This window comes from Malus domestica, chromosome 15 (assembly GCF_042453785.1).
Source record: "Malus domestica chromosome 15, GDT2T_hap1".
Lineage (NCBI taxonomy): Eukaryota > Viridiplantae > Streptophyta > Magnoliopsida > Rosales > Rosaceae > Malus > Malus domestica.
Window position 1 is genome coordinate 46645326 of NC_091675.1, and position 118138 is coordinate 46763463.

The 118138-nt window shown below is 38.2% G+C and overlaps 9 protein-coding genes and 1 long non-coding RNA gene across 30 annotated transcripts; 8 read left to right on the top strand and 2 right to left on the bottom strand.

The window, feature by feature from the left end:
* The first annotated feature begins 1153 nt into the window (after nucleotides 1-1153).
* Nucleotides 1154-2776, top strand: LOC139192538 (uncharacterized). Its single transcript, XM_070814762.1, has 3 exons — nucleotides 1154-1287; nucleotides 1374-1849; nucleotides 1930-2776. Coding segments are annotated over exons 1-3 (1131 nt in total). The 5' UTR covers nucleotides 1154-1286; the 3' UTR covers nucleotides 2584-2776.
* Nucleotides 2777-19663: 16887 nt separating this feature from the next.
* LOC103430853 (large ribosomal subunit protein uL24z-like) lies at nucleotides 19664-20084 on the top strand. The gene has a single exon (XM_008368990.3). It carries the CDS (start codon nucleotides 19669-19671, stop codon nucleotides 19969-19971), a length of 303 nt encoding a protein of 100 aa, XP_008367212.3. The 5' UTR covers nucleotides 19664-19668; the 3' UTR covers nucleotides 19972-20084.
* Nucleotides 20085-30379: 10295 nt separating this feature from the next.
* On the top strand, nucleotides 30380-38758 carry LOC103430843 (disease resistance protein RPV1-like). Of its 3 annotated transcripts, none has more exons than XM_070814853.1 (6): nucleotides 30380-30729; nucleotides 34635-35148; nucleotides 35320-36424; nucleotides 36510-36806; nucleotides 36919-37815; nucleotides 37929-38758. In XM_070814853.1, the coding sequence occupies exons 2-6, from the start codon at nucleotides 34658-34660 to the stop codon at nucleotides 38655-38657; spliced, it is 3519 nt and encodes a 1172-aa protein (XP_070670954.1). In that variant the 5' UTR covers nucleotides 30380-30729; nucleotides 34635-34657; the 3' UTR covers nucleotides 38658-38758. The 3 variants fall into 3 exon arrangements, with proteins under 3 accessions (XP_070670954.1, XP_070670956.1, XP_070670955.1); XM_070814855.1 differs by having other exon boundaries at nucleotides 36513-36806; XM_070814854.1 differs by having other exon boundaries at nucleotides 30410-30718.
* Nucleotides 31105-31629, bottom strand: LOC103430850 (uncharacterized). The gene has a single exon (XM_029093510.1). It carries the CDS (start codon nucleotides 31627-31629, stop codon nucleotides 31105-31107), a length of 525 nt encoding a protein of 174 aa, XP_028949343.1.
* Nucleotides 38759-49636: 10878 nt separating the features above from the next.
* On the top strand, nucleotides 49637-57097 carry LOC103414728 (disease resistance protein RPV1-like). Of its 9 annotated transcripts, none has more exons than XR_003768829.2 (7): nucleotides 49637-50071; nucleotides 51621-52137; nucleotides 52338-53439; nucleotides 53528-53821; nucleotides 53933-54829; nucleotides 54941-55720; nucleotides 56897-57097. XR_003768829.2 is itself a non-coding variant. In XM_029093749.2 (6 exons), exons 2-6 carry the CDS (start codon nucleotides 51644-51646, stop codon nucleotides 55643-55645), a joined length of 3492 nt encoding a protein of 1163 aa, XP_028949582.1. In that variant the 5' UTR covers nucleotides 49637-50071; nucleotides 51621-51643; the 3' UTR covers nucleotides 55646-56021. The 9 variants fall into 9 exon arrangements, 4 of the variants coding, with proteins under 4 accessions (XP_028949582.1, XP_028949587.1, XP_070670957.1 ...); XR_003768828.2 differs by lacking the exon at nucleotides 56897-57097 and adding an exon at nucleotides 56213-56414; XR_011576803.1 differs by having other exon boundaries at nucleotides 49739-50071; nucleotides 53525-53821.
* A 1196-nt stretch (nucleotides 57098-58293) lies between these two features.
* LOC103414715 (uncharacterized) lies at nucleotides 58294-65187 on the bottom strand. 7 transcript variants are annotated; one of them, XR_011576557.1, is made up of 7 exons: nucleotides 64999-65187; nucleotides 64271-64363; nucleotides 61632-61844; nucleotides 61275-61320; nucleotides 60824-60868; nucleotides 59087-59132; nucleotides 58294-58488 (listed from the first exon to the last, which is right to left on the bottom strand). XR_011576557.1 is itself a non-coding variant. In XM_070814508.1 (5 exons), exons 1-4 carry the CDS (start codon nucleotides 64710-64712, stop codon nucleotides 60853-60855), a joined length of 318 nt encoding a protein of 105 aa, XP_070670609.1. In that variant the 5' UTR covers nucleotides 64713-64877; the 3' UTR covers nucleotides 58847-59132; nucleotides 60824-60852. The 7 variants fall into 7 exon arrangements, 1 of the variants encoding a protein (XP_070670609.1); XR_011576559.1 differs by having other exon boundaries at nucleotides 64271-64357; nucleotides 64999-65133; XR_011576556.1 differs by lacking the exon at nucleotides 64999-65187 and adding an exon at nucleotides 64670-64933.
* A 2291-nt stretch (nucleotides 65188-67478) lies between these two features.
* On the top strand, nucleotides 67479-69942 carry LOC103421008 (uncharacterized). The gene is made up of 5 exons (XR_011576780.1): nucleotides 67479-67518; nucleotides 68449-68552; nucleotides 68702-69164; nucleotides 69252-69332; nucleotides 69434-69942. It is a non-coding gene; the product is annotated as an uncharacterized lncRNA (long non-coding RNA).
* Nucleotides 69943-71011: 1069 nt separating this feature from the next.
* LOC139192593 (uncharacterized) lies at nucleotides 71012-91671 on the top strand. 4 transcript variants are annotated; one of them, XM_070814860.1, is made up of 2 exons: nucleotides 71012-71264; nucleotides 71879-73323. In XM_070814860.1, exon 2 carries the CDS (start codon nucleotides 71893-71895, stop codon nucleotides 73213-73215), a length of 1323 nt encoding a protein of 440 aa, XP_070670961.1. In that variant the 5' UTR covers nucleotides 71012-71264; nucleotides 71879-71892; the 3' UTR covers nucleotides 73216-73323. The 4 variants fall into 4 exon arrangements, 2 of the variants coding, with proteins under 2 accessions (XP_070670961.1, XP_070670960.1); XM_070814859.1 differs by having other exon boundaries at nucleotides 71107-71275; XR_011576806.1 differs by lacking the exon at nucleotides 71879-73323 and adding an exon at nucleotides 91478-91646 and having other exon boundaries at nucleotides 71134-71275.
* Nucleotides 91672-93853: 2182 nt separating this feature from the next.
* Nucleotides 93854-96602, top strand: LOC114821484 (disease resistance protein RPV1-like). Of its 2 annotated transcripts, none has more exons than XM_070814864.1 (4): nucleotides 93854-94260; nucleotides 94349-94612; nucleotides 94738-95634; nucleotides 95733-95891. In XM_070814864.1, the coding sequence occupies exons 1-4, from the start codon at nucleotides 93952-93954 to the stop codon at nucleotides 95757-95759; spliced, it is 1497 nt and encodes a 498-aa protein (XP_070670965.1). In that variant the 5' UTR covers nucleotides 93854-93951; the 3' UTR covers nucleotides 95760-95891. The 2 variants fall into 2 exon arrangements, with proteins under 2 accessions (XP_070670965.1, XP_028949588.1); XM_029093755.2 differs by having other exon boundaries at nucleotides 93855-94260; nucleotides 95749-96602.
* A 12801-nt stretch (nucleotides 96603-109403) lies between these two features.
* On the top strand, nucleotides 109404-116451 carry LOC108173761 (disease resistance protein RPV1-like). Its single transcript, XM_070813008.1, has 11 exons — nucleotides 109404-109720; nucleotides 111166-111679; nucleotides 111841-112947; nucleotides 113271-113328; nucleotides 114606-114638; nucleotides 114788-114946; nucleotides 115016-115105; nucleotides 115334-115447; nucleotides 115578-115937; nucleotides 116047-116144; nucleotides 116227-116451. The coding sequence occupies exons 2-10, from the start codon at nucleotides 111189-111191 to the stop codon at nucleotides 116122-116124; spliced, it is 2490 nt and encodes an 829-aa protein (XP_070669109.1). The 5' UTR covers nucleotides 109404-109720; nucleotides 111166-111188; the 3' UTR covers nucleotides 116125-116144; nucleotides 116227-116451.
* Nucleotides 116452-118138: the final 1687 nt, after the last annotated feature.

Below are 118138 nucleotides of genomic sequence, written 5' to 3' on the forward strand. Positions count from 1 at the left end.
GCTTTGTGGGTGAAGCTTTTTAGGTGAAGCTTTGTGGGAGAAGCTTTGGAGGTGAAGCTTTTCGGGTGAAGCTTTTTGGATGAAGCTGTTTTTTTTTTTTTTTTTTTTTTATTTTTATTTTTGGCGCTTGACACGGTCTTCATTTGCTTGTTTTGTAGTGACTGTGGAAGACGGATTGCTTTCTGATTGAGAAGGGTTCCGGCATCGCTTTGCACCATCTTCATGTGGGTAATATAGGAACTTCCTTATGTTTTGATCATGCATGTAGTGATAGAATTTGTTTCTTCTTATTGTAGATGTCAGAGCCTGGAAGTTCTAGTGATGAGGGCTCTTCTAGCTTTAGCTCTAAGTCTGAGTCTGCAATGTCGGAGTCTTCAGGGTCTTTGTTAGAGTCCGGTACTAGAGAAACATTGGATGATCTTCCCAACCGTCAAACTTTAGCTATTGCTAGTTCTTCCTCCATGGCGTTGGGTGAGGGGGTTGTTTTTGATGCCATACCCATAGTTCGCTCTGAGTTCACAGCAGACCATCTAAAGAATAACTTGTTAGATAATGAGAAGCAGGTTGAGGCGCTAAGGCAGTCATGTAATATCCCTCGTAGTGTAGGGATACGTTTGGTACATGATGAAGAATGGCCTTCTGAGCCTCCCCAGGGTCATGTTATGTTCTACACCCAGATATTACTGACTTTAGGGGTGAGACTACCTTTACATCCGTGGTTGCAAAAGATGTTATCTTTGATCGGATATGCACCTGGGCAACTCAATCCTGGTTTCTGGGATACTTTGATTGGATTTTATATCATTTGGATGGAGTGTGGGTTGTGTGAACCTTCCTTCCATCAGTGGCGTTACTGTTACAAGATGCGCCCAGCAAAATCATGCACTGGTTATGCCGAGTGTGCATGTCGGAGTGAGAGAGAGCGTATTGTGTATGGTAAGAAAAAAGCATACTACACATGGAAAAACCGTTGGTGCTTTCTGTATAATGATTGGGAGTATGATAAGGGTGTCACGCCTGAGCGACGTGTGCTTACTCACTTCCAGACTGTAGGTGGTAACGTATCAACCGTTCGTACTATTTGCTATTTGTTGTGGTCTTTTCTTGCTTCTAACACTTTGCTTCATGTAGTGACGCGGGGCACCATCCAACTGTTTGGGCAGGAGCTATCTGACATAGAGAAGGTGTTGAGGGTGCCCAAAGAGGATAGACACTTAAGCAAGCTACGACCCTTATTTCGTCGGTACGGTTTCCAACCCTTAGTTTCCGAGAGCCAGGGACGATCGAGTAAGTTGTATCCTTCATGTAAACTTAGCTCAATTCCTTACTTTATTTGGAAAGTTGTATTTCTTATTTTGATTTTCCTTATGCAGTGGAGAAGGTAAGCAAGAAAACAGGGACTAGCACCCATAAAAGGAAAGCACCAGTGTTAGTTCCTTCGGAAGACATCCTACCGCATAAGAAAATTCATAAGTTCCGAGGGGAACCATCCGTTAGACCTAAGTCCCAAGATAGGGTCCTTAAGGGGCCTGCCTTTAGGAAGACTGGAGTCGAGGCCGTTGAAAATGCTGCTGCCGTAGTTGTAGGAGAAGGGAGCCGACTGTTGCCTCCTCCTCTTACTATGGAGCACACTGTCCAGGAAAATGATCCCGGTTCCCGCCATGAGGGGAAAGGCAAGGAAAGAGCTGGCAGTGTCCCGTGGAAGGACTTGAGGGTTGCCACGCGGCCAAAGGATTTTGGGGATATCAACAATTGCTTGGCAGGGCGTCGATTCGCCTTCGATGAGCTCGGAGAGCCCTTAGCTAAGGATGAATCGGATTGCGACCGGATGTTGAAGCTGTCTTCATATGTGAGTGTTACGTTGTCATTTCCTTACTTTTTCCTCTTTATTATCATTATTTAGGTAATGATGATCGTCTTGCCATGCAGGTCATGGCCGAGTATCACGACAGACTGCAAGAGGTTGAGCGGTACAAGGCAAAACTGAAGGAGAATAAGCAGCTTGTGGACGAGGCCCGAAGGAATAAGGGACTTTTGACTCAGGCTCTCCAACTGAAGGACGAAACCATGGAGAGCTTGAAAAGGCGAAATGGTGAGAACCTAAGGCTTAAGAAATTGTTTGAGGCAACTAAAAAACAGTTGGAGGTGGCTACCTTGGAGGTATCCAAGGTTAGGGGAGAATTGGATGGTGCCTTAGTTGAGATTTCTGAACTGGAGAAGAGCATTCCAACTGAAAGGGAGGCTGCTGTGCAAGAATACTTAAGTTCTTCGACCTTTCATCTTGCTATTAAACCCCACTGTGCTCAAGAAGCTCGCTTTGAAAAAAGGAAATGGATGGCCGTCCTTGATCGTTATGATGATGGGAGCATTCTTCGAAAATACCACGAAGATATAGATGAGCATCATCGAAAGGGCGAGACATTTGTCCTTGCTGTTGATCCTAGCAGCGAAGATGAGTCTGATAATGAAGGTAGTGCTGATGCACAGACTCAGCATGGTGAAGAGGATCTTGGGGATGCAGAGGATGATGGTAGGACGCGGAGTGATACTGCCAGGGGTTCGGCTTCAGATGAGAATGAATAACAGTGTCTTTACTATCCGCATGTATTCTGGATGTAGTAGTCTGATGTGTGTATAACATGTGCCCATGTTATAAGCTTGAGAGTTTTGGATTTTAGGTGTTTATGAGTGTTTGCACTATTATTAATGCATGTTTGGCTATGTATGAATAGATCTATTGTTTGGATATAAGCCCTTGTTTGGTTGTTCCTTTCTTTGTATAGTCTTGTCGACACATACTTAGATTTTGTTTCGTGTTGGATATATCTGCTTTGAGGTTTCAACACTTGAGTGTTCCATTGCTAGGAATGTAAAAGAGTGAGGGCTGAGTTGGCTAAATTACCTCTTTATTGAATTCATTGCCAAATGGCCTTCATTACATAGGATGCCGAACGACTATAGCTCAACACTTGTACATCGTGAGTCTATTTGTAGTAGTACTTCAAGTGATCAGCGTTCCATGGATGGCCAAGGGTCTTGCCATCGGAGCTTCTAAGTGTGTAAGAGCCAGGGCGACTGATGCCAATGACTTCATACGGTCCATCCCAGTTTGGACTAAGTGTGCCTTCACTCGGGACTCTGTCGCAGAGTAATCTTTTCTTTAAGACCCAGTCTCCTATTTTGAAAGAACGAGGCTTGACCCTAGAGTCATAATAGTTGGAGATGCGCTGCTTGTAGGCGACATTCCTCAAGTGAGCTTGGTTTCTGTGTTCCTCGACTAAATCCAAGTTGAGGGTGAGTTGTTTGTCATTTTCACTTTGAATGTAGTTCTGGACTCGGAATGTTGCTTGCTCGAGCTCAACAGGGACAACCGCATCTGTGCCAAAGGCAAGTGAGAATGGAGTTTCTCCTGTTGAAGTCCGATATGAAGTGCGATATGACCAAAGAACTTGGGGTACAAATTCTGGCCAACAGCCTTTAGCTTTGTCCAAGCTGGTTTTCAAAGTGCGCTTGATTATTTTGTTGATGGCCTCAACTTGTCCATTAGACTGGGGATGAGCTGGAGAGGCAAAGCATAAGTTGATGTTGAACTTAGAGCAGAACAACCTGAACTTCTTGTTGTCAAACTGTCGCCCATTGTCAGTGACTATCGCATTGGGAATGCCGAATCTACAAAGGATGTTCTTCCACACGAAGTCTTCTATCTTTGCCTCAGTAATGGTTGCCAAGGGTTCTACTTCGGCCCACTTTGTGAAGTAGTCCACTGCAACGACTGCGTAACAGACTTTGCCCTTCCCTGCCGGCATTGGGCCGATCAAATCAAGTCCCCACTGGGCGAAGGGCCAAGGGCTGATCATAGGAGTAAGAGGCTCTGGAGGGGAATGAGGAATAGTTGCATATCGTTGACATTTGTCACATGAGCGGGATACTTTGATGGCATCCTGGTGGAGTGTTGGCCAGTAATATCCTTGGCGAAAAGTCTTGTGTGCTAGGGACCGAGATCCAGCATGATCTCCACAGACTCCCTCATGTATTTCCCGAAGGACGATTTCCGCCTCGGCAGGCGTAAGACACCTTAAGTATGGCAGGCTAAAACCTCGCTTATAGAGTTGATCATTGATGATCAGGTAGCGGGTAGACTTGTATCGAATTTGCTTAGCCTGGACTTTATCATTTGGGAGGGTGCCATGAGCAAGGAAATTATAGATCGGGGTGATCCAACTATCCCCCTGTTGTAAGTTGCATACTTCTGCGGCCATGGTGCTTGGTGTTGCCAACAGTTCGACATGAATTTTTCTTCCAATCTTATCTTCCACAGCCGAGGCGAGGCGAGCCAGGGCGTCTGCATGACTGTTTGCCGCTCGAGGAACTTGGGTGATCTGGTAGTGGAAGTGCTTGAGCAAAAGTTGTGTTTGCGCAAGATATGCTGCCATGGAGCTGTCCTTAGCATCAAAGTTGTTGGTAACCTGGTTGACCACCAATTGGGAGTCACTGAAAATATCAATTTGTTTAACCCCGAGGTGTTTGGCCAAACGTAATCCTGCTAGAAGGGCTTCATACTCGGCCTCATTATTTGATGCCTTGAATTTGAAACGAAGAGCATACTCCATTGCTACTTTGTCGGGTGTAGTCAAGACTAGTCCCGCTCCACAGCCCTGTTGGTTGGATGAGCCATCAACATACAGACTCCATGCTGAGGTCGTTGATTCTACCTTCTGAGCTTCCGGGGGTAATGAAGCCACTGCTTCAGGTGTAGAAGCAATGTCAACCGGATATGTGAAGTCGGCAATGAAATCTGCTACTGTTTGACCTTTTTCGGCTGGTTTTGGTTGGTAGGAGATGTCAAACTCACCCAATGCTATCGCCCATTTGATCATTCGCCCAGACGTGTCAGGACTCTGGAGTATCTGTCGAAGAGGGTGATTGGTAAGCACGATGATGGCGTGTGCTTGGAAATAAGGGCGAAGTTTCCGAGCAGACATGACCAATGCTAGAGCTAATTTCTCAATGTTGGAGTATCGTGTCTCCGCATCTTGTAGGGCTTTGCTAGCGTAGTAGACAGGTCGCTCAATATTCCCATCCTTTCGAATGAGAACGGAACTTACGGCTGAAGCTGATACCGATAGGTAGATAATGAGAATGTCTCCTACCTCGGGCTTGGAGAGTAGAGGGGCTTTACTCATGTACTCCTTGAGGTTTTTGAATGCCTCGGCACATTCATCAGTCCATGTAATGTACTTCCTACTTCCCTTAAGTGCTTTAAAAAAGGGAGCACATTTGTCTGTGGCCTTAGAAATGAACCTGGTTAAGGCTGCCACCTTGCCAGTAAGGCTCTGGATGTCCTTTGAAGTTACCGGTTCCTTCATGTCGAGGATTGCTTTGATCTTCTCGGGATTAGCTTCAATGCCTCGTTGGCTAATCATGAAACCTAAGAATTTGCCAGAGCCTACGCCGAAGGCACATTTGTTGGGGTTTAACCTCATTCGATACCTCTTCAAAATAGTGAAAGTTTCAGATAGGTTGGTGATGTGTTGGTCAGCATGTTTGCTCTTGACTAACATATCATCAACGTAAACTTCCATGCTCTTCCCAATCTGCTCGGCGAACATTGAGTTGACTAGTCTTTGATAAGTCGCTCCTGCATTCTTTAGGCCGAAAGGCATGACTTTATAGCAGTATAGTCCTCTGTCGGTAGTGAAGGCTGTGTGTTCTTGATCCGAAGGGTTCACGAGGATTTGGTTGTATCCTGAGTAAGCATCCATGAAGCTCAGGAGTTCACACCCGGCCGTAGAGTCTATAAGTCTGTCAATAAGAGGAAGAGGGAAGCTATCTTTCGGACACCCTTTGTTTAGGTCGGTGTAGTCAACACACATTCTCCACAAGACCTTTTGAAGCAAAAGACTTTCTTTGGTCGGATTTTTCTTAACAAGGACCACATTTGCTACCCATGTCGGGTAATTGACTTCGCGGACAAAGCCTATGCCTTTGAGTTTTTCAACTTCTGCTTTCATTGCCTCGTATCGTTCAGCGTCATAAGATCTTCGCTTCTGTCTCACCGGCTTGATCTTAGGGTCAATACTCAAACGATGACAGATGACATCGGGAGAGATGCCTGGCATGTCCTCGTATGACCAGGCGAAGACTTCAGTGTTCTCTTTCAAAAAAGATATCAATGCTAACCGAAGGGGTGGTGACAATGTGGTGCCAATCTTCACCATGCGATCTGGATAATCTCTTGAGATAGGTACCTTCTCCAACTCTTCAGCAGGTTGGGCTTGCTGGGTGAAAGAGTCATCTCGAGGATCATCGGGTTGATTGTTGCTATCAGGAAGATCCAAGTTCGCTTCATCTAGGCTGGTCTTTGTGACTTGGTCATGTACAGACAGGGTTTCCTTGGGTCCGGGCAAGTGTTGTTGCTTAACTGAAGTGTTGTAACATGATCGTGCACTAAGCTGATCTCCTCTGATGTAGCCGTTGCCATGGGGGGTTGGAAATTTCATCAACAGCATATGCGTGGATACCATAGCCTTGAGATCATTGATGCCTGTGCGCCCAAAGATGACATTGTATGCCGTTGGGCAGTCAACCACTAGGAAGTTAGTGGTAATGGTAGCCGTGTAAGGGCCTGTACCAATAGTAAAGGGTAAATGTATGCTCCCTAAGGGTTGCACGATATCACCGGAGAAGCTTATCAGAGGAGAAATTGAGCGATCGAGCAAGTGTTCAGCTACACTGAGCGCCCTGAAAGCTTCGGCAAACATGATATTGACCGAAGCCCCTGTGTCTACAAGGATTCGTCGAACATCAAAGTTGGCTATGTGAGCCTCCACGATCAATGGGTCGTTATGAGGGTAGATGATGCCTCTTTCTTCCTCAGGGTAGAAACATATCGGATCCCAGTTAGGTTTTTGATACTTCCCTCCCCTGATGTCTTCCACGTGAAACACTTGGTGACCAGGCCTCAGACTTCGTTCACTGTTTTTCATGGCCCTATTGGAAGATTCAGATATGGGTGTGCCGCCGCTTATGGAATATATGACATTCACCTGGCGTTGGTTACGGTTATCCCTTTGAGGGTGAAGAAGGAATTGATCAATTTTTCCTTCTCGTGCCAAAGCTTCAATACGATCACGGAGGATGATACATTTCTCGCTATCATGGCCGTTATGCTCATGGTAGCAACAAAACGTGCCCGCGTTATTCGGGGGCGTGTAATCTGGGTGCCTCGGCTTTGGTTTTGGTATCAGGTGAGCTATGCTGGGGTAAATGGCCGCGCATGTGGCATTCAAGGGCGTGTATGTCTCATACCTTGGGGTAGGGGGTATCTTGACGCGGGTTTGACCCACTGCATTGACTGCCTGGGGGCGAGCGTTATTGTGGCGATACCCTTGGTTATCGGGATAGTGTCCCTTACTCTTTTTACTGAAAGGAGAGTGGTGAGGATGGAAATCCTTACTCTTGCCTTGAAATTGATATGTCTGTTGATTCGGTGAAGCATTATGCAAGGCATGGGGAGGTGCCACTGCTGTTTGGGAAGTCGAGGTCTTCTCACTTAGGTGAGTCTGGCTTCCACCTCCCACTTGTTGATAAAGGATGGTTGTAGGGGGTTTCTCCTGATATGTCTTTGCCTCGGCGGAGGCATGGTTATAAGCCTGCGCCATCACCTCAGAGTAAGTCTTCCAAGTATTGGCATTGATCATGTATTTAAAGAAACAATCACGTAGGCCTGCCGTGAAGGCTTTGAGGGCAGTCTTGTCATCTGCCTCGGCACACCGGGAGTATTCATGGCTGAAGCGGCCAGCATACATACGTAATGACTCGTCTGGCTTCTGGCGGATAGTGTACAAGTCATCTGCAGAGTGCAAGCGATCGGTTTGGAAAATGTGTTGGGAAACAAATAGTTTCCTCAATTCCTCAAATGAGTCTACCGTCTCAGGTGTAAGACGACAATACCAATTTATAGCTCCACCAGAGAGGGTGGAGGGGAAGAGAAGACATCGCTCTTCGTCGGTGTGCATCCGGTATGCCATGGTGGACTCAAAGAGGTTAAGGTGCTCAATCGGGTCCTCTTTTCCAGTATAAAGTTGCAAGCCAAGCTTTTGCTTTGTCTTTGCTTGAAGGGGGGTGTTGAGGATCCTCCTTGTAAGAGGGCCAGGCCTGGGTTGGTTCCAGTCAGGTATTTCAGCCTGACGTTCAGCCTTCAACTTGTTTACTTCCTCAAGAAGTTGTAGGACAAGGGGGTCCTGAGCGGAGTTATGTGTCACTGGAGCTTTCTTTCGTAAATCTCCATCTCCTCTTGGAATTAGGAAGGTTTGATCAAGGGCATGTGATTTTTCCCTGGACTCGCTGTACTGGCTTCCAGGGTATGTCTGTCGGAACACCTCTGAGTCCCTTGTACCCTCATGTCTCTCTGGGACTTGTTGCCCCTTCCCCAAATTGGTGGCCGGCTTGGGCCGTGGCAGGGGACCGAGTCTCTCAGAAATCCTTGGGTCATTAATCTTTGAGCTTATATGGATGGAATTCTCTCGACGTTGCTTCAGGAAATCCCGACAATCGCGAAAGACGGCTTTCGATCCTTCTGCCCCTTCAGTAAAGAGGTGTCTCCCTCCACTTCTCATGGTTCGGGTCGAAGCAATTGGGTTAAGAGAAGCCTCATGTTGATTATCAAGTCGAGGGGTAATCTGTTCCCTATCAGGGATATCTATGTCGAATGCATGTGACCCTCCATGTTGGAGGGCACCCAGTTGATGGTTGACTTCCACGGGGGCAACAAGCTCGCGTGTCTGAGCTTGCCTAGCTTCGTGGAGTGTCTCGAAGAGCTTCTCATATTGCTCCTGGAGGACCTCATTCCTTATTGCTATCTTGTTGTTCTGAGCTTCCAACTCATCGACTTTAGCTTGAAGAAGAACTCGTTTTCCTTCCTTCTTTCGTTGTTTCGCACTATGTGCAAGGGGGTGTCATTCTGTGTGCTGTGGCTTCCTTCGCTTCCCATGTTGGAGAGGGATGCCTGGTCAAAAGAAAGTGTACGAATGATAGAAACCAGCTTGACACAGCTGAAGAGAGTAGGAATAAGTGTCGTTTCCCACAGACGGCGCCAAATGTTGATGCACAAAATCAGCGAAGACTTTGGTACAACAGAAAGTGTCAGGTTTTGTAACCTTCGCTTGGTTGCTTCGGTCACTAGTGAGGATAAGTACGTAAATGAATAGAGACAGAGAAGCAAACACAGGATGTACGTGGTTCACCCAGATTGGCTACGTCCACGGAGTAGAGGAGTTCTTATTAGTAGTGAAGGGCTTACACAAGTACAAGGGATCAAGCTCTCAATTTAGTGAGTTCTTGTGAATGATTTAACACAAATGGCATTAGGCAATATTGTGGGGGAATGACCCCTATTTATAGAAAAACTTGTAGCTTTGTCACATTGACATGTGTCATGTTGTGATTGGTTCTTGATGTCGACACGTGCTGCGTTCTGATTGGCTTCTAATCTTGACACGTGTCGAGTAGTGATTGGCCTCCTGGTCGGAGGGGAACTCTTCTAGGTCCTTGACAGTATAGCGTTGGCCGGTGCTCGGTAGTTTCGGGATTGGTCAAGTATGGTACAAACAAGGTTCAATAGGCAAACTGGTTGAGTTTGATTCAAAAGTTGAACACACAACTTACCCATTCTTATGATAAAATGTGTGTTGTCTGTTGACGTTTGAGGGGTTATGTTTTATACATTTAATGACATTAATATCTTGTTATCAAGAGGAATATGGCAGATTATTCTTAATTAATGTCACCTATATAGGAGTAAATGGGGCCACATTTATGAGAATTGACATGGCTAAATTCTCTAAAGCTCCTACGAAATCCGGGATCTGTTCAGGGCCAAAATGAACACAACCGTATGAATTGACGTGTGGCAGCCATGATATATGTGTAGCATATTGTCTTGGTTTACTACTACGGTGAACAGTTCAAGATCTTCCACATCCACTGCATCACCAAGTAAACCCGATATGTTTTCACTAGGGTAAGTTCAAGTCCAAAAGACACTTCACCCGATGCATATTATGACTATTCTCTCTCAGTTTTAGGCAGCCTAGTCACACATTTGCATTCAAATGTGGGGTCATTATTGGAGTTTGAATGAAATTTCAACTCAAATGTGAGGTATTGTTAGAAGTTTGAGTAGAAATTTCCTTGTCCCACATTGGCCATTCCCAAAAGAGTTTATCACTTTATAAGGCTTTGTCCTTGAAAGAAAGTAATTGGAGTAATAGGCCTGGAGACTAAAATTGGGCTCACCCTTGGGGTTGGCCTTTGGGGTGTATTAATTATTTGGTAATTAATATATAATTAATTATAATTAATATATAATTAATATATATTTAATTGTCAAAAGATGGGCCTTGGGCTCTATTAATTAAATTAATTAATTATTTTCGGAATTAATTAATTATTTTTAATTTCGAATTTAAATTAATTAATTATTTATTTTTTCCAACAGACTCATCTTTTCAGATGAAGTCTGAAGTGTGAAAACGCAGAAACAAAAACACCAATTTCAGCAGATGTCTCCCAACAGTTGCATCCCTTCCTTATACCTGTTGCGAACAGGTACAATCACATTATATATACATCCATCTGCATGGCATTTACAATATATAGAAAAATCATAAATCTCCTCCTGCAATCTTAAACATCCTTACTAAGAGAACCACATTAATATTCGCCAGAAGTCTATTTTCCGGTGCTAGAATTTCTGACTTAGATCGTTGAATCCTGGTGGAACAGACGTCCGTAGAACTACAAGCACAGAGTAGGGACGAAATTTCTGTTTCAAGGACATTGCGGTACGCAATCCTCGATCTTCAAGTTGTCCGTTTTATAATTCATATTCTAGTTTATATTCTGTTAGTTTCTATTGCATTTATTATTTATTAGCATATATAAATTATCACAGATTGTTGACTTAAATCCAACATCATGGACACATGGTTTTGCCTATTTTCTACCATGTGATCCATCCCATGTCAGGAAGCAAACTGGTAGTGTTGCAGAAGCATCTGCCATACATGAAGAGTGCATCTGTCATACATGAAGAGTGCTTCAAGCTAGGTTGCACATACACTGGACATGGATACGATGACATACACGGTGATTAAAATATAATATCTATAATCAATATTACATATTTTAAACACAATACTTCGAATAGAAGTATTTCTTGACCAGAAAAAAGATAGAAAGAGAAGTATTGAAGAATTTGAAGGTTGGGATCATATTCGTAGCAATTAATAAACAATATTTCAAGGTTTGTCATGAAGTCTGAAAACATTTAAAACAGATTGAAAAACAAATCTATCATGTTATAGGCCTATTTAACTGAAGAATTATAGAATGAGAGAGAGAGAGGCGCGGCAAGCAAGAGGAAGAGAATTTGGTGAATTCTAATGTGTGTATCATCTCACTCCATTGTGCCTCTATTTATAGTAGTAGGGAAGATAAATTCCTTACCCAATATGTATTACAACTTAAATAGGATACTATCTAAAAGATATGGTCGAATCCTATAAAGATTTCCTAGGATTTACACAATCATATTCCTAACCTAATTAGAACTGCAATACTCCCGCTTAAATGTGTAAATACTCAAACAAAATGTCGCATCAGGTATTCAGCAGTGAAGTAAGTTAAGTGAATGAAGTCGTTGACACAATGGACGAATGCAGGTCTCAAATTAACAGAAGGACGCATTAGGAGTAGAACTTACAAAACCTCGCAATGGTAAAATCTGATATGAGAGAAACGTGAGAAGTATGCATGATGTCAAAACTAAACGTCTATGGAACGAAAGTAGAAAAACCTCGTAAGGGTATGACTAGCCCAATGTAGGTGCCTCGTTAAAGCTTAGTTAGTAACAAAAACCAGTGGAAAAAATGCCCCTAATCCTAGGCAAAAAAAGTACATTAAGATTAAGGGAGTATACTTCTGGATACTACCCCTGAGTTTGACAAAACTTCCTAAAATGAAAACTACAATCAATTCTGATCATATATTTTACGCATACCGATTCCTTGGACAAACTTTTGAAAATTAGACTTTGGCAATATCTTCGTGAGGAGATCAGCCAGGTTGTCCTGAAAATGGATTAGCTTGACTTCAATGTTGTGATGCTCTTTTGTTGATGTGAAAAGAAGAATTCCGGCACAATGTGCTTGATATTGTCTCCTTTGATGTATTCCTTCTTAATTTGGTTGATAAATGCTCCGTTGTCTTCATAAGTGACATCATTCACAGAGCAACACCAATTTATATATGTATGCATCATTCCTTTAATTTAAAATTTTTATTGAGTTATAACCATACGGTTACTAATTATTATTGTTTAGGTGGATTACGCACCTCAAGAAATGACTTCATCCATTACTGACTCAACTCCGAGCCAATTCTCATAAGCCTTATCATTGGGAATTGGCAAAAGTGATGTTTCAGGGTTAAATGGGCTTTTTGGCATCCAATATGGTGTTTTCTGAAGTTGGATCCTTCTACAAAGTTGTTCAGGGCATCTCAAACTTTAAAACAAAACCTCTAGGGCCTGATTTGGAGATGATATGGTCTATGAACGTGGCAGATCTTTGAAGGGGCAAATATTCCATTTGTTACTTTGATAGTGTTCCTTCTGTTTTCTTCTTAATGATATTTTTTTTTTTTTAATTATGAATATACATAACTTACTTTCTTTTACTAAGGCAAGGCCACAAGTCTTAGTAAGAATATGTAGTTTCTTTTCAATTTTCTTATGAATTATACATGCAAGTTTTGAATTATTAATCATCATGTTTAAACCATCTAGTTGTCTTAATGCTTAGCTACCATTAGAATATATAGGAAAGTAATTTGATACAATTTTGGTTGGAGGGTTGTCCTTGAAATTGACTAATGTTTTTATTATAATTAATAATTGTAATTTCACTTCGAATGAATACCACATCTGAATGGTTGCATGACTTTTCAGAGGGTTTTCATAAAACTTAATGTGTTTTGCATGTTCAGATTTGATGCGAATGTACGGGTTGCATGGTTGCTATACATTCTAGTTTGGGAGTCCAAGTAGAATACACATTAAGAAAACTTAACCTTCAAAGTATGCATGTATAAGTCATAACTAATTGGAAGAGCTACGTATAATTGTTAAGATGACTGCGGAATCCTAGTGTCTTTTAAATTTAATTTTTCAAAATTGTCCTTTAATCTTTTTACTATTTTTACCGATTTTAAATACTTGATTTTATTTCATTGTCTTGTTATTTTAATTCACAATTTCAAATCTTTTTCTATACTTTGTGTTAAATAATTAATTAAGAATTGTTTTAAATATAAATTGTTCCAACAATTCATGTGAAGAACGATCTTGGTTGAGCTGTTATACTATAATTATCTTGTTTCTCTTGCAAATATTTTGGGTGCTTTTTTTCCTACTTTTTTTAGTGATAAAAATCCTATCAGACGGAAGAGGATCCTCTCCAGATCCACTTTGTGGGGCCAATTTTAGTTGTTTATCATATATGGTGCGACAAATTTTCATCAGGTACTATTTGTGTTTAATTTTAAATAAAAAAATCAAATAATTTCTTGATACACGATAAATAATTAAGATCTAAAAATACCTAAAATCCCCATAATTTGAATCCAAATGAGATACAATTTCCTAAAAGATTGTAACAAATCAAAATATATGTAAGATTTGCAGCAGCAAGTTTTATGTGCTTTGGGTTTCTGACGAGAAAGAGACAGAAAGACAGAGAGAGAGTGGGTTTCAAATGGGGAAGGAGAGAGAGAATTGAGTGGTAGGGGCAGGATAGAGAATTAAAGTTGTAGTTTAGCCTTCCTCCAAGCTCTAAACCCTTTCAATATTTAAAAAATTGCCCCTAAATGTCTTTTGTATTCACAAAAAAGTGTCGGCTGTGTCTTGACGGTAGTCCTGGTAATTCCTAACACGACCTGATAATCCGACACGATACGATATGAAATTAATAGGTGTTCGGATCGACACGATAACGAATCGAGTTGTTATCGGGTAACCCAATAAACGCTTGTTAAGATAACGGGTTGGTTCGGGTATACATGTGGATAATACGATATACGATAAGTAAAATATTAATTTTATAATTTTATAATCCTAAAAAAATACTATAATTATATATATATATATATATTAAATTAACTATAATAATTATATATATATATATATATATATATATATTAAATTTTAAATTAAATTTTATACCCTTAAAAACTATAATAATTATACGTACAAAATAAATACATTTAAATCTATTTAATATATATATACACACACCATTAAACTTGATGAGATACGAATTATACGAAACTAATTTCAACGATCAAACTGTCAAACTTGTTTGTATATGCTTTGAAATCGCATCAGCAAAAAATCACAAAAAACAAACATTTAGAGATCAAGTAACCCAATAAAACTTTTTGCTGGTTATAAAATGAAAAATCACGATTTAACTATTATTTTAACTCTGATTTTGATTATTTTTTATAACTACACTCTTTCATCCTATATGAATACAATAAATGAATTCGATCTTCAATTTAAAATACTTACTCTAGTGGGTACCACAAAATCTTATGTTATACTTAATGAAAGTATAAATAAACTCTAAGTGTTAGTGAATCTACCATTTTGATGGGATACGCATCCTACGAAACTAATTTCAACGATCCAACCATCAAACTTGTTTGTATATGCTTTGAGATCGCATAGCCAAAACTTTCAAAAAACAAACATTCAAAGATCAAGTAACGGGACAAAACTTTTCGACGGTTATAAATGAAAAATCACAATTTAACAATTATTTTAATTCCGATTTTGATGATTTTTTACAGCTACACTCCTTGACCCTATATAAATACAATGAACGAATTCGATCTTCGATTTAAAATATTTACACTACTGGATACTACAAAATCCTATGTTATACTTAATGAAAGTATGAATAAACTCTTAAGTGTTAGTGAATATATTGTTTTGATGAGATACGCATTCTACGAAACTAGTTTGAATGATCCAATTGTCAAACATGTTTGTATATACTTTGAGATTGCATACGCCAAAAATTGCAAAAACCAAACATTCAGAGATCAAGTAACAAGACAAAACTTTTCGACGGTTATAAACGAAAAATCACGATTTAACTGTTATTTTAACTCCGATTTTGATGATTTTTTACAGTTATACTCCTTGACCCTATATGAATATAATGAATGAATTTGATCTTCAATTTAAAATATTTACACTAGCGGATACCGCAAAATCTTATGTTATACTTAATGAAAGTATGAATAAACTCTTAAGTGTTAGTGAATCTATTGTTTTGATGGGATACGCATTCTACAAAACTAGTTTCAACGATCCAATCGTCAAACATGTTTGTATATACTTCGAGATCGCATATGCCAAAAATTGCAAAAAACAAACATTCAGAGATCAAGTAACGGGACAAAACTTTTTGACGGTGATAAATTGAAAAATCACGATTTAACGGTTATTGTAACTTCGATTTTGATGTTTTTTTACAGCTATACTCCTTGACCTTATATGAATACAATGAATGAATTCGATCTTCAATTTAAAATATTTACACTTGTGGATACCACAAAATCTTATGTTATACTTAATGAAATTATGGATGAACTTTTAAGTGTTAGTAAATCTATTGTTTTGATGGGATACGTATTCTACAAAACTAGTTTCAACGATCCAACCGTCAAACATGTTTGTATATACTTCGAGATCGCATGCACCAAAAATTGCAAAAAACAAACATTCAGAGATCAAGTAACGAGACAAAACTTTTCGATGGTTATAAACGAAAAATCATGATTTAGCAGTTATTTTAACTCCGATTTTGATGATTTTTTATACCTACACTCCTTAACCCTATATGAATAGAATGAATGAACTCGATCTTCAATTTAAAATATTTACAGTATGTTATACTTAATGAAAGTACGAATAAACTATAATAATTACATATATTAATTTAACAATTTTATACCCCTAAAAACTATAATATAATATAATATTATATATATATATATATATATATATATTAAATTAAATCTAAAACATTGATGACCATTGGATCGGCTGAGATTTAATCTCAGCTATCCATTGTAGGTTACCCTTCTCTTCTTTCTCATTAACTCAGAGACTCAAATCATTCTCTATGTCTCTCTCGATCAACCTCACACGGCGCCTCACCTTCATCTCAGTCTCAGTGACCTCACCGTGATAAGATCAACACTCTGACCCTATCTCAAACCTGCAAGTCGCACTGTAGTAACAATGGTGTGGAGGTGAAGGAAGGAGAAACAGAGAGAGAGTATATTTTTTAAGAGTATTTTCTTAATTCATTCAATCCCTTTTCCACGGATACTTGTGTTGGGTCTTATACAACTTTTGCAACCACTAAGTTGCCAGATGGCAATTACAACCACTTAATAGACTAATTAAGCTATTAAATCTTAAAACTAAACAGCGATTAAGATAATCACTAAGTTTATAAGCTAAGTGACTAATTCATAACATTGCCTTCCCCTTGAAGAAATAACCTTGTCCTCAAGGTTAAAAATTGAAATCAGGAAATTGTGCAGTGAACTTGTCAAAATCCTCCCAAGTTGCATATTCCAAGTTGCCCCCTTTCCAGTGAATGTGTAGTTGGACACCCGCCACATTGCCCTTCTTATACATCATTCGCTGCAGCACCTGAAGAGGTTATTGATGGAGCAATCCATCATCTGTGACTGCTGGCAGAACTGGTAGAGGGTTGGCAGCTGGACCCAAATGCTTCTTCAAACAACTCACATGGAATACAGGGTATATCTTTGTAGTATCAAGCAGTTTCAACTTGTAGGCTACCTTCCCAATTCTTTCCAAAATCTCAAATGGCCCATAAAACTTTGGATGGAGTTTGTGATAGGAGTGTGAAGCTAGTGACTGTAATTGATAAGGGATCAATTTCAAGTACACTAAATTCCCCACTGCAAACTCTCTTTCATTCATATGTTTATCAGCTTGCATTTTCATTCGATTCTGTGCAACAGTTAGATTTGTTTTGAGCATGGCAAGCAATTTGTCCTTGGCAATAAGGCTTTTCTCAATCATGTCTAACTTGGCCGAACCAATTTCATAGGACCTGATGTGGGGTAGGGGGTATCCATACACAATCTCAAAATGACACATTTTTGCAGAAGTGTGATAAGATGTATTGTAGCTCTATTCTGCCCATGGTAGCCATTCCAGCCATTTCTTAGGTTGCCCACTAGTGAAACACCGAAGATAAGTCTCCAAACACATTGACTACTTCAGTTTGCCCATCGCTCTGTGGGTGATAACCATAGCTCATGCAAAGCCTAGACCCTTGTAATTTGAAGAATTCCTTCCAAAATGAACTAAGGAACATCGTGTCCCTATCACTCACAATTGTGGCTGGCATGCCATGCAATTTGAATACTTTATCCACAAATTCTTGGGCCACAATCACAACGGTGTATGGGTGATTCAGGGCAATGAAATGACTGTACTTAGATAATTTGTCGACCACCACCATGATGACTGATTTACCTTTGCAAATGGGTAACCCAACCACAAAGTCTATGCTTATATCTGTCCACACCTTAGAAGGTATTTGGAGTGGCTGTAATAAATCAGGAGGGGCAATAATCTCGTACTTATTTTGTTGGCAAACTCGACATTCAGCCACCTAAGTCTTTATGTCCTTTTTCATGCCCACCCAATAGAAACTGCGTTTAATCCTGTGGTAGGTCTTCAGAACTCCTTCATGTCCAGCTGCCGGAATGGAGTGATGTTCTTCAAATATGGTCTTTTTCCAAGGAGAAGTTGGACCAATCACAATTCTAGTCTTGTACTTCAAAAAGCCATTGTATAGTTGGTATTTAGATAACGTGGGATCCAGTGGGGAGTTAGTGTTCTGGAGCAAAGTTTTAACTTCACTGATTCTCTGTGAAACCCACGGATTATGCTCAAGACTCATTCGGAGGTCATCCAACCACCCAAAATAAGGATATGAGATGGCTGTGCACTCCAAACTAGGTCTGGAACTTGGAGAATGATTGTCAGATAGTACCAGGGATCCATGAACTCTAGACAATGCATCTGCTACAGAATTGTCCACCCCTTGCTTGTATTGGATCTCATAATCGAATCCTAGCAATTTTGCCACCCATTTTTGCTAAAATGGGGGTGTTAGCGCGCTGGTTTAGGAAGTATTTCAAGCTGTTGTGGTCGGACTTAATCACAAAGTGGCGCCCTTGAAGATAATTCTGCCATTTCTTGATGGCGTGCATTATGGCAATTAGCTCTCGCTTATAGGTAGAGAGAGCTTGGTTCCTGGGTCCAAGGGCCTGGCTTGTAAAAGTGATTGGTCTGCCTCTTTGTTGCAAGATTGCTCCAATACCATTCCCTGATGTGTCGTATTCTAGTTCAAAAGTAGTGGAAAAATCAGGTAAGGCAAAAACCTGGGGAGATGTCATGATCTGTTTGAGTTGCTGGAAGGCTGTTTGAGCATCACTAGACCAATGAAACCCATCTTTCTTGGTAAAGTGGTTGACATATCTTTCCATAACCTGGCATAAATTTCCGGTAGTAACCCGTGAGGCCCAAGAATCCCCTGAGTTCTTTAACATTAGAAGGAATTGGCCAGTTCAATATGGCCTGTATTTTGGTAGGGTCCGCAGCAACTCTGTCTCGAGACACGATGTGCCCGATGTATTCAACCTTACTTTGCCCAAATGAGCATTTCTGCTTCTTGACATATAATTGATGCTTCCTCAGTAAATCAAAAACCAAGTGGAGATGAGATAAATGGTCCTCCCAGCTCTTGCTATAAACTAGGATATCATCAAAGAACACTAGCATGCATTTTCTCAAAAATGGCTTAAATATGTCATTCATTAGATTCTGGAAGGTGGCATGGGCGTTGGTCAAACCAAAAGGCATCACAAGGAACTCGTAGTGCCTGTCGTGTGTCCAAAATGCAGTTTTTTCAACGTCTGCATGATGCATTCAAATATGGTGATATCCAGCTCTCAAGTCTAATTTGGAGAAATACTGTGCTAGGGGTGGGTTCAAAAAACCGAAAACCGAAAAAAACCGAAAACCAAACCGAACCGAGGCCGAAAAAAACCGAACCGAAAAAACACCGAACCGAAACTGTCAAACCGAACCGAACCGAATCTGACCGGTTCGGTTTCGGTTTTTGAGGTTCGGAAACCGAACCGAACCGATATATATATTTAATTTTTTTTTAAATATTATAAATAGTTTAGTCATACAATCATAACAAAACATACCTTGTTGCTAAGTTGGTTTCGGTGAACCTTTTCAAGCCCCAAGGCACGGGTTCGATCCTCCAGGATGTCTGAGATGTTTTTTTATTTTTTGGAGAACTTAACAAAACCCTTTAACCCTTTAACCCTAGCAACCATACCCATACCTTTTATTTTTTTTCATTCCCTTCCTCTCTCTCGTTCCCAGCCTCCTCTCCTCCAGTGTAACCCCAACCCAGCGCAGCCAAGCCTCCTCTCTCTCGCCGAGCCTCCTCTCCTCCAGATGTCCGATCGATGCCGGTGCGCAAGGACGACGAGGTCCAGGTCGTGCGTGGGACCTATAAGGGCCGCGAGGGCAAGGTTGTCCAGGTGTACCACCGGAAGTTGGTCATCCACATCGAGCGGATCACCCGAGAGAAGGTGAACGGGTCCACCGTCAATGTCGGCATCAACCCCTCCAAGGTCGTCATCACCAAGCTCCGCCTCGACAAGGACTGCAAGTCTCTGCTGGACCGCAAGGCCAAGGGCCGCGCCGCCGCTGACAAGGACAAAGGCACCAAGTTCACCGCAGAGGATATCATGCAAAACGTCGATTGATTTCGATCGATTTCATTTGGGTTCGTGTTTTTGTTATTGAAATGAAATTAGCGACTGTCAAGTTAAGCACTTTAGTTTTGATTATGCTTTAATGGATTTGGCGTTTAATCTGATCTTCGATTTGAGAAAAAAAAAAATTTTGGTTCTGCACTGTGATGCTTGCTTGTTCTGCACTCTCGCCATGTCTGCACTGTGATGCTTGCTTGTTCTGTACTCTCGCCATGTCTGCACTGGTGATTAAATTCTGGATGAAGCATTTACATTTTTCAGGATGCTGGATGAAGCAATGAAGTAGCTGTTAATTGTTCTTTACAACCCAATGCCAAAAAGTACAGCAGTATGCAAACATAAGTTCATAACAGAAGGTGGAGTTTAGAAGTACTGAATCATATCACTTGTCTCAGATGTTTGTTTAGGTTACTGGACCTGTTTTTTTCTGTTTGTTTCTCGGGAAAATTTGCAGGCCCACCTGGTTTCATTTCTCTGGTTGTTGGATTTGCAAGGTAAAGTTTTCTGGGTTTTTACTTTGTTGCTCCAAAAGGGTCTTAGAAAGTCTAATTCTTTGAAACATTTATGTGGGTTTTGTTCAGTTGGTGGGTTGTAAATCTCTTATGGATAACATCTAAATTTTCATTTTTTGGAGGGAAAAAAAAAAAAAACCGAAAAAAAATCGAAACCGAACCGAAAAAACCGAACCGAAAAAAAAACCGAACCGAAAAAAACCGAAAAAAATATGGGCCGAACCGAACTGAACTGAAATTTCGGTTTGGTTTCGGTTTTGGCAAAAAAACGAACCGAAAAGAACCGAACCCAGCCCTATACTGTGCCCCAAACAACTCATTCAGCAAATCATCGATTAAGGGAATTGGATACTTGTCCTTTACTGTGATTGCATTCAACTCTCGGTAATCCATACAAAGTCGCCATGTGCCGTCTTTCTTTTTTACCAACAAAATGGGAAACGAGAAGGGACTGCGGCTGTGTCGAATGAATCCAGATTGTAAAAGCTCTTGAACTGCTTTTTCAATCTCATTTTTTTGTGTAGGACCGTAATGGTATGGCCTGATACTAGGTGGTTTAGAACCTGGAAGTAATGGAATCTGGTGATCATGCGGTCTCGGCGGAGGCAGTGAGACAAAAAGCACAAAAATCTCCTCAAAGGTACCCAATAAAGCCTATAATTCACTGAGCTGCAATGGAGTAAGTTCTGAGGCTTCAAGTTTTTCAGTTTCCATGTAGAATTCCTTGTCAAGTTGCTGAAGAGATATTTCCTGTATTGATGGGTGAGGAAGTGCACTATGTTCCAATCTATACTTTTGGCCATTTACTTCAAACTCCATGGTCAGAAGTTGAAAATCCCAAAGTACCGGGCTCACCGAGGATAGCCACTGAACTCCTAGGACTACATCGCAACCTCCCAAAGGCAAAGAATAGAGGTCAGTAGCACACTAGTAACCCCATACTTCCATTTTCACCTGCTTGCAATATCCCTGACTTCTAACCCTTCCCCCATTCGCAATCATCACGTTGAAGGGTTTAGTGCCCTGCATATGCCATCCTAATTTCTTAACCAACCAGCCATCCCCAAAATTATGAGTACTTCCAGAATCGAGGAGTATGCGTACTGTATGACCATTCACTAATCCAGCTACTTTCATAGTGTGTAAGGATTGAAGATGAGGTGTGCCATAAAAGGCACTCTCACTCAACTCCATGTGGTGCAATTCAGGTTGATCCGTGGGTGTAATCACATCTGAATCCTCCAATACCAAGTCATCAGCAAGGATATCAAGCATGAGAAGTTGTTTATGTGCACACTTATGTCCAAGAACCCATTTATCATCACAAAACCAACATTCACCCTTCGCTTTCTTCTGTTAGACCTCTTCAGGTGTAAGTTTCTTGAATGGCAAAGCAAAAGGTTTGGGTCTAAGCAAAGAAGCAGGAGGTGCAGGGGTTGAGGTAGCTCGAGGGAGAGTGACAAGTTTGGAGGCTAGAGGTTTTAACTCAGACAATTTGGCATCAAGTTGTAAGGCAAGAGAAATGGCTTCATGCACATTAGAAGGTTTGAACAACTTAACATCAAATTTCAACTCTCTTTTTAAACCGCCTAGAAAACAACTTTTCAACAAGCTAAGGCCGACATCAGATGTTCGATTAGCCAAACGGCGGAACTCAGTGATATAATCGCGAAGACTACCTGTTTGCCGGAGCTTAAACAGGGCCTCGGTGCAGTCTTCAAACTCTGAGGGCCCAAATTCTTGACAAAGAGCCTTGGAAAATTCGCTCCAAGTTGGAGTGGAGTTCAAACAATCGCGCCAACGAAACCACTGCAGTACCTCATTTTCCAGGTGAAAGGAGACGGTGAGGACCTTAGAAGCATCAGGAACATTGTAGAGGTGGAAATACTACTCAGATTTATAAATCCAAGCAAGAGGATCATCACCCTCGGTGAATTTAGGGAAATCGAGGCGGTGCGGCCAAGGAGGGCAGGGCGTGAAGCCACCGCCATCAAACTGATCGCGGCGAGGGTATCGGGGGTTGGTCATACCGCAAAACTCCACATCCTCAGTCAGAATCGAAGAGGGAACGCCTGAATTTGGGACAGGGTTACCCGGATCGGACGACGAGATACCACCGGCCTACAAAAAATGAAGCTCACGGCGAAACTGCTCAAATCCGACCGCGAGTTTAGTGTCCATGTCTTGGGAATGAGCTTGCAGAGCAGCGGAAATGGAGGAATTGATCATCTGAGGAAGAGATTCCAGAGAAGACTCCACTGCGGCTAAGCGAGCATCCATGGCGGCTTGGCGAGAAATGTTGGAGGGGCGGGGCATACCAGAAGGACACCAGGAAAGAGTGGCTGATACCAATGATAAGATCAACACTCTGACCCTATCTCAAACATGCAAGTCGCACTATAGTAACAATGGTGTGAAGGTGAAAGAAGGAGAAACAGAGAGAGAGAGAGTATATTTTTTGGAGAGTATTTTCTTAATTCATTCAATCCCTTTTCCACGGATACTTGTGTTGGGTCTTATACAACTTTTGCAACCACTAAGTTGCCAGATGGCAATTACAACCACTTAATAGACTAATTAAGCTATTAAATCTTAAAACTAAACAGCGATTAAGATAATCACTAAGTTTATAAGCTAAGTGACTAATTCATAACACATCGGCTCACCCTCCTCGTCGTCCTCGACCTCACGTAGACTGTCACCCTCACTCAGTCACTCTGTCAGTCCTCACTCCTCACCTAAATTGCAACTTCACCGGTTCACCCACTGTCCATACCTGTACCACCCAAATCCGGCTACTGAATCGAGCTCTTGGTCTCAGTCCGCACTCCTTCTCATTGCACAAGGTAAGAAATTCCTGCAATAAACTCAAGGGTTTTTGAATTAGGGCTTTTGGAATTATGAATTTATGACATTAGGGGTTTCAAAACTAGGGCTTTTGGAATTAGGAATTTATGAAATTAAGGTTTCTGAATTAGGGATTTTGAATCGACGGGATTTTGAATAGTCATTAGAGCAAATGTTGTTGTTGTTGGGACTTTGAATTAGGGATATTGAATTTGGGACTCTGAATAACGTTTTTCTTTCAGTGTTGTTAGAGAAGGTTTCAATCCAGGAGCACCACATTATTCCTCAAAGCTGCAGCATTGACCGTTAGGGACTACTATTACCAAATAATCAACTCATTTTCCACTACTATGTTAACTCTATCAATTGCCATTTCGATCATGGAGACCATCGATCGAAAAGCTTTGACAGAAGTCAAATAAAATGTTTTTTTTCGAGTGAAGGCAACATGCCAACGACCACAAGTAAAAAAAATCTGCAGCCCTGTCAAATTCAGATTTAGAGGGGCCGGCCATATATAATTATTAAAAAATGTTTGAAATTTCAAACCTAGTTTTTTCAACATGGTAAGGCTGCCGTACGAAACGCAAGTTGTGTATGGAAATGACACTGATGGGGGTGGTGCCACTTAGTGAGAAAATGTTGTTGTTGTTGTTGTTGTTGGAGAAGGTTAATTTGCTTCATGATTTCTTTGCTCAGTTTGTTGTGCTGATCTATTTGCTATAAATAATAATCACAACTATTTGGTTACATATTGCAACTTGTAAGCTACCTACGTAACCAGATTAAGTATTTGGTCTAGACAATTGTTGGGAGAGGGTTTTCGTCGAGGGAGAGGGTTTTCGTCATTTTTGCATGCATGCATGTCCTTTATGGAGAGTACCTAGTCGTAAGACAATAGCTAAAGATGTACTTGGCTTGTTTTACTCCGAAAATGATAAATTGAAAAGTCAGTTGAAGACATTTAGGGTGTGTCTAACAACGGATACATGGACTTCTATTCAACAAACAAATTACATGGTTCCCACCGCTCATTTTATTGATGATGATTGGATGTTGCATACAAATATTTTGAACTTTTGTGTCATTCCAAATCATAAAGGAGAATCCATTGCTTAACTTTTGGAGGAGTGTTTGGTGGAGTGGGGCATAGAGAAAGTGTTAACTATTACCGTTGACAATGCTTCGGAAAATGATTCCGGCTTAAGAGATTTGGTGCATCGAATAAGTGGGTGGGGGATTCCTAATGCACTTTTGCATGATGGAAAATATTTGCACATGAGGTGTGTTGCTCATATTCTTAATTTGGTGGTGAATGATGGGATAAAAATGTTGAATACTGCCATACAAAGCATTCGTAATGCGGTTAGGTATGTAAGATCTTCCCTTCAAAGGTTGGAGAGCTTTAAAAGGTGTGTTGAGAAAGTGAGAATAGAAAGCAAAGGGCTTGTGATTTTAGATGTCCCTACTAGGTGGAATTCCACATTTTTAATGTTGGAATAGGCTTCGAAGTTCAAGATGGCTTTTGATAGGTTGAAAGTAGATAATGGTCATTATCTTCCTTAGTTTACTAAAGAAAATCATGATAATATAAGGGAGGGGCCACCTTCGACTTATGATTGGAGTGAGGCGGAAATATTTGCATCTTTTTTAGACCTTTCTATGAAGTCACTTTAAAAGTGTGTTGTTCTAATACTCCAACAATTCATACTACTTTTGGTGATTTGTTTAAGATCAAAAGTCTCATCCTTGAAAACAAAGATAATGAATTCTTGTCTATGATCTTCATGTTGATGCAAGAAAAATATGACAAATATTGGGGTTCAATTGAGGATATGATTCAATATGTTTTTGTTGCACTTGTGCTTGATCCTCGCCATAAATTGGAGAATGTGGTTGATTATTATGAGATACTATATGGCGAGGACGAGGAAAAAGTTGAAATTGCAACCAATGCGATGAAATATTTGTTATTTGATCTTTACAAGATTCATGAAGAGTTATCTTTTGATACACAACAAAGCACAAGTAGTGGTGGTAGTTCTCAATTGGCAACTACAAGTGGAGATCCTTTATCAAGCATGACAAAGATTGAAAGAAAGTTGAAAGAGAAAAGTGAAATGAGAAAAGCAAAGAGAGCTCCTATTGTGCATAATGATTTGGATAGGTATCTTTCGGATCCTAATGAAAGGGAAGAAGAGGCAAACTTTGATATCTTGAATTGGTGGAGGGTGAATGGGCTTTCTAAGTATCCTATTTTGGCACGAGTTGCAAAAGAGATTTTAGCTATTCCCGTATCAACCATTGCTTCAAAATCCTCCTTTAGCACAAGTGGACGAATAATTGATCCATATCGTAGTTCTTTGAGTCCAAAAATGGTGGAGGCTTTGATATGTACACAAAATTGGCTTAGGTCAATTCATGTAGCATTACATCATGAGCCAACCATTGAGGAGATTGAGTTTTGTGAAGAAGTTGAGAAAGGTAATTTTACTTATTGCATTTGGTTTTGTTAGACTATTTTAATTAGATGCTATGTTGCACACTTGCTTTGCATCATGTTCTTTTATTTTTTTATTTGTATGTAGAAATGGCGAGTGGAAGCTCAAAGAAAGGTGTTATGTTGCCTCCTAGGCCGCCTATGCGTTGAGCTTGAGCTTGAGGACTTGGAAGATTTTATTTGTGCAAGACATGAAGTGATGAAACCTTGAAGGTTTATTTGACTTGTGTGATGCTTAAATTTGGACTTTTTGAAGACTTAAACTTTGATGTTTAAATTTGGACTTTTTGAAGACTTAAACTTGATTGATGATTCTATTTCTAGTTGGACTTTAAATGTTTATTTTCATTGTCTTTGATTCTATTCTAGTTGGAATTCTTATATTATGATTGTTGGAACTTGGAAATGTTAAAATTTCATATTTCAAAAATTTTCATTTTTTTGAGACTTTTAGTTTTATGGACTTTATGTTTTTAGATTAATTAGTAACTTCCCCCATCAATATTGAAAAACCGTGAGCCCATCCCTGGAGAGATGGAAACATGTCATATTTTCTATCTTATCTTATGATTGTTTTGCATTTTTTGGAGGGGGAAAAAAAAAACCAAAACCGAACCGAAAAAAAACCAAATCAAGAAAAAACCGAAAAAATTTGAACCAAATCGAACCGAACTGAAATTTCGGTTCAGTTTCGGTTTTGGCAAAAAATTGAACCAATAAGAACCGAACCCAGCCCTAGGTCAAAGTGCAGGTAGATCGTCACGACCATAGGCGAAGCTACACTAAAATAAAAGGGCAGTGTAATTCACACACTCACTTTTACCTATCAAACACCTTTGTTAATTTTAGGTCATTGATCTTCTTCAATTCATTCGATTCGATTGCTGAAAATTGAAAGGGGTGTGTGAGAAGTAAAAATAGATGTGTGGGTAGGACTACCCAAACAAAAAGGGGCGGTCACCCCTTCGATTGGCCGAAATCCCCATGAAAAATGAGGATTCACCCTCTAACCCTACACAAAAAATGCTTGAATTTGTTGTTGCTACTGCGCAACACGTGAATATTTTTTCAGTTAGGGTATACTAAATCTGCAATATGTGCAACTTTGGCTCCAACTAAGAAGACATCAGAAAGAAGAAGAAGAGAGTTTCTCCTTCTCCCATTCCCAGACCTCTTAACTTCCACCATTTTTTATTTTTTTTTGTTTTCAATTGTTGTTTAATCAAGTTAACTTGCACTTTTAGTTATGTCCGATTAAGTTGCGTTCTTTTATGTGTTCTCCTTTGCCAATATTTTTTAGGCCACACGTTGACAAAGTTATCCCTTAAAATTCATTATGAAGTCACTTGAACTTTTATCTCATACTATAATTGACCAAAATATTAAGGAAAATCTATCAATTTTTATATATTATACATATAATTAATATTTTATATAATAAATAACATTTATTTATACGATATATAATAAATTACTTAAATTTGTCTAGTTTACCTAGGCTCTGCTTAGGCATTAGGGCACATCACGCCATCCAACTAGCACATAGTGTCTGTTAAAACTTTGCCCATTATACAATTACATAATGGAACTATACTGTAAGACATGGTTATATCCTCCTTCAAATATTCCGGTTAGTCCAAATACTCCTTCGAATATTTCAAGTAGTCAAAATCCTCATTCGAATATTCCGGTTAATACAAATCCTCATTTGAATATTCTGGATAGTTCTCAAGTGAGGTCACTTAGTTGAATGAAGTATTATCTAATCTTACTGCAGACCATGGACTTGGACCTCAAATGGTTATCTATATTTTTTTGAGACCTTTTACCCTTTTAAATTTCGTCCATCTCTTAAATAATTTATGGCTTCGCCATTGGTTATGACCAAGGTTCTAAAAGACATTAGGTGCTAGTCCAACGGCGAGCTAAGGCCTAGCGCCTAGGCAGCTAGGTGGGGTCTAGGCGAGCACCTAGATGGACTAAGCGAATTTAAGTAAATCTATAATATTTCGAGTAAATAAGTGTATGTTTATACTTCAAATATATATAATTTCATCATAAGCTACAAAATAAAATGACATATATATTATGAAGTACCAGAACATAATGAAAATATGGGGAACAAACATATAATGTGTGTTCATTTAACTATTCAGCAAGTCTCTTACAATTTATTGAAGAAAAAAAATACAAAATGAAAGTTATCTATTTTCTGTCTAAGTGAGTCGCAACTTAAGCGGGTGCCTAAGTAGGTCTGGACGGGCTAGGTGGGTGCCTCAATAGGTTTATGTGCCCTTTCTTAATTTTCAAATGTCTAGGCATTAATCGGGACGGTGGCCAGTTGCCTAGCGCCTAGGTGGGGCCTAGACGGCGCTAGACAGGACAGGGCCTAGGCGGCGCTAGGCTGTGATTTTTAGAACAGTGGTCATGACGGTGCAGATGGATCCATATGCGGAAACGATGTAGGATGTGGGTCACGTGCAAGTCAGATGCCGGAGTGCGGGACAAGAATGAACAATGATGTGTTTTTTGGGGGGACTACAACGAATGGCAACAATTTTGACAAACTGGAACAATAAAACTATGGAAGACGACAACAAACTGATACGGGACAATATCAGATTAAATCCCGAAGGATCAAACTTGCGCATAACAAACAATCAGATTACAAACTACGAATATTATTTGATGAATTGAAAAGCAAAGAAACAATATTGGCAAGACAGTTACACTACATTGTGATGACTTATTATGTAACATCCCACATCGCCCAGGGGAGCGATCCTTAAATGTATATTCCCATCCCTACCTAGCACGAGGCCTTTTGGGAGCTCACTGGCTTCGGGTTCCGTCGGAACTCCGAAGTTAAGCGAGAAGGGGGCTAGAGCACTCCCATGATGGGTGACCCACTGGGAAGTTGCTCGTGAGTTCCCAGAAACAAAATCGTGAGGGCATGGTCAGGGCCCAAAGCGAACAATATCGTGCTACGGTGGTGGAGCGGGCCCGGGAAGTGGTCCACCCCGGGCCGGGATGTGACAATTGGTATCAGAGCCAATCCCTGGCCGGAAGTGTGCCGACGAGGACGTCGGGCCCCTAAGGGGGGTGGATTGTAACATCCCACATCGCCCAGGGGAGCGATCCTTAAATGTATATTCTCATCCCTACCTAGCACGAGGCCTTTTGGGAGCTCACTGGCTTCGGGTTCCGTCGGAACTCCGAAGTTAAGCGAGAAGGGGGCTAGAGCACTCCCATGATGGGTGACCCACTGGGAAGTTGCTCGTGAGTTCCCAGAAACAAAATCGTGAGGGCATGGTCAGGGCCCAAAGCGAACAATATCGTGCTACGGTGGTGGAGCGGGCCCGGGAAGTGGTCCACCCCGGGCCGGGATGTGACATATTATTCATACTAAACTATAAGTTGTATTTATAGAGAGCAAAACTTAAGAAACCTAATACGGATAGGCTAAACCCAAATCATAAACTAATAAGCAAACTATATAATTAAATAACAAATTTTCCAACATCAACTATATAGATCTCAAAATTTAAACTTATCTAACGATAAGAAATAGAGTGAGAATTATCATCATCACTTGAGGATGATAAGCAAAAATACTCCCAAGAAAAAAAATGCACATCTTCTGCAGCTGTTGCCCCTAAAACGTCAATTTTGTTAATTCTTATTAATGAAGAGGATTTTTCAGTTTTACTTTGTTTCATGCAGATTGAATTTGCCTGCATTCAAATCTAAATTGAATCATTTCTATTTTAAACAATTGATGTCGGGAGAGGGGGATCGGCATGCTTTTACCAACTTTGAGTTACACGTCCCTTGAAAATCAATAATTGAATTGTCTCTCTAAGGAAGAAATGCTATAGAGACGTACCGTCGGGCAGAGCAAGGATACTGCTGAACTCTCTACAAGTCCCTCAAAGTGGAAGATGATCCGGTTCGGATCTCTTCCATCAAAAGCCCAGGATCAAGTGATCCAACGATTATAATTATTATAAGTTTTAGAAGGCTCCTTGTTGGTAGCCGTTAGATCAAATTTCAACGGCCCGGATCACTTGATCATGGGCCTTTGATGGAAGATATCCAGACCAGATCCTCTTTCCCTTAAAATTTAGCAACTGAATTGTCTTCTTTTTTAATTATTTTTATATAATGATATTGCAGGCATGGGATCTGGACTAAGTCACACACCATAATTTGGCATCGAACTAGAGTCGAATTTAAATCCTTCTACTTATAAGTATAGGAAAATATTATTAGACTGTAAGGTTAGAGAAATTTATAATTGAATCTTTAGAGTTGCATTATAGTCACTCTTTTGTGAGTATGACCTATGAGTATTAAAAAAAAATGATTACTGAATTTTTATGTATGACCTATGACTATAGAAAAATGATTACTGAATTTTCGTGTATGACCTATGAGGCTATGAGTATAAAAAAAAAATTGATTACTGAATTTTCGCGTAAAACACGAATTTACATATTTTTGAAAAAGCTATGTATTATTGTCGGCTGAATTTTATTGGTTTGTTTGGGCGTACCCACCCCCATTTACCAAAAAAAGGGAAAGGACAAAACAGAAAGCTCTCGTCCTTCTTCTTGAGCTTCTCTGGTAGCATGATCATCTCCTACCTCCTCTTCTTCATCAACTCTTAAGACTGACGCCCATTCAGATCCTTAGAAATTTGAGCATGGTGGAGAGGAACTATAATTATCAACTTAAGGTTGCGAGTTAGCAAAATTCTTTTTGTGAAATCGTCCATTTCACAGTGTCTTTTTGAAGAAACTAGTTGGGGCTTCCCTCCAACAGCTTGCCGGCAGGAAGAAAACTCCCAGCTTTCGACATCTTACAATACACAACTCTGGTGTGTGCAAGGTACCTCCAAGCTCCCCTGTTGTGAAAACATAGATCTGCTTGTATCATTACCTTCTTCTCTTTTTTTTTCCCCTTTTGGTGAACTGCTTGTGTTATTCATTTTGAATTGAAATCTTCATGGCGGAGATCCTCTTGCTTTCTTATCTTTATTTTTCTTGTTAATATATTCCTATTAAAACTAAGATCTAAAGTCTTCTTTTTTTTTTTCTTTGAAGAAGCACGATATTTATTAAATTATTGAAATACGTACAAATCGAGGATAGAGTCTTATAATGGATCTCAATAAAAAACTTTGTTAGAACTTTCAACCCGATAAAAGAGAAAAAGAGTGTTCCGCACTAAAATTTACTACTAGTACTATTCTCTAATAATAAATCAGAAATTAGGCTCTTCGAACCAAAAAACTGAGTGATCAATAGTTAGACTAAACCTTGCAAGGCGATGAACCACCTTATTCGTCTCTCTTCGACCAAATGTAACCTTCCATTGCTTGAATCCTTGAAGAAGCTGCCTTGTATCCTCAAACAGCTGCCCATAATGACCACTAAGCGCTGCACCTGCATTCTGAATTGCAGAAGTCACCAGCAGCGCATCCCCTGCCACCTGGACCCGTTCCGTTCCCCATTTCCGTAAGAACAACATTACTGCACGTGCATCAGCAGCCTCAGCATGCAGCGTTGATCTCACCCCTTCCTCCTTGATCGCCTTTGCTGCCATGAAACCTCCCTCCGAGTTCCTTACCACAATCCCAAAGCCTCCAACCGATCCCTTCTCATCCCATGCTCCATCAAAATTACACTTTATCCTTTCAGAGTCCGAAAACTGCCATTTATGTGTTATTGCCGAGGAGATTTGCGATGCTGCTGCATTCCATTTCTTAGGCAACAACAACGTCTGCATCGTATACAATGACACTACCTACGCAACCGTTTTTATCAAGATTTCTTTTCCAGCACTACTCAACAAGGAACCACGCTAGCCATTCAACTTTTTCCATAATCGATCTTTAATAAAGGCAAATGTATCTTTCTTGGATCTGCCGATAAACACTGGTAGGCCAAGATATCGGTCATGGTACTCCACTCGTTCCAACCCTAGGCAATCGGCCAGCAACTGTGCATCCATGTGCATCCATGTCCGTTAGATTACGACATGTTCATAAGTCCGTAGTAATTCCTTTAACTATAAACACTCCTGCAGAGAACTGGCAAATATAAAACTATCATCCACAAATAGAAGATGATGAACAGTTGGGGACTCTACATACCTGAACCCCTTAAATTCGGTCTTGTGCCTTCCACGAATCAAATAAAGCTGATAAACAAGATCCACAGGCTCCCCATTCAATTTGAACGAATAAGACACAGTAGAAACACACATCATTATCCAGTGTATCCATTCTTCTGCAAATCCCAACATTTTCATAATTTGCTCCAAAAAACTCCATTCAATACGATCATAAGCCTTGTTGATATCCAACTTCAATGCCATCACCCCATTCCACCCATTGTTCTTCCTATGCATATAATGTGCAATCTCCGAAGCTACCAAACAAATGTAAGAAATTAACCTTCTCGGAATAAAGGCACTTTGCAAGGGTGAAATAATCTCCGGGAGGATGACTTTCAGGCGATTAGTAAGAACCTTGGAGCAAATCTTATAAATCAAATTACACAGACTAATCGGCCAAAGCTAAGTCATTGCTGTGGGATCAAGTTTCTTTGGAATTAAAGTGACATGGGTATAATTGATTTTCCGAAGCACATGTCCCGAGGAAAGATGATACCTTACCCCATCACAAACATCTTGGCCAACAGTCTCCCAATGCTTCTGATAGAAACCAGGTGACATACCGTCAAGTCCTGGAGCTTTAGTCGGATGCATTTGAAATAACATAGCTTTAATTTCATCATTTGAAACAGGCCGTAGAAGCTCTTGATTCATTTTTGCCAAAACCTTGGGAGTCACTACCTACATAATTTCCGACACGTCCGTCGCACCTTGAGAATCAAATAACTTGGAGAAATAATATACAATCACTGCCTCCATGCCCCTCTTATCTTCATGCCAAACCCCGGCCTCATCAAATAACCCCGGTAATGCATTCCTCCTTTGTCTTCAATTAGCCTTCTAATGAAAGAATTTTGTATTTTAATCCCTAAGCCTTAATCAATTTTCCTTTGACCTCTGCCGCCAGAAAGCTTCTTCCTGTGCCAGTAAGGATTGCAGTTGAGTATTTAATTCATGTCGTTATGCTATAGTTTTATTGGTAAAAGGCCTTCCAAATAAAGCATTCAACTTATCCTCCGTTTTTGAAATCTCCCCTGGAATTGATCGCTTCATTGTTTTTGCCCAATTATCCAACTGCATTCGTGTTGCCTTAATCTTCTCCGTGAAAGATCTAAAGTCTTTAAACTCATGGAATTTATTTTGTAAGACTTTAATTTTTTTTTTTTCGGAAACGTGAACTAAATCCATTTCATGAAAAAAGATCTAGTCCTTTTCGTTTTTTTCTTCTTAAAATAAATATGAGTCATTATATTAATAATTAATTCACTAAAAATTGATAGAATATATTTTTGTATAAAGTTTTAATATGAATTTCTTGTAGGATTACACATAACGCGTCTATTAGCTTTTTACATACTAAAATTATGATAATATAAACGTACCAATAGTGTGGTATGTATCTAAATAAAAATTACATAACATACCAAAATACTAATTTGTACACTCATAGTATACCAATAACGTACCAAATTATTGGAACGTTACATTTAGTAAATATATGCATGCATATATATATATATATATATATATATATGTATATGTATAAGTATATGTAGTATCATTTAAAATTTTAAAGTACGCTGGTATGTTTAAAATATCACATTTGATTTTTGTTTTTGTTTTTAACAATACATTTTTTGCAAGATTTTAGGAGTATGTTATCTTTTGGAAATTTTTTTTTTAAATTTATTACTATTAAAAGGAGGAGATGATTCAAAACTATTACAATAATTTAGGATTTAATTAGTAAATTAATTAAAATTGTAGAAACTAGTATATTTTGCCACCCAGTACTACAGTCTAGTGATATGCCTCGTCACTTGTACGTGAGATGTCTTAGATTCGATTTTCGCCAAATTCGAATTTAAATCACATTATTGCTAGCCCATTTTGAGGCTTATCCCACTTCCCCACTCCTTAATGTAGATGATATAGTTTGTTTTAAAAAAAAAAAAAAAAAAAAAAAAAAAACCTTAGATATTTGGTCTAAGAAATTAAAAAACCGAGCATCTAGATCAAAATACCTCCTAAATTATTTGGTGGTTAAGAGTCCTAAATGAGCTCCTCTCTAAAACTTAGAGAGGATTTGAAAAGTTCCATCTCGAATCAGACCTTCATTCCTAATACAAGTAAGCATACTAGAGCCATGTTACATGTACATGTCTAGCAAAAGTTTAGTCCATTTTCACCACACGAAAAAAAAAAAAAAGAAATAAAATAACCAATAAATATTCTTGCATGACGATATGACGAATTTATTCTTACTAGACACCAATTTGTTTTTTTATTCTTTTCTTCTGAGTACTACTTGAGACACCAACTTATTAGTTTTTGCATCAACTTTTTGAGATCCCAATTGCGTGCCAATGTTTCAATGCGTTTTCTATTCACATTTTACAACTAACAAGAATTTGCCTTGTGACTTGGTAACCAATAACTGGTGTCTCTTGTACTATTATTATGTTTATCATTTCCTACATATTTCCAAAATTAGACCTGTAATATCATTTGCATCTCAGTGTAAAATCAGATATGTTTGGTACCTGGAGAATATATTCTCAATTTGCATTCCAATTTGTATATAATAACTCTTCTTCATGCATTCACTGCTACAGATAGACTCCATTAAATAGCTGCAATGAGCACCGAGCAACAGAATGCTTCTTCGTCCTCTTACCGGTGCACATATGATGCATTCTTGAGTTTCAGAGGCACAGATACACGCAAGGGCTTTACAGATCATCTCTACAGTGCTTTGGAGTTGGCAGGAATCCACACTTTTAGAGACGATGATGAAATTGAGAGAGGAGCAAACATTGAACACGAGCTACAGACAGCAATACAAGAGTCACGAGTATCAATCATTGTTTTCTCCAAGGACTACGCCTCTTCCAGGTGGTGCCTGAATGAACTTGCTATCATCATGGAACGTAAAAGAACAGATGGACACATGGTTATGCCAGTTTTCTATGATGTGGAACCATCAGATGTCAGGAAGCAGATGGGCGGTTTTGCAGAATCATTTACTAGACATGAAGAGCGATTCAAGGACAAGATAGACAAGGTGGAGGAGTGGAGGCGAGCTCTTAGAGATGTTGCAGACTTGGGAGGGATGGTTTTAAGAGACCGGTAATTTTTCATTCTCTCCTATATTCAGTCAAGTAGATCAGATGCTAGTCTCAAGCTTGTGAAAATTTTAGCTTTTATTTTTTGAAAAAATAAAAAAATAAAAAAAATAACTTGCTTGTGAAAAGAAAGAACGTACTGTGCCTCATATATTTTGATATCAATAACAAATAGGTACGAGTCGCAGTTTATCCAAGACATTGTTGAAGCGATTGGGAATAAACTGGACTACATGACGAATAGGAGATTAAGAGTTGATCCCTATGTGATTGGAAGAGGTTACTATGTGGAAAGCCTAAACATGTGGCTGGAAGATGGATCAAATGATGTTGGAGTAGCTGTCATCCATGGAATGGGTGGAATAGGCAAGACCACCATTGCTAAAATTGCTTATAACCAGAACTTCTATAAATTTCAAGCTAGCAGCTTTCTTTCAGATATTAGGGAAACTTCCAGACAAGCCAATGGTTTTGTTCACTTGCAAAGGAACCTTCTTTCAGATATCCAAAAGAGGAAAATGAACAAAATATACAACCTTGATGAAGGTATAGTAAAGATCAAACGGGTTGTACGTTGCAAAAGAGTTCTTATCGTTCTTGATGACGTGGATAACTCAGAACAGTTCAATGCAATTCTTGGAATGCGAGACTGGTTCCATCCTGGAAGTAAAATTATCATAACAACTAGACATGAACATTTGTTAAAGGCTCATGAACTTTGTGTAAGGTTTAAGGTTGAAGGATTGCTTCTGCATCAATCACTTGAGCTTTTCAGTTGGCATGCCTTTGGACAACCCCATCCTCAAGAAGGTTACATGAAGCTTTCAAGACCCATAGTAGAACATTGTGGAGGGGTTCCATTAGCTCTTCAAGTTCTGGGATCTTCTCTATATGGAAAAACAATTGATGTTTGGGAAAATGCATTACACAACTTAGACGTGATCTCTGAGGGGAAAATTCAAAAGATTCTTGGTATAAGCTTTGATTCTTTACAAGATCATGATAAACGCTTATTCCTGCATATAGCCTGTTTCTTCGTGGGAAAGGACAAGGATTTTACAACTACAATCCTTGACGAATGTGATTTTTGCACAGAGGTTGGACTTCAACATCTTGTTGATAGATGTCTTGTGGAAATTAATGTCTTGTGGAAGTTAATGATGCATCAATTACTTCAAGACATGGGAAGGGCAATAATTCGTGAAGAATCACCTGAGGACCCTGGCAGACGCACTAGACTGTGGCATAAAGATGCATTTAATGTTTTGAGAAAATTAACGGTAAGAAACATGATCTTTATCTGTATATATTTGCAATGGTATTCTGCATGTGACTAGTAACTTATCAAATGCTCTTATTTGTTAGCAGGGTACGAGAACCATCAAGGGCCTCATGCTCAACTTTCCCTCAACAAAGTCATCTCCGATATTAAATGAGGTAGGTTTTGAAACAAAGGCATTTACAGAGATGCTCAATCTTGAACTACTTCTGCTTGATAATGTAAAGTTGAGTGGAAGCTATGAAGATTTTCCAAAAAATTTAATATGGCTATCTTGGCGAGGATTCTCTTTAAAATCAATACCAGCCAATTTTTGTTTGGAAAATCTAGTTGTTCTTGACTTACGGAAGAGCAGTCTGCAACATGTTTGGAAAGGAACCAGGGTATGATCTCTCTCTCTCTCTCTCTCTCTCGCAAAATACACACAATCAAAAATAATTTTCAGCGAAATTTAACTGTGTATTCATAGCAACTAATGACATCTCTTTGACACAGTTTCTTACAAGATTGAAAATTCTTAATCTCAGTCATTCGCATGGCCTTAGGACAACATCTGACTTGTCTGGACTCCCTAACCTTGAGAAACTAATTCTTAAGGATTGCATTAATTTGATTTATGTTGATGAATCCATTGGAAACTTGGGGAAACTTATTTTCTTGAATCTAAAAGACTGCAAAAGTCTTATGAAGCTTCCAAAAAGAATGAACATGTTGAGGTCTCTTGAGGAACTTATTCTTACTGGTTGCTCAAAGCTTGTTCTTCATGACAGTGCCACAGTTATTCATTTACACTCTACATCTAGGGATATGAATAAACTTAGACTGTTATCAATTATATCATGGACACCAATCAGGTATTGGTGGATGTGGGCATGGCCGGGAAAGACTCTTCAATCAACGCGTTTCTCTCTGGCAAGTTTACCCCGTTCTTTGGGAAGCTTAAGTTTGTCTTACTGCAACGTGTCAGAGGTTCCCAATGATCTGTGTACACTATCTTCGTTGAAGCATTTGAATCTAATTGGTAACCCAATTTTGTGCCTACCACAAAAAATGAAGAGTCTTATTATGCTCGAGACTCTTTTGTTAGATAATTGCACAAACCTTGAAATCATTCCGGAGCTCCCACCAAGGTTGAAGAGGTTAGAAGCAAAATATTGTACATCATTGAAAAGATTAACAAATTTACCAAACTTATTCAGATCATTGGAATCACTTTTTTGGGGTTGTGAGCATTTAGTTGAAGTTGAAAGCATGTTGAATATAAAACCGCTAAGAAGCGCTGAAATAGAAATGACAAGATATATGGGCATGTTCAATTTGAAATCCATAGCAAGCACTGATGTCGAAATGATCAACTACTTGACCTTTACAACCAGGAAGGCTCCTGTCCAGGTCTGTCTCTGTCTCCTCTCTCATGGATAGTTGTTCTAATTATTATATCTATGAACTAGTTGGGCTAACTGTTTGAATAGTTAAATTAGAATTGTGGATTCTTGATGAAACAGGTACTCTATGAATGTGGCATATATAGCATTTTTTTTCATGGAAGCAAGATTCCAGATGGATTTAGCTTCACAACAAGATACAGATCTGTGCTGTCAGTTATTGCACCTTCACATCCTAATCCCAAAATCCGAGGCTTGAATTCATGTGTTTTATATGCAAGAGAACCAGGCTTGGTTATTGATGACTATCTTGTTAGTGCTATGCATTTGATTAAGGTCAGTAATCAGACCAAGGGTCTTATGTGGACCTATTCTCCAGTCACAGTAGGGTTTCCAACTGAGAAGGAAGATATGCTATGGCTAAGCCATTTTCGATTTGGAAACAATGAATTGGATTATGGGGATGAAATACGTGTTTCGGTGGAGATGCATGATTTTCGGATAAAGGAGTTCGGAATCCAGCTTGTGTACGAGCGGGAAAGGTCTCCTTCTAGCCAGAATAATGTTGTTGCTGGAGATGGGTCAATGTCAACATCAGAGTACCAAATGTGGACAGGAAAATACTTTCTCAGTAATCATAGGCACCGTACTCATCAGGCTCAATTCCGAAAGAGACAGGAGAATCCAGCTCATATTGAATTTTCATTTGGGCCAGAGCGTCTAGGTCATAAATTATTCAAGGCTCAAGGACCATTGGAAATAATTGGGAGAGGATGTTCAGCAGATTCCCCATCTGCTTCTCGTAACCTGTTTTGGGGAAATAAATGTTTTAGCTACAATGTTAACTGAAGCAATAACTGTAAGCGGACTGTAACAGTTGAGAAATATTCAAGTACCTAAAAGAGCAGGCAGCTATATCAGAATAATTATGCTGGACTTAAGTTGGATAACTTCTCATCTGATATGCCTTGGTCCTTTTATAGCGTATATTGGTGCACAAACTCCCTTTTTCTATATTTTCAGAAAGTCTGCAAAACTTAAATCCTATAGTTCTTTTTCTGCCTTTTTCTAATATTTTTTCTGCCATTTTCTACTATAGTACTACCCCTTCAGACAATAATCCTAGTGGCCAAAATTATATCCTAACTTTAAATCCCAATTAAGGTGATATTTTTTTATGTTTATGCTCACTAGAAACCTGATTGATCTACAATGAACCAACAACCCCCGTAGTGCCTATGGTATGTGTGGTGGTCTAGATCACTCATTTGAGCAATACGTACATGCGAACCAAAAAGCTATTTAACTTTAAAAAGGGGAAATTTAGCATGCCCCCGAACTTTTAAAATGTTGGTAGCAGCTCAGGTTTGAGTCCCAGCAAAGGCATGCTTTCTTAATTTTTGCACGACTTACAGCTGGTGCGAGGAACCTTCGCGCGTTAACTATGTGCCAGTCTGGGTCCATTTAGTGCGCGTTAACTTGGGGACGACCTAACGAGGGACCTGAGATAGTCAACAACCCTTACCGAGTACCAGAAAATGTGAATTATGTAAGTCGTAAGTATTTGTGTAAACTTTTCTTATTTTACAACGTAAATCCATTCATATTAGCAACCTTTTCTTATTCTTTTATGTCTTCAGATTTGAAAGCGCGCGGTCAACAAATTATTGAAAACGTGTATATGACAATAATTTCGTAAGGATTGCAAAAGCAACCAGATTTGAAAAACTAAAAATTAACTTTTATTTTCTTATATTATTCTCTCCGATAACATATATATACATCACAACCTTGAGGTGCAAGGAATATTAAATGAAGAGTCTGTCCTTAAGCTAGGAAGGAATCCCTTTAAACTAGGAAACCAAATTATATTCTATAGAAAACTGGATTTTAATCTCTAAATAAGATGAAATTTAGAAAAATGTCTTATACAAGATTAAAAATTGATTTTAGTCCCTAGACTCTATTTAATGCCAACATATGTATTCAATATTTTTTTATTTATTTATAATCTTATGAATTTAAATTTTATGAAAATATTATAAATTTTAATTCTCATTATGGTAGGCATCTTATATAAGAAAATATTTTCGTAGAGATTTTTCGGTACACTAATGTTTTTGCATATTTTCTTATCTGCCATTAATTCATAACAATATATTTAGGTACGAACATTTCAATACAATGGATTAGTATAATATGTTTAGGTACGGACATTTCGGTACACTAGTTTAGTATAATATATTTAGGTACCGACATTTCGGTACACTAGTTTAGTATCATATAGTTAGGTACGGAATTTTGGTACACTTATGTTTTTACATATTTTCTTATCTGTCACTAATTCACTATAATATATTTAGGTACGAGCATTTCGGTACACTAATTTAGTAAAATATATTATGATCCGGACATTTAGGTACACTAATTAGAGAAAGTTAAATAAAATTGTATAATAATAAATTTAAATTTAATGTAATAACATTAAATAAGTTATCTATTAAATATAAAAACAAAAATATAATATGAATTTGAATTAAGTACACATTAAGGGTCTAAAATTAATAATCAATCTAACACCAAGTTTTTATTAAATTTTAATCTTCTTGAAGGATTAAAATTCAAAAACCCCCATATTCTAATACAAATTGATTTATGACTCACACGTCAACACTCCCCCTCAAGTTGGTGCGTAGATATCTTCTAGACCCAACTTGTCAAGTGAGTCACCAAATCTGCTAGCAGAGACTGCATGTGTTAAGATATCCGCCAATTGTTCCTCTGTCTTCATGTATGGAATATTGATCAGCTTCACATCTAGCTTTTCTTTGATGAAATGTCTGTCTACCTTAACATGCTTGGTTCTATCATGTTGCATAGGATTGTTCGCTATTTCCCTTGCTGCTTGATTATCACAATACAACATCATAGACCCTTCCGGCTTAATCCCTATCCCAGTGAGAAGGATGCGCAACCATAGAAGCTCACAAATTTCGTGAGCCATTCCTCTGTACGCGGCCTCCACTGAAGATCTCGCCACCACATTTTGCTTTTTACTTCTCCAAGTCACAAGATTTCCAGCTACGAACGTGAAATAACCTGATGTAGACCGCCGGTCAGTGATATTGCCTGCCCAATCTGCATAAGTGTATCCTTTCACCTCCATGTGGCCATGTTTTTTATACATCAGTCCTTTCCCTGGAGCTCCCTTTAAGTAACTTAAGATTCGCATTACTGCTGCCATGTGATCTTCACTCGGAGCATGCATGAACTGACTGACTACGCTCACTGCATAAGCAATATCTAGCCAAGTAAGAGATAGATAAATTAATCTTCCCACTAACCTTTGATACATCTCCTTATTAGTCGGAATTTGATCCTGATATATTGCTAGGTTATGATTTTGCACAATCGGAGTATCTCCCGATTTACAAGCCAACATCCATGTCTCTGATAATAGATCTAATATGTACTTGCATTGTGACAAGTAAATCCCTAGACCAGACCAGGCCACTTTAATTCTAAGGAAATACTTGAGTCCTCCTAAGTCATTCATCTCAAATTCAGTAGACAAGTACCTTTGTAGTCTTTTAGTCTCCCTTGTATCATTACCTGTGACAATCATATCATCCACATATATGATGAGCAAGGTCACTTTACCATCCTTACGATTGATGAATAAAGTGTGATCAGAATTTCCCTGTCGATACCCATACTTTTTCATTTCCTGAGTGAATCTGCCAAACCACGCTTTAGGTGATTGCTTCAGACCGTATAGCGCCTTCCGAAGTCTGCACACCTTCCCACTAGAGTTTGCAGTGCCATACCCTAACGAAAGGTCCATGTAAACTTCCTCATCTAAATCTCCATGTAAGAAAGCATTTTTTACATCAAACTGTCTTAGAGGCCAATCAAAGTTTGTAGCCAAAGATAACAGAACTCTAATGGTATTCATCTTTGCGACTTGAGCAAAAGTTTCCTGATAATCAACACCAAAAGCTTGCGTGTAATCCTTTGCCACCAATCTTACCTTGTATCTATCTATAGTTCCATCTGCCTTGTGTTTAATGGTGAACATCCACTTACACCCTACTGGTTTTTTTCCTTTAGGGAGCGGCACCAATGTTCATGTATTATTTTTCTGTAAAGCCTCCATTTCCACCTGCATTGCCTCTGTCCATTTCCGATCCTTCAAGGTGTCTTCAACTCTTGTGGGTATTTTTATGTCTTCCATTTGTTGGACAAATGCGCAGTAACTTGGCGAGAGCCCATGAGTAGAAACATAGTGTGCAATTGAATATCACACTTTACCTTCCGGAGAGTACATGTCATGAGGCTTTCTCGATTTTCTCTAGAAGGCAACACATAAATAGGTTTAATGTTTTCTGAGTTAGTACTTACCTCAGGAATATTCGGTTGATCTTGGACAGGTACTTGAGAAACAAGATAATAAGGGTTGCAACAAATTGTATAAATAGCTGGCCCACGCCTATTTGGGTTATTCAGGGATGCTGTGGTGACTAGCCCACTTGGGTGTTCTTCAGTGGATGCCGTAATGGCTGGCCCACTTGGGTAGTCTTCAGTGGAACCATCAATAGGCCCATTAACAATCCCAACTGGGCTCTCGGCTATGACTCTGTTTTCTTTCTTTTGCCTATCGGCCAATGGGTATTCTTGGCCCACTTGTTCATCAATCAGCCTAATTGTGTGTTCTTCATGTGGTGCCATGGCCGGCACATCAAACAAACCATCGTCCTCATTAGTCGTTATCTCCTCCTGAGGAGTATGGCGGGGAGGAAAAAACAATTCATCCTTAGAGAAAGTGACGTCCATTATGACGTACATATGCCAAGTAGACGGATGATAACACCAGTAGCCTTTTTGTTGTGGATTAAAGCCAAAAAATGCACACCGAACTGCACAGGGATCAAGTTTGCTTCGTTGGTTCTTGTGGAGATGGACATAAGCGACACACCCAAAAATTCGTGGTTCCAATGAAGAGTAGAGGGAAGCGTAACATGGTCTGCAAGCACTGCCAAATGAGTTTAAAAGGAGAGAACTCGAGATGGCATGCGATTCATAAGATAAACGACATAAGTTACGGCATTCGTCTAATAGGTCTTGGGTACACACCCACCGATTAAGAGTGCTCTGGTGGTCTCAATGATATGACAATTCTTTCTTTCTGCAACTCCATTTTGTTGTGGGGTCTGAGAACAAGTAGTTTCATGGAGAATACCATGTTCTTTGAAAAATTGAGAAAGATCCTGATTAACATATTCACAGCCATTGTTGGATCGCACAACCTTTACAGGAAGTGAATATTGGTTGCGAACCATGGAATGAAACGTCTTGAAGGTTTCACTCACATCACTTTTGTTTTTCATAAGATACAACCATGTCATCTGGGTACAATCATCAACAAATGTCACAAACCAGCGTATACCATGCTGAGTAGTAATCGGAGATGGTCCCCACACATCAGAATGAATCAACTCAAAAGATATTATGCTTTTATTAAAACTTGGCGAAAAAGAAGCATGATGGCTTTTGGCTAAGGTGCAAGTATTACACTTTAAGGAAGTGTCTGAAATATTATTAAATAATGATGGAAGTAATTTTCTTAAATATCCAAATAAAGCATGACCTAGTCAACGATGCCACAGTTAAACAGTTTTCATCTGTCCACTGCTATAACTTTGAACCTGATGAACATGTCTTGACACAACATCATCCACATAGTACAACCCCTTTCTCTTAGTACCACGCCCAATGATCGCCCGAGTCCGAATATCTTGAAGTAGACAGAAAGTGGGAAACATTAGCAAACAATTTTGTCTACTTCAGGATATTCGGACTCGAGCCAAAAGTCACTGACCTAGTCAACGATGCCACAACTGAACAAAATTGTTTGCTTGTACCCTCACTCTCCAGTAATTTATTATCTGTGGGCCAAGTCACTGAGCAATTAAATTGTTTCCTATTTTTTGCCCACATATAATAAATTACTGGAGAGTGAGGGTACAAGCAAACAATTTTGTAAAGAAAGATTAGAGGTGATTGCAATAGAACCCGCCCCTATAACTGGGGCAATACCCCATTTTCCGTGATAATGCTATTATTTGGTGGTGGTACCATCGAGTTAAAGAGGGTTCGATCATAAGTCATATGATCGATGGCTCCTGAATCAATGATCTAACCTGTATCGTGAACAACAGAAGCAATTAAAGCAGTGCTCATATTACTTGGGTCATCAGATTCATTCGAGGAGATCATATTTAAGAGGGACAAGTGCTGCCCAATTTCATCATGATCCACAACATGCACCACTGGTTCCTTGGGCTGGTTTTGGGCCACAGTAGTGTGACCCATAACTGTTTCTCGAATGTCATGCCCATAATGTGCTGCTGTCATGGCAGATTGAACTGCAGTCTCGTCAGGCCCATCATAACGAGCTGCCATTGCAGCTAGGCCAGGATTAGGATCGACCTTCCTTGTTTGGTTGGGACGTTTTCCTAACTTCCCCTTGATTTGTTTTCTTCGTTCTATGAACCATTCAGGGTATCCATAAATTTTGAAACAAGTATCTTTTGTATAACGAGTGCCATTGCAATAAGTGTATCGGAGCTTGTCTTTTTCAGCACTTTCCAAATCCCGTAGTGAGCATGATAGACTTGGGAATGGTTTACTAACCATGGCCACGGATGGACCATTGTCAGTATCCTTATCGCTTAGCATAGTGGTTTTTCATTATGATTCTCACCGAATGGTGTTGAAGCATTCTTCTATTCCAGGGACATGTTTAATCAAAGAAGCATGCTTCGTACCACATCCAATGAGTCATTGAGTCCTGCAAGAAAGTCGTACACCCTGTCTTTTTGAAGCTTTTCATTCCTGCTTTTCAAGTCGGCTGCACACACCATCTTATTGGGACGTCGTTTGTCCATCTCTTACCATACATTTTTTAGTTCCACAAAATCGATGTTCACTGGTCGTCCATTCTGCTTTGTTCTTGTTGCCTTGCATCGTAGTTCATAATATTGGGACTCGTCTGCCCCGTCATAGAACATCTGACTGACGTTTTCCCAAATATCATGTGTCGTTGGTAACTCAATGAATAGTCCTAACAGATGTTTTTCCATAGTTTTTAGCAGCCATCCTCGGACAATTGCATCTTCAGGTGCTAGGTTTTGTTTCATCCACTGTTAGAGTCTTCTCATTGAGATAACCCATCTTATTTAATCCCTCTGCGTGAACTTCCATCATCTTCGACCAAATTTTATAGTTCAAATCATAAGTTTGAATCCGAACGGTACGGCACTCAGATTTGGAGATTCGTTTGTACTAGGAGCTAAAGCCCCCACGAGAATAATTGCTCCTTCTGCAGCCATCACAGTAGCGGAGTGTCTTGTTTTGTGTTTCTGATTTGGGGTATTCTGAAAGTGAGTCCCTTGTCTCGGGACACCACATCACACACAGATAGGATAATAGGTTTAGAATTGGAGAAAGATACCAAACCAAAAACTCTCGACTCTGATGCCAAATTAACTTTTATTTTCTTATATTATTCTCTCCAATACGGAGGCAACATATATATACATCACAACCTTGCGGTGCAAGGAATATTAAATGAAGAGTCTGTCCTAAGCTAGGAATGAATCCCTTTAAACTAGCACGATGACTTTTGGCCAAAATGCAAATTTCACAACGAAAATCGGATTCTTTGAATTGGGAAAAAAAGTTTAGGAAATATAAGTTTAAGATAACCAAATGAAGGATGTCCTAATTGTCTATGCCATAACCAAATCTTCTTCATTTAGGTTGATTTGTCTTTGCTTACATGATGCACTTGACTCAATCTATAGCTGCATTCTTCCGTTAAGTCCAAATAATATAGTTTGCCCCTTCTAGTACCATAACCAATCACGACCCTGGTGAGCAGATCCTGGAAAAGACAACATAGTGCCAAAAAGAAATAGAGCAATTAAGGGAGTCAATAATTTGAGAAACAGATAAAAGATTGTAATCTAGGGATGACATAACTAAGACAAGATCAAGATTGAGTGAGGAAGTTAGTGAAAGAGAGCCTTCTCTGGTAACCGAAGAGATTGAACCATTGGCATTGGTAATAAACGTCTGGTTGGCTGTTTTTAGTGGGTGAAGAATGTTAGCATCAGATGTGATGTGATATGTGACACTTGTATCAATAATCCACGATCTATTACAAGTATTAGCGGATGTAGAATTAGATATACCTAAGGTGTTCAAGGCTTTTGGGACATGGTCAAATGAGCTAACATCTTGAGAAGACTGAGAGGTGGTGAATGATGCTCTGCTGGATTCCTTTTTTCGTCCTTTGTGAACCCATCCTTCTGGATAGCCAATAATCTCATAATAGCCTTGAATAGTATGATTTTTCAATCCGCATTTAGTGCATTGCATAGATGGTCGATTACGAATCGATTAGCTGTTGAAGAGTTTATGTTTTGAAGTCGAGGTCCTTGTGGAGATCGAGAATTTGTGTAAAGAGCACAATAGCTTCAAGCATGGTGGCACTTTCTGACATGGTTCCTTGTCGGTTGCTATCACGTTTGACATGAGAGTAGGCTCCTTCAAGACCAAGTTTGGGCTCAATCCTCAAAATCTCACCATGAATTTGATCCAACTTGCTGTCTAATCCTGCAAGAAAAATATAGACTCGAAGTCGCCTTGATGAGATATCATCTGGGTCCTTCATGTTAGTAGGACTAAGTTGAACAGGTTCTTGAAAAATCTCGATGAGATTGTTGTAAAAGTTAGCAATATAGCTCCATTTTGCTTCATGGTGAATGACCTTTTATAAAGATCATAAATTTTAGCTTCATCAGAGCCATTTGAGTAAGTCTTTTTTTTGGCATCCCATATCTGCATGGCGATGTCGTAACGGATGAACCACTTCATATGATTGGGCGTCATAGCATCAAATAACCAACTTTTGACTTGGCAATTTTCAGCTTGCCACTTGTTATACAGTGGGTATGTAACTACAGGCTTCTTGGTATCACCGGAAAGATGCCCATGTTTTTCTCGACCAACAATTTTCATCTCTATGACTTGATGCTACAAAGAATAGTTGTTCTCATCAAGTTTAATTCCTACAGAGAAATTGGAATTATCACCTTGAATGGTGACCACTTGTGTGGTGGAGTTTGATTTACTTGGTGTGAAAGACTAATTTGGTGGGTCTGATATACTTCATCACTAGCCATTGTATAGGCTTAAGATCAGTGAAGAAATAAAAGATAAAATTGATATGGGAAAAAATGAAGAATAACTTGCTTATGATTGTGATCGAGATATGACTATGGTAGAAGCATTTATTGGTTTTGAGGTTCAAGAGTCAGTTATGATCGACTGCTCTGATACCATCTCAGAAATAATGGGTTTGTGGGTCAATTTTCTGTTTCATTGTATTACATTGGCTCCGTAAGGAGCTCTTCATATTACAAACTATACAATTAATATCTAATATCATTAACTACATGTTCCTAACTCACTTGACAACATTTATTGTGAGGAGTAATTAACATTGACAATTGCCATGTCCATGTTGACAGACAGCAACTTCTTTTGTTGACAATAGCAGCTCTTGTTGACAAGATCATCCTGTAATTTCTAGTGAAACGAATCAAGGGCAAACAATTTTAGGCTGCCCTTACCTAATTTACATGTGTTGCTGTAAATTCCTACTTCTAATGTTGGGACGATGAAAATAAAGTGCAGCATGAAGAAATATCTATTCCAGCAATCTACATGACATCACAGACCCACCCAGGCGCATCACCTTTTTGAATATACAAGACAATAAGATGTGAAACATCTCAAAGCTATGTGGTAGGTATTGCACAGAGGGGAAACTAAAGCACAAGGCCCTCTAAGCAAACAATAACATATAAGAAATGAGGAGAATCGTTATATACACAATTGTTTTAATTTTTGAAATTTGCGTATTTCCACAGTGAAACATCGAGTACACATAACAACTAGACGAACAAATGGATTACAAACTATGAATCTTATTTGATTAACGGAAAGAAAAAAAAAACAGGATTTTCGAGACGACTACACTTAACTACATATCGACCTATTATCCGTACTAAACAAACTATATTTGTATGCAGCAAAACCTAAGAAATCCTAATTTGAATGGGGTAGGCCTAAATCATAAACTAACAAGCAAACCCAAATAATGAAATAACTAATTTTTCAACATCCGTCAAACTCATGACGGTACATGACATGAGTTTGCCAACAACCAGATTCTAATTTAGACATATTGATGTTAAGAGTATGAAAAGAAAGCATATGATTGCTTCCCCTCACTAAACAAATGAGATTTCCATATCCCAATTACAACAATGAACGAAAAAATCAACATTATCACTCAAATAATCACAAATCCAAATACTCAAGTAAAGGTAAAAAAAATTCCCAAACAAGCCAACAACTCGCGTCGGCCTCAAAGACATTAAAAAAAAAAGAAAAAGCCCATGTCTTTTCCCCCTTTGCCTGTGTGGCCCAAAATCTTGGAATTGGATCTGCTCCGGAACTTAGTGTCTGAAGTCTCCGATTCAAGAATCTAGGCCACACAAATTTAGTCCAACGATCTCCATTAATTTATTTTTCTGGCCCACCACACACAACCAACATCCCTGATTTGACTTACACATCAATCAGTGCCCTAGATTCCTTAATTTGGAGATTACGAACACTAAAATCTGGAGCATATCCAATTCTCAAAATCTCAACCAATTTCCAATTTTTTCTTTTTTGTGTGGATCTCAAACATACCACCACTTTTTCATCTTTTTCTTTTTCTCTCTTTTTCCTTTTTGTTTTAGGCATATCTTTTTCTTTCCGTGTGGACCTCATCGAAATCAAACAAAAAAAAAAGAAAAATTAAACTCATCATTAACTTCCACATGAAACTTTTTGAACCAAGTTGTGTGAGATTTGTCCATGATTCGGGTGGGGGTAGGTGGGCTGGGGTCAGTTCTCATTATTTACTCACCCTTACGCATCCGTGCATCCACCCCAATTTCGATGTTTTGGGACCTTGGACTAGCAATAATTTTTCAAATAACAGAGTGGAGATTGGAGAGAGATAGGAGGAGGGAGGAAGAGCGAGAGAGAATAGTATGGTTACATTTTAGAATTTTTATGACATAGAATATTAATAATGATAAAAGTTAACTAGAGTTATATGAGAAGATATATATCAAGTTAAAAGTGTATGAATAGCATACATGGGTAAGTTCGAAGCATTTTTACTCATTGCTTTCAAGTGATGGTGATGCTCACAATATTTTTATTACTGTTTGATAAGTTTAATTTTTGAAATTTATGTCTATCCACAGTAGAAACGTATTACAAATAACAAACATACGAACATATGAACAAACAAATTACAAATTACCGAATATATTTGACTAACGAAACAACAAAGAAACATGATTGTCGAGACGACTACACTCAACTACATACCAACTTATTATCCATGCTAAACAAACTACATTTGTGGGGAGCAAAATCTAAGGAACCCTAATTCAAATGGGATAGGCCTAAATCATAAACTAACACTAATTTTTCAACACCAGTCAAATTCAAGACGATACATAACATGAGTTTGCCAACAAACAAATTTTAATTCAGACATAATGATGTTGAGAGTATAAAAAGAAAGCAAATGAACGCTCCCCAACACTAAACAAATGAGATTTTCATATTTCAATTACAACGATGAACAAACAAAAACGACACTATCACTCGAATATTCACAACTCCCGTACAAGCCAATAACTCGCGTCAATCAATTTCCAATTTTTTCTTTTCCGTGTGGACCTCAAACATACCACCACTTTTTCTTCATTTTCTTTTTCCATCTTTTTTCCTTTTTTCTTTATCCCTATCTTTTCCTCACCCTCGTTTACCAAAAAGAAAAAGAAAAGAGAAAACAAAAGACTCGTCCTTCTTCTTGAGCTGCTGCTTTGGTAGCATCTCCCACCTCTTCTTCTTCATCAACTCTCAAGACCGACGCCCATTCAGATCCTTGGAAATTTGAGCATGGTGGAGAGGAACTATAATTATCAACTTGAGGTTTTAAGTGAGCAAAATTCGATTTGTGAAATGGTCCATTTCACAGTGTCGTTTTGAAGAAACTAGTTGGGACTTTCATCCAACAGCTTGCCGGAAGAAAGAAAACTCACAGCTCTGGTGTGTGCGAGGTACCTCCAAGCTCCCCTCTTGTGAAAACATAAATCTGCTTTAGCTTTCAATTGAAATCTTCGTGGCCGATGAGTCAAATGCATTGACTATGGATCCTCTTGTTTTCTTATCTTTATTTTTCTTTTTAATATTTTCCTATTAAAACTAAGATCTAAAGTCTTTAAATTCATGGAAATTATTTTGTAAGACTTCAATTTTTGTTTTTCAGAAACATGAACTAAATCCATTTCATGAAAAAGGATCTAGTCCTTTTCGTTTTTTTCTTCTTAAAATAAATATGAGTCATTATATTAATAATTAATTTATTAAAAATTGATAGAATATATTTTTGTATAAAGTTTTAATATGAATTTCTTTTAAGATTACACATAATGTGTCGTTAGCTTTACCAAATTTATGATAATATAAATGTACCGATAGTTTTTTAAATAAAATTTACATAACATACCAAAACTAATTTGTACACAAATTTAAATTACATATCATGCCAATAACGTACCAAATTATTGACACGTTACATTTAGTAAATAAAAACATTGATATATATATAGAGAGAGAGAGAGGCCCTTTAAGGAAACAGATCACATTTAAAAAAAAAATAGGGCACCCTCTTGATCATTAAATTTGATTTTAATGAAATTCTGTAATTGAGATTAAATCACAGACCACATAATCTTAATTACAGAATTTCATTAAAGCCAAATCTAACGGTTAAGAAGGTGTTCTTATTTTTTTTTTTAGGAAAATAGGGATCCATCCCCTCTATTTATATATATATATATATATATATATATATGTAATATCGTTTAGAATTTTAAAGTACCAAGAATTTTAAAGTACGTTGGTACTTTTAAAATAGCACGTTTGATTTTTTTTGTTTTTTGCACTCACAGTTTAACTTTATTTTTTGATAAATAATTCAACTTTTTTTTATTTTTATAGAACTTTTATTGTTTTTTATTCTTTTGAAATATATTGAAATAAAAAGATATAAATTAACAATATATTGAAAAAAACCTTTGATATTTGGTCTAAGAAATTAGAAAACAGAGCATCTAGATCAAAATGCCCCCTAAATTATTTGGTGGTTAAGAGCCCTAAATGAGCTCCTCACTAAAACTTAGAGAGGGTTTGAAAAATTCCATCTCGAATCAGAGCCAAGTTACATGTACATGTCTAACAAAAGTTTAGTCCATTTTTACCACACAAAAAAAGGAAATAAAATAACCAATAATATTCTTGCATGACGATATGACGAATTTATTCTTACTAGACACCAATTAGTCTTCTTTTTTTTTTTTTTTTCCTCCTGAGTGCTACTCGAGACTCCAACTTATTAGTTTTTGCATCAATTTTTTAGATCCCAAATGGCATGCCAATGTTCCAACTTATTATGTTGATCATATCCTACATATTTCCAAAATTAGACCTGTAATATGATTTGCATATCAGTGGTAAATCAGATGTGTTTGGTAGCTGGAGAATATATTCTCAATTTGCATTCCAATTTGTATATAATAACTCTTCTTCATGCATTCACTGCTACAGATAGACTCTATTCAATAGCTGCTATGAGCACCGAGCAGCAGAAGAATGCTTCTTCATCCTCTTACCGGTGCACATATGATGCCTTCTTGAGTTTCAGAGGCACAGATACACGCAAGGGCTTTACAGATCACCTCTACAGTGCTTTGGAGTCGGCAGGAATCCACACTTTTAGAGATGATGATGAAATTGAGAGAGGAGCAAACATTGAACAGGAGCTACAGACAGCAATACAAGAGTCACGAGTATCAGTCATTGTTTTCTCCAAGGACTACGCCTCTTCCAGGTGGTGCCTGAATGAACTTGCTGTCATCATGGAACGTAAAAGAACAGATGGACACATGGTTATCCCAGTTTTCTATGATGTGGAACCATCAGATGTCAGGAAGCAGACGGGCAGTTTTGCAGAATCATTTACTAGACATGAAGAGCGCTTCAAGGACGAGATAGACAAGGTGGAGGAGTGGAGGCGAGCTCTTAGAGATGTTGCAGACTTGGGAGGGATGGTTTTAAGAGAACGGTGATTTTTCATTCCCTCCTATATTCAGTCAAGTAGATCAGATGCTAGTCTCAAGCTTGTGAAAGTTTTAGCTTTTTTTTTTTTTTTTTTTTTCTGAAAAAATAAAAACAAAAAATAAAAAACTTGCTCGTGTTTTTTCTTTTGGCCTGAAAAGAAAGAACTTATTGTCCCTTGTGTATTTTGATACCAATAACATATAGGTACGAGTCGCAGTTTATCCAAGATATTGTTGAAGCGATTGGAAATAAACTAGACTACATGACGAATAGGAGATTAAGAGTTGAGCCCTATGTGATTGGAAGAGATTATCATGTGAAAAGACTAAACATGTGGCTGGAAGATGGATCAAATGATGTTGGAGTAGCTGTCATCCATGGAATGGGTGGAATAGGCAAGACCACCATTGCAAAAATTGCTTATAACCAGAACTTGTATAAATTTCAAGCTAGCAGCTTTCTTTCAGATATTAGGGAAACTTCCAAACAAGCCAATGGTTTTGTTCACTTGCAAAGGAACCTTCTTTCAGATATCCAAAAGAGGAAATTGAACAAAATATACAGCATTGATGAAGGAATAGTCAAGATCGAACGGGCTGTACGTTGCAAAAGAGTTCTTATTGTTCTTGATGATGTGGAGAACTCGGAACAGTTCAGTGCAATAATTGGAATGCGAGACTGGTTCCATCCTGGATGTAAAATTATAATAACAACTAGGCATGAACATTTGTTAAAGGCTCATGAAGTTGTAAGGTTTAAGGTTGAAGGATTGCATGAGGATGAATCACTTGAGCTTTTCAGTTGGCATGCCTTTCGACAACCCCATCCTCAAGAAGGTTATATGGAGCTTTCAAGACCCGTGGTTGAACATTGTGGAGGGGTTCCATTAGCTCTTCAAGTTCTGGGATCTTCTCTATATGGAAAAACAATTGATGTATGGAAAAATGCACTACACAACTTAGACGTGATTTCTGAGGGGAAAATTCAAAAGATTCTTGCCATAAGCTTTGATTCTTTACAAGATCATGATAAACGTTTATTCCTGCATATAGCCTGTTTCTTCGTGGGAAAGGACAAGGATTTTACAACTACAATCCTTGACGAATGTGATTTTTCTACAGAGGTTGGACTTCAACATCTGGTTGATAGATGTCTTGTGGAAATTAATGTCCACAACAAGTTAACCATGCATCAATTACTTCAAGACATGGGAAGGGCAATAATTCGTGAAGAATCACCTGAGGACCCTGGAAGACGCACTAGACTGTGGCATAAAGATGCATTTAACGTTTTGAGAAAATTAGCGGTAAGAAACATGATCTTTATCTGTATATATTTGCAATGGTATTCTGCATGTGACTAGTAACTTATCCAATGCTCTTATTTGTTAGCAGGGTACGAGAACTATCAAGGGCCTCGTGCTTAACTTTCCCTCAACAGAGTCATCTCCAGTATTAAATGAGGTAGGTTTCGAAACAAAGGCATTTACAGAGATGCTCAATCTTGAACTACTTCTGCTTGATAATGTAAAGTTGAGTGGAAGCTATGAAGATTTTCCAAAAAATTTAATATGGCTATCTTGGCGAGGATTCTCTTTAAAATCAATACCAGCCAATTTTTGTTTGGAAAATCTAGTTGTTCTTGACTTACGGAAGAGCAGTCTGCAACATGTTTGGAAAGGAACCAGGGTATGTTCTAATCTCTCTCTCTCTCTCTCTCAAAATACACACAATCAAAAATAATTTTCAGTGAAATTTAACTGTGTATTCATAGCAACTAATGACTTCTCTTTGACACAGTTTCTTACAAGATTGAAAATTCTTAATCTCAGTCATTCGCATGGCCTTAGGACAACATCTGACTTGTCCGGACTCCCTAACCTTGAGAAACTAATTCTTAAGGATTGCATTAATTTGATTGATGTTGATGAATCCATTGGAAACTTGGGGAAACTTATTTTCTTGAATCTAAAAGACTGCAAAAGTCTTATGAAGCTTCCAAAAAGAATGAACATGTTGAGGTCTCTTGAGGAACTTATTCTTACTGGTTGCCCAAAGCTTGTTCTTCATGACAGTGCCACAGTTATTCATTTACACTCTACATCTAGGGATATGAATAAACTTAGACTGTTATCAATTATATCATGGACACCAATCAGGTATTGGTGGATGTGGGCATGGCCGGGAAAGACTCTTCAATCAATGAGTTTCTCTCTGGCAAGTTTACCCCGTTTTTTGGGAAGCTTAAGTTTGTCTTACTGCAACATGTCAGAGGTTCCCAACGATCTGTGTACACTATCTTCGTTGAAGCATTTGAATCTAATTGGTAACCCAATTTTGTGCTTACCACAAAAAATGAAGAGTCTTATTATGCTCGAGACTCTTTTGTTAGATAATTGCACAAACCTCGAAATTCTTCCAGAGCTCCCACCAAGGTTGAAGAGGTTAGAAGCAAAATATTGTACATCATTGAAAAGATTAACAAATTTACCAAACTTATTCAGATCATTGCAATCACTTTTTTGGGGTTGTGAGCATTTAGTTGAAGTTGAAAGCTTGTTGAATAAAAAACCGCTGAGAAGCGCTGACATAGAAATGACAAGATATATGGACCTGTTCAATTTGAAATCCATATCAAGCACTGATGTCGAAATGATCAACTACTTGACCGGTACAACCAGGAAGGCTCCTGTCCAGGTCTTTCTCTGTCTCCTCTCTCATGTATAGTTCTAATTATTATATCTATGAACTAGTTGGGCCTAACTGTTTGAATAGTTAAATTTGAATTGTAGATTCTTGATGAAACAGGTACTCTATGAATGTGGCATATATAGCATTTTCTTTCATGGAAGCAAGATTCCAGATGGATTTAGCTTCACAACAAGATACAGATCTGTGCTGTCAGTTATTGCACCTTCACATCCTAATCCCAAAATCCGAGGCTTGAATTCATGTGTTTTATATGCAAGAGAACCAGGCTTGGTTATTGATGACTATCTTGTTAGTGCTATGCATTTGATTAAGGTCAGTAATCAGACCAAGGGTCTTATGTGGACCTATTCTCCAGTCACAGTAGGTTTTCCAACTGAGACGGAAGATATGCTATGGCTAAGCCATTTTCGATTTGTAAACAATGAATTGGAGTATGGGGACGAAATACGTGTTTCGGTGGAGATGCATGATTTTCGGATAAAGGAGTTCGGAATCCAGCTTGTGTACGAGCAGGAAATGTCTCCTAGTAGCCAGAATAATGTTGTTGCTGGAGATGTGTCAATGTCAACATCAGAGTACCAAATGTGGACAGGAAAATACTTTCTCAGTAATCATAGGCACCGTACTCATCAGGCTCAATTCCGAATGAGACAGGAGAATCCAGCACATAATGAATTTTCATTTGGGCCAGAGCATCAGGTTCATAACTTATTCAAGGCCCAAGGACCATTGGAAAATATTGTGAGAGGATGTCCAGCAGATTCCCCATCTGCTTCTCGTCACCTGTTTTGGCGAAAATGAAGAGAAACATTCTCAATTCTTTATCCAACATCAGTCATTTATGGTTGGAAAGAAGGATCAGCATCATTTTCCTTGGTGAGTACCGTCTTTTTGTTCTTTGTTGTTCTCTCGTTCTGATAATATACTCGTGGCTTTGTTGGATTTGTTGCTTTTTGCTTATTGTCATAAAGACCAATCAAGGAAACAAAACCGGAACATTCCTCATGAGTCTGCAGATGAAGTTTTAAACCCCCTATAGAGCAAAACCAATCTGAGCGTATTTCTCATCTGTTATGGCTCGGTCCTTTTATAGCTGATATTGGTGCACAAACTCCCTTTTTCTATATTTTCAGAGAAAGTCTGCAAAACTTAAATCCTATAGTTCCTTTTCTGCCTTTTTCTACTATAGTACTACTCCTTCCGATAATAATCCTAGCGGCCCAAAATTATATATTCCAACTTTAAATCCCAATTAAGGTGCTATAGTTGGTTTTTTATGTTTATGCTCACTAGAAACCTCATTGATCTACAACGAACAAACAACTACCGTATAGATCATGCTTTCTTAATTTTTGGCTCCACTTACAGCTGGTGCGAGGGACCTCTGCGCGTTAACTATGTGCCAGTCTGGGTCCATTTAGTGTGCGTTAACTATGGGCACGACCTAACGAGGGACCTGAGATATTCAAGAACCCTTACCGAGTACCAGAAAATATGAATTTTGCAAGTCATAATGTATTACTGTAAACTTTTCTTATTTTACAACCTAAATCCATTCATATTAGCAACCTTTTCTTATTCTTTTATGCCTTCAGTTTTGAAATCGCGCAATCAACAAATTATTAAAAATGTGTACATGACACTAATTTCTTAAGGATTGCCAAAGCAATCAGATTCGAAAAAACTAAAACGGACAAAAAACGCACAAATAACTTAAAAATCCATATTGACAAAATCTAGAATAAACTGAAACAACTAAAATCCTAAATTAATCCATAAACCTAAATCATGACTGCCACCGTGAATTGAAGTTGTGTCATGACAGAACCGATCGCGTTCAAGTGATAATAGTCCGTAGAAACAATCAGCGAATCTGTAGAAGATTTGTTCACCACAAATACTTATTATTTTCCCGTGACCAAAATAAAAAAGAACGAGAGTAGAGGCCAGTGTGAGATCCTAAGAATTTATTATCGAAGAAGCGAAATTTATTTTCTACTCCATTTCATTTATTTTTGTTTTTATTTAATTTTACTTGATCACCGTGTGCAGAGTTAATTTTTTCACCGACTCAGAGTCTGGGACGTGACAGAATGGTATCAAAGCATATGTATTAGACAACCTTGGACAACCTGTGGTGTCATTTGAATATTAGCTTTAAAGGAACCAGAGCCTGGCTACTTAGAACTTTGTATTTTAGTGGAATGTTGATTGATTTATGGAATAAGAAATACAATATAGTATGCTAAGAAACTTGTACAAAGATACCCACAATTTTCTTGGGAGTTTATGTGTGTTCGACTAAGTACTAGATATGAACACACGTAATTAGCCGCTTAAGATTTCGAAATCGACTTGTCAAATTACATGAATCCTTACTCTACATACAACCATGAATTGACTTGGAAATTAAAGTCCGATCAAAGGTGAAAAATCTGGACTTGTCAAGTAATTCAATGTTTAAAGTAAATCTCGAGTATGAGATTTATTTTAAGAATGATGAATTGTGAGATCTTAAGAATTTATTATCAAATAAGAGAAATTTATTTTCCATCCCGTTTCATTTATTTTTGTTTTATTTAATTTTACTTGCGTATCGGGTGCGGGTTATTTTTTCCACTGAGTCCGGGTCCAAGCGTGACAAGGACTCAAACAGATGTTCCTTTCATTCTCAAATTGTGAGTTATATTCACTGTGACAAAAACAAGAAAGGATGAGAGAATATGACTCAAGGTAATTTTCATTTCATGCTGAGTAAATTGTAGCTATGGTCCCTTAACTTTAACTCAATTGGAGCAATGGTCCCACAACTAAAAATCCATTATCATTGGTCCCTCAACTCATCAAAATGTGCAGCTATGGTCCCTTAACTAAAAATCCATTACCATTGGTCCCTCAACTTTAATTCAACTGGAGAAATGATTCCTAAACTTTAACCCAATTGTAACAATGGTCATTCCAATATAACTCGTTTTGACAAAAATTTTGACGTAGTTGAGGAAAAAGACCATAATTACATACTTTGATGAGTTGAGGGACCCTAATTATATAAATGGTTATTCCAACATAACTTATTTTGACAAAATTTTAATGAAATTGATGAAAATGACTATAGCTACACATTTTGATAAGTTGAAGGACCAATGGTAATGAATTTTTAATTGAGGAACCATTACTCCAATTTGATTAAAGTTGAGAGATCATTGCTATAATTTACTCTTTCATGCTCAAAATGACACATTTGTGCACTTTTCTTTTAAACTAGTCATTATAGTCCAATTAGCAGCTGTAAAGTATCAGCTTTACATCCAATTTAACAAAACAAAATTATCTTTTTACCCTCAATTGCCATGTGTTGTCATGGTTGAAAAATTAGATGAAGATTTTCAAAATCCAACTCCCGAGGGAAGATTGGCTATTTATAAAAGTCCAGGGTAAATCAACTAAAATTAAAGTTCAAGGCGAAATTTTTCCAACAATAGAGTTTACAATTTTCTTTTTCTCAATTCGTGCAGGCTAAACGCTTTTAATTAACATTACTCAAGTTATAAGCACCTTACAAAATTTGCAATTTTTTTTCATAGTACTATAAACTAGAAAATATGCCTGCGCTTTGCTGCGGGACTTGAATGCACCAGCCTTAACTGCATGAATAAGACACATTTAACCTAAATAAATTAAACATATTCCTGAATGAACAAAAGAATAGATGAGTGAATGAGGTCGGTACGATAAGCAACTTGGTTTTTATATACATTCAACAGAGCTGATATGAAAAGACATTGTACAGTTATCAGAATGAAGTTCCTGATTACAAAAGATGTGGCTGCAAAAAATGCTCTATTTCCATAAGAAACAGCAACAACATGCAGTTCTCACACATTGGTTATTCTAATGTCCATTTCATTGTAGGGTAGACATGAATCATTTTGACAGAAAGAGACAAATTGTTGATGATGGTAAGTCTTAATGAATCATATTGAAACGGCAGCAGCCTTAGAATAAGATTCGACTGTGCATAGAGTATGGATTGCAAGTTGAATTCCAACAAATATGTGTAATTATGAATCACCACGACCGAAATTAGAGAATCCACAAAAAAATGAGGTCTAACTCTCTATTTCGGAGGAGAATATCCAAAAATAATGATGTCCCCTTGTTTTTGTTTTTCATTCATTTCTCACAAACCAATCATACATTTAAAATAGGCTTTGAATAAAAACAGGGCATATAATTATATACCTCAAAATGCCAAGAAACCAACTTCTCCCTCCAACGATCCAAACTCCTGAAATTCCCAAGCATAATAAATCCATTAGCAATTTCTTGATGTTTCTTTGCTTTATTTAGTCTAAAGATTGAAATATATAGGATGTGCATATATATATATGGAGTAAAGAAGTGGTGCATTTGTGAGATAAAGCATTAACATCCACCGTGACATCTGTGTATATTTTACAATATGTGTGTCTGAGTTTGCATTTGTGCTGAATATTAACTTGAAAAGTTGAAAGCAAAGATATTACACACTTCAAAAGATGCTTGCATCAGGTTGGACACCAACGGACAGCTAAAAAACTAATCCACTAGTGTACACATTATCTTGATTTTTCTTGTTAATGCACCTTCATTTCCTTCTACTAAGGGGCATTTCATCTACAATTAATCATCTACTGATAAAAGACAATCTCTAGATACTCGATATGCAACTAAATCAACAAACAATCCTTACTTATTCAGCATATCTACAGAACCAGATTGAATCAGATATCAGACTTCATATTGTCAAACATTATGTTCTCTCTAACCAGATAGGACACTGGATTGCACACTAAGTAAATAAAGACCCCAAATTGGAAAACACCCAACACCAATTAGACACAAATAATAGACACACACTGATCAAATTAATTAGTGCACATATAAAGACATAGAAAACATACGGAAATATAGGGGAAACGCCAATCAGACAAAAATAACACATACACTGTAAAGAGATAAAAGACATAGGAAAACTTATAATAGATGGCCTTAGTTTACTTAGTGCACATATAAGCTAATGTTTCTTATAAAGATATAATAATTAAAGGCAACCTACAATTGAGCCTGATATCGGACTTAACTTGTTAAGCTATCTCAGTTTGTTTAATAATTGGGAAACATATCGTAACCTCCTTAAGGTCTAATCAGTGCATATATATTGGGAGATATGTGCATAAATATGGAGTAAAGAAGTGGTGCATTTATGGCCAGATTTTTATTCATTTGGTATTCAATTTTGTTGTGACTTATGAAATCAAAAGGCTTTCACACTGAAGGTCTCATCAGGGTTCTGCTCCTAAACCCCCTGAACAAACAAAATTGATAAATCATTATCATTACCTTTAACAAAACAGATTACAGTAAAAAAAAATTCCTGTTTAAAAAACAATTAAGCAGTTTCATATAGCCTCCTAAGTCCTAAGCACAAAATTATAGTTTAATAAAGGAAAATCCCAATCCAAAGCTCCAACCTTTTAACCCAAAATGAAAACGAAAAGCATGGTACATATAATTCAGTTTTATTATTAGATTTTCTAAATCCCCACTTTAAATCCATTGCAAAGATACTACCACCAACTAAGGGTGGCAATTTGACTGTGGTTGTGTATGTTAGTGGACTTTATGCAACTCAATATATAAAATTTAAGCAGTTTCAGATACTCTCCTAAGCATCTGCAAACTATTAACATTATCTTCCCAAGTTTCTTTCCCAATTTCATCGATAGCAATTTTATTGACAGCAATTTCATTGATAGTCTGCTAAGCATCTGCAAACCATTAACATTATACCAACTTAAGAGATAGCAATTACACATTCCACCGTTATCATAGTCATAAATAGTCAAAGGATGCCACAATTATATAGCCAAATCCAGTCCCAACGTGCATGAATAAAATGTAACAACATAGTCACAAAATCACCGTAAATAAATATACCTTAAAAGCCAAAGGGCCAAGTGCTCCCTTCAACGATCCAAATTTCTGAAAATCGCAAACATAGCAAATCCATTAGCACTAACTTACAGAACAGTAATGAAAATAATAGCTTAGAAACAGCGTTGAAAAGCACCTTGAGTGAAGAAAACAAAGTGAAATCTGTTTTTCATGCAAATTGTTGATGATAGCACGTTTTAACGAATCATATTCAAACGGCAGCAGCTTTGTATAAAAACAGGGTATATAAAATAGGCTTGCGAGAAAATCCAAATAAGGATGTCTCCTTGAACAAATAACACACACACACCGATCATTCATGTCTCTCTTTTTCAAATAACACACACAGTGATCCAAAACAGGGTATTCTAACTCTCTTTTTCATTCATTTCACACAAACCAATCATACATTTAAAATAGTGCTTGAATAAAAACAGGGTACATAATTATATACCTCAAAATGCCAAGGAACCAACTTCTCCCTCCAACAATCGAAATTCCTGAAATTCCAAAACATAGCAAATCCATTAGCAATATCATGATGTTTCTTTGCTTTATATAGTCTAAAGATTATAAGGATGTGCATATATTTGGAGTAAAGAAGTAGTGCAACCTTTCAACCTCATTTCTAGAAAACTACCAAAGAAACAATGAGATAAAGAGAACCTTTTTTTTTTTTTTTTGGTATTCTAATGATATTTTAGCCTAATTTATACCATGCGAAAAAAGATTTTGAACTTTGTTCGGTGGCTGAAAAGAATTTTTGCCTCCAAATAATAATGCTTACCCATAACCTAGAATTTAAAATTACCATTTTGTGCTTTTGTGCCATTAGGATGTGAAAACTCAAGTGGCAGGTGGCAGCAGTGGTACCAAATTATAATTCTAAATCTGGTAACAGAAACCGGTTGATAATTAACCCAGAATATAAAATCCAAAGAACTTAGAGCAAAAATTATCTCAAATCTTCGCTTTTCTTGTACTTTGGCATTGTGCGGTTGACTTGTAAACGGTAAATGAAATCCTGAAAACCGAAGAATGAAAAGCATTCTTTTAGTTAACTAAAAAGCACTCGTAAACGGAGTAAGATATCTAGTAACCAAAAAATAAATCTTGGAAAGCAGACATAAACAAACTTCAATCACAATTACTTTAATACATTTGGATACAAAGGAAAATTAAATTTATTCAATTTTGATATAAAGAAAATTAACTAATGTAGAAAGAACATTTGTGCCTCAATGGCGCGAAAAGTACTCAAAACAAACATTGTGATGTGCAAACAGAAAATGATCATGCTCTCCAACCTATATTTGGTGACGGAAAATTTATACAGAAAATGAATGTGCTCCCCAACCTACATGTTGGCATTCTCCTTTCCAGTTCTCAATATGTGATGTGTAAACCACATTGGTTGTCCTAGTAAGACATATAGGACAAAATATTCGGTGCTTAATTAAATAATTTTTGCATGAGTTGTTAATTATAGTAGGTCTAAATCTAATTTTAAAAATCTCTACCCCAATTATAAATAACAGTAGTGGAAAATTAGGTACATGGGGAATCATGTAGTTAAATAAATTATTAATGCCTCTAAGTTAGAGAGCATTTGAAATAATGGTAGAAAAGAATTTGTGCCTCCAAATACTAATGCTTCCCCATAACCTAGAATTTGCACTCACACTCCTCATTCATCACTACAACAACAACAACAAAGTCTTTTCCCACTAAGTGGGGTCGGCTATATGAATCCTAGAACGCCATTGCGCTCAGTTCTGTGTCATGTCCTCCGTTAGATCCAAGTATTCTAAGTTTTTTCTTAGGGTCTCTTCCAAAGTTTTCCTAGGTCTTCCTCTACCCCTTCGGCCCTGAACCTCTGTCCCGTAGTCACATCTTCGAACCGGAGCGTCAATAGGCCTTCTTTGCACATGTCCAAACCACCGTAACCGGTTTTCTCTCATCTTTCCTTCAATTTCGGCTACTCCTACTTTACCTCGGATATCCTCATTCCTAATCTTATCATTTCTCGTGTGCCACACATCCAACGAAGCATCCTCATCTCCGCTACACCCATTTTATGTATATATACTAAAAAATTAGAAGAAAAATAAACATGATCTTATTTGTCAACAAACGGGAAAAAGAATACAAAGAAGCCCTGGAAAGCTTCAACGGAAAAAAACAAAGAAAAGGCTCAACTTGTAACCACACTTATGGAGGCAATTACAAACAATAAATAAATTATAATTAATTAATTGTCCAGTCCCCAACTTTAACTATTGTTACATGCAGGCGATCGAATTAGACCTGGGAAGTGGGAAACATACTTAATCCTTAAACACTGAGTTGATTGCAGGGCAAGTAAGCATCAAATTAGTATCACTACATAACATCGTTAATTTAACCCAATTCTAAGTGACTAAAACCTTTCCTCCATACATCTTAATAAAAATAAATCCACTTTTTTTTTTATTTATGGTGTATTTTGATTTTCCGTCTCTTTGTTTGATTTGAGCTCTAGTAGAACATGCTTTGTTATATATTAGATAAGTCTGCTAAAAAAGAGGAGGCTGGAGCCTAGAAACGCTTATAAAGAAGATATTCCATAATGTTTCCATGTTGAGCTATGACCAAGGCAGAGTTAGACTCATATCAGGATTACTACATGTTCTGGGAAAGGATTGCCAAAAGACTGCATGCATAACTTCTCCTACAATTACCTAAGCATCCTATTAATATATGTGACATGGAACAGAGACTTTACAATCAAGAAAACGAAGAATGCAACAGTTGTAAGGTCTTGTTTCTTATCAAAATAGATTCCTCTTAAGAAAGGGACTTATATGCACTAAATTTGAACACTAATTAGGAGATGAACACACAAATTCCTAATCAATCAAGTTACGAAGGTCCTAAATCCTAATCCCATGATCCCATTTTCTTTCCCAAATTTCCAGGCAACCAAACAGACCCCAACCCAACCCTAATCCGCAAATTTCTCAATCAAACACCACTCAATCACCCATCAAAAACCAAAGAAATTCAAGAAAATGAAGAATGCAACAATTGCAAGGTCTTGTTTGTTATCAAAATAGATCCCTCTTAAGAAAGGGACTTATATGAATTAAATTTGAATACTGATCAGGAGATAAACACACAAATTCCTAATCAATCAAGTTACCAAGGTCCTAAATCCTAACCACAAAAAATCACACTGATCAAATTAAAACATATCCAATTATAAAACTATCATTAAAAATGAATATTTCATCATTTTGGTACAGTAGCATAAAGCCTCATTAAAAAGAGAAAAAGAGAAAATACAGTAGCATAATCAATCAAGTTGATGCATGTTTCAATCAAATTGATGCATATTTCAATCGAGCCTCATTAAAAACAGAAAATACAGCAGCACAAAGCATAACAGAAGCTTGGAAATGGAGAAGGAACCTGCAATTAGGTATCTTCAGAAGCAAAAATGGCAGAACGTACAGAACCCAGAATCACAGAGAGAGAGAGAGAGTGGAGTAAGTCGGTCTGGAGCTAAAATAAAGAAAATGAGCTTTAGAAAGTAGTAAAGGATGTTCAACAAACTGAACAGTCAAGAAACCATTTTTAAATTTGCGTCGGAGGATACACCAAGAATGGACTTTTCCACCAGGCAAAACAATAAATTGCTGATGAACTAAACAATCTAAAAAAATCTATGACAACTTTAATGAAGGAAAAAAAAATCTATGACAATTTGAAGCAGATGGCAAATCAAACATTAAATAATGAATTAAAAACAATAAACTGAAAAATAAAGTTGAATTGGCACTAAACAATGGCTTAAAAACAGTGCATCACCTTTTGAATTAAGGGAGGAAACCGAAAAATCAAACTCTCTCATACCTCCCTCAGTCACCCCTTCCTGACCGGCTAACCCCACAAACTGCACACAACCATGCCTTCCCCCCTCCCTCTCTCTCTAAAATTGGAGGAAATCCCATAGGTTATGGCAGAGGACCTAGCTAAATCTCTCTCACTGAGTCGAAACCCCTAGCTCCCATCTCTCTCCAATCTGTCAGTCCCTCTGTCCTCCTCCCTCCAATGACGCTTCGACCGAAGCACAACCATCTCTCCAAACAAAGAAGAAAAAAATCTGAATAGAACCTTATTAAAAAAAAGAATACCACCTAATGAGGTTAAGACACGTGGACAAAGCGATGCTCCTGGGGGAAAGGAGGAAGTGTGGTGTATATTGCCTGGGTGGTAGAACCACGAACTCGATGGGTTGTTTCTGGAAACGAGCGCGCTGACCAGTTTTCAGGTTGTAGATAATGATGAGGGAGAAATCCTGTTGGTCGAGACGAGGGTATGTCGAGACCCTTGTCTGAAGCTAAATGACGATTTTTAGCTTGCAACAGCTGCACATGCATTGGCTGTATATTGTGAATCCAGACATAACTGATTCAGGTGGTGTGCATGCTGGTATGTGTTTGAAGGCGTATTTTGGGATGGATGCAAGGATTTTTGCATGGTACATTCGCCAAGGTGGAAAATCGTTGAGATTTGGCTCATATATTTGTCATTAGTTAAAAACAGCTTAAAAATGTATTTGGTACTGAGGTGCTTTTATAAAAAGTGGATATAAAAAAAAAACTAAACTCAAAAAATGGTGTTTGGTAAACACTTAAAAACAGCCTATTTTCACAGTTTTGGATAAAAAAAAAGCTGAAAATGTGAAATAGCAAAAATGAGTTTATTCTCACATCACAACAAAAACAGTTTTTTTTTTCAAAGCACAGCAATATCAAACCAGCCTATGTGTCATGTGCATTGAACAATTGAAGACCAACTTGTGTTGGTGTACGCGTAAGCCTTCAATGAGAAGACATGATTGTATGCCTTCAAACAAAAGGTAGCAGCTGCGTTTGACTTGCATACGAAAATGCATGCCGTGGATTTATTATTAGAGCTATGTAATAATGGGAGCTGTTGTGTGTTAAAGTGGTTAGTTCGTAACTTCATTTAATCTTATAGGAAGGGGAGTCTTCACTTTGTAGTAAATGCATGTCGGCTTGGTGGGTGCATCGAAGGTGAATAACTCAAGGCTTCTATTTATACAACTGTAGGCCATGCATAACAGTATGTTTGGTTGAGTTAGAGAAACATTTAGGGGATTGGGTCTAGGTGGTTAAATGAGGTCAATATCGACACATGACAGTTTTAGTAATGGACACTTACAAAGACCGTGACACAACACACTATATCTCCTCAATCGCTCTCTCACTTTGTCCGGTAGAGCCATATAAATCAAACAAAAATAAGAAAAATTAAACTCCCCCGCAACTTTCCAATGAAATTTTTACACGAAACGCGATCGACTCGAACCAAGTGGTGTGAGATTTGTCCAAATGTTTGATGATTTGGGTGGGGTCGCTTCTCATCTATCATTCACCCCTCCATATATATTCATACCCCCCAATTTAGATGATTTGGGATCTTGGATTAGCAATAGTTTCCAAATGGGTGGCGCTATACACACTATTTTTTTACTTTCTACATAGCATTTGTTCATTTATTTTTTTTCAATTCATTTGATTCGATGTTCAAAAATTAAGAAGGATGTGTAAGAAGTAAAAACGAGTATGTGAACGACATCACCATTTCAAATAAAGAGAATTGATTGGAGAGAGAGACGGAAGGATGTTGGAAGAGCGAGGGAGAAAGGGACGGTTAGATTTTGGAATTATGACATAAAAATATTAATAATAGTAAAAGTTAATTAGAGTCATGTGGACTACGGAGAACAGGTGTCAAGCTGAAGGTGTGTAGGTTACAAACATCATGTTTAAGTTCGGGGCATTTTTACTCACCTTTCTCGAGTAATAGTAATGCTCACCACTTCATTATACATATTTTTTCTATATAAAAGAAAAAAAAAAGGTTATGAACATAACCATTACTTGATAGCATTGAATAAAAATATTCTCAAGCAAAAATGCTCCTGAGAAAAAGAGAAGCCCATCATCTTTAACTGATACCCCCAAAACGTCAAATTTGTAAATGAAGAGGTTTTTTCAATTTTACTTTGTTCATGCAGATTGATTTTTCCTCTATTCAAATCTGAATTAAATAATTTCATTTTTAAACAATCGATGTTAGGAGAGGGGGCTCGGCATGCTTTTAGCACTTAGAGTTACAAGTCCTTTTAATAATTGAATTGTCTTTTTTCTTAATTATTATTTTTTTATAATGATATTATCGGCGTAAGATCAAGGTTATATCATATATAATTAGCCAGCCATAACTGACATAGAATTAGAGTCAAATTTAAAATTTTTTACTTATAAGTAGAGAAAATATCACTAGTACAAAAACATGTTTGCGCGACGAAAACTTGCGCGACGCATAAAATTACGTCGCGCAAAGCCGTTTTGCGCGACGTAGGTGTACTTACGTCGCGCAAAACGACTTTGCGCGACGTTAGTTTGCGCGACGAAGGACTACGTCGCGCAAAGCCGTTTTGCGCGACGTAGTCCTTCGTCGCGCAAACTTTTGGCGCCAAACCCTAAGAAATTACCGCTTTTTCCCATCTTTGCGCGATGTAGGTTTACGTCTTAGAAAAGTGAGCCAAAATCTCGCAAGAATCAGGCTGCACACGAGCGGATCCAAAGGCCAAACCTCCGATCTTGAAGTCGACACACCCAGAGGTAAAAATTTCTCATCCTCTCTCTTCGATTTCAGAATACTGTTATAGTTGGAGCCCCGACCCTCATTTTGAAATTAATCAGTGAGATTTGATGAAAAAAGGAATATTAATCACTGAGATTAGATGAAAAGGTTACTTCTGAATGCAATAATGTTACTTGTTTCTCAAAATAGAATCACTGAGATTAGATGAAAAGGTGGTTTAGTTAGAAGAGTTGGATTATAGAAGCGAATATGCTTTCTTTGCTGAAAAGCTGGTCACTGAGATTAGATGAAAAGGTGGTTTAGTTAGAAGAGTTCGATTTCAGAATACTGTTATGAGGGTAGCTATCGTATTGTTCTGCACTCTAGTAGTTTTAACTTTTAACTTTTAATTCCTTTATTTTCTCCAATTAATCCATGGATTTGCATAAAGGATTCAAAATTTTGTATCCGAAGTTTGTTTAGTTTTTGTTAGTCTTATTATTGCAGGCACTATTATGGTCTTGCCTAACTATTGAATTTTAGTATTCAAAGTGGAGCAGTTGGTTCATTATGCCTCTTCCATGTCATTGCTTGGATCCTAAATCTTCCAATTTGTTGTAGCGTCCTTCTACCAGAATAGTTTTCCCGGTGTTCTCAATTACTGACCTTTTTTTTGGCTTTGCAGGATCATATCATATGGACGTCTGGCTTTTGGTTGGTCTTGATCCTAACTTTCTTTGGCAAGCTAGGAGTAACTTTTTCTTTTTTTTTTCCTATTCCGTTTTCAATGACCCTAATTTTTGCCTACTTTGCTTAAAGAAGACTATACAATTGTTTGTCCTAAATCCTGAAAGGTCGCTAAAATTTAAATACTCGTCTACATTTCTTAAAACATGATTTAATGGATGGAAGGTTAGAGGTGGTAAAAGGTGCAAAATAGTAGTTTTAATTCATTCTTGTGTTTCCAGATTGCAGCAGTCTCCTAATCTATTGGCTTTCGGTTCGCTGGTAATGTGATGTTGTCTCTGTCTTGGCTTGAAGTATCTCACTCGTATGTATTCAATCTGAAAAGGTAATCCTAACTCTTGTTATTGTTTTCAACAACCCAACTTTTGCCAATTTTTGCTTTAGAGTGCTGCTTCTGTATTGTATTGGTATTAAGCTGTTAAAGTTTATTTATTTGAACTGAGGTATTCTATTTTGTTCTTTGGTTTTGTGCAGGGAGAGCTTGTGCGTGCTTTAGGAGGAGCTGTGGCATCCACATCTCTTCTTGGAGTTCCTCTTGGACATAACTCCTCGTTTCTTCAAGGGCCGACCTTTGCACCTCCAAGGATTAGAGAGGCTATCTGGTGTGGGAGCACCAACTCAACAACTGAAGAAGGTATCTAATTATCTCAATTAGTAGCAAACTTTTGCTTCTCAAAACATTCAGTTTCGAGAAGATTGGCTGCCCTGCTCGTGTTCTCATTAGAACCCCACTCTTGAGATCTTTCAGAATATAAACATTATGTTTGCTTCCTAACAAATTAAGATTCTAGTTATTATTGTAAACCGACAAACTTTATCAATATCTTATAAACTAGTTGTCAATTATTCTGATAGCAAGAAAGCTCGGAACTCAAAGACACTTCTCCACCATTCCGGTTCGAAGCCCTTTTCGTATAGGGTTGAGGCACGACGTGAGGTAAAAGTATATTAATTTTGAAATTTTATACAATTTATTTTTTATTATTGATTAATAAATTTTTCTTAATGTTTTTTTTTTCTTTAGGAGGGTTCTAAGTTCCCACAGATTGACCTGTTCAAGCAGGTTTACGTTCATCCCAACAATGAGAACAGTGACCAGCTTTATGTAAGTATATGTAATTGTTATTTTTCTTATTTTTATGAATCATTCAAATATTATTTATATTTTGTTATTAAACATTATATGTTTTTTCTTTATTATTACAGGGTGATATGGTGGAAAAGAGCACTGCTATTCTCCAAGAAGCAACATCACAGCTTCCCCCGGAGACCCCGATTGAGGACATCATTGTACCCAAGGATGCAGATGTTCAGATCGTGACTGAGGTCCTGGATCAGAAGTTCGGTCGTCGTCATGGTAAGGTTGTTCGGTGTACGGGGAAGGCGGGGGTTCGTGAAACGGGTGCCTCTTCTTCCAGATTGTCCACAGGAGAGGTCAATTCCTTGAAGGAGGAAGTGACAACCCTAAGAGGTCAGGTTGCGGCCCAGGGCGAGAGGATGAATATGATTCTTCAGGCCTTAGCGATGTCCGGCCTCCAAATCCCGACGATGCCAGCACCTAATGTTGCTCCACCTTGGACTTCCCAGCCATTTCGCCCAGACGATACCGAGTAGCATGATGTATTAAACTTAGAAGACTTGTAGTTTTTTATTTTTTTGTTCGGACAAACGTACATTTTCATATATTCTATAATTAATTACTTTTTCTTGGTTTATTAATTATTGTTTAGCATTTAATTATAATATTCAATAATTTAATTATAATATTTATTAAAAATTAAATAAAAAAATATAAATGACACAAAAAAAAAAAACTTTACGCGACGCAGGACCTCCTTACGTCGCGCAAAGTAGCTTTGCGCGACGTAGGGAGGTCCTGCGTCGCGCAAACCCTTCCTTCACTGCCTTCGCGCGACAGTTCTTGCGCGACGAAGGTTCGTTTCGCTAATTTTTGGGCGACGTATTTTTGACTTTGCGCGACGAAGGTCCTACGTCGCGCAAAGTCTTTTTTGTACTAGTGTATTATTAGAAGGAAGCAAGGTTCTAAAAGTCGCTAGGCGCTAGTCGGGCGGCGGGCTGGGGCTTAGCGCCTAGGCGGCTAGGCGGACTAGGTGAATTTAAGTAAATCTATCATATTTCAGGTAAATAAGTGTCTGCTTCTACTTGAAATATATATAATTTCATCATACAAAATAGAATGCATATATATCATGAAGTATTAGAACATAATGAATACATGTGAAATAAGGATATAATGTTTGTTCATTCAAGTATGCAACAAGTCTCTTACAATTTATTGGAAAAAAAACAAAATGCAAAATGAAAGTTATGTATTTTCTGTCTAAGTGAGTTGCAACCTAGGCGGATCTAGGCGGGTGCCTAGGTGGGTTAGGCGGGTGTCTAGGTGGTCTAGGTGGTGGGCTGGGGCTTATGCATTAATCGGGGTGGTGGGCTGGGGCCTAGCGCCTAGGCGGGGCCTAGGCGGAGCTAGGCGGGGATTTTTAGAACAGTGGAAGGATGGGCTAATGAAATTTATGATTGAATCTTTACATTTGCATTATAGTCAGTCACCCTTTTGTGAGTATGACCTGAGTAGGAAAATGATTGATGAATTTTCGTGAAAAACGCATACTATACACGTGCGTACTTTTCAAAAAGCTATGCATTATTGTTTGCTGAATTTTATCAGTAAATGTTGGTTTGTTAGGGCTTCCCCACCCGCTTTTACCAAAAACAGAAAAGAGAAACAAAAATATATCGTCCTTCTTCTTGATCTTCTCTGGTAGCATGATTATATCCCACCTCCTCTTCTTCATCAACACTTAAGACTAACACCCGTTCAGATCCTTATAAATTTGATCATGGTGGAGAGGAACTATAATTATCAAGTTGAGGTTGCGAGTGAGCAAAATTTGATTTGTGAAATCGTCCATTTCACAGTGTCTTTTTGAAGAAACTAGTTTGGGACTTTCGTCCAACGGCTTGCCGGCAGAAAGAAAACTCAGCAGCTTTCGGCATCTTACAGTACACAACACTGGTATGTGCGAGGTACCTCCAAGCTCTCCTGTTGTTAAAACATAGCTCTGCTTGTACCATTGACTTTGTATCCTTTTGGCTTTTTTTATTTTTAATTTTCCGTTCTGTGTTTTCCTATGAAATTTGTGTTGGGTCTTTAAGGCCATCTATAACCGAGGGCTAGCCAGAGGGCTCGTTTTAGCCCTCTGGCCCTCCAAGATTCCCCAAGATATTAATATTTTAATGAACAGTACATGGCTATATTTGCCTCCGTCTCCAACCAAGGGCCAAAGGCCACATGGCTCGTTTTAGCCCTGTCACAAAAAACCGTCTCCAACCGAGAGCCAAAGGGCCATAGGGCTAAACATAATTTATTATTTAAAAACTACAATTTAAATTCAAATCCAACGGCTTAGTGACGTCAACATGACGTCAGCTAGCCGTTGGATTTGAATTTTTTTTTTTTGCTATAAATAGGGTGGATATTGGGCTATAATTCACATAACTTTGAATTCAATCTATTTCAATTCAATCTCTTGCAATTCAATCTCTTTCAATTCAAGTTTGCAATAAATTCCAACTTTGGATCCTCATCCAATTCCAATTGGGGGTCCTCATCCAATTCCAAATTGGAAGCAAAATGGGCGCAAATGAGACAAGAAGATGAGGAGTCTGATGAAGAAGTTCAAGTAAGGCGCAACAAACAAAACATGGCAGCAGCTATGGCTGCGGCCATGGTGTGTCAGTCAACTGAGGAACAACCTCAATGGGGTGGCTCTGTTGCTGGTCACTCTTACAAACCACGAAACAGAGCGATGGCGCATGCCAATTTGATGAACAATTACTTCAACCCTAACTCGGTGTACACAGAAGAGGATTTCAGACGTCGCTTCCGGATGAGGCGTCATGTCTTCGAGCGTTTACTTCGTGATGTCCAGCAAGTCAATCCATACTTTCGACAGAAGCGGGATAGAGCAGGCTGCCCTGGTTTCTCACCTCATCAGAAGGTTACTGTTGCACTCCGAATGATAGCCTATGGCTCCTTAGCTGATTTGATGGATGAAACCCATGGTATGTCTGAGTCTACATACCTTAATACTCTTGAAGAATTTTGTGACACAATTGTTCAAGTTTACAAAGACAAGTACCTCCGAGAACCAAATGAAGAAGATCTGAATCGGCTTCTTCGCAAAGCTGAAGACCGTGGGTTTCCAGGCATAATAGGGTCATTAGACTGCATGCATTGGGATTGGAAGAACTGTCCCACTGGATGGCAAGGAGGCTTTAGCGGAAGGTCGAGAAAGCCAACTGTTGTGTTAGAGGCAGTTGCCTCATATGACACATGGATGTGGCATGCTTTCTTTGGAGTCCCTGAATCCCAAAATGACATTACAGTTCTTGGGCGTTCACCCCTCTTCAATAACTTGACGGAAGGTAAAGCACCTCAACTTGACTACTACATCAACGGCCGTGAATACAGTATGGGGTATTACTTGGCAGATAACATCTACCCAAAGTGGGCGACACTTGTCCAAGCAATTCCAAACCCTAGGAATGACGCAGAAAAGTTGTTTACCTTACACCAAGAGGCATACCGGAAAGATGTTGAGAGAGCTTTCAGTATTCTACAAGCACGGTGGAAGATCATCAGCGAACCGGCAAGAGGGTGGAGTCAAGAAAATTTGAACTCCATCATGATGTCTTGCATCATATTACACAATATGATAGTGGAGGATGAGCGAGATGGGTATATTGATGGAGAGTCCGATGTCGACCAAGAAGATCCAAATAGGTCAAGAAGGGCTCTAGCAAAAATATATGATGGGCCTAATTTGTCTTTCAATCCAAGAACTGATAGTATCTCTATAAATGAGTACATGAGGCGATATAGAATGATACGTTCTCGTGCCACAAATAAGTACCTACAACAAGATCTTGTTGCACATCTTTGGGCCAAAAGAAGCATGGAGTAGGCTCTTAAGTTTTATGTTGTTAAATGTTTTTAAAAATGTTGCTTAAGTTTCATGTTGTATAATTTGTATGTTGGTTAATGTTATTTAATGTTGTTTCATATTGTTTAATGTTGTTTCATGTTACTTAATTTAATTTAATGTTGTATAATGGCCTAGGAAGTTATAGGAAAAAAATAGAATTAAAAAAAGATGTGAAACAAATTTTGTGAAATAGAAGTTATAGGAAAAAAATGGAATTTAAAAAAATATGAAACAAATTTTGTAAAATAGAAGTTATATGAAAAAAAAAAGTATGAATCAAATTTTGTAAAATAGAAGTTCTAGGAAAAAAAATAGAGTTTAAAAAAAAATTGAAACAAATTTTGTGAAATAGAAGTTATAGGAAAAAAATGGAATTTAAAAAAAAATATGAAACAAATTTTGTAAAATAGAAGTTATAGGAAAAAAAATAGAATTTTAAAAAAAATTGAAACAAATTTTGTAAAATAGAATTGAAAAAATATATGAAACAAAATTTGATTCATATGAAAAGGAAAAAAAAGGGAAAAAAAGAAGTTTAAATTCATATAAAAAAACAAGTTAATACAATAGCTACTAGCCGTTATATTAAAAAAAATTCAAACTATTAGTGTCGGTTATAACCGACACTAATAGTAATTCAAAAAAAAAAAGCCTTTGAATAATTATTACTGTCGGTTATAACCGACAGTATTAAAAAATCCTTCTTTAATGATGTCGATTATAACCGACAGCAATGAGAAAACTATAAAAAAAAAAAAATAGCCAGCTCGGGGCTGGCTGGCTGACCGAAAGCAACCAGCCCTTTGGCCCTTTGAAATTCTGTGGGGCCTTCCCAGATTCCCGAGCCCTCTGGCCTAGCCCTAGGTTGGAGACGGTTTTAGGGCTATTTTCAGCCCTCTGGCCCTCTGGACCCTTCGGTTAGAGATGGCCTAACTCACACTCACCACCGCCATGCTGTGACCTGATCGTCACACTCAAAAATTCCTTTGAGCCACTTGGTCATTTTCTTTTGTTTATGAAATTTAGAGAGACAAGCAAAAATGTCATAAATTATTTGGTGGTTAAGAGTCCCTAAATGAGCTCCTCACTAAAATTTAGAGAAACAAGCAAAAATGTATGCGTTCCATTGTGGTTTTAGAAATCGTAACGCACAATTTAACACATGCATTTTAAAATTATTTAGAAATCAATTAAAACGACTAAATCCGCATGGTAAAATAAGTCTTTCAGTTCCATCTATGTTCTATTAAATTTATATTAATAGCTTATGTACCATCGCAATCGCAAATTTCTAAGTCCTAACTATTACAAGTTACATGATTTTTTAATATGGATTTGAGAATGTGGTTGTTTAATTGTCCCTAAGGTGTAGTAGTAGTTGTTAATTGGAAAACAACAACAAAAAAAACCCCCTAAAAGACCTAAATTACTGCAGATTAACATGAGTACAAAAAAAAGGAATTTTTTTTTTTATATATATATACACACATGTTGTAAACATTCCTAGTTTAAGTATGATTGTGTAAATCCTAGATAAGATTTGATTCTAGTTATCCTTTCCTATTACAACTTGTATTACTTGGAGAAGAAGGAATATCTTCTCTCCCTTTACTACTATAAATAAAGGCACAATGTAGGAGGGATAACAACACACACATTCCCCTACAATTCTACAAACACACATCTCTCTCCTCTTTCTCTCTGCCGCCGGCCCTAGTCCATCTGTCAGATAAAATAGACCACAACACGTTATCAGCACGCTCCTACCGCTGCGCTTAGGAATCTGACGTTGGAGATTTTTTCTGCATCAAACCAGTTCATCCATATCATCACGCAATCAGGTTCTTTCCAAACAACGGCTTTTAACTCGATATTTTGCAAGCCCTGATAGCATGAACATTCACCATGATGCATGACCCAACTTTACATTTTACGTATTTTAGATTCTACATAAATTGTGTATGCTTCATAATCAAAATTGCTACAATTATGTGAATTTGATATTTGCCATGAATTGAATCCTACATATGTACATGCATTGAAACTATTATTTGCATATCCATCAACGTAAATATGTGATTCATTGAATTATATATGCATCTAATTAAAAAAAAAAAAAATTATGGGCTCGCCTGGAAAGGCCCGAAAAAAAAAAAAAAAAAAAATTTAGGGCTGCACACAGCAGCCCATTCCCCTCTTCTCACCCCGTGGGCCTGTAATCCCACCCGAGGGTTCTTGGCTTATACTTTTAGGCCCCGAGATTTTATTATTTAATATTTTTTTAAATATGGGTTTTTATATTTTCACCCACATTTTAATTTGGCCCCGAAGACCAAAAATAAATTAATCATTATACAATATTTCTGCATATATTATTTGTTTGCATATATATTTGTGTTTGCCTGCAGGAATATATGAACCTGAAGTTCATAATTACTTTGAAACCCGAAGTTTTCACTTAAATATATCACCCATGAAAACCCGAAGTTTTTCATGCAAAATTAAACCAATACATGTCTATTAGAACCTGTATGTTCTACTCCTATGTGAATGGATTGATTTTTCTCCATTACACTAACCACATCTTGTTCATCCATTTTGTGATAGGAACATGTCGAATTTGAACAAACTCGACTTCACCGCTTTGGAGGTTTCTGGAAGGAACTACCTCAAGTGGGTTCAAGATGTGAAGCTCCACCTCACTGCAAAGAACTTGCGTCCTGCTATTGAAGAAGCAACAGATAAACCTGTTGGCGAGGCTGAAAAAGCCACTGCTATGATCTTCATCCGAAGACATATCCATGACGCTCTGCAAACTGAGTACCTTGCTGAGGAGGATCCACGTGCATTATGGGTCGCTTTGGCTGATCGTTTCGATCACCAAAAGGACATATTCTTGCCTGAAGCAAGACACGACTGGCAGCACTTGCGCTTCCAAGACTTTAAGTCTGTGAATGAATATAATTCTGAAGTTTGTCGAATCCGATCACTTCTCAAGTTTTGCAATGAAACTTTGACTGAAGAGGATCTCCTGGAGAAGACCTACTCGACCTTCTCTGCTTCTAATATTGTCCTGCAGCAACAATATAGAGCTCAGATGTTCACTAAGTTCTCGGATTTGATCTCTGTTTTACTTCTTGCTGAAAAGCAGAACCAGCTGTTGATGAAGAATCATCAAGCTCGACCTACTGGGGCTACTGTTGTGCCTGAAGCACATTATAGCACTAATCAGCACCCAAAACGCCAAAAGAGGCGTGGTAAGGGCGGCCAGAAGCCATCCCACCAAGGTCAACAGAGCCAAGGCCCATCCAAGGGAGGAAACAAAGCCCAGAAGCGCCCAAACCTCGCTCCCAAGGCCCCGAACTTCAAGAATAAGGGCAAAGCACCTACCACAATGAATGACGATATGTGCTATCGTTGTGGTTCCAAGGACCATTGGTCCCGTATTTTCCGTGCTCCCAAGAAGGTTGTGGATGCATATCATTCTCGTCGTACGAAGTTTGAATCAAACTTCCTGCAAGTGGACGAACCGGAGACTACAAAGATGGAGGTTTCTGATTTTCAGGAGGATACCACTCCTATGGAAGATTAGAATCTTAGACATAGACTTATTTTTCAGTTAAAATAAGACAATTGGGGCCGAATTCCACCTTGTGGCCGAACCCCACCTTGTTTTTTTTGGTTGATTTTGAACAATTTTCCTTTATGTTTTGGATTACTAGTTGGCGATTTATTTTGGATATTAAGTTTTTAATCCTTGAAAAAATGAAATTATTTTGAATTGATACTTGTTTTTATAAACTTTTATGCATGTGACCGATTCAAATTAATTTTTCATTCTAGGTATGACTAGTGGGAAAGTTAGTTGTCTGGCAGATAGTGCAACCACGCATACTGTTTTGCGTGAACGCATCTATTTCACTAACTTCGTACCTAAAAATGCACCTCTGACAACCCTCTCAGGCCCATCCAACCTGATCGAAGGATACGGTAAGGCACGTATAATGTTGTCCAATGGTACAATCTTGACCATTGCTGAGGCACTCTATTCTCCACGTTCCGGAAGAACGTTACTAAGTTTCAAGGACATTAGAGATAACAATTACCACGCTGAAACCCACGTAGAAAACGCAGTTGAATTTCTGTGCGTAACTTCCTACGAATATGGCCAGAAGCGTATTCTAGAGAAGATGGAGCGTAACCCGAGTGGTCTGTATACTACGACCATACGCCCCATAGAATGCCACTATGTGGCCGGCCCTACCATAGGGACCGCGCACGAAATTACACTTTGGCATGATCGTTTGGGACATCCTGGACGAATAGCGATGCGCCGTATCCTCAAAACTTCACACGGGCATCCACTAACCCGAAGCTTAGGTTCGATCCATGAAATTGCATGCCAAACATGTTCTATGGGAAAGCTTATTACTAAGCCTTCTTATGACAAGATTCGTTCGAATCCTCCAATTTTTCTACAACGGATTCAGGGGGACATTTGTGGACCGATTCAACCTCCTTGCGGACCATTTAGATATTTTATGGTTTTGGTTGACGCTTCTACACGTTGGTCACACGTGTGCTTGTTGTCCACAAGGAACGCTGCATTCTCCAAACTGTTGGCTCAGGTTATCAAGCTCAGGGCTCACCACCCTGATTATCCGATCAAATCTATTCGATTGGATAATGCTGGAGAATTCACATCTAAAACTTTTGATGACTATTGCATGTCGGTTGGGGTTGAAGTTGAACATCCTGTACCCCATGTTCACACCCAGAACGGCCTGGCAGAGGCTTTCATTAAGCGTTTACAAATGATTGCTCGATCGTTGGTCATACGTACCAAGCTCCCGATCGCTGCTTGGGGCCATGCAATATTGCACGCAGCAAAGTTGGTCCGCCTGAGGCCTGTTGCGACACAACCATTTAGTGCCCTTCAGTTGGTCACCGGATGCGAACCCGACATATCGCATCTGCGCGTTTTTGGTTGTGCGGTCTATGTGCCGATCTCGCCGCCCTTACGTACAAAAATGGGGCCTCAGCGAAGGATGGGAATCTATGTCGGATATGATTCTCCTTTGATTATTCGTTACTTAGAACCTTTGACAGGCGATCTGTTTACCGCTCGTTTCGCGGATTGTCACTTCTATGAGACAGTCTTCCCGTCGTTAGGGGGAGATAAGAACGTCAACGTTCCTAATGAACGACGCGAATTATCGTGGACGACTCCCACTTTGTCTCATTTAGATCCCCGCACCGCTTAGTCTAAAGCTGAAATGCAGCGCATATTAGATCTCCAGAGCATAGCTCAAAGCATGCCAGATGCTTTCACCGATCTAGCGCGCGTGACAAGATCACATATTCCAGCTGCGAATACGCCTGCAAAGATGGATGTACCAAATGTACGACGGACTACCCTCCTGGAAGCCCGGGACGCCAATTCTGGTGATCCACGTACATTAGCGGCTAGCCAATCATCTGCCCCTACACAAAAGCGTGGCAGACCTCTTGGTTCAAAGGATTCACACCCCCGGAAGAGGAAAACCACGGCACAAGGTCCTGAAGAGCCTACCGTGAATCCGACTATCGCTTACTCATTTTACCCAACTCATGAGGAAATTCTAGATTATGGAAGCGTCCTTGAAGAGACGAATCCTCCTCCCGAGAATCGTGAGATTTCGGTCTATTATGCTAGCTTAGATGATGTGTGGCGTAGAAATGAGATGATTGTCGACGATGCATTAGCATTTGCAGTAGCTACTGAGATCATGTTGAGCGATGACATTGAACCGCGTTCCGTTGATGAATGTCGACGTAGAGCTGATTGGTCAAACTGGAAACAAGCAATCCAAGTCGAACTTGATTCACTTGCGAAACGTAAGGTGTTTGGACCTGTAGTTCCTACTCCTCCACATGTGAAGCCCGTTGGCTACAAGTGGGTTTTCGTTCGGAAGCGTAATGAGAAGAACGAAATTGTGCGTTACAAAGCTCGTCTTGTAGCACAAGGTTTCTCACAACGCCCCGGGATTGACTATGACGAAACTTACTCACCCGTTATGGATGTGATTACTTTTCGATACCTTATCAGTTTGGTAGTTTCCGAAAAACTGGATATGCAGCTGATGGACGTAGTAACCGCGTATCTCTATGGGGATCTTGATACGGAAATTTATATGAAAGTTCCCGAAGGACTTACATTGACTAGTTCAAATATTTCCAAACCCCGGAACACGCTCTCAATTCGGCTGAGGCGTTCACTATACGGTTTGAAACAATCCGGAAGAATGTGGTATAACCGTTTAAGTGAGTATTTGACTAGTCAGGGATATGTGAATAACGAACTATGCCCTTGTGTGTTCATTAAGAAGTCACATTCCGGATTTGCGATTGTTGCAGTATATGTCGATGACATGAATCTCATCGGAACTCCTGAAGAGCTCGCGAGAACTGCTTCGCACCTGAAGTCGGAATTTGAGATGAAAGATCTAGGTAAGACTCGATACTGTCTCGGCCTCGAGATAGAGCATTGTTCGGATGGAATCCTAGTACATCAATCGAACTACACCAGAAGGTGTTGCGCCGTTTTAATGAGGATAAAGCGAAGTCTTCGAGTACTCCTATGGTCGTTCGTACGCTAGATGCAAAGCGAGATCCCTTCCGTCCGAAGGAGGATGATGAAGAGATTTTGGAGCCTGAAGTTCCTTATCTAAGTGCGATAGGCGCTTTATTGTACTTAGCTCAATGCACTAGACCCGACATCTCCTTCGCTGTTAATCTTTTGGCAAGATTCAGCAATGCACCAACACGCAGACATTGGACTGGCGTGAAAGACATCTTCCGTTACCTTAGGGGTACTACGGATTTGGGCTTATTCTATCCCTACGAATCCTCGAGTGATGCCGCACCCTATGCTCATCGGGTTGATTCTCGCCTTGTTGGTTATGCTGACGCTGGATACTTATCTGATCCGCACAAGGCGCGTTCTCAAACGGGTTATGTCTTTACCGTTGGAGGCACCGCAATATCTTAGAGGTCAACTAAACAGACCTTAGTTGCCACTTCGTCTAACCATGCTGAAATTCTCGCCTTACATGAAGCAACTCGGGAATGCTTTTGGTTGAGAGCAGTAGTGGGCCATATTCGAAGCTCCTGTGATCTTCATCCCGCCGTTATTGCCCCGACGACGATTTTTGAAGACAACGCAGCTTGCATCGAACAGCTCAAGAAGGGTTATATCAAAGGAGACAACACCAAGCATATTGCGCCGAAGTTCTTCTTTACACATCAACAACAAGAGCATCAGAAGATTGAAGTCACGCAAATCCGATCACAAGACAATCTGGCCGACCTCTTCACCAAATCACTACCGATGGCGACGTTTCAGAAGCTTGTTCATGGAATTGGTATGCGTAAACTTTCTGAGTTGTAACTTTGCTATTTCTCTTTGGAATTATGTCAAACTCAGGGGGAGTATCTTCTGGATACTTGCTTGATCTTAATGTACTCTTTTTCCCTACGATTAGGAGCATTTTTCCCACTGGGTTTTTGCTACCTAACTAGGTTTTAACGAGGCACCCACCTTGGGCTGGTCATATCCCTGATGACGTCCTGTAGACGTTTCTTTTGACTTTGCATTTCTCACGCATTTTTCCTTAGACTATGGATTTTGTCCCTACTTGGGTTTTTGCCATAGCCTTAGGGTTTTTAGTGAGACTTACTACTTATGCAAGTTCCTACCTTATTGAGAATAAGCGTTGTTCCTTGGAATCAGTGCCAACGAGTCGACTTCCTCAACTTCTGCATGATGGTGAATCTACCTTGAGTATTTACACACTCAAGGGGGAGTGTTGTAAACATTTCTAGTTTAAGTATGATTGTGTAAATCCTAGATAAGATTTGATTCTAGTTATCCTTTCCTATTACAACTTGTATTACTTGGAGAAGAAGGAATATCTTCTCTCCCTTTACTACTATAAATAAAGGCACAATGTAGGAGGGATAACAACACACACATTCCCCTACAATTCTACAAACACACATCTCTCTCCTCTCTCTCTCTGACGCCGGCCCTAGTCCATCTGTCAGATAAAATAGACCACAACAACACACACATAATTTGATCAGACGAGAGCCCAACCTTCATAAATCTATCAAACACATGGTGCTATATACCGATTGCTATTGGTGGAAATCGATATATCTAGATTTAGAATGGATACACTGAAATAGAATTGAAGCTTCAACTCAATGAGCAAAATTGAGATATGGTAATCAAATTTTTTAAGTTCAAATTCCTCCCGAGGTGCCAGCATAACTAAGAAGCTACTTTTTCACAAATAAAGTATTCTTCAGCACAATCTGCAGGGTAATACAGTTTTTCCATACCATATGCTAATTTCCTTAATGTAAAAAAAAATTATAAGAATATTAAGTAACATAAACCTAATCTCTACCAAAGATTATAAGAATATTTGAATAAAATAAAACTAAATTATAGCTACATTGAAGTATACAGTGAAAATGCATAGGACATAGACAGACTAAAACACCCATGTTCCCACCTCGAGGTTAACGATTCTTTGTTCAAGTAGAGAAACAATCAAAACAAACTACTCTGCAGCAAGATGCTACGTTAGTAAGCATAATGCACTCGAGATAAAATCTAGAGTTTTGATTGGCATTTCAGAAAACTAAGTCGTAGTATTGTTATTCGAAAGAGTAATGTATACCATGTTTTTATACCACATTTCTATACTATCTTAAGTGGCATCTGATGTGGACAGATACATCATTTGAAAAATTTGCAAAACCTAAAGAAAAGAAGGAGAAAGACTCCTTGTATACCACAATCATCATTTAATTAACGAGCTTTTCTTAATTATTAGTTTATTAAATAATGAACTAAATTTAAAAATCTGATTATTTCAAATGATATGGTTGTTCACATCAAATGTCATCTAAGGTGATATGAAAATGTGGTACAAAATCCTGGTATGAATAACATTACTCTATTCGAAAACCACCCCAGTGTTATTCAAAAACTATGTCCTAATACTGTTGAAACAATGAAATTTATACAATTTCACTTTCCAACCATGCTACTCCAAATGCTACACAAAAATGAACCATCTCAATCATCAATTACACCAACAATTTCATGACTTCCCATTCTTTTTTTGCTATTCAATTTCAGTATACTCTTATTTCATCTTAGCTTTGTAATCGTAAGAGAGTTGTACACATTCTTACACAGAACAAAAAAAAAGAACAATTTGCGGAGCTAAATTCAAGTCGTAGAAAAAAAAAAACAATTTATTCACGTATCAAAATAAAAAATATAATTCAAAAGACATATTTTGGAAAAGTGGTGGAATCGATCGAAGAATTTAAATAGTCGTATATTTCTTCTTAAGTTTAGTCGGAAACTGTAGAGTAATTGAAATGTACTAGAAAAAAAATCAATAACCCAAATAATCATCAATCAAACACGCTACAAAACCCAAAATTACCCAATTGAAATAACGACACCAATTGAACTATAACTCAGCCAAATCCCACCACACTCCCTTTACTCCTGAAAAGGGCTGCAGGACAAATCTAACTGCTTTATACAATTATATCAGCTCAGACCCTAAATATTTATTTCTTCCAATGAGATATAAATAATTTGGATGCAAAAAACTGGGTAACCAATTGAAGATGGGCCTACCTACAATACATCGGAGTTCTCGGGCATTTAGAGCTGTTAGATCCAATCTGGTTGAGTGTAATGGCTCTAAGTGCCCAAATATGCAATACTCCAGTGTACTGTAGAAGAATTCCAAAAATGAACGAAAAGAAAGAAAGAAAGAAGTGTTGTAAACATTCCTAGTTTAAGTATGATTGTGTAAATCCTAAATAAGATTTGATTCTAGTTATCCTTTCCTATTACAACTTGTATTACTTGGAGAAGAAGGAATATCTTCTCTCCCTTTACTACTATAAATAAAGGCACAATGTAGGAGGGATAACAACACACACATTCCCCTACAATTCTACAAACACACATCTCTCTCCTCTCTCTCTCTGCCGCCGGCCCTAGTCCATCTGTCAGATAAAATAGACCACAACACGTTATCAGCACGCTCCTACCGCTGCGCTTAGGAATCTGACGTTGGAGATTTTTTCTGCATCAAACCAGTTCATCCATATCATCACGCAATTAGGTTCTTTCCAAACAACGGCTTTTAACTCGATATTTTGCAAGCCCTGATAGCATGAACATTCACCATGATGCATGACCCAACTTTACGTTTAACGTATTTTAGATTCTACATAAATTGTGTATGCTTCATCATCAAAATTGCTACAATTATGTGAATTTGATATTTGTCATGAATTGAATCTTACATATGTACATGCATTGAAACTATTATTTGCATATGCATCAACGTAAATATGTGATTCATTAAAATTATACATGCATATAATATAATTGAATTGAGAAAAAAAACAAAAACACAAAACATTTTTTTGCGATTGGGATATGAGTTCTTTTGAACCCGTGACCACCATCCTGCAGATGGGGTATCACACGCAAATCAGAGAGCATTCAGCTCTCCTTGTTCCCAGAAACCCACGGAGCCAAGCCCCAAAAAAACCCAAAATCCCGACACCCTTCATGGTGTCCCCCGATCATGGAGTGGCCTACAGCCACAACCACGAACCTATTGGTTCTTGCTATAAACGACCTGCAGTCGTCCCATGTCGGTAATTGAACCGAGATTCACCGGAATCTCGTCGGAATTTTTTTTGAAAAATTCGATTTCAATTTTTTTTAGGGTTTTATAGTTGTTGAAACGTTGAGATTTTCTTATCTCCGTGATTGTCCACGACAACCATGACTCACCCCAAGTCCCAACAACCCCGACGCCGTCAAAATTTTCCGGCTTTCTTCTTCGGCATTGCACACCCAGCACGGCTGGGATTTCTTTTGGGTCTCTTTCCCGAGCCCTACTCGGGCTTTGTCTCTCGGCCCGTGTAACAAAATAAAAAAATTAAAAAAAAAAACACAATTTTTTTTGCTGGGCTCGCTTGCAGCGGCCCAGCCCACAAAGAAAACAATTTGTTTTTTTATTTTCCTGGGCTCGCCTGCAGCGGCCCATACCGAAAAAAAAGAGAAATTTTTTTTTAGGGCTGCACACAGCAGCCCATTCCTTTCTCACCCCGTGGGCCTGCAGCCTACACCCGGGGGTACTCGGCCTATATTTTTAGGCCCCGAGATTTTATTATTTAATTTTTTTTAAAATAATATGGGTTTTTATATTTTCACCCACATTTTAATTTGGCCCCGAAGACCAAAAATAAATTAATTCACTTATCATTATACAATATTTCTGCATAAATTCTTTGCATATTTGTTTGCATATATATTTGTGTTTGCCTGCAGGAATATATGAACCTGAAGTTCATAATTACTTTGAAACCCGAAGTTTCTTATACACATGCCTTGTTTGAAAACCCGAAGTTTTCACTTAAATATATCACCCATGAAAACCCGAAGTTTTTCATGCAAAATTAAACCAATACATGTCTATTAGAACCTGTATGTTCTACTCCTATGTGAATGGATTGATTTTTCTCCATTACACTAACCACATCTTGTTCATCCATTTTGTGATAGGAACATGTCGAATTTGAACAAACTCGACTTCACCGCTTTGGAGGTTTCTGGAAGGAACTACCTCAAGTGGGTTCAAGATGTGAAGCTCCACCTCACTGCAAAGAACTTACGTCCTGCTATTGAAGAAGCAACAGATAAACCTGTTGGCGAGGTGAAAAAGCCACTGCTATGATCTTCATCCGAAGACATATCCATGACGCTCTACAAACTGAGTACCTTGCTGAGGAGGATCCACGTGCATTATGGGTCGCTTTGGCTGATCGTTTCGATCACCAAAAGGACATATTCTTGCCTGAAGCAAGACACGACTGGCAGCACTTGCGCTTCCAAGACTTTAAGTCTGTGAATGAATATAATTCTGAAGTTTGTCGAATCCGATCACTTCTCAAGTTTTGTAATGAAACTTTGACTGAAGAGGATCTCCTGGAGAAGACCTACTCGACATTCTCTGCTTCTAATATTGTCCTGCAGCAACAATATAGAGCTCAGAAGTTCACTAAGTTCTCGGATTTGATCTCTGTTTTACTTCTTGCTGAAAAGCAGAACCAGCTGTTGATGAAGAATCATCAAGCTCGACCTACTGGGGCTACTGCTGTGCCTGAAGCACATTATAGCACTAATCAGCACCCAAAACGCCAAAAGATGCGTGGTAAGGGCGGCCAGAAGCCATCCCACCAAGGTCAACAGAGCCAAGGCCCATCCAAGGGAGGAAACAAAGCCCAAAAGCGCCCAAACCTCGCTCCCAAGGCCCCGAACTTCAAGAATAAGGGCAAAGCACCTGCCACAATGAATGACGATATGTGCTATCGTTGTGGTTCCAAGGACCATTGGTCCCGTATTTGCCGTGCTCCCAAGAAGGTTGTGGATGCATATCATTCTCGTCGTACGAAGTTTGAATCAAACTTCCTGCAAGTGGACGAACCGGAGACTACAAAGATGGAGGTTTCTGATTTTCAGGAGGATACCACTCCTATGGAAGATTAGAATCTTAGACATAGACTTATTTTTCAGTTAAAATAAGACAATTGGGGCCGAATTCCACCTAGTGGCCGAACCCCACCTTGTTTTTTGGTTGATTTTGAACAATTTTCCTTTATGTTTTGGATTATTAGTTGGCGATTTATTTTGGATATTAATTTTTTTCCTTGAATAAATGAAATTATTTTGAATTGATACTTGTTTTTATAAACTTTTATGCATGTGACCGATTCAAATTAATTTTTCATTCTAGGTATGACTAGTGGGAAAGTTAGTTGTCTGGCAGATAGTGCAACCACGCATACTGTTTTGCGTGAACGCATCTATTTCACTAACTTCGTACCTAAGAATGCACCTCTGACAACCCTCTCAGGCCCATCCAACCTGATCGAAGGATACGGTAAGGCACGTATAATGTTGTCCAATGGTACAATCTTGACCATTGCCGAGGCACTCTATTCTCCACGTTCCGGAAGAACGTTACTAAGTTTCAAGGACATTAGAGATAACAATTACCACGCTGAAACCCACGTAGAAAACGGTGTTGAATTTCTGTGCGTAACTTCCTACGAATATGGCCAGAAGCGTATTCTAGAGAAGATGGAGCGTAACCCGAGTGGTCTGTATACTACGACCATACGCCCCATAGAATGCCACTATGTGGCCGGCCCTACCACAGGGACCGCGCACGAAATTACACTTTGGCATGATCGTTTGGGACATCCTGGACGAATAGCGATGCGCCGTATCCTCAAAACTTCACACGGGCATCCACTAACCCGAAGCTTAGGTTCGATCCATGAAATTGCATGCCAAACATGTTCTATGGGAAAGCTTATTACTAAGCCTTCTTATGACAAGATTCGTTCGAATCCTCCCATTTTTCTACAACGGATTCAGGGGGACATTTGTGGACCGATTCAACCTCCCTGCGGACCATTTAGATATTTTATGGTTTTGGTTGACGCTTCTACACGTTGGTCACACGTGTGCTTGTTGTCCACAAGGAACGCTGCATTCTCCAAACTGTTGGCTCAGGTTATCAAGCTCAGGGCTCACCACCCTGATTATCCGATCAAATCTATTCGATTGGATAATGCTGGAGAATTCACATCTAAAACTTTTGATGACTATTGCATGTCGGTTGGGGTTGAAGTTGAACATCCTGTACCCCATGTTCACACCCAGAACGGCCTGGCAGAGGCTTTCATTAAGCGTTTACAAATGATTGCTCGATCGTTGGTCATACGTACCAAGCTCCCGATCGCTGCTTGGGGCCATGCAATATTGCACTCAGCAAAGTTGGTCCGCCTGAGGCCTGTTGCGACATAACCATTTAGTGCCCTTCAGTTGGTCACCGGATGCGAACCCGACATATCGCATCTGCGCGTTTTTGGTTGTGCGGTCTATGTGCCGATCTCGCCGACCTTACGTACAAAAATGGGGCCTCAGCGAAGGATGGGAATCTATGTCGGATATGATTCTCCTTCGATTATTCGTTACTTAGAACCTTTGACAGGCGATCTGTTTACCGCTCGTTTCGCGGATTGTCACTTCTATGAGACAGTCTTCCCGTCGTTAGGGGGAGATAAGAACGTCAACGTTCCTAATGAACGACGCGAATTATCGTGGACGACTCCCACTTTGTCTCATTTAGATCCCCGCACCGCTCAGTCTGAAGCTGAAATGCAGCGCATATTAGATCTCCAGAGCATAGCTCAGAGCATGCCAGATGCTTTCACCGATCTAGCGCGCGTGACAAGATCACATATTCCAGCTGCGAATACGCCTGCAAAGATGGATGTACCAAATGTACGACGGACTACCCTCCTGGAAGCCCGGGACGCCAATTCTGGTGATCCACGTACATTAGCGGCTAGCCAATCATCTGCCCCTACACAAAAGCGTGGCAGACCCCTTGGTTTAAAGGATTCACACCCCCGGAAGAGGAAAACCACGGCACAAGGTCCTGAAGAGCCTACCGTGAATCCGACTATCGCTTACTCATTTTACCCAACTCATGAGGAAATTCTAGATTATGGAAGCGTCCTTGAAGAGACGAATCCTCCTCCCGAGAATCGTGAGATTTCGGTCTATTATGCTAGCTTAGATGATGTGTGGCGTAGAAATGAGATGATTGTCGACGATGCATTAGCATTTGCAGTAGCTACTGAGATCATGTTGAGCGATGACATTGAACCGCGTTCCGTTGATGAATGTCGACGTAGAGCTGATTGGTCAAACTGGAAACAAGCAATCCAAGTCGAACTTGATTCACTTGAGAAACGTAAGGTGTTTGGACCTGTAGTTCCTACTCCTCCACATGTGAAGCCCATTGGCTACAAGTGGGTTTTCGTTCGGAAGCGTAATGAGAAGAACGAAATTGTGCGTTACAAAGCTCGTCTTGTAGCACAAGGTTTCTCACAACGCCCCGGGATTGACTATGACGAAACTTACTCACCCGTTATGGATGTGATTACTTTTCGATACCTTATCAGTTTGGTAGTTTCCGAAAAACTGGATATGCAGCTGATGGACGTAGTAACCGCGTATCTCTATGGGGATCTTGATACGGAAATTTATATGAAAGTTCCCGAAGGACTTACATTGACTGGTTCAAATATTTCCAAACCCCGGAACACGCTCTCAATTCGGCTGAGGCGTTCACTATACGGTTTGAAACAATCCAGAAGAATGTGGTATAACCGTTTAAGTGAGTATTTGACTAGTCAGGGATATGTGAATAACGAACTATGCCCTTGTGTGTTCATTAAGAAGTCACATTCCGGATTTGCGATTGTTGCAGTATATGTCGATGACATGAATCTCATCGGAACTCCTGAAAAGCTCGCGAGAACTGCTTCGCACCTGAAGTCGGAATTTGAGATGAAAGATCTAGGTAAGACTCGATACTGTCTCGGTCTCGAGATAGAGCATTGTTCGGATGGAATCCTAGTACATCAATCGAACTACACCCAGAAGGTGTTGCGCCGTTTTAATGAGGATAAAGCGAAGTCTTCGAGTACTCCTATGGTCGTTCGTACGCTAGATGCAAAGCGAGATCCCTTCCGTCCGAAGGAGGATGATGAAGAGATTTTGGAGCTTGGAGTTCCTTATCTAAGTGCGATAGGCGCTTTATTGTACTTAGCTCAATGCACTAGACCCGACATCTCCTTCGCTGTTAATCTTTTGGCAAGATACAGCAATGCACCGACACGCAGACATTGGACTGGCGTGAAAGACATCTTCCGTTACCTTAAGGGTACTACGGATTTGGGCTTATTCTATCCCTACGAATCCTCGAGTGATGCCGCACCCTATGCTCATCGGGTTGATTCTCGCCTTGTTGGTTATGCCGACGCTGGATACTTATCTGATCCGCACAAGGCGCGTTCTCAAACGGGTTATGTCTTTACCGTTGGAGGCACCGCAATATCTTGGAGGTCAACTAAACAGACCTTAGTTGCCACTTCGTCTAACCATGCTGAAATTCTCGCCTTACATGAAGCAACTCGGGAATGCTTTTGGTTGAGAGCAGTAGTGGGCCATATTCGAAGCTCCTGTGATCTTCATCCCGCCGTTAATACCCCGACGACGATTTTTGAAGACAACGCAGCTTGCATCGAACAGCTCAAGAAGGGTTACATCAAAGGAGACAACACCAAGCATATTGCGCCGAAGTTCTTCTTTACATATCAACTACAAGAGCATCAGAAGATTGAAGTCACGCAAATCCGATCACAAGACAATCTGGCCGACCTCTTCACCAAATCACTACCGAAGGCGACGTTTCAGAAGCTTGTTCATGGAATTGGTATGCGTAAACTTTCTGAGTTGTAACTTTGCTATTTCTCTTTGGAATTATGTCAAACTCAGGGGGAGTATCTTCTGGATACTTGCTTGATCTTAATGTACTCTTTTTCCCTACGATTAGGAGCATTTTTCCCACTGGGTTTTTGCTACCTAACTAGGTTTTAACGAGGCACCCACCTTGGGCTGGTCATATCCCTGATGACGTCCTGTAGACGTTTCTTTTGACTTTGCATTTCTCACGCATTTTTCCTTAGACTATGGATTTTGTCCCTACTTGGGTTTTTGCCATAGCCTTAGGGTTTTTAGTGAGACTTACTACTTATGCAAGTTCCTACCTTATTGAGAATAAGCGTTGTTCCTTGGAATCAATGCCGACGAGTCGACTTCCTCAACTTCTGCATGATGCTGAATCTACCTTGAGTATTTACACACTCAAGGGGGAGTGTTGTAAACATTTCTAGTTTAAGTATGATTGTGTAAATCCTAGATAAGATTTGATTCTAGTTATCCTTTCCTATTACAACTTGTATTACTTGGAGAAGAAGGAATATCTTCTCTCCCTTTACTACTATAAATAAAGGCACAATGTAGGAGGGATAACAACACACACATTCCCCTACAATTCTACAAACACACATCTCTCTCCTCTCTCTCTCTGCCGCCGGCCCTAGTCCATCTGTCAGATAAAATAGACCACAACAAGAAGAGCTTTATAAACCCTTTCTTTAATCATGCGAGCTTAGCAAAATATTTTTTATTATAACTTTATTTTCTTTCAAGTATTTTTTATATTTCTTTGTGTTGCTCACAATTGATATAATGTGGAAAGTGTGGTGATAGCTTCGTATCTCTTTAGTACGAATTGTCTCAAGTCTCTTTCTCTGTGTAAGTCCAATGATTTTGGTTTTGTTTTTACAATTTGTATAAAAACTTTCAATCATGTAACTACAAAACAATTAACTTAAAGTCCCTCAAACCCAAAAAATAATTAACTTCAAGGAGAAACAAATGGAATTAGTAAAAAGCAAAGACATCGTTTATTCACAATTCATCTATTCAATTCTAAAATTAGCTTATATTCCTCTAATGTTGCACACAAAGCAAACTAAAAGGTCATGGAATGTTTAAAATAGCTAGCAATGTCTTATGCTAGCAACATACAAAACTAACCCTTCGTCCTACATGTGCTCAAAAAATGTAGTCTTATTCTCTTCGAAAGCCACATTGACGGTTTCTCATATTTATTACTATAGCCAACTTTAGAGTATAGTAATTTGAAAATTTCCATCTCTAATCAGACTTTCATTCCTAATACAAGTAAGCATACTAGAGCCAAGTCACATGTACATGCCTAACAAAAGTTTAGTCCATTTTTACCACAAAAAAATGAAATAAAATAACCAATAATATTCTTGTTTGACGATATGACGAATTTACTCTTACTAGAGACACCAATTTGTTTTTTTTTTCTTTTAGGTAAATCAAGACATCAACTTATTAGTTTTTGCATCAATTTTTTAGATCCCAAATTTCGTGGCAATGTTTCAACACGTTTTCTGTTCACATTTTACAACAAATAAGAATTTGCATTGTGACTTGGTTAACAATAACTGGTGTCTCTTGCACTATTATTATGTTTATCATTTCTTACATACATCTAATATTGGACCTGTAATCTGATTGGCATCTCAATGTAAAATCAGATGTGTTTGGTAGCTGGAGAATATATTCTCAATTTGCATTCCAATTTGTAGATAATAACTCTTCTTCATGCATTCACTGCAACAGATAGACTCCATTCAATAGCTGCAATGAGCACCGAGCAGCAGAATGCTTCTTCGTCTTCTTACCGGTGCACATATGATGCATTCTTGAGTTTCAGAGGCGCAGATACACGCAAGGGCTTTACAGATCACCTCTACAGTGCTTTGGAGTTGGCAGGAATCCACACTTTTAGAGATGATGATGAAACTGAGAGAGGAGCAAACATTGAACAGGAGCTACAGACAGCGATACAAGAGTCACGAGTATCAGTCATAGTTTTCTCCAAGGACTACGCCTCTTCCAGGTGGTGCCTGAATGAACTTGCTATCATCATGGAACGTAAAAGAACAGATGGACACATGGTTATCCCGGTTTTCTATGATGTGGAACCATCAGATGTCAGGAAGCAGACGGGCAGTTTTGCATAATCATTTACTAGACATGAAGAGCGCTTCAAGGACGAGATAGACAAGGTGGAGGAGTGGAGACGAGCTCTAGAAATGTTGCAGACCTGGGAGGGATGGTTTTAGGAGAACTGTAATTTTTCATTCCCTCCTATATTCAGTCAAGTAAATCAGATGCTAGTCTCAAGCTTGTGAAAGTTTTAGCTTTTCTTTAAAAAATAAAAATAAAAAATAAATAACTTGCTCATGTTTTTTCTTTTGGTCTGAAAAGAAAGAACTTACTGTGCCTCATATTTTTTGATATCAATAACATATAGGTACGAGTCACAGTCAAGGATTTAAATATCGATATTATCGGCGATATTTCGCCGATAATATCGTTTTTTACAGAGACCGATTTTTTTACACATATCCAGTCATTTATCGTCAAAATATCGCGATATTATCGATAATATCGCGATATTATCGATATTACCGATAATATCGCCGAGCTCCGTCGTCAGCGACCGGAGCTGCTAAGATCTACGCGATTTGGGGGGGGGAAAGAGTCGGGAAGAGGAGTCGCGGAGAAGAGGAGTCGCGGGGGCGCGAGAGTAGCGGAGAAGAGGAGTCGTGAGGGGGGGAAGGAAGAACGGTTGCGCAGCTGGGTGGTGGATTTGAGCGGTGGGGGGGAAGAACAGTTGCGCAGCTGGGTGGTGGATTTGAGCAGTTTGAAGAAAGTTTCTGCGGAGGGGCTGTGGGAAGCGGTTTGAAGAAAGTTTTTGTGAAGGGGTTGTGGGAAGAAGAGTCGCAGAGAAGAGGGGTCTGGGAATCTGCAGAGAGGGGGGACGGTGGGCTTTGGGAATCTGGAGAGAATGGTTCGGGGGGGTGGCTGGGAAGAACAGTTGCGGAAGGGAGTTGTTTATGTGGATTTGAGTGGTTTGAAGAAATTTTCTGTGGGTTTGAGTGGTTCGAAGAAAAAGGAAGGAGAGGACTGCAGGAGCTGCAGAGAAGAGATGTGGATTTGAGTGGTTTGAAGAAATTTTCTGTGGGTTTGAGTGGTTCGAAGAAAAAGGAAGGAGAGGACTGCAGGAGCTGCAGAGAAGAGATGGGGGGACCGGAGAGAAGAGATGTGGGTTTAAAGTGTAAAATATTGTACTAATTCATTATATATAAATGATTATGATGTGTTTAAATTAGATTATTATTCATTAAATTAGGTTTTTTTTATTATCAAATTAGATTATTATTCATTAAATTGGATTATTATCAAATTAGATTATTCATTAAATTGGATTATTATCAAATTAGATTATTATTCATCACCATGTTTTATATTAGGATTATTTTTTTATGAAATTGGATTATTATTCATTAAATTGGATTATTATGAAATTGGATTATTATTCATTAAATTGGATTATTCATTAAATTGGATAACTACTCTTCACAATACACTCACTCTACACATAGAGATGATGAAGATAGTGAAAATTTTGAACCTCATAAGAACTCTATGTGGTACTAAGTCACTTATGTATCTTACCATGCAATGTATAAAGTGTAAAATATTGTACTAATTCATTATATATAAATGATTATGGTGTGTTTAGACTTCTTTCATTAATTACTACATATTTTCTACACTCACAATGTTTGTCAGCTCGCTATATAATCAACTTGATAATGTTAAATCCATCATGCAATGCATTTCTTTCCAATTTTTTGTGATAAACTAATAGATAATTGACTAAATAAACATCCTACAAAGTTTCAATAAAAATTTCCAAGTTTTTCTTACAATTTCCGTGGTTTCCATGTAATTTTTATCGATATCGATATTTTACCGATATTTCCATCGATATTTCCGTGTTTTCGGACTACCGATATTTCCGATATTACCGATATTTAAATCCTTGGTCACAGTTTATCCAAGATATTGTCGAAGCGGTTGGAAATAAACTGGACTACATGAGGAATAGGAGATTAAGAGTTGATCCCTATGTTATTGAAAGAGGTTATTATGTGGAAAGCCTAAACATGTGATTACTGAGGGAAAATGCGGTACCCACCTTTGACGTGATTACTGAGGGAAAAATTCAAAAGATTCTTTGCATGAGTTTTGATTCTTTACAAGATCATGATAAACGTTTATTCCTCCATATAGCCTGTTTCTTCATAGGAAAAGACAAGGATTTTGCAACTACAATCCTTCATGAATGTGATTTTGCGACAGAAGTTGGACTTCAACACCTAGTTGATAGATGCCTTGTGGAAATTAATGCCTGCAACAAGTTAACCATGCATCAATTGCTTGAAAACATGGGAAGGGCAATAATTCGCGATGAATCACCTGAGGACCCTGGAAAACGCACTAGACTGTGGCATAAAAAAGAAGCAAGTGACGTTTTGAGAAATTTAACGGTACGAAACATGATCTTTAACTGTATTTATTTGCATTGGTGTTCTACATGTGACTAGTAACTTATCCAATGCTCTTATTTGGTGGCAGGGTACGAGAAGTATTAAGGGCCTCATGCTCCACTGTCCCTCAACATTTGAAACAAAGGCATTTACAAAGATGCTCAATCTTGAACTACTTCTGCTTGATAATGTAAAGTTGAGTGGAAGCTATGAAGATTTTCCAAAAAAATTAATATGGCTGTCTTGGCGAGGATTCTCTTTAAAATCAATTCCAGCCAATTTTTGTATGGAAAATCTAGTTGTTCTTGACTTACGGAAGAGCAGTCTGCAACATGTTTGGAACGGAACCAAGGTATCTTCTAATCTCTCTCTCTCTCTCTCTCTCTCTCTCTCTCTCTCTCATTACGCACAAACAAAAAAAAATCAGTGAAACTAAACTGTGCATTCATAGCAACTAATGACTTCTATTTGATACAGATTCTTACAAGATTGAAAATTCTTAATCTCAGTCATTCACATGGCCTTAGGACAACATCTGACTTGTCCGGACTCCCCAACCTTGAGAAACTAATTCTTAAGGATTGCATTAATTTGGTTGATGTTGATGAATCCATTGGAAATTTGGGGAAACTTGTTTTCTTGAATCTAAAAGATTGCAAAAGTCTTATGAAGCTTCCAAAAAGAATGAACATGTTGAGGTCTCTTGAGGAACTTATTCTTAATGGTTGCTCAAAGCTTGGTCCTCATGACAGTGCCACGGTTATTGATTTACACGCTACATCTAGGGATATGAAACAAATTAGACTGTTATCAGCATTATCATGGACACCTATCAGGTATTGGTGGATGTGGGCATGGCCAGGAAAGACTCTTCAATCAACGAGTTTCTCACTGGCAAGTCTACCCCGTTTTTTGGGAAGCTTAAGTATGTCTTACTGCAACGTGTCAGAGGTTCCCAATGATCTGTGTACACTATCTTTGTTGAAGGATTTGAATCTAATTGGTAACCCAATTTTGTGCCTACCACAAAAAATGAAGAGTCTTATTATGCTCGAGACTCTTTTGTTAGATAATTGCACAAACCTTGAAATTCTTCCAGAGCTCCCACCATGGTTGAAGAGGTTAGAAGCAAAATATTGTACTTCATTGAAAAGATTAACAAATTTACCAAACTTGTTCAGATCATTGGAATCACTTTTTTGGGGTTGTGAGCATTTAGTTGAAGTTGAAAGCTTGTTGAATATAAAACCGGTGAGAAGCGCTGACATAGAAATGACAAGATATATGGGCCTGTTCAATTTGAAATCCATAGCAAGCACTGATGTCGAAATGATCAACTACTTGACCAGTACAACCAGGAAGGCTCCTGTCCAGGTCTTTCTCTGTCTCCTCTCTCATGTATAGTTGTTCTAATTATTATATCTATGAACTAGTTGGGCCTAACTGTTTGAATAGTTAAATTTGAATTGTAGATTCTTGATGAAACAGGTACTCTATGAATGTGGCATATATAGCATTTTCTTTCATGGAAGCAAGATTCCAGATGGATTTGGCTTCACAATAATATATAGATCTGTGCTGTCAGTTATTGTACCTTCACATCCCTTTCTCAAAATCCGAGGCTTGAATTCATGTGTGTTATATGCAAGAGAACCAGGCTTGGAATATCGTCTTACTGTTCAGCATTTGATTAAAGTCAGTAATCAGACCAAGGGTCTTATGTGGACCTATTCCCCACTCACAGTAGGTTTGCCTACTGAGAAGGAAGATGTTATGGCTAAGCAATTTTCGATTTGGAAACAACGAATTGGAGTATGGGGACGAATTACGTGTTTCGGTGGAGATGCATGATTTTGTCCGGGTAAAGGAATTCGGAATTCAGCTTGTGTACGAGCCGGAAAGACCTCCTTCTAGCCAGAATAATGTTGTTGCTGGAGATGTGTCACTGTCAGCATCAGAGTACCAAATGTGGACAGGAAAATACTTTCTCAGTAATCATGGGCACCGTACTCATCAAGCTCAATTCCGAAAGAGACAGGAGAATCCAGCACATATTGAGTTTTCATTTGGGCCAGAGTGTCTATTTCATAAACTATTCAAGGCCCGAGGACCATTCGAAACTGTTGTGAAACTTAGAGCATATCCAGCAGATTCCCCATCTGCTTCTCCTCACCCATTTTGGCTAAAATAAAGAGAAACCTTCTCAGTTCTTTATCCAGCATCATTCATTTATGGTTGGAAAGAAACATCAGCATCAGTTTTCTTGGTGAGTATCGTCCCTTTATTCTTTCTTGTCATCTCTTTCTGAATATATACTCATGGCTTTGTTGGATTTGTTGCTCTTTGCTTATTGTCTTTGATTTGTTAATTGAATGAATATATTAAACAAAAAGAGGGGAAAGCTCTTTGAACTCAGAACAACAAGGTCATAAGACCAATCAAGGAAACAAAACCGGAACAGTCCTCATGAGTTAGCAGATGAGGTTTGAAAACCCCTATAGAGCAAAACCAACTTGAGCGTAACAGCAGTGGGACTACATGTATTTCTGAAAAACCTACAATTAGTTTCCCTCCAAAGCCTACTCCTTACAAACGAATCTTGAGTTCCTGCGACGTAGTATTTGGGGTAACTTCTATTTGGACACATTTATATGAGCAAACTTTTCTTATTCTATTATTATGCATTCGGATTAGAAAGCCCGCGATCAATAAGATATTGAAAACGTGTATTTCCTGATACATTATATAAAATTAATAATTCGCTAAATTCATAAGATAATACATTATAGAAAATTCATATAGATTCCACATAATATGTAAATTAATAATTTCCTAATACATTGTGCCTATGATTCGACAATGAGGCCTTCCTAAAATATAACTCAATCATTGTTTGTTTTTTTTCTTGAAATTGATACCTTGGATCTTATCTTTTTCTTAACATGATAAGAAGTTGTGATGTGGTATTTTCATACTGCAACAAAAAATTATTCAATGTCATCACCGCTTTGAGAACTTCTTTTCGGGAAATGGGCTCCATAGTAGAACCATGTACAAACTATTTTTGGAAAATAAGTAGATTCAAAATTTTACTTGGTTAAACAATAAAATCGTTAGTTTGTAAAATAAGAAACTAAATTAATAACTTATTAATTTATTAATTATTTAATATTTTGCTAAATTAATAAAAAAAAATTTGGTCGCGAGGTTATTAATTTATAGAGGTCTAATGGATTTAGATAGAGGACACTAGGTAGGTTTCCCTTTAAAGAGTCTGATATGGTTGCTTTAAGTCTCACTTCTGCCATATCTAATTTACATGCCGCAGTCAGATTTTCCTTTCCCTGTTGAGTCAAGTTCTTAACATTCAACCTAGAAATGATAAGAATTTCCACCATTATTGTGTTTTGAGGTGTTGAGCATCTCCCTTTCATACAATGGGAATGCATTTACTACGGTATCCCAAATCAATTATGCACTACCATGCTTGGATAAACTATAGTAATGTCCTCGCATGGCATGCATGATTGACTCGAGATACTGCCAGAATGTCATCTTTGTTGTAGATAAGTTTTTCTCCCCTAAATATATGTTCACCAAGGAATTTACATGTGAAATGAAACTCTAAGAAAAGAAATTTAAAAATGAGAAAGTGATCCACCTAATCACGTGTGTCGGTATGTAATTGGGCCGCGCAAGGACCAATGAACAAAAATTTTAAATGTCACAATACAAGCTATAGTAATTTGTTAACTGCATTTGATTTCATATTGTTTTAAGTTACGAGCAGTGAAGACAGGGAACAAAAATGGAATGATAATCTGTGTTAGATCATATTCTAAAACAAATTTCCAACACTCTGAATCTTGCAGCTTTTGAGCTGCTCTGTGTTTGACCAATTAGTAGAGACAAAATTGGAAGAGATCATCCTGTAATATCTAGTTAAACAAATCAAGGGCAAACAATTTTACGCCGCCCTTACCTAGTTTACCCTTCCTTAATGTCAACCTCTTCTCTTACAAAATTTGTATAAGCCTAACCTGCGCGCGCTATAAATTCCTAATTCTAATCTTGGGACAATGTAAAAGGGGTGCAGCGGGAAGAAATATCTATCCCAGCAACCTCCATGGCATCACAGACCACTCGGGCACATGACATTTTTTAAACTACAAGACAATAAGATTTAAAACACTTAAGAGTTATGTGGCAGGTATTGCACAGAGGGGAAACAAAAGCACAAGGCTGGCTAAGCAAACAATAAGAGAGAAGAATCGTCGTATACACAATTGTTTTCTACCGATAGTGAATGACATAGCAGACAACTAGAAGAATCGTTTTATACTAATAGCGAATGACATAGCAGACAACTAGAAGAGAGTAATGATTCTCAAGATATAGCTTATTTACTTATCCCTTAAGATTATTCACAAGAGCATTCGATTTTTGTTAGAAACGCTATATGGAGATTACAATAATCATGACATTATTGTGCGCCATTGTGCTGATCGTTATGTTCCTGACAGGAACTAATTACCTCTCTTTGAAACGGTGTCTTCCAAGACAGAAAATCCTTAATCTCAGTCACTCACATGGCGTGATGACAACCCCTAACTTGTCACAAGTCCCTAACCTTGAACAATTGATTCTCAAATATTGCTTAAATTAGGTCGACGTAGATGACTCCATTGGATACCTAGAGAAACTTGTTTTCCTGAATCTAAGACTGCAAAATGTGAGTGCTGGAGATGTGTCAGCATCAAAGTATCAAATATGGAGAGGCAAAATGCTTTGTGTGTAATCACAGTCTAGACCATACTTATCATCCTCAGTTCATATTTCAGAAAGGACCAGAAGAACCCGGCTCATCTTGATTTTTCATACGATCCAGAGGGCTGCTTTTTTTAATAATCATTACTTACTTAAGCACATCGAGTTTCCTCAGGAGGACGATGAATATTGTTGTGTTTTGCCACCCGAAAGGGTAAGATTTTACAAGAGAATAAAAGATAAAGAAGGCGATGATTATCGACTGCGTCTATTCAAAAGAAGGGTAGATTTGGGCACTATCCAGTTGCGGTGCTAATCATCGGGCGTTGAAGAAAAGATCATGGTTTGTTTTCTTTTGTGAGTCTTATTTTCTGTTTCTCTTTGTATAGTATATACTATATATGCATTTTGTTTGAATAATTGAATCTTCTTAACTCGATCTTTTCAATATTTTGTACAAAGGATGCAAGGGTTCAAATACTAGATGTAGATTTCATATCTGAGCTCCAAATATTAAACTAAACATGGTAAATACCAAAAATATACATGACAATATTTGGGAATTTCTTCTATATTCATTAATCTCCAAAGTGAAGTATATATAGGAGTTACAATTGGTATTACATATGTATTTCACCAATGTGGGACAATAAACTACTATTTACACTTTAACTAATATATAACTCACAACACTCCCCCTCAAGTTGGTGCAAAGATATCATGCATGCCCAACTTGTCAAGCGAGTTGGAAAACACACTATTAGACACAGCCTTAGTAAGAACATCAGTAAGTTGATCTTCAGATCCCACAAACGGAAACATAATAATTCCAGCATCCAATTTTTCCTTGATGAAATGTCGATCAATCTCCACATGTTTTGTTCGGTCATGTTGCATTGGATTATGAGCAATCTCAATAGCAGCCTTGTTATCACAATGAAGTTTTATAGCACCCTTGGGTTTAAACCCAAGATCTCTCAACAATTTTTTCAACCACAACAACTCACATACACCATGAGACATACCACGAAACTCAGCTTCTGCACTTGACCTAGCCACCACTTTTTGTTTCTTGCTTCTCCAAGTAACTAAATTACCACCCACAAATGTAAAATATCTAAATGTAGATCGCCGATCAATAATAGAACCTGCCCAATCTACATCTGTATACCCTTCGACATTCAAATGATCATTCTTGGAGAAAACCTAGCCTCTGCCAGGAGCCATCTTCAAGTACCTCAAAATACGGGTTACTGCATTCATATGAGCTTCACTAGGTGAGTGCATAAACTGACTTACCACACTAACTGCATAACCAATGTCAGGGCGAGTGTGACACAAATAAATTAATCTCCCCACAAACCTCTGATACTGATGAGCTATATATTTTCACAAACAAAATATATTAGCAAGTCTTAATAAAAATGGGGAGACTTCAAAATAATAATAGTAATAATAATAGAGTCCAAAATATGGACTGACCAGAAATAAGGCTCACTTTATGTGTGTATGTGCATATATTCTTATATATACTATATTTATATAATATATATAAGAAATAAAGAGAGGGAAAAACAACTCTACACCCGCACACGTAGACCTCAACGTACACCAAGTCTGAAGGAGTTTGTCATCTACATGGCAACCAGGTATAGAGAACGTGTGTATCTAGAACCCTCTAAAACTCCCACGTTCTCCACTCAAGAGATGGTTTTCTCTCAGCATCTCCACACCCCAGGAAAGTTGCATCCCACTAACTTCAACTGCCATGTCCACTGTTCGCCTATAAAAAGGCATCGAACCAAAGCAAAGAGGACAGAAGACACAGAAAGAAAAAGATAGACTCTGCAGAAATTGAGAGAAAAGATTGCAACGAATGAGAGATACAGAAACGCTGCAGAAATTGTGGGGCACAAAGAGAGAACAAACGGGAAGAGAAAAGGAACATAAGAATACAGAGCAGGAGTGGACGACAAAAAGGAAAGGCAAGGACTCAAAAAGGTATAAATCCATTTTTTTTTTTGGGGTTAATCTTTCCTTTGTATTTCGTTGTTATTTCTTCACTTTGTAGAAGAAAAAGCACTTTGCTTCTTCATCCTCTCCCATTCCACGAAACAAAGGTGGAACTCTAGATAAGTAAAGCCCAAACCCTTTCCCATATTTCGTCTACTATGCCTAGCAAATGATGTCGAAACTCGCCAACGACGCAAGAGATGAGTTCGAACAAGGCAGCAACCAAACCGCCGGACACTACCACTTCAACAACACCGATGGCCATAGTGATCACGCCGTCCTCAAGCCCAGCGTTGCTACTGCTCCGTTTTAGGAGCTCAGTCCAAAGTTGAAATCAATGTTGTTGCTCCGTTTTAGGAGCGCAGTCCGAAGTTAAAATGATTGCTGCTGCTCTGTTTTAAGAGCTCAGTTCGAAGAAATAAAAAATCGGCGTGTTGCTACTGCTCCGTTTTAGGGGCGCAGTTTGAAGACATTGACGGTTGTTGCTGCTCCGTTTTAGGAGCTTAGTTCACAGAATTTGGCGTTTGTTGATGTTCTGTTTTAAGAGCTTAGTCCGAAGTTGAAATGGTTGCTGCTGCTCCGTTTTAGGAGCTCAGTTCACAGAATTTGGCGTTTGCTGCTGTTCCGTTTTAAGAGCTTAGTCCGAAATTGAAATGGTTGTTGCTGCTCCGTTTTAGGAGCTCATTAGAAACTTCGAGTGAAGAGAAACACGACTCAAAGAATTTGACATGATGCTGCTACTCTATTCTTCGAAGACGTTCCAGAAAAAAGAGGAACAAAGAAATAGTCTTGTTCATCACGTGGGAGTCTGCTCACATGAAGGAAAAGTAAGGTCGATTGAAATTAAAAGTCCCATTGGAACTTGGAGACTTTTAAAAGTCAAACAAAGAAAAGTATAAAGCTTGCTGTCATATTGGTCATAAGTTTAAGGCCTAGTTTGGGAGTGAGGTGCTTAAAAAAAAAGCACCCATGAAAAAAAGCTGTGAGGGTTTTAGGTGTTTGGTAAACTGAAAAAAAAAAGGGCTTATTTTGGAAGCTGCTGTGAGAATAAGCTGAAATCAAAGGAAAAAGTTGAAGTTTCTATTTGCAGCTTTGGAAAACTGGTTTTTTTTCAAACCACACGGAGCTACAGTGCTCCTTTAATGAAAAGACCCACTATTAGACTGCTTTTTTTTTTCAAAAGCACTTTTACAAAAAAGTTTACCAAACGCTCTGCTGATTTATTTCACAGCCGCTTATTCTCACAACAGCTTTTTTTCAAAGCACAGCAATACCAAATGAGCCCTAAGTCAGATGAGTTCGAAGTCCCATGTTTAAATGGGTTTTGAAAAGTTCAAGGAAGAATATAAAAAGGGGAGGGGAAATGCTAACTGAAATCAGCACCTCACATGGAAAGTTGCTCACGTGGGGGTTAATAAAGTTATGGGAGTTCTTTATGGTAATTTAACTTGTGCCATTTCAAATTGGATCCCATCCTCTTCGAACCATTAAGGAGACATACGGCAGTGACAAAAGAAAAATAAAGAAAGAAGAAAAACAAGGGACTTAAAGCCTGAGAAGGCATTGGTAAAAGAAAAAGGAGCCCTGACACTTGCTTTTATATTTTCCATATGAAAGTAAGCATTTTTTGTGCTGCCATGCAAAAGATAGAAGGCAACAATAGAGTAACGGGCTTGTAGGAAAAATAAAATGGGTTCCAAGACAAAATAAATGAAAAGGAAGACAAAGTCAAATACCAAAGTAAAAGTGGGTTCATCACAAATATTCCCCTTAAATTTTACAAGACACAAATGGCACAAAGCTGCGATCAATCTAAAAAATAAATGAACTACGCCGGTTTGATTCCGTTAAGGATACGTAGGCAGTCTGATATCAAAATTTTAGACGCAACCGTGAAGCTGAAACGAATCTCTGGTTTATATAAACTAAATTCACTCCTACTATCAAATACCAAAATGGCACGAAGCCAAAGAAAAGTTTCAAAGGGCATCAAATCTCGAGTGGCACGACGCCGAAGAAAAGTCTCAAATGGCATGAAGCCATATCAAATTTTCAAATGCTTCTCGCCCGCATGAGCTAAAACTGCATAAGGCACCATTTGCTCCAATGGCTTAAAGTCCTCGCCCGCATGAGCTAAAACTGCACAAGGCATTAATGCTCCAATGGCTTAAAGTCCTTGCCTGATGAGCTAAAACTGCATAAGGCATTAATGCTCCAATGGCTTAAAGTCCTTGCCTGCTCCAATGGCTTAAAGTCCTTGCCTGCATGAGCTAAAACTGCACAAGGCATTAACACTCCAATGGCTTAAAGTCCTCGCCTGCACGAGTTTAAACTGCATGAGGCTTAAAGTCCTCGCCTGCACGAGTTTAAACTGCATGAGGCATTTAACACTCCAATGGCTTACAGTCCTCGCCTGCACGAGTTTAAACTGCATGAGGCATTAAATGCTCCAACGACTTAAAGTCCTCGTCTGCATGAGCTAAAATTGCACAAGGCATCAAATGCTCCAATGGCTTAAAGTCCTTGCCTGCATGAGCTAAAACTGCACAAGGCATTATTGCTCCAATGGCTCAAAGTCCTCGCCCACACGAGCTAAAACTGCAACAAGGCATCAAAACCAAACAAGTACTAAATACCAAGGAACTACGAGTGACTTGATCCCTCAACGAGGGTACCTAGGCAATCTAGGGCTCTACCTAGGTTCTGTCACAAAATCAAATAAACATCCAAATCCCCAAGTTACGATTTATTCATATTAGAATCAAAAGGGTATTCTTTTCCCAAATGAAGGATTGTAATTAATAGGCGCGTAGCCTAGAATGGGTCGAACTTGAATTAATAAAACCTTCTTCAAGAAATGAACAAGGGTGAAATTGTGTCGAGTGAATTATTTGTTTACATATTGTGTACAATTTTTGCTCAACAGATACCGTTCCTTATGAGTAGGAACTTGATATGGAAATAAGCCCAGATGATGATTCTGCTCAATCGTAGTATCAACAGGTTTGCAATCTAACATACCTATTTCAGCTAACAAATCAAGAACATAATTCCGTTGAGGCAGAAAAATGCTTGGATCGTGCAACCTCGATTCCAAGAAAATACTTCAATTCACCCAATTCTTTCATCTCAAATTCAGTAGCTAGGTACTTTTGAAGGCATTGTATCTCCTTCTGATCATCACCAGTCACTATCATGTCATCAACATAAATAATCAATACAGTTAGCATACCATTTTGTCGCTTTAGAAACAAAGTATGATATGAATGACTCTGGATATACCCAAACTTCTTCATTGAACTTGTAAACCTCCCAAACCACGCTCTAGGAGATTGTTTCAAACTATACAAAGCCTTTCGTAACTTGCATACAACACCTTTTCCAGGAGATGTTCCAATACCAGGTGGGAGATCCATATAAACTTCCTCCTTAAGATCACCATGAAGGAAATCATTCTTAACATCAAACTGCAACAGAGGCCAATCCTGGTTTACTGCTAAGAACAGAAGAACACGCACAATATTTAGTTTGGCAACATGAGCAAAAGTCTCCCAATAGTCCACCCCATAGGTTTGAGTATAACCCTTAGCAACTAATCTGGCTTTATACCGGTCAATAGAACCATATGCTTTGTGCTTAATAGTAAACACTCATATACATCCAACGAGTTTCTTCCCGTTTGGTAAAGGAACCAAATCCCAAGTAGAATTCTTTTCCCAAGCTTCCATCTCAACTTTCATGGCATTAACCCACTTAGGGTCAGACAAAGCATCTTGCAATTTTGTTGGAATTGATACACTAGATAGCTGACATATGTAAAATGCATATGGTTTGGACAAACGATGAGTAGACACATAATTGTTGATAGGATATTTGGCTTTGGCATGCATATCAGGCTCATATTGTACTTTAGGTTTTCCACGATTAGCTCGTGGAGGCAACTGATAAGTAGAAGAATCGTCAGAATTTACCTCATGTATGCCACCATCTTGTACCAAACTGTTAGAAGAATCATCACTAGACGAACCATCATCAGGCAACTCGTTAGACATACCAGCAGCAAGCAATTGATCATCAGAAGGTAATTCATCAGACATACTAACAGGCAACTTGCTGGGCACATCTAATCTGTCGTCAGTAGAAATAGTTCCGGGAATGACAGGTGACTAATCACTATCTGTAGCCGACTGATCAGTATCACGCAACATAATAGGTTCTGTTTCCAACTCTGCCTGTAACACATCATCCATATCATCTCTTCGAATTTGCACTTCACTCCCTTTTTCCCCCTGAAGTGGAGAGTTAGAAGAAGGCTTCACAAAATACAAAACTTCCTTGTGGAATGTAACATCCATGGTAATATAAGTTTTTTGATTCGGAGGATGATAAAACTTATAGTCTTTTTTATTGTTAGCATACTCAATAAAGACACATCGGAGAGCACATGCATCAAGTTTACTCTGTTGATGAGAGTAGACATGCACATACGCAATACACCCAAACACTTTTGGAGGAAGCTTTGATACATAAACAAGAGAAACATGTTTTTGTAGCACATCAAGCGGTGTCTGAAAATCAAGAACCCTACTTAGAATAGATTGATCAAATACACAGCAGCCAAAACAGCATGACCCCACAAATGATTGGGAACACATTTATCCAACATCAAGGAGTGAGCAACCTCCATTATTTGACGATTCTTCCGTTCGGACACACCATTTTGTTAGGGTGTAAACAGAGTAGTCGTCTGGTGAATAATACCATGATCACGAAAAAAGCATGCCAAAGTGTGATTCACATATTCTTCTCCGTTATCAGACCTGAAGACCTTAATTTTGGTTTGAAACTGAGTAGACACCATTGTACAAAATTCTTGAAGAAGTAACGGAACATCACTCTTATTCTTCATAAAAAACACTCAAGTTAACCGAGTACAATCATCAATAAAAGTAACAAACCAACGGAATCCATTAGAAGTAAATTTCGCAGGACCCCACACATCAGAATGTATCAAATCAAATGGCAAAGTAGCTTCAGAATCACTTACGGGAAAGGAAGCACGATGACTTTTAGCCATGACACATGGTTTCACACTTGAACTTTGAATCACTACAAGTGCGAAACAAAGGAGGAAATAGATGCTTCATATAACTGAATGATAGATGTCTCAATCGTTGATGCCACAACCAAATTTGATGTCTGTCATCCATTTTAGCACTTAAAACTTGATAATTATTTGAACCGGAAATAATAGTATCCTCCATAGTCAAGATGTACAAACCCCTTATTCTTTTACCATAACCAATTATCTTCTGAGTTTGAATGTCTTGAAAATAACAATACGTAGGGTAGAAATGAGTAGAACAATATAAGGTATCAAGAAGTTTTCCTACCGACAAAAGATTGCACTTAACATCAGGAACAAGTAAAGCACGGACCAGTGATCAGGTCAAAGTCAGAGAGATAGTGTCTTCACCCTTCACAGGGGAAGGTGCTCCATTTGCACTAGTAATATACGGATTACGAACATAGTCACATAACTCATCAAACACTCTAGGGTCACTAGTCACATGATCAGTGGCCCCAGTATCAATTATCCATTTATTTGTTCCACCAAGATGCATAACAACACTATGATTATATTGAGTCATTGAACTAAATCACGAACAATAAAGGCACAAAAAATACGCAGCGGAATAAAAATAATTTACCAGAACACTGTAGCAATCACTGTTCACTGCAATGTAGTAGATACTATTCACGACTGTAGAGGATCACTGTTTACGACACTGTAGAGGATCACTGTTCACGCAATGTAGCAAAGCGTTGTACTATAACGCGACACTATTCAATTTTTTTTTTCAACGAAGGAAATCGCGAAAAAAGTGGACACAAAATTAAAGCACACAGGTCATCAAGAGCGAACTGCTATGATGCCATATTAAAACTAAACACGGTAAATACCAAAAATATACATGACAATATTGGGAATTTCTTCTATATTCATTCATCTCCAAAGTGGAGTATATATAGAAGTTACAATTAGTATTACATATGTACTTCACCAATGTGAGACAATAAACTACTATTTACACTTTAACTAATATATAACTCGCAAAACCATATTGGTTCATATTTGAGCTCTTTCAGCGGATTAACACTGTTGTCAGCGAATAAAGGAGTTTAATCCAACAGTTTACAATAAGACGGGCAAATCTTCCCGTTGTTTATTTTCCCATTTCTTCTTAATTTTTTGTTTTTGCTCCAATCTTTCTTTATTTTTTTTTTTCTTATGTTTTTGCTCCAATCTTTCTTTATCACATAACCGTAGCTACTTTCTGGTTAAATTCTTTTTTTTTTCTTAAAAATAAATTAAAAGCTACTTAATACTAGGGTATAGTAATATTCATCTTTACTTATAAGTGAAATATGTCTTATATTCGATTTTCGTCACTTAGCCGTCTTCTCACTTCTTAATATAGATAATATCGTCTGTTCAAAACATAAAAAAGTAAATTAAAACACTAAAATTAAATAATAAAAAAAATAAATAGAAACCCAACCCTCGTCAATTTCCTTACCCCAGTGTGAGATTTGTCCAAACGTTAGATAATTTGGGTTGGGTGAGGTGGGTTGGGGTCGCTTCTCATCTATTCATTCACCCCTTCACATCTGTGCATCCACCCCAATTTAGATGATTTGGGATCTTGGATTAGCAATATTTTTCAAATAACAGAGAGGAGACTGGAGAGAGAAAGAGGGGGGAGGAGTAAGGAAGAGCGAGAGACAATGGGACGGTTAGATTTTGGAATTGCTATGACATAAAAATATTAATAATGATAAAAGTTAATTAGAGTTATGTGAGAGGACACGTGTCAAGCTGAAGTTGTGTTGGTAACATACACTAGGGTTAAGTTTGGGCAATTTTGCTCATCACCACTCTATTTATCATTGTTAAATGAGTTTAAATTTTGAAATTTGTATCTATCCATAGTAGAATATCAGGGTACACATAACAAACATACGAACAAACAGATTATAAATTACGAATATTATTTGATTAATGAAAAAACAAAGAAATAGGATTGACAAGACGACTACACTTAAAGACTACATTTTAATCAACTTATTATCATACTAAATTACAAGCTATATGTATAGAGAACAAAACCTAAGAAACCCTAATTTGAATGAGCTAAGCCCAAATCTTAAATTAACAAGCAAACCCAAATAATTAAATAACTAATTTTTCAACACCCCGGTCAAACTCATGGTGGTACACGACATGAGTTTGCCAACAAGAAAATGTCGATGCAGGCTTCGCTAGGTGGACAAGCAGGCAAGCAAGCAAGCTTGGCTACGCTGGACTTGACTTGACTTGCGAATTAGCAAACTGATTATGTTTCAGACATGCATGAGGGTATGGAAAGAAAGCATATGAGTGCTCCCCATCATTAAACGAACGAGATTTTCATATCCCAATTACAGCAATGGACGGACAAAAAGAATACTATCACTTAAGTGGTCACAAGTCCAAAACAGTCGCAAAATTCCCATACAGGCCAACAACTCGTGTGGGCCTCAAAGACTTCAAACAAAATCAAACAGCCCATTTCTTTTTGCCCTTTCCTCAACCAAATTCGTGGGCCTCAAACATACCGCCACTTTTTCTCCTTTTTCTTTTCCTTTTTCTCTCTTTTTCTTTTTCTTTTTCTTTTTTACAGATCTCTATAATTGTTGCCCCAACACGACAATTTTGTTAATTCTTATTAATGAAGAGGATTTTTCAATCTTTCTTTGTTTCGTGCAGTTTGAATTTGCCTGTGTTCAAATCTGAACTGAATCATTTCTTTTTTAAACAACTGGTGTCGGGAGAGGGGGCCTCTGCAGGCTTTTATCAACTTTGAGTTACAAGTCCATTGAAAATTAATAATTGATTTGTCTCTTTAAGGAAGAAAGGCCATAGAAAATTAATAACTGAATTATCTGTTAATTTAATTATTATAATAACTGATTTGTCTTTTTTTTTTTAAATTTTTTTAAATGATTTGCAAGAGTAGAATTTGAGCTAAGTCACACGCTATAATTTCACACCGAACGAAAATCGAATCTAAGACCTTCTTTTTTATAAGTGGAGAAATTTATAATTGAATCTTTAGATTTTGCATTATAGTCACTCTATAGTGACTCTTTTATGACTACAAAAAATGATTACTCAATTTTCGTGGGAAACGCGAATTATACACGTACCTTGAGTACTTTTTGGAAAAGCCATGTATAATTTGTCTGCTGACTTTTATTGGTAAATATCTCATGTAAATGTTGGTTTGTTTGGGCTTCCCCACCCTCATTTACCCCAAAAAAAAGAAAAAAAAAAAAAAAAAAAACAAAAGACTAGTCCTTCTTGAGCTTCTCTGGTAGCATGATCATCTCCCACATCCTCTTCTTCATCAACTCTTAAGACCGACGCCCATTCAGATCCTTGGAAGTTTGAACATGGTGAAGAGGAACTATAGTTATCCACTTGAGTTTGCGAGTTAGCAAAATTCGATTTGTGAAATCGTCCATTTCAAGTGTCTTTTTGAAGAAACTAGTTGGGACTTTCATCCAACAGCTTGCCGGCTGAAAGAAAACTCGCAGCTTTCGACATCTTACAATACACAACTCTGGTGTGTGCGAGGTACCTCCAAGCTCCCCTCTTGTGAAAACATACATCTGCTTGTATTATTAGCTTTCAATTGAAATCTTCATGGCCGATGAGTCAATGCATTGGCTTTGGATCCTCTTGCTTTCTTATCTTTATTTTTCTTTTTAATATTGTCCTATGAAATTTGTTTTGAGTCTCTAACTCACACTTAAAGCACCGCCGTTACACTGAAAATTTTCTCTAAACTAGTGGGTCATTCTCTTTTGTTTATGAAAAAAAATCATGAACTTATCCAATAAATTCCACATATCATCCCTTATTGACATAACTAGATTCAAGTGCTACATTTTATAATTACACATTAGTTGGTTTTTAGTTTTTTATTCCAGTTCTTTGAATTTTGATTAAACGCTTTAACTTTACATGTGTTCTTTTCTTAATTTTTAACTCAATATGTTATATAAATTTAAAGAATATAAATATGAGTCTCTAAATTCTTGGAAATTGTTTTGCAAGACTTTAATTTATTTTTTTTTCAGAAACGTGAACTAAATCCATTCATGAAAAAAGATCCAGTCCTTTTCTTTTTTTCTTCTCAAAATAAATATGAGTCATTATTTTAATAATTAATTTATTAAAAATTGATAAAATATATTTTTGTATAAAGTTTTAATATGAATTTCTTTTAGGGTTGTCATTAGCTTTTTACGTACCAACGCCTTCAAACTTAAGCCACAGCCCACTCCCAGTCCAAATCCATAAACCCAGCCACTTTAATTGTTTTCAGAAGAGTGGCAGTTTCTTAAATAAAGTGAAATGCAGCAAAAGTCACTGTAGCTTATGAACAATGCCAAGGGAAATTTCCCTAGTGCCAATTCTTCCCCAATTTAGACTATATAGTAATATGAAAAATTCCATCTCCAATCAGACTTTCATTCTTAATACAAGTTAGCATACTTACTAGAAACACCAATTATTATTATTTTTTTTTTTTTTTCTGGGTAATACTAAAGACATCAACTTATTAGTTTTAGGAAAACTAATGAAAATGACTTGAAAACTTTGAGTTTTAATAATAAGGACAAAATAAAGGGTAAAATGAATAGTACCAGGTTTGACTTTTTAGTGTAAAAATGTGGTTTTTCGTTAAAGTAAACAGTACCATGGATTTTTCGTTAAAACTACCATTAGTTTTTGCATCAATTTTTTAAATCCCAAATTTCGTGGCAATGTTTCAACGCATTTTCTGTTCACATTTTACAACAAATAAGAATTTGCATTGTGACTTGTTAACAATTAACTGGTGTCTCTTGCACTATTATTATGTTTATCATTTCTTACATACTTCCAAAATTAGACATGTAATATGATTTGCATCTCAGTGTTAAATCAGATGTGTTTGGCAGCTGGAGAATATATTCTCAATTTGCATTCCAATTTGTATATAATAACTTTTGTTCATGCATGCACTGCAACAGATGGACACTATTCAATAGCTACGATGAGCACCGAGCAGCAGAATGCTTCTTCGTCCTCTTACCGGTGCACATATGATGCATTCTTAAGTTTCAGAGGTGCAGATACACGCAAGGGTTTTGCAGATCACCTCTACAGTGCTTTGGAGTTGGCAGGAATCCACACTTTTAGAGATGATGATGAAATTGAGGGAGGAGCAAACATCGAACAGGAGCTACAGACAGCAATACAAGAGTCACGAGTATCAGTCATTGTTTTCTCCACGGACTACGCCTCTTCCACGTGGTGCCTGAATGAACTTGCTATCATCATGGAACGTACAAAAACAGATGGACACAAGGTTGTGCCAGTTTTCTATGACGTGGAACCATCAGATGTCAGGAAACAGACGGGCAGTTTTGCAGACTCATTTACCAGACATGAAGAGCGCTTCAAGGACAAGATGGACAAGGTGGAGGAGTGGAGACGAGCTCTTAGAGAAGTAACAGACCTGGGAGGGATGGTTTTAGGAGAACGGTAATTTGTCATTCCCTCCCTATATTCAGTCAAGTAGATCAGATGCTAGTCTCAAGCTTGTGAAAGTTTTAGCTTTTCTTTTTAAATAAAAAAAATTAAATAAATAACTTGTTCGTGTTTTTTCTTTTCGTCTGATATATTTTTATATCAATAACATATAGGTACGAGTCGCAGTTTATCCAAGATATTGTTGAAGCTGTTGGAAATAAACTGGACTACATGAACATGTGGAAAAGGAGATTAAGAGTTGATCCCTATGTAATTGGAAGAGATTATTATGTGGAAAGCCTGAACACCTGGCTAGAAGATGGATCAAATGATGTTGGAGTAGCTGTCATCCATGGAATGGGTGGAATAGGCAAGACCACCATTGCTAAAATTGCTTATAACCAGAACTTCTCTAAATTTCAAGCTAGCAGCTTTCTTTCAGATATCAGGGAAACTTCCAAACAAGCGAATGGTTTTGTTCACTTGCAGAGGAACCTTCTTTCAGATATCCAAAAGAGGAAAGTGAACAACATATACAGCCATGATGAAGGTATAATAAAGATCAAACGGGCTGTACGTTGCAAAAGAGTTCTTATTGTTCTCGATGATGTTGAGAACTTGGAACAGTTCAATGTGATTCTTGGAATGCGAGACTGGCTCCATCCTGGAAGTAAAATTATCATAACAACTAGACATGAACATTTGTTAAGGGCTGAAGTTTGTGTAAGGTTTAAGGTTGAAGGATTACCTGAGCATCAATCACTTAAGCTTTTCAGTTGGCATGCCTTTGGACAACCCCATCCTCAAGAAGGTTACATGGAGCTTTCAAGACCTGTAGTAGAACATTGTGGAGGGGTTCCATTAGCTCTTCAAGTTCTGGGATCTTCTCTATTTGGAAAAACAGTAGATGTATGGAAAAATGCATTACACAACCTAGACGTGATTACTGAGGGAAAAATTCAAAAGATTCTTGGCATAAGTTTTCATTCTTTACAAGATCATGATAAACGTTTATTCCTCCACATAGCCTGTTTCTTCGTAGGGAAGGACAAGGATTTTACAACTACAATCCTTGACGAATGTGATTTTGCCACAGAGGTTGGACTTCAACATCTGGTTGATAGATGCCTTGTGGAAATTAATGTCCACAACAAGTTAATCGTGCATCAATTACTTCAAGACATGGGAAGGGCAATAATTCATGAAGAATCACCTGAGGACCCTGGAAAACGCACTAGACTGTGGCATAAAGATGCATTTAACGTTTTGACAAAATTAACGCACTACAAGAAAAAGGCCTTTTTGCGACACATTTTTTGCGTCAAATTACACTATCGTCGCAAATAAAAGGAAATTAGCGCGGTATTTGTTAGCGCGAAAATATTTGCGACACCACTATAAGTAACGTCGCTAATAATGTCGCAAATAGAAATATATGTCGTCTTAAACAGATTGTTTGCGACGCCCCTAACGACGGATAGAGTTTGAGCGGGAACAAATTGGGCGCTTAGGGTTTGAGCGCGCGCACTCCTTTTTTCTTTTTCCCAACGCAGCCTTAGTGCTCTCCCTCAACCGTTTCTGTTTCCTTTTCCTTTTCTCTCAGAGATTCAATCGAAAATTCTGGAGTTGTATCAGAGTTACGGAGCACAATCAGAGTTCAGGTAAGCCACTACAACCATCTCCATCTTCTTTCTTTTTTGATTCCATAAGTCTTGCTAAGTGATTTATAGGGTTTCTGTCAAAGGCGCACATATCTGCTAAATGTCTTCCAAAACCTAGGGTCTTTGGCATCCGGGATTGGGATGTCTTTCTTTTTTCCACCCATTCTGCTCAGAATCGGTTTGATCATCTTCCTCAGTACCTTGTTAAACCCCAACCCACGTCTTTGATTGCTAAGTGATTCCATAAGTCTTGCTTAGTTCTCTCCCTCAGCCTTAGTTTTCTCCCTCAACCGTTTCCGGTTCCAATTATTAGTTTGGACTGGACAACGCCTGCGTTTTGGGCTGCAGGTTTTCTTAATATGTTTACAGCACAAACAGAAAATTTTAGTTAAAAACAAACCCTGTTTTCTTAATATGTTTACAGCACAAATAGTAATTGATTTTTAGGGGGATTGTGCTTCTTGATTTTCTATGTGCCTTTATTTTTAATTCGTGGACATCTTGCCCAATTTTTTTTTTTTTTTTTTTTTTTGTAATTTTGTTGGCATTTGCAACAATATATTTGGCTTCTTCTTCTTCCTTAAAAATATGGTGAATGATTAGAGTGTACCTTTTACAGGCGTTGCTTTTCCATAGATTGGGAAGATCTTGGAGAAGGCCCTCGCACAAGGTAAAGTGGATGATGTAGGATTGTTTTTTTGTGTGCTGACTAAAAGTTTACCTTGGAGTAATCTCTTATTTGTGACACTCCTTGAAATTCTGGATATATTTTCTTTGAGTATCATATGCAAAAGTCAAAGTTGCCCAAAGTTCAGAGGATACATTGAATGAAGAATTGGATATGTATTTCGTATTTGCTACCCAAGAATATGACCGTTTGGATTGTTAATTACCCATTCCTAGCTAGTTCATGTGTTAGGTAGGTGAATGATGGGGATTAGTAGTGAGTTTATCTAATTTTTAAGTGATAGTTGATGGCAGACCTAGAGTTTGTCTAATTACCCATTCAACTCATATTATATAAGCCCACCTTTTAAAACTCAATTGCTTCCCTTTATTATTTATATTTTTAATAACTAGTATTATCATTATGAATGTTGAGATAACTCTGTATGTGTATCGCCTATTCCGAGCTCACACATTATCATGCGTTAATGCATATTCTTTTGTGTTAAAGTAGAATACTGTTTTTGGAATAGTTTGGATTGACAACTTATCTCATATTGCTTAGTGTTTAACATTTCTTTTGTAGTTCAAATATTTTGGATTAACTATAGAGATCAGATCAAGGGTGCTTAATTCTTAGTTCGGTATGTTTTATATCCACCTTTTAAATAAATTTTTGATTAATTTTACTTACTTTCTTTGTATTATTTTCGGATGACATTAGGTATGGACAAGAGTTGGATAGATTTAAATGACAGATGTCCCTGATGCATATAAATTTCATTGCTTAAAGGTTATTGGCAATAGATGGAGGGATTGGAAGTGTCGGGTTAAGCAAAGATGGTATGACGCATACTTGACCGATGAACAACGTTTATCCTTCACTCCTCCTCAAGTCACTACAGATCAATGGAAGACACTAGTAAAGTATTGGGGCCTCCCTAATATAAAGGTAAATTAGGAAAAATTACATTTTAAGTTTATAATAGTGATGAATTATGGTTGCTTTAAACATGTGTAGGAATATTCTGAGGCAAATAAGGCTAATCGTGCACATGGAGGTGCTCCTCATCGGACTGGTCGTACTTCATTTGCTCAATTGAAACATGAGGTCAGAACACTAGTTTTGCAGTGAGTAATAAGTGATAATAATTAACAATAGGACTAATACTAATACAAGCAGGGGATGTATATATATAAACCATGCTGGAAAACTGGAATGGTATCATTTGTACCAGGTCCAATTTGAATACGGCATGATGGAAATGCTGGAAAGTTTTTATTTTCTCCATTTAACAATTTTCATTACTAACTTGATTAAACATTGTGTGCTCTTAAGATGAGAGAGAAGGGAGAGAAAACGGATCAGTTGAGCATGTTTATAAAAACAAGAACAAAGAAAACAAAGAATGATGACAGAGACCTTTTCGATGAGGAAAGTGGCCAAATTATTGTAAGTATCAGTTAGGTTATATATTTTTCACTCAAAGTAAAACTTTGCATATTCACATCGTTTTGATTAGTTGGGTTGTGCATTATTTTTATCTTTTGGTCATTTGAATTGGTTGGGTCATGTTTTGTAGAATCAATTTAATCAATGCTTGGAAGAAAGGGAAGAGCATGAGCAAGACGAGGATTATCGAGAGGAGGTGTTTACTAGAGTTATGGGACCTGATGCATATGGACGTGTTCGCATGTATAGAACAGGTATAACTCCATCTCAAGTGTTTTGTCAAAGTTCAAGATCTTCCAATGTTAATGAGGACACCATACGAGAAGAGGTAGAAAGACAATACAAGACTAAGATAGATGATCTTAAGGCTAAGCATGAATCTGAAATTGAAGATCTCCGATCCAAGTATAGTGAAGTCAGTTCGAAACTCCATCTTGTGACGACTCATATTGGTTTCCATGTTAACACATCACCAAGTGGAAGTGGACAGGTATATACATTCGAATGTGATTTTGTTCTCTTTTCAATTTATTAGAATAAATTAGTGTGAAAATTTGAGCAATTTTGATTTCTATTTGTCGTGTTGGTGTTAAATATAGGCTCCAAATACATCAAGCCATCTACAAGAAACATATGGGAGTAATGAGCAACAACCTCAGTTAGACCCAGAACCATAGAAACAATTGCTTCATAAAAGGTTTGTAAAGAAAACATTATACTAAAGATTAAACTTTTAATTGACACATGTTATTGATGGCTGTGTAATTCTTATTTTTCAGGTTTGCATGGAGATTGTGATGAAGAGTCTTGATCATAATTAAACTCTTGAATATGTTGGAGCATATTTGAAAAAAAAAATTATGTTCATAACTTTTGAGACGAGATTATTTATATTTGACTCTAGTAGGATTATATGTATTGGGATATGCGGATGGTGTACTTTCAATGTTATTAGGAATTCTAAAAGCATAGTTCTTTGATTCATATATTATTTTACTTTTGAACTTGGGATGATTGTGAATAAGATTATAAATTGCAACCTAATCTTTCATTGAACAAATATCATTTCCAACCATTTTGTATTTATAACAAAAAAATTGTAGGGATAAAAGCATTTACGACGTGTCAAACATGTCCCAAATATTTTGTTTAATTCCACCATCAAAGCCGTTGCGACGCTAACTATTGTGTCGCAAAGCTGTCGTAAAAGAACTTCGCGGCGCTTGAAATGTGTCGCAATAAGTTGTGAAAACTTTTGCGACATGGGTTTGTTGCGACGCAATCACAAGTGTCGCATGAGCGTCGTTAAAACGCATAAACGACGCTTTCATGACTTAACACGACGAGTTTTTAGCGTCGTATTTAGCAAGTTTTTTTGTAGTGACGGTAAGAAACATGAATTTTATGTGTATATATTTGCAATGGTGTTCTACATGGTAACTTATCCAATGTTATTATTTGTTAGCAGGGTACGAGAACTATCAAGGGCCTCATGCTCCACTTTCTCCCATCAGATTCATCTCCGGTAAATGAGGTAGGTTTCAAAACAAAGGCATTCACAGAGATGCTCCATCTTGAACTACTTCTGCTTGATAATGTAAAGTTGAGTGGTGTGGAGCCAAAAATATTCACAAAGCGACACGTGGGTTTTTTGGACAAAAAGGACAAAAATACCCTCGAGGCATACCGGGTCTCCTACACGCGAGCAGTGGAGAATCATCCATCAACCAAGTCAGAAGTACCCAAAATGGGTAACAATTCAAAACCTATTTCATATATGTTTTTACCTCATTGTTTCCTTATTCAATTAGCCATTTATTTCAAACATTCCATAACATCCTCAACCAATTAATATAATCAATATATTAAAGGCTAATTACATCACCAAATCACCCCAAAATCACACCAAGGGCCGGCCATTCCCATCCAAAAAGAGCCTATCATATTCTCTACCTTTTCCACTATTTTCCCTTTTTAATTACACTAATTAGCTAGCCAATTAAACCCATAACCATCAAAACATTCCTTTATGTTTAAATTAGCCAATTAATCATAATAAATTGGCTAATTAAACCTAAATTAAACCTAAAAACCCTAGCCACCTCTTAACTCTATAAATAGGCACCTATTCTCACCAAAAAATCAAGTCCAACACTTTGGCAAAAATCCCAAAATTCTCTAAACACTCTTTCTCTCTAAATTCTAACTTTGGCATCGGAGGTTCTTCGGCCAAAGCCCCCCCCCCATTCATCGTGGGCGCGTGAGGCTCTTGGCCTTAACCTAAGGTGTTAATTATTTTGTAGGTGCAAAATCGTCCAAAATCGAGGAGGAAGAAATTTGCATCCACAAGTGGAAGCTATGAAGATTTTCCAAAAAAATTAATATGGTTGTCTTGGAGAGGATTGTCTTTAAAATCAATACCAGCCAATTTTTGTTTGGAAAATCTAGTTGCTCTTGACTTACGGAAGAGCAGTCTGCAACGTGTTTGGAAAGGAACAGGGTATGTTCTAATCTCTCTCACTCTCGCTCTCTCTCTATCTTTCTCTCTCTATCTCTCTCTCTCTCTCTCACTCCCAGTGTATTAAAAGCGTGAGGCGTGGGCGAGGCGTCCGAGGGGAAGCCCGGCCTAGGCGTGAGGCAAAGCCTCACGGGACCTAAATTTTTTAATATATACACTGAGCGTACACATAT

Coding starts and splice junctions, on each gene's coding strand:
- LOC103414728 (XM_070814856.1), top strand. CDS start 51,644: ATGAGCACCGAGCAGCAGAAGAATGCTTCTTCATCCTCTTACCGGTGC. Junction 52,138..52,337: donor GGGATGGTTTTAAGAGAACG/GTGATTTTTCAT, acceptor AATAACATATAG/GTACGAGTCGCAGTTTATCC. Junction 53,440..53,524: donor ACGTTTTGAGAAAATTAGCG/GTAAGAAACATG, acceptor CTTATTTGTTAG/CAGGGTACGAGAACTATCAA.
- LOC103430843 (XM_070814853.1), top strand. CDS start 34,658: ATGAGCACCGAGCAACAGAATGCTTCTTCGTCCTCTTACCGGTGCACA. Junction 35,149..35,319: donor GGGATGGTTTTAAGAGACCG/GTAATTTTTCAT, acceptor AATAACAAATAG/GTACGAGTCGCAGTTTATCC. Junction 36,807..36,918: donor ATGTTTGGAAAGGAACCAGG/GTATGATCTCTC, acceptor TCTTTGACACAG/TTTCTTACAAGATTGAAAAT.
- LOC108173761 (XM_070813008.1), top strand. CDS start 111,189: ATGAGCACCGAGCAGCAGAATGCTTCTTCGTCCTCTTACCGGTGCACA. Junction 111,680..111,840: donor GGGATGGTTTTAGGAGAACG/GTAATTTGTCAT, acceptor AATAACATATAG/GTACGAGTCGCAGTTTATCC. Junction 115,938..116,046: donor CACCAAGTGGAAGTGGACAG/GTATATACATTC, acceptor TGTTAAATATAG/GCTCCAAATACATCAAGCCA.
- LOC139192538 (XM_070814762.1), top strand. Junction 1,850..1,929: donor TGTTGAAGCTGTCTTCATAT/GTGAGTGTTACG, acceptor CTTGCCATGCAG/GTCATGGCCGAGTATCACGA.
- LOC103430850 (XM_029093510.1), bottom strand. CDS start 31,629: ATGCAGACGTTGTTGTTGCCTAAGAAATGGAATGCAGCAGCATCGCAA.
- LOC103414715 (XM_070814508.1), bottom strand. CDS start 64,712: ATGAGAGAGTTTGATTTTTCGGTTTCCTCCCTTAATTCAAAAG. Junction 61,845..64,669: donor TTCCTCCCTTAATTCAAAAG/GTGATGCACTGT, acceptor TTCGGTTTTCAG/GATTTCATTTACCGTTTACA. Junction 61,321..61,631: donor TGGCACAAAAGCACAAAATG/GTAATTTTAAAT, acceptor TTGGAATTTCAG/GAATTTCGATTGTTGGAGGG.
- LOC114821484 (XM_029093755.2), top strand. CDS start 93,952: ATGAGTTTTGATTCTTTACAAGATCATGATAAACGTTTATTCCTCCAT. Junction 94,261..94,348: donor ACGTTTTGAGAAATTTAACG/GTACGAAACATG, acceptor ATTTGGTGGCAG/GGTACGAGAAGTATTAAGGG. Junction 94,613..94,737: donor ATGTTTGGAACGGAACCAAG/GTATCTTCTAAT, acceptor TATTTGATACAG/ATTCTTACAAGATTGAAAAT.
- LOC103430853 (XM_008368990.3), top strand. CDS start 19,669: ATGCCGGTGCGCAAGGACGACGAGGTCCAGGTCGTGCGTGGGACCTAT.
- LOC139192593 (XM_070814860.1), top strand. CDS start 71,893: ATGAGACAAGAAGATGAGGAGTCTGATGAAGAAGTTCAAGTAAGGCGC.